This window comes from Ptychodera flava, unplaced genomic scaffold (assembly GCF_041260155.1).
Source record: "Ptychodera flava strain L36383 unplaced genomic scaffold, AS_Pfla_20210202 Scaffold_61__1_contigs__length_779756_pilon, whole genome shotgun sequence".
Taxonomy (NCBI): Eukaryota; Metazoa; Hemichordata; class Enteropneusta; family Ptychoderidae; genus Ptychodera; species Ptychodera flava.
In genome coordinates this window covers 565,753-709,931 of record NW_027248383.1, presented here as the reverse complement: position 1 = coordinate 709,931, position 144,179 = coordinate 565,753, and the positions used below count along the sequence as shown (strand labels likewise).

At 38.0% G+C, this 144,179-nt stretch overlaps 2 long non-coding RNA genes across 2 annotated transcripts; both read right to left on the bottom strand.

The window, feature by feature from the left end:
• Positions 1 to 21,473: 21,473 nt before the first annotated feature.
• Positions 21,474 to 22,493, bottom strand: LOC139128624 (uncharacterized). The gene is made up of 2 exons (XR_011551357.1): positions 22,400 to 22,493; positions 21,474 to 21,635 (listed from the first exon to the last, which is right to left on the bottom strand). It is a non-coding gene; the product is annotated as an uncharacterized lncRNA (long non-coding RNA).
• A 50,148-nt stretch (positions 22,494 to 72,641) lies between these two features.
• On the bottom strand, positions 72,642 to 143,905 carry LOC139128615 (uncharacterized). Its single transcript, XR_011551356.1, has 3 exons — positions 143,642 to 143,905; positions 88,587 to 88,862; positions 72,642 to 72,901 (listed from the first exon to the last, which is right to left on the bottom strand). It is a non-coding gene; the product is annotated as an uncharacterized lncRNA (long non-coding RNA).
• Positions 143,906 to 144,179: the final 274 nt, after the last annotated feature.

The window sequence follows — 144,179 nt, the reverse complement described above, 5'->3', positions numbered from 1 at the left end:
GAATGTAACTTCAGGAATGCTTTCCTTTACATCTCTGCCAACTGTTTTTGAGAAATTGCTCAAAGTTAATGAAGAATAGCATATCATATAAAATTAAAGCTACAAACAGCTTCATGGGGCCCAAGCACTTGCAAACACTGGCAAAAGGTGCCACGGTGATAATCAATAACCCTCTAATGTCATATGGTGCTTCATCTGATCAAATTTTGAGCATGTAGCACTTATTTATAGGCATTTACAGGCATATTTGTGAAATCGAGATTAAAGGTAGTGTACATGTGGGTCTGTTGGATATCGTGGCAAAAAGATTTTTTTCCCCAAATTTATCCCTGTTTACCAAAACCAGACAATCTAGTGTATTGGCTAGCCCAGAATTACATATGCACACAATTGATGAGGCACAGGATATGGCACCATAAGGTCTCCTATATACCAAATATTAGGGAGGCTGGCAGGTTGCCCAGGACGCGCTGAATTGACACTCAATCACCAGTGACTTAGTCATGTTCAAAATTGAAAACATTGATAACGGGAAAGAAAATTGTGGAAAAAATTACATGAGGCTAAAATTAAAAATGTAGCTATTCTCTCATATGTTTTTTATTTCTTTATATGAACTACTTACTTTTTGAATAAACTGCAAAATTGAGCTAGAAACGGTACCGGGAACGACGACCTGAAACATGGCGGCACCTAATATTTACATCAACAATTTTGAAACGCATGTTTGAAAGTGAGCCAATCAAAACATCCCTTACATCGAGTACTCATTTGAACGCCCAGATCTCGCTCTTTCTCACGATATATGGTGCTTCACCAACAGAGGGCTGTGTATATGACCAAATCCGAGACAAAAATTGAGAGCGATTTTTCCGAGACCTAACCCAACAACCCTCAGTGTAACGTCCTCTGTACGCAGTTTATCATTATTGCTTTTGAATTTTTGCTAGAAAAATGAGAAATTTTGAACAGCTCATGTATTTATTGACGGAGTTATTGACCATGCTTCGATCGAAGATTCCAGTACGATCTCATACGGGCACTTTGTGGTATTTTCAATATGGCGGCCCCCACGATTTCCAAACCGGAAGTAGTGATATGAGTACGTTTTTAGCCTTTGACAGAAAACAGTTGGTATTTTTCTCGTTTCAATGTAGCGATTATATTTTGCAATGTGAATCTGTGACATTTTGTGAAGATTTCTTTAGATTACCCCACTAATTTGGGTTTTAGAAGCGATAAATCTTGACTACATGTACTACACAGTAATCCCTATGTAGAGTGTCTGTTTTTACTGTTGCATTTTACGCTCGGTTATAGAACGTACATCGTGTGTAAGAATTGACCATTTGACGATCAACAGAGTTTATTTTCAATGATAACATAATGGAAATTCAAGTTTGATATCTAAGTATTAGCAAAAAATATGACTTTTGATAAAGATAACACAAGAAGTTGATTGTAAATTATAGGTACTCATTTTTTTTGTTTCCTAGGAAATCAAAATGGATACCATACAGATAATAGAGGAAAATATTCAAAATATTGTTAATGGTGGTGTAATAAAGGGAAAGTGGCTTCACACATCACTCTTTTCGTCTTGTATGTGTTTTGGTGTGTTTAGTGTCTGAAATGTTTTTGGCTGTTAGTGTGAAAATTAACAAGGGAATTGTTAATTTTAAAATAAGCCATGGCGAGACGTGGGCGTAGTCAGATGTGTCTTTGACAACCTTGACTCTTTTTTTATCCCACGTTTCGAACCAGAGCGGTCTCTTCCTCAGTCGCCTAAGATATATGTATATCTTTTTGTTTTATGTCACGTCGATATTGTTGATCTTCTGTTCTTCTAGCAATGAAGCCAGAATATTTATGTTTGGATTGTCATGTGTTCGTTCGTTCATTGACTTGTTCCTAATACAAAAATGCCGTGGACTTTGGCCAGTATCAGTATATCGCTAATGTTTGGATTTCTTTTGTATGCGATTATCGGTTGGTGTGGAAATATTTCATTCAGGCTCAGTGTTTCGTCCGTGTCTATGTGTTCCCAGTTTTCGCACATTGCTGCTTTTTATAGCTTGTGTTCTTATGTATATTCTTTTGCTATAATTTTCGTTGTGAAGACTAGTGTTTTGTTTGTTTCTTTGTTTGTTCGCTTGTGTTCTAGTTGCGTAATTCGTGCGGCGAACTGTGCTTGCGATGTGACTGGACATTTCCTGTTGTTTAGCCACATTCGATTAATCTTGCATAAAGTGTATACACCTTTGAAACAAAGTCATTTTTGTGTTGCAAGTTCTGATGTATCTTAGTGTTTCGCCTTTGATCAGGCTTTTAAAGCGTAGATTTCAGGTGGTCTGATGTTTTATGTAAGAATTCAAATCTGTCGATTTGTGTTCTTTAGTTGTTTGTGGAGTCCATCGAGACTTGTGTTTGAATTTGTCTTTTTTTGGTCAATTTGTGTCGCATAATGTATTGGATTTTCCTTCTCTTATACGGTATAATGTTTGGGTCTTGTATGAGATGAACTCTGTGAGGACGATTTGGTCTTGGGGTGAATTTCAACCCTTACCCAGTGCATTGATTTTTGCTGTTGTTAACTTGTGTAATGAATTATTTTGATGAATCTAAGATTCGTGTTGTTATTTATGTTTATGCTATGTTCAGCATTTGTACGGAGTTTCATTGTGTTTGAGATATATGGCGTCTCCTCTTGTACCGTCTTTTTCTGGCAATTTTTTTGTTTTTCCTGTTTCTTTGTTTGGTGACACAGTATAGTGTAAATTTGTATTTTGCATTTGTGTTACGGTAGTTCTTGTTTAGAGAATTTGATGGCCTTGAAAAAGGCCGTCTGCTATGGGTTTCAAAGACAATTGTTATTACATGTATACCGTAAATCAAACTCCACATGGCCCCAGTGGTGAGTTTGAAAGCCTTTATGTGGATAAAATACTTTTTGTAGATAGTTTTAATGCAGTAGAGCTATTCAAAAGTGTCATCAGCTCAAAAAGACCTTCAATTTGATATATCACATGCCATTTGAGCTTAATATTTTCATTTTGTCGTTTCTCGTTAAGTGTCGGTCATCGATAAATCCAATATGGCCGCTGTTGCCATGGATAAATCCAATATGGCCGCCATCGTAATCACGTGATTTTAGGATACATTTGTGTGTGCCATTGAAATCTATATCCATGCCAAATTTGGTACAAAAAGATGTTGTATTAACAAAGTTACATCAAATTTACCGTAAATTTCAGCTAAAACTCCTTCATTTTTGTCCCATTGTTCCCATTGTTATTATATGTATTGTCTTTCTACACAAAGAGTAAAAGTGAATTTTTTAAAAAGCTATAGAATTGTAACCGTTCATCCAATTTCGAAAATTAAAAAAAATTTTAGCTTCTCTCATTGAAATCTAAAAAACTACATTAATTTAAATGCAGATTGAACATTTCAAAATTTCAGTTGGCCTCCCTACAAATATGAAGGGTGTAGTACTTTTGTCTACTGGGTATTGAGATATATGTATATTTGAGGTCAAAGGTCATATAGGTCATTTCACATTTTGTAAAAAAAAATTGTATGTCATATTTATCCCTATGCAGCGAGAATCAGACGTCAAGAATTAAACTGTAGAATGCCCAACATACATTTGACAAACTTTACAGAAAACTGAAGAGGTCATACCAAAGACAGGTTATGATGTATATTGAAAATTTGAACACATAGAATGCATCTGAGTTTTGGAATCACATGAATAAATTAGGTCCTAGAGCAAAAAGTGGTATTCCATGGGAAATTTGCGCAGAAAACAATAGCGTCACAACAGATGTTAATTCAGTTTTAACCCTTAAAGTGCCATAGACTTTCTATGCAATCCAACTCCCAGGCCAAGGACTTTTTGAACCCAACTTCTCAACATGTTACACTTTTTTCAGACTGGTGCAGTTCATTTACTGTGATGAGAAAGCCTAACAACCCATTATTATTTCCAAAGCTCAGGATATGAAGAAGCTCTCTATGACAATGAAAAGTTTCAATTTACACATTGAAGGTGTGAAATTGGGCTAAAATGCTCGTTTTTTGTTCAAAATTCAATGAAAATGATAAAAAGTTTCTAAAAATGTATAAAATTCATCAATGGCCTTCAAACTTGCACAAAGTTTTCATGTTATCAAAAGACACAAAGTCCGGTACATGATCTCAGCATCATTTAACATCATATGTAAATAATAAACAAAAACAAACAAACAATTAGTGTGTTTCAAATAATACAAATGCTTCCTGTGCATATGTATCTCTACAAAATACAAATAATATTTTACATGCAGTACACTAAACGTACAGTACCAGAATCACATAACTTGTAGCTTTTACCGCGCAGTTGCCCTTCCTGCTGGTGCGGTAACTTCGCGGTAACACCTCTTTGTTAGCTGTTGATTTTCTTAAATGCGGTAAGTGAACAATAGTTGTCGCAGCAGTTGCGACAAGTACAACAAAAGAACGTGCGGTATTGCGGCAATTGACGAGGTGTTAATGACCCCAAGTTGGTTGCCGCACAGACCTTTTGTGAAGGTTTGCTTTTGCCCCGCCCTCTGAGTTTACGATCACGATCACAAGTTTTCACCATAGCGATCTAGGCAAAGTTGGGTACCTGAAAGCATTTCTTGCATTTTTTTCTTTGTACTCTTTGTAAGTGTACGGAAATGTACAGTATACAGCAAAACTTGCATTCAGACTCGGCTGGTTTTGATGGCATTAAGGCGCGTTCAAGATGCATTCGAGACGCGTCCAAGACGTGTCGAAAACACGACCCTTGCAGCTCATCTCACAATGGAAAGAATGTCAAAAGTGCCCTTCGTAATGTACATACAATACTCCTATTACCTCGCGTTTTTGTCACGTTCTTGACGCTCCAATTCCTTTCGTCTACTATCATAAAATGTAGCAACTTTTTGCCCAGTCAATGTTTTATAGTGCAAACATTTGGAGAAAAGAGCGATTGATTATATGTTGTTACTCCAAAACAGCCCAGCTTGACCATGCGTTGTTTCACTGTGCATGTCCACGAGAAAATCATTATCGAATGGTCTGGCCCGATGCCACGAAGTAATTGCTAATACCGGAAGTAGCATGTACAGTCGTGGTATTGTTGACAAAATGAACAGAAACACTGTTCATTCATGTATCTGCGAGCTTTCAGTTTGGCAACAATCTGTTTTATTACACTGTATGCATATGTATTATTGCCCGATTACTGTATCACTGTTTCACCTTGCGTCCTTTTTACATAGGCATAGGATTAAAAAAACACCAAGAAACGACAGCTCGCATTGGAAATAAATTTACTACGAAAACCCAGATCTTTTATTTTTCGTCTTTTCCTTTTTTCATGATGTTCTGAGGTTGCGTCATGCGTTAGATGAACGCTACACAATAAAACAGAGTGATTAGTTGATGAGTACGTTGTTACGAAAAACTCATGTCTACGCAGTTGTAATTTGTTTCTCGTTCGTGGCATAGATGTCAAGCAGATGATGGTCAAGGGACCGAATCGATACTAAATACGTCACGTTTATCCCGCACTGTTCGGAGAGGTTACATGTATCAGCTCTTGTTAAAAATGTAACGATTTAATTCCCATTTGAGTACAATAACAGTTGTAAATGGAATTCATGTTTGAATCCAATCGAAATTTACCTCTGTTCTGGCGGAAATCAACCATAGGCAGGCTTTACCCAGCTTTCCTGCAATTTCGATGAGCATGTCATGTCCGCAAACGACATTTTACGTCTTCTTTATCATTGATTGCAATACTAACGAAATGTTTAAAGGGAACTTCCAAATATAGAGGGAATGGCTCGGCAATTTCCGAGTTGCGTTGTACTTAATTCTGAATGAAGTCGCAAATGCGAGTTCGAAGTCTGGCAACAAACGTTTGTTAAATACATAATTATTCGATCACTGTATTATTGTTTAAACCACTTTCGTCCTTTTTACACAGGCATAGAATGAAAAGACCAAGAAATGAGAGCTATCATGGGAATAAAAATAATTACGAAAACCCAGAACTTGTATTGTTCGTCTTTCCTTTCTTTATAATCATTTCGAAGTAGCGTTATGCGTTAGATAAATGCTACATAATAAAACAGAGTGATTACTTGATGAGTTCGTTTTTACGTAAAAAATTCCAACCATATCTACGTAGTTGTAAGTTGTTACTCGTCTGTGGCATAATTGTCGAGCATATGATTGTCAAGGGGCCGAATCAATACTAAATACTGTCTCACAGTCACATTTAATCCGCACCATATGGAGAGAGGTAGCACGTAGCAGCTACGGTATTGTTAAAAACCCAACGATTTCATTCTCATTCGAGTAAAATAACGCAACAGCTGTAAATGCAAGGCCTGTCATATGGTTAGGTCCACGGTCCCTCCACGTGGAGGGACCGTGTTAGGTCGAACATTGGCGAAAAGTAAGATAAATAACCCGCGAAATTATCGAGAAAGTGTAGATCGCATCGTCATTGCAAAAGCATGGCCGCTATGACCTTTGGACTCTGCATGACCTTGATCACATAACGTTGTCATAAAAGTGGCAATATTGTCGATTAAAGCACGGTCCCTCCACAAATTGTGGAGGGACCGTGATTAATTTCGAAAATAATTGCAGTGATAAATATTTCTTCTAAAATGAATCCGCTAAAAATGACTCACCAAAAAAGGTTTAAATCTTCCTTTTCCCTTGTTTGAGATCATGACAGAAGCATTTCATTGTAATGTGAACGTTAACGAAATTTACCTTTGGCGGAATCAACCATAGGCAGGTTTTACGCCACTTTGCTGTTCGATTTTAACCAAGGCAATTTCGATGGATATGTAATCTCGTGTTGGCTGTCAACAACGCTTTCAGTGGTGACGCAACATACTCTGAATTTTGTAGAAGAATGTATTCTTAAAAGGTTGCCTTGTCAGTTGCTTGACATGTATCATGTCATTGTCACTTTACAGTATGTCACAATGACATAGTGCTCTTACACTTGGAGAGAGATAACTTATCCTTGTCATTGTTGGCAAAACGTTACAGCGAAGACAATGTCGTAATTCTACTGGTAATGTGCAGTATTGTACATGCTGTTACGCAATTAGATTGATTGGGGAGGACACCGCGACATTGCACTTTTATATGATATCCTATATTTGCGGCTACTAGACTATACAATATCGAAGTTAGATTGGCTTAGCTACAGTAGATCTATAAAGGGCTGAAATCTCCGATATATATCGGATATTTACTTCAATTTGACAGAATCTAGTATCGTCTAGTATCGAAGCTAGAGTCAGTCCTTGGAAGTCGGGTTTGGCCAGAACTGTGAGGTGGTGAAATCTCACCGCAGTCCCGAAAACGTCGATATGTCAAACTTTGGTACTAGATTGTAAATATCCGATATTTAAAAATTGTGCAAAGTCTTGCCTTCATGTGATTGGGAGAACAAATGTTCATGTACTTTTATAAGTGCACATTCATGAGCTGCCTCGGACATTCATGACCATGCATATTCCATTCCCGACTTTGATAATTCCCGAAACGAATACACAAAAATCATGTACAACGTAACAATGCACACAACGACGCAATCGTACATACTTCAGGGGCGCAATTAATCTTAGATTTATTTCTAGAGCTTGCTCAGTGTAGGCCTTTAAACACATCACTGCACATCGCATCGACATGACTTTCTCACACCAGAATTTCTTTACTTTGAACTAACATTGACAACCCGTCCCTTCACGAACTCATGGAGAGAGACGCAACGGTGCTTCGTAATACAATAGAGGTGTACCTCGATTGTAATATTAAAACTGTCGTATCTCGTCATCTCTCCCCGGTCGGATAAAGTCACCTTACGGCAGCACGATCATACACCTGCCTCAATTTGCCGAAGCCAAGAATTGTATTTTACACTGCTGCGTCTTGCGTAGCGGCAACGAAATACCAGTAGACACAAGCTATAAGCTTACTTCTGAGCGTGGCAGCCATGTTTGCTTTTATAAATGCCTGATCTGACAAGTTGCGTAGTTGATGACGGTATCAATACTTCCGCGATATTGCTCATTTTCGGAACTTGATTTCTCAACATAATGACATGTCAGTTGTTGAATTTAATTATTTAGTTTTTTGTTCCACACAGAGAATGAATTTCCAGCGTTTTAGTGACCAGTTTAGTCCCATTGTGTAATACTTCTCTGAACACAGTGCATGTGTGAGCACTCAGATAATTTTGAAAACAGACACTGGACAGACAAGCTTGGCCTTTGCGCCTCGGTAAGATAGTGCGCCTATTCGGCTATCTCGGAAGCATCAAGTCAGATCTTTTCTCACTGACAAATAAAACGGAATTATAAGCAAAATCATTTCACCAATGAAATCACTTGCATTTTTCTACAACATTGTTACCGTTGACTTAGCTGGTACGGACTCATATAACCACAGTCCCTCCACCCGTGATATAAGATATAAACTAGCGTACCATCACGTTGACATAGGAGCAAAGTCGTACGTGAAGAGGAAAGGACAAATTGCAAGTTGTAGGTTTTCAAACAAATTTTATTGAGATGTAAGTTGATTCTCATTTCCTTGTCGCTAGCGTTCCCGTTCAAGACCTGAGTAGAAAGGACACTGACGTGGTTTAAAATGTAATAAATTGACAGGGCAACATTCACTTGGATATTTGGTGCTCACTGTTTATTTTCTTTACCCAAATTCGTAATTTTTCTAACAGAACATAAAACCAATGGAGAGCACAGTGTCTGTTGCTGGTAGTTTTATTTGTTTTTTTTTTAAATTTTACTACATTGGATCTGCGAGGTATAATTTACAGAACGGGTTAGTTTTACCCAGGAAGACAACTTTTTCAAGTTACCTGCCTTGGTGGCTGGTTGCAATGTCCACGAATTTCGAACACTGGCTTTTGTAAGTTTTCAAAACTAGTAAAGAGGATATCTCCTTGTGAACGTCCTTGAACCCATGACCATGAGCGTCGTTTTTTTATGGGTTCTCTTTGTGTAATGATCAATACACGTACATATAGCGTTGGATGGGTGATACCATTTTCACGAAGTGGTAAAAAGCAGGAGTATGAAAAATGTCGTTGCCAAGTCACAAAGAAATTCAACCGCAAATCGCAGTGAAAATGCAATTCATAGGATTTTGATCAGTTCTAAACTAAAACTTGGAAAGACCAGACCTTGTCCATATTTTTTCATTCTTTAATTATTATTATGAGATAAAGTGAACGTCCCCTCCTGAAAGATAGTCAAGGCCGGATGTTCTGCAACAAGTCTGTGAACGTGAGTTGTTCACTTATGTAACATGTACATAGCGATGTGTACTCGGCGACCCGACCGCTCTGAAACAATTTCGAAAAGACCATGACTGTAAAATCTTGTCTTTTAATTAATGTCCGTTTATATTCCTTGTTCACTGTAATAAGCAGCGTGGCATTAGGGAACATGAATGTCCCACGTAGATTTCTAAGTGCCATGCCACACATACCAGACTGGGCCTGAAGCTACTTCGTCAAATCGCAATATCCCCATTCTTGCGAGCCACAGCATAATTTCTGCTCCGCTGACCTACGCAAAAACGGGTAGCGATAAGCTACTGCCGTAAAGAGGCACGTGGATTACGACGATGAATATCCCCAGCCGGTTCCCTATGTGTGCAAAGAAATTAAATACTACTTTAGCCTTTAGGAAACATGTAAGTCAACTTCCCAGGCGTGTTTTATCGAGCGGCTGGTCGCGATGTGGACATGTCACTGATCGCATGTAATCCCGGCCACTTTGACAGTGATTTTCACATGAGTAAAGTCCGACTTGTTTGAGTATTTTATTAGTGATATACAGCATTGAACAGCTTAGGGGGGAACTTTTGACGATGTCGGGACCCTAGAAAATTTCACTTTTCACAATCTACCTGTGCTTTGAAGCAGTCTCCAAGCAGCAAACTGTCTCGCGTGAATTGTCTTCCATAAAATCGATCAGTAATTTAGTAAATTATTTTTGCTGTGTTATTTCCTATTAATTCTACGAGGGATAATAAATGGTATTTACGGAGCTTCCGTTAGGATTTTCAAACCTGCATAAGGCTGTACGCAAATGTTTTTATTATTCGCGTAAAATGTATCAAAAATGCGTACAACTACATGTAAGCACTTATAAAACAGCTGTATACGCCATATCAAAAACTAGTTCAAAAGTCAATGATAAGTGTTCAATAAACATCAGCAGTGACAATGTTTTTGGTTTTTTTTGGACGAGTTTTACAATCTTTAATACTCTTCTGTTCTATTCTCTGACGACGGTATTCATTTCTGACTAATTACATTTAGATGACAATTTCTGACAATCTCTTTGCTGCCTGAACTCTATTGTCGCTGCTCTGCAGTCAAATACGTAAAATTTTCGGCCTTCCATGGTTATAACTATCAGATCATTTACGGCATCGTCACTCAGATAATTACGTTTCAATGTTTTTAATCGTGTTTTGGGTACTGAACCCCCCTTCACACGGGACAGATGACACTGGAATCACGGCTGACTTTGTAATATTTGGTGAGTTCACGATAATCGTTGTAAAGAAGCGTACAGACCGGCCATTAAACTATTATTTCTAAGTCTGCTTAGCATTAGCTTAAATATTCGACGCAGAGATCTTCAGGGTTTACAAGCCCGAATTCAAAGAACGTAACTATGCAATTCTGGGGTGAAGAAAACGTAGTTCTAAGAAATTACAGTTTGAATTTAATCTCGAAAAAAGACAAACAATCCAAAAAATTCAACTGATGTGGGTTATTACAAGGAGATAAGGGTCGTGTACACTGTTATTCGGCGAAAGTAACACTAACTTTTTCAATTCTGGCGCCAGATTTTTCACCTGTAATGAATATATTTAGTCTGAAAGACCGTTTCTCAAACCTCCAGTTAGACCGGCTAGTCTGTGGGCATATCACAAAAACATATAGATAATCTGACATTAAACTGGTCCCAATAATCATTCCACTCAAGGTAATATATCCAGGTCCATGGGACAATTGTGATTTACAAATTTAAGTAGGACCATCCTGAACCACTGATAATTAGTGGTGGTACCAGGTGTCCGGAATGGGTAAGCGTACCCTGCTAGCATGCTACACCCGTCAGGATTGGTCCCAAAATTGTCTAAATATTGTATGAAAAGATACAGGATATGAATCACTGTAAGTCAATGCCAGAAATACTGTCGTTAATCATTTGAGTGACCGAGGTGTCATATTTGGCCATAATATCGTCATATCGACCGTAGAACTTTTTGAAAGTCCTAACGAGTCTTTTTGTTGTGTATCCTTGTCTCAGTAATTTTGATGCCAATGAGCTGTGTCTCAGTTGAAAATCAGTGTAGGAATCACAAGTCCTACAATACCTGAGAAGTTGAGACACATACACACCATAAGCAGGTGCAGATGGAATATTACTTGACAAGTGGGGATAATTTATGATTTCAAAATCGAAATCATCCCTTTTGTCATACAGCTTAGTGTGTAGCCCATTAGTACCCACTTGTAGGAACAAATCAAGATATGAAGCAGAGTTCCTACCCTCTGTTGTTTCTTTGATATCCAACTCATCAGGGTAAATATGATGTAAGTAATTTGATATGTCTGGATTGTCTAGACTAATCAGATCATCGATATATCTGTGCGTGTTGTTAAAACGCCTTGCAAGTTTTTTAGACCCTGCTTTGTAGAGAGACTGTAGGAACTCTGCTTCATATGAATACAGAAATAAGTCTGCAAGAAGGGGTGCACAATTTGTACCCATTGGTATGCCAATAGATTGTTGAAATGTCATACCACCAAACTTAACAAATATGTTGTCGATTAAGAAATTAAGCATTTTAATAATTTCTTCATCTGTGTATTTGTGCTGGGCATCCATGTTGTTACTGAAATAACCTGTCCTATGTTTGATGGTAATGTATTGGTACCTTCTACTGCCATTTTTATGCAGGAAAGCTTGTTTAACAAGAGATGACAGCCTTGTTTTAAGTTTATCGTGGGGAATTGTGGTGTATAATGTGGAAAAGTCAAATGTTCGGATTGAGCTGAACTTGTTTTTCTTGACTTTTAAATCAAGCAACAATTCCTTCGAATTTTTTAGTATCCACATTTGATTCAACCCACTTGTTTCATACACTTTGTCACAATATCGAAAAAGACCATTTTTGATGGTTGTTAAAATTATAGTCAATAATTGTGACAGATGTTTGGTAGCGCAATTGCTTGACCTGCAATAAAACGTTGTTTGTAAGGGTTCTTGTGCAGTTTAGGTATCCAATAAAACATAGGCAGTTTTTTGTCCTTCTCTTTCAAAGGAATGCCAAATTCATTGAGCACAGATGAATGGTTTGAAAAAATGTCTTCATCAGTGAGGGAGGAAAGAGTGTAGGTTGTATTACTCTTATCTGAATGAAGGTTTAATTCATCTATTATACACTGGATATAATAATTCCTACAGACAAAGATAATGTTGTTTGAAGCTTTGTCTGCAGGAACTACAACATATTCATTGTGTAAAGCATCGAGGCATGCTTTGACTGATGGGTCATCTAATACTGAGGAAGTATTTACATCTTTACTGTGAGAACAGAAATGTGAAATACGTGATTTTAATTTATCTCTGACTTTGCTCAGCCAGTCAGAGAGGCATTCCACATGAACTTCCTCAACTGCAGCCCACTGTGTCTTGCATATTTTTTGGCGGCATCCATGATAATTCTGAAATTAAATTTCCAATTAATATTTTCTGGCTCTCGATGTTTTGGGCCATATTGAAAGAGTTGCTGAAGTTTAATGTCTGTAATGATGGTCAGGTCACCAGGTATTATGTGACCAAGAGGTTTATAGCAAAAGGGGGATGACAAGCAATTTCAAGTTTTGCTGTTGTTTAATGGAAAGTTGAATTTTTTCAAGACATTGTTATGGTTAAGAAGTTTCCTACCAATGATTTTTGTGTAGGAGTAGGAAACTATAGGTGGTTCTTGAAATTTAAAATATGGAGGTATTTTCCCACAACTTTCTTATCATGCAAAATATCGCTGATGTTTATTTGGTCAATCCCCTTGTTTGCAAATGGTACATGAAAAAATAAACGCTTGTCAAGAGTTCAAGAGTTCTGTCCTTACTGGCTTAAACAGCCGTAATTGCTGATATCGATAATAATTGGACAAAACGATAATCAGGGCTGTTTTTACCTTCTCGTGTCTATTTATAGACAGAGAAGGTATTAGAGTTGAAAACCAGTATGCTGCTGTCAACTACTTCCGTCTGTCAAGACTTCCGTCTGTCAAGATCCGTTGACTTCATGCCATTGTGATGGGTCATATCATAAACTAGTGGGGGTGTTCATGGCTCAGGTTGAGGTGTGGAGAGAACGATTTGAGCTGTGACAAAAATCAAAAGGGACTTAGCGGCATAGCCACAGTGTTAAGCCTTTCTTCAAGGTTTCTTAGTTGACTACAATCTATTACAGACTACTGAGCTGAAGTTAGGGTAGGGTACTCACTTTGTGTTTGCTCACTCTGTGAGCACTAGTGTTTGGTACTGAGTTGCGTGGATATCCCCTCATGGCCTCACGTGATATGGGCCTGTTGCATAATCTGCAGAGATGATCATATGCCTAGCCTCTGAGTCTGAAGACGGTCATTGTGTAAGCATGTCGGCATTTTTCTTGCATTTTTTCTCATTTAATTTTGCAAAATATCGGCGAGTACCTCAATATTTCAAGATAACTCTTTCTTCCCAATCGTTTCCTGGAGTTTCAGAGTCATATGAACGAAAATGAGTGAAAATTTTAGACAGGAAAATCGGACGTCGGCCATGGCCCGCCCTCTAGAGGCAGACCTTCCTATATGAAGCACTACCACATTTGATGCTTGTGGAAAGCTTGACCGCACAATGGAGCATTTAAACTTTTAGAAAATGACAAACTGAATAAGAAGGTATTCTGAAAATGTCAAATACTGAGAAAAAATGCGCAAATATTCAAATAAACAGGTTAACTGACTGGTCAGCTTAGTATAAAAACAATGAAAATGTTTATGATCAAGAGTTTTTGAGATGCGCACATTTTAACAAATACAGAAATTATTAACATTATAAATATAAGACCAAACTATTTTTTCAGGGATGGGACAGGTTGGAAATGAGGGGTGAGAGACAAAGGCACTCCTATTGCTGCATGTGGATGCAGCCACACCATTTCATTTACAGCATACTTATTCACTGTGTTGTGTTCAAGTTCCATATTGTACTGACTGTCATACAAGGATAACATAAGCAAATCAAATCAAATTAGAAAAGGATCAATGCTGTTGTGTTGATTTTGCTGAACATGGCTGATTTTAATACTTCGCCCTATATATTTGGTATCCAGCAAAGGCATATTTTGATGTAAAGTCAAAATTAACACTACATTGCTGACAATATATGTTACCGTGAACTTTTTTTTTTATAAATTATAGTATAGTAGTACTTCGACAGATTAACAATTATCGTAATGTCAACCCATAATTTTACATCACAAAGACTGTAATTCTGCCAATTTTTTTTGTTTTTCAGTCATTTTATAAATTTTGCACTGCACAAGATGATTGAACAAATTGCAATGTTTGAATTTGTAAACTCAAAGAATAAAAATCCTTTGGTCACAGATCAAATTATTTCTTGAAAAGAAATTTATTCTTAAACACTTTTAGCATATATTCTTTACGCGGTCATGTATTTCAAGGAAAATATGCCTATTACAAACAGTAATTTCTTCACTTTCAATTATTTTCAATACTATGACAATTATCAGCCACGAGGTTATACAAACACAAGACCAGATAAGCGTTTTTCATCATTTCCACATGACTCTTTGGAAAATCCATTAAAAACAGTTAAAAGTGACTTAAAATTATCACTTGGTTACAGATGCCAGGTTGTGTATTTCACATGCACTCAGGTCAGTAGGGATGCGTCATTACTATTTTGGACTGTTAATTCTTATTTCTGAATATTTAACTTTTTTCCCACATTGAACTATCTTTAGGCAGTTCATACTGTAGCTTAGAATGTTTTTGATTGATGTATTTAATCATCTTTTGGGTTCTTTGGGTCCATATCCCACCTCATGCCCCTACATTGTCAACTATTTACCAACAACTCCATGCCAACAACCAATTACCTGACCTGGCCACACATTAGAGAAGGTACAGCGCCATTGACGGTATTTTTGTTGATATTCATTGTTTGAACTCTTGACAGTAGCAATCTCAATTTCTGCAAGGAGCAAGCAAACAAAGCAGTTCTTATTTTGTGAACTCCTAACGGCTGATTAAGAATAGACAATAGATCACTGAACTTGGGGGGATTGCTGGTATTACCATGTCTATGACCATGGCTACGTCATCTTCTAGTGTGAGAGTTAAATAAACCCATCACATTTACATGACTCCCCCTAGGGCTGGATAAATTACCCACCCCTAGAATGTTATCGTTACATCCATAGGGCATAGCTGTACCAAGGTGTCCAGTGATCCAATAAATTGAAATAAATTGAAGTAAATTGAAGGATTAAATATCAGTAAACCGTCGCGCTGAGTTGTAGGACTGTTGGAATTGATCGCGGGATGATTGCCTGGCTTGGCCAGCTATGCAGTTACCATGACTGTTTTGGAACTTAGCTTCCGAGAAAAGCCATGGCGACTGGGAGCCAGTTTAACTTCCAGTAAAAAGCCTGGAAGTGAAGATACAGCTTGCAGCTTGACAAGCGTGAACAAGGGCTGATAATTTATGCAAAACTCGTCAAGTTGACGCTTTGAAGGCTCGTTGTGCGAAAACAAAAGCGAATTTTAAAATCCAAGACTTTGCTTTTTTTTGGCTCAGTATGTACCCAGCTCTCGATTGCCGTTAACGGAACACCAAGGTCTATTGCATACAGGTAAAAGTCGCCATTTATTCACATTAAATTTCTAGAGTAAAATTGCCAAAATATCTAGTTCCAATAGTGACCAAGATGGTCTCGATACCGTAAACTGCGAAACCTGTCCGATCGGGCATTTCAAAGCGCAAACATGGGTAACTGCCTATGTCACAGCGCACATTGTTGTGTATAGACTACAATTCTTTCTATACTAGGTTGCGGGGACTTATCTGACCGTACTGTCATAGAGGCGGCTTTGTCCGACCGGGAAACATAAGGAGATACGACAGTTCTAAATATTACCATGGCGGTATATTTCTATAGTATTAGAGCACAGTCTCTCCACAGATTGTTGAATGACAGTGACAAAAGTTAGGACAAACGATGTAAAATAGGAAAGTCATGTGCACTACACTGATGACCAGTTGTTTTTACAGACTCCCTGTTAGTTTCACGATCGATCAAGCAGATTACGCAGCGCATGGGTGCCTGAGGTTTCACCCGTCCGAAGAGAAATAAATGCGTCTGTAGAATTATTATTCGCAATTTACTGTCATTGAAGACTTTACACCACTAATCCTAGATTATCTCCACACACTTTGACGCCGTCACAAGGGAGTACATGGTCATTTTTCACCTCCTCGCATGATACAAACATGAAGCTATGGAATGGGTGTCATGATCGGTTGACGATAATTTATGAGTGAAAACGAGGAAAGCTTTATTTCAACAAAAATTCTGCATTTTTAGTCGTGGATCGTACTTGTGGAAATTTTAAAACTGTATTTGAGCATATACCAACCACTTAAGTTGAAATGACTGGTACAGATCAGTGATAGGGGGGGGTCACATTAAATTTTTAGAAGTTAGTTGTGCATATTGTATTGCTATTTCCTGTTAGATCGTACAGAAAGAAACAGAAAGCTTTTGTTTGATCGAAATTGACGCAGAAATGGCAGAGATATCGCCAATTCAAAGTGAAAAAAGTTGTGAATTATTTGAGTAAAGTGTAGTAAAAATGCTAATTTGCATAAATTAACATATTTAGGCTGCTCTTGTTTCGAGAGGAATTTAAAAATTTCTGATATTACATCAAAACCACATTCAATTTTCTCCATATTTTCATTTCCAAAATGATATTTGCTCACTGAGACACAGTTTTCTCGATGAAAAACTCTGAAATTCATAAAAACTGATAAAATCCGCCATGCTGAAAACTTAGGATATGGTAGCTTGCCATTGGTCAATTTAAAATTCTTAATAGTTTCTTCATATTTTAACCAAAATAAAAGATTTTCCACACATTTCGGTTTCTTGGGGTGCTTTTACACAGGTGGTATCAGATTTTGTCATTAATGCCTAATTATACGATTTCTATGGAAACGTTATATTATAAATTGGTTTCCGTGGCAACAAACTTTCAAATATTCATATTAAAAGCAAAACAATGTTCAATTGAGTTATTTTGTTTGAATATCATTGAGAGAATATTTTTATGTAATTATAGGTGTTTCTTATCACCATGACAACAGAAATGACATTATTAAAGAGCCATAGTATTTGCCATTTTTCAGTGATTTCTTAACCGTTGCTGTGAGTGTCAGTAGGCCTACTCTGGAATCAATTTGTTGTGTGCAGACTACTGTAGTGTTCCATTGAAAATGTACGCGGAAGAAGTCATGTGATAGAGTACAAACAAAAAATGTGAGTGAGCATGTACACAGGAATACACATATGTCTATGGTTGCTTTAGGCTATATAGGTTTGTTTGTACCAAGGTTACTGTAAGCATGCGCGCCTTAGAATTCCCTTCACTGGGTCAGCCATCATGAAGTTCTTTTGGAAATACATAAAACTTGTCCAAGAAGTATTAAAGTGTAATAAAATAAACAAATTATTGTACATTTTCTTTTTTTATCACTCTGACACTCACCATCTACTTTTTCTTTTGTAACTGCTTATTACTGAAAGCGAAATATTTGTTCCAATATATGTTATAAGCTTTCTCGATGCGTTCTATGTCAGTTACACAGAAATAGCGCAGATTGTTTCCTGGGAGAACCTCCACATCTCGGCACAATACAAATTTCACATCAGTGTCAGCGACATCATCTTGCCTTGGCCAGATGAAATTATTTGTCTGTGACCGGCATCTTTCCATGTAGTTAACTGTAACTGTGTTGTCCTTGGTGTTTCTCACTTGACCTACATACCAACTGTTATCGAATGCAACAGCCACCATTTCACCAGTATTTACAGTCAGCTGACCTGTCAAAGAAACTCTCATTTTCTTTAATTTAGGTTCACAAGATTCATGACTTGAATCTGAATCACTGCCATATTCCATACTACTATCCTCCTCCTCCTCCTCCTCCTCCTCCTCCTCATCATCATCATCATCATCATGGCTGTCATCGTTGTCAGTTTCATTGGTTTTCCTTTCCGTCTTGCTCTTTTCATTTGCATTTTGTGTTTCTTTGTGTTTAGATGTTGTGTTACGTGACTGTTGACTTTGTCTTGCCTCTACTACATGTTTTGCATACTGAGCCTTTATTCTGTCTATCATGTCCTGTACGTCTTCACTATCAGCTGCATCATTTTCATTATCATTCTCTGGCTTTCTGTTATATGTTTTGCCATCATCTGCCAGGACAGTTTTCAGGTTTTCTTTCAGTTCGTCAACACTCAGATTGATGCCACTTTTAGAAAATTTAAACAGGTGAGCTGCATAATCTGCATTTGCTGTGCATTTAGCCCTTGTGTATACCAGGTGAGCTCGAAGACCTTTTATCTGATTGGTTTTTGTTTTCAATGACTGGCAGAACTTATCTACCCTACCGGAATCGGAAAACTTAATCATTACCGCGGTAAACGCGAGGGAATTATAGTGCTCATCTTGTGGAGATAGTGTGCGCGCGGAAATCTTTCCTCGAGTTCAAAGAAACCGACATGTTCCACACAACGCCTATTTAAATCTATACACGTGGAGCGAGTGTTGAGAAGGACATGTTGTTTGTTCTGTCAAGTTGAGTTATGCGCGATCTATTGTCTGCTACCATAATCTGTGTTGACCTTACACTCTGTTGCCCTACGAAGTGATTCACTGTACTTGTGTTTTGAGTCCCGATTGAGTGCACAAACTACTACTTCTTTTTGAGTATGTGTGAATATTTTACATTTCTTTACGTCATTGATCATTACTTTATCTTGTTGATTATACATGGAGCAGAGTCAGACACGGTACACGAACGGTCACTACATGACCGCAGCGTTCACTGTCAAGCCTCAGCAGTGCCATTGACTTGCGTTTCTCCATGCACCTGTCTTTATCCTTGTAATCTTAATTTTCATTCAGGGTAGGGCGTTAGTAATGCTCTCTCAACTGCGCAAACTATGCATTTCGAACCATTTTCTGCCCTGAAAACTTACGGAAAGCGCGTCCATATATTATGAGGGTTCGAGCGCACAGTGTAGCAACCTGTGAATTTGCTGTTGTTTCTAGTCATAATACTCCCTCAGAAAAGAGAAAATATCGCCTGTCATTCTACTATGGTGACGTGTATGCCATGGAATGTACGAATCAAAACATCAAACGATGTATTGCTGCCGCTCAGGGTTCCGTGAATATTCCTGATAAAGTCGTTACCGCGGACTGCGGTGAAACATTCACACCTCTATTGATTCTTATTACTAGTAGTGATCACAGTAATACCGCGGGTGCAGCGGTAAATTGCAAGAATGGCTCTACTAAAACCAGTTTATTTGAGAGAGAGAGAGAGAGAGAGAGGAGTACGTCTTAGTCAAATAAAGAGAGTGCTTTGTCACTGTTTCCTATGTTCACTTCCGTCTGTAAATATTGCAACAAAAAAGTGCCTTTCATGAACATTTCCGAACATGTCTGAAGTGTAATCGATGCCACAAAAATAGTCAATGATATATCGAATTCGATGCCACAAATATAGTCGATGATTTATCAAATGTAAAGTTCAAATTAATTTCGATACCCAAAATTTGTTTGATTTGTGGAGATCGGTAAGTACCCTTATAGAACAGGAATGCCTGTCAGTACCATGTGAAATGAGTATGCACATGGCTAAATGCATGTGCATAGGGAATAGGCAGTTAGGCAGTCCACATTCATTTCAGAAGCACGTGGGTAAAATGTGTATAGGCCGAAATATTTAAATGAGCTAGCCATTCACATACATGTGAACGAAGTGGAATCTGTGTTTTATCACAGATGTGTTTTGTGATTACACCTAGCTATCTGCCTTCCGTACATCTCCACTGTCGTCCCCTTAGCCAATCGGCTCTTCTACCCATTACTGTTATCAATCCTCCTTCCCAGCCAATCAGCCACGTTTGCACACGACACTACATAATCAAGCCTTTGTCTCATCGCTCCCATTCATTCATTCATTCATTCATTCATTCATTCAGCCGCTGGGTTCATGCCATCCCGTCAGATGTTTCCACCCGGGCTCGCACAGTTTACCTGTCCCCCGGGACCCCCCTCCCCCCAAGCCGTATCACCACCACGGTGATCCCTTGGGCGCGAGAACCTTGTCTTGTTCCATCCATGTTTCCACCTGGGCTCGTACAGTCTACCCTGTCCCCCAGGACCCCCTCCCCCCAAGCCGTATCTCACCACGGTGATCCCTTGGGCGCGAGAACCTAGTCTTCATTCCATGTTTCCACCCGGGCTCGCACAGTTTACCTGTCCCCCGGGACCCCCTCCCCCAAGCCGTATCACCACCACGGTGATCCCTTGGGTGCGAGAACCCATGTTTGATCTAGGACTTCAAAAATAGGGGCCATCGTGGGCCCACTCCCTTGAAAAAAAGGGGCCATTGGCAAAAAAAGGGGGCCATGCTGGGCCCCTTGCAATGTTTAAAGAGGGCCCTTGTTGATCCCAACCAGCGGATAAAAAGTGGTCCCCCAGAATTATTAATCAAATTAAAATTGCAATTAATCGTTTTTAAAAGGCTTATAATGGACAGACTGGGTTGCCAGGCAACATTTGCAAAGACAGATTCCACTGTGTGCTGAAGGAATTGACAAAAAAGGTGCAGTAGCTGTAACTGTTGATATTTTTCTTTCTGTGTGTCATCCAACAACGGCAGTTTTCTATTGAGCTTGAAGTTATTTCACTAGCATTCAGTTTGTCAACTACGCTTTAGTTATTCATGTTTTAGTTGTATAGTAAACCCTTATTGTTCACAATTTAATTTAGATTCAATTGTCAACAATACCACTGCTAGAAATAGAGTGGATATACAGACTTGTTGACAAACTTGATTTTTTAAGAATTACAAAAACTATTTTGATACTCAGAATAAAAACACCGAAAGCAGCCTATTAAAAGTGACAGATACTGTCCCTTTAATCAAATAATGTGAAGTTACTGCAGTGACTGGCAGTTCACCCGCAAGAAGGATCTCTTCAAAAAGACAGACGTACAGGTGAGTCAACATTTAATAACACACTTTTATTCGTTTTTTTTTTCAAATTTTGACCATTTTCTCAACTCAATACTGATGATTATGCATATGTTTTATTGCAGACATGTACCATCAGCTACCATTCATCATGTCCATAGTACAGCCAGTGCCATTGTGACAGCCACTTCACCTGAGAGAAGAAAATATTTTTTTATTGAGCTGTAAACACTGAAATGCCAAATCTGATTTTAATAAAAATTTCACCCTAACATGTACCATTTCTGAATCAATTTTAAGTAAAGAGTAAAATAAAAAAATAAAAAGGGGGGTAAATAAATTAAAAAAATAAACTATTAAAAATGTTAAATACTAGATTTTGGTATCCAGAGAAATCCAGAGAAAACTTAGATTTGAGAGTGTGTCCTTTATCTTATATTTCTTCAAAATTTCAAGTTTAGAGTAAAGGACTAAAATAAAATTTGGGGGTTCACGTAAATGAATTATCAAACCTGTAAAATACTAGATTTACGTATACTAGAGAAAAATTAAACTGAGACAAAAACATTCACTCTCTTCTCCATTTGTTCGATGACAGAAATATGAAATATCTAAACCGTTTTTGTACGACTGGAAACCCCACGTGGCTACCATGCTGGTATGTGAGTCACTGCCAAACGAATAAATAAACAAGTGACTTGTCCTCGGAAACTCGCAGCCAGTTTACAAACATAACCATTCCCTACCACTCGGATATTTTGATCACCCCAAGAAATGTCATAAATTAGCGGCCACGACACCATGCACTGAATACCAGTCCCGGCCACTCCATCATGTAAAATAGTTATACCGTATAAGCATTGCTTGCTATTTGATCATAACGTACTACAGTCTAAGCTTACATATGGTAGCCTTACATATCGAAGTTAATGGTAAAATTCCCAAAATTGTATTCACCTGCGGGGTCCGGTTGTGTTGCGAACCGGCAACATCGGTCTGCGTGTCAGTTTCTGACACTTCCATCGTTGTACCTCCATCGTCGGGTGAGGAGACAACCCGACGGCTTTACAGACGCGGCAAAGCACAGGTTATCGTAACATTGTTCGGATAGTCGTTCGAGGCGGGCGGCCGCAGGTCGCCGTTTACTTGGCCAAGTAAACGGCGACCTGTGGCCGCCCGCCTCGAACGACTATCCAAGCAACGTTACGATAACCTGTGCAGCAGAGTAACCATGGCATCGTACAGCTAGCTGGCATAGCTACGCATGGCCTTCTGCACACGTCCCGTCAAAGACGTCATCCCAACTTACGTCATTGTCGCAAAATGTCGTGATTGAATATATACCACGTTACGGTAAATCCTCGTGTTGTCGTAGAGCATGGGCGTAAAACATAGTGGCCTGGCAGAAACAAACTACCAGGCGCCGGTCTTGAAATATTGCGCCCGAAATGGCGCCATGGCCTGTGAAAATAGCGCCATAGCTGATTTTTTTGCGCAAAATGCGCAATGGCGCACTCTAGATCAAACACTGAGAACCTCGTCTCCGTTTCATCATGTTTTCACCTGGGCTCGTACAGTTTACCTGTCCCCCAGGCCCCCTCAGTTTCATGTCTGCGTTTTGCCATCTGGACTCACCGGGTGCACACTCAAAACACTTTTTAACGGCTGCCTATTTGTCATTGCAAGTCAGCGTCATTCCATGGCATTATGACTCACACGTTACATGTGTCGTCGTGTTTCACGTCTGTGTTCTGTCACCTAACGTTCCTACATGTACGTTTCCACCTGGGCTCGCACAGCTTACCTGTCCCCCAGGACCCCCTCCCCCAAGCCGTATCATCACCACGGTGATCCCTTGGGCGCGAGAACCTTGTCTTCGTTCCATGTTTCCACCCGGGCTCGCACAGTTTACCTGTCCCCCGGGACCCCCTCCCCCAAGCCGTATCACCACCGTGGTGATCCCTGGGTGCGAGAACCTTGTCTTGTTCCATCCACGTTTCCACCTGGGCTCGTACAGTCTACCCTTTCCCCCAGGCCCCTCCCCCCAAGCCGTATCATCACCACGGTGATCCCTTGGGCGCGAGAACCTCGTCTTCATTCCATGTTTCCACCCGGGCTCGCACAGTTTACCTGTCCCCCGGGACCCCCTCCCCCAAGCTGTATCACCACCGCGGTGATCCCTTGGGTGCGAGAACCTCGTCTCCGTTTCATCATGTTACCACCTGGGCCCGTACAGTTTACCTGTCCCCCAGGACCCCTCCCCCAGGCCGTATCACCACTGTGGTGTTCCCCTGGGTGCGAGAACCCCTCTACTAACATCATTCTCAATTTCTTCCCTCCTTTTGGGGGTCACTTCAGTCATACTTCCTTCGTTTGGGCTTTGGATTCCATCCTGACCCCCATTTCTCGGGAATTCCACTCCTTTCCCACATTGCGGCCTCTCAGGATGGATTCATCATCAAGGTCATTCAGACCTTGACCCCAAGGTCACCAATGACCGTTGCTCGGTTGCTTGGACTGAAGGGGCCCTCTCCCATATATTTTGCTTATATTTTATTATAGGTTAGTTTGCTACTTCTATTTTGACTGTTTTGTATTGTAAGTTTTGATAGTACTTAGTTTGAGATCTGCGAGGGCACTAGTTCTATGCCCTTTACTGCTTTATATTTGCCGTTTCATCTTGTGCTTTATTCTATACTTTGTTGGCGTTTACGTTCTCCTTTTGCAATAAACCCTCCTGTCTCTCTCAACTTAGCGGTGGTGTGTTCACAAAGTGGAATCTGTGTTTATCACAGATGTGTTTTGTGATTACACCTAGCTATCTGCCTTCCGTACATCTCCACTGTCGTCCCCTTAGCCAATCGGCTCTTCTACCCATGACTGTTATCAATCCTCCTTCCCAGCCAATCAGCCACGTTTGCACACGACACTACATATCAAGCCTTTGTCTCATCGCTCCCATTCATTCATTCATTCATTATTCAGCCGCTGGGTTCATGCCATCCAGCTCAGCCTATCCCACCACCATCCCCTGTCTCCTCCTCTCTTCTTCCCTTTTCTTTCAAGTGTCCGGGCTTTGGATTCCATCCTGACCCCCATTTCTCGGGAATTCCACTCCTTTCCCACATTGCGGCCTCTCAGGATGGATTCATCATCAAGGTCATTCAGACCTTGACCCCAAGGTCACCCATGACCGTTGCTCGGTTGCTTGACTGAAGGGGCCCTCTCCCATATATTTTGCTTATATTTTATTATAGGTTAGTTTGCTACTTCTATTTTGACTGTTTTGTATTGTAAGTTTTGATAGTACTTAGTTTGAGATCTGCGAGGGCACTAGTTCTATGCCCTTTACTGCTTTATATTTGCCGTTTCATCTTGTGCTTTATTCTATACTTTGTTGGCGTTTACGTTCTCCTTTTTGCAATAAACCCTCCTGTCTTTCCTCAACTTAGCGGTGGTGTGTTCACAAATGGTTATACATGTGAACGAATGGTTATTTTGAATCCACTCACATGTATGTGAATGAATGGTTATTTTGAATCCATTCACATGTATGTGAACGAATGGTTATTTTGAATCCATTCACATGTATGTGAACGAATGGTTATTTTGAATGACAGGGTCAGCCTGACAGAAAAAGAGCATTATGAAAAGTACTTATTTGACACTGGATTTTACTTTTAGTGATGTTGCTGTGATGAATTTGGTAGACACTGTTTCATTTGCATGTTTCCCAGCCAAGGTGTACCGGTAAGCAAACATCAAATAAGTGAAATCAAATTCCAGTGAAATCAAGTCCTTTTACACAGGCTCTTTCAATGAAGCATATGATATAATTGGTTGGAGATGTAATTTAACCATATTTGGCCTAATACTAAGACTGGCCAAACAGAGTTAAAAGCAACTCAGACTCACCTGAACACAACAAACACAAGCGAACTCACCTTTCCAAACATTCAAAATAAAAAGCACAAAATAATGACAAATTTAATAAATTTTTGGCTTCAACAAATTCCACAGACAAAGTGAAAAGTGATTTAGTCCAAGATAAGTTTTTTAAAAAGTTCATTTAGCTCTGGCCGAGTCTCGTCTTTCATGTCCTATTTTGTTTTGAAATTTGACATTGAAGACTTCTTTATAGGTAAGTCATGATTATATTTGCCGAATTTCTCTTGAGCCTTGGCTGACATGCACACTGAAATAAAAGAGAAAGAAGAGAATGAACTTAGCAACATTTATTAAGACAACAAATTTACAATATAGTTTTAGAACATGAGTGTGATTTGTTACGTAAACACATAGAATAATTTATTAGATGCATCTTTGCGAGTACAAAATTAACACATGGCTTGTGTACATTGTATTGACTTGACTAGTTGCCACAGCTATAGTCCGATTAATTTATGCACTCATTACAGACTCGTCACATCATTACATCATTACATCATAATTTGAATCAATACAAGAAAGTATGTTACTGTCTGTAATACATGTAACAAACAAGTTATTGAACTCATTAAAATTTACAGCTGCTATCCTTTGAAAATTAAGACGTATCAAATTTCTGAATATTTTTCTGTCTTTCAATACAAGGCTTCATACCTGGCAATATCATATTAAAAATGGATTTTAACAGTAACCATGTATGAAAGAAGTAGAAAATTGCAAGTAAGACCTGGTGGTACAAACAATCATAAGTTTACAAAGCCATGTTCATCCTACGATCTAGTTTTGTTTGTATTTTTATTATTTTCATTTCCCCTAATTTTTTGCATACCCCGGAAAATTGAAAGGGAGCGAGAAATTCATCTGAAAATGTTTATTTAGCCAATTTTGCAACGTGAATAAAAAGGCACAACTGATAATCTGATTGACTTCGAGTATGGGTGAGGCTCACATCTTCACGATCGCCAGCAGTGCACAGTGAAGTCAATGCACTACCATTTTTGTCCATAGTCAGTCAGAAGTAACACATAGCAATGTATTCGATACGTGGCGCTACGTGTTGGTATTACCTCCTTGAGGTAAAAGGTATTCGGAATCAAACTTTCTACCTCTTGAGCTCTTGAGCTTTATAAGAGTATTTTATAAATATGCATTTCAAATACTTACCAGATGAATGGAAAATTATCATCAACCGGCGACTTGCTGTCTCGGTCACTGCATCCAACCACGGTCCCTCTGTGATTCAACACTGTCGCGGGCGAAATACACTTTACCTTCATGCCTACTGTAACATTACCCCTTAGACATAACTCACTTGCTGTTTTGACTAAAAATGTGTCTTCGCTGGACGCTGGGGAAGAAATGACTGAGAAATCAGCCATAATTCGTAAGATTCAGCCGAAGATCTGAACTGTTATCTGTTACTTCAAAAAACTCTGCACAGTCTCATTTGAGAGATGCAATGTGATATCCGATAAGTCAAAAGGTCAAGGGTCGTGATCGTCGCAAAATTTTGACATTTCGTGTACGCGTAAACTGTTCTTTTAGATATTTATAATAAACAAAAAATGATTTAATATGAAGAGATCAGTTAAAATACGGAAGTCAAACACACTAAGTGAACACCGTTGCAATACTGATCTGCCTTGTTAAATTCCAGCATACTCATTTACGGGACCCTTCCGGTGGTACCCTGTTGCGTCCCGGCCACTCTTGCAAGTGGAAACCATGGTATGGTCCCTCCAAGTCACGACATCGTATATCGTCAGAACCGTTAGTCCATCCGGCTCGATTTTTGTACGGTTGGGAAATAAAACAGTACCCGTACTGCGTCTCCATTAAGTTTTATGTAAGTTGTAGTCGCGAAAGTTTTACAATGGCAGATGCAGAACCATCGCAAGTGTGTTCGTCGTTGTGACATGATATGACGTACATGACTGCATAGCCAGTTGCTCACGGACGTACGCGAAAACGTGGACCGTATGAGAAATATTTAATGACAGATCCAACCATATTACGTCTGAAAATGTGAGTACCTTTCAATAGAATGCAGGTTCCGATCATATTGAATATTTTGCGGTGAACATGTGTTAATTATTTCATGTTTTGAAAATAAAAATAAACGATGTTTAAATTGATTCTGTGCTGATTTTATTTAGAGGCTGCTCGCAGATGTTTGCAGTGATCTGCATGACTTCCCTCTTGTCATATTCATTGGTTTATAGTGAAAATCCCTGGTCTCTTTTTTTGAATGGAGATGAATTAAACCAATTCTAACTATATTTAAGGGATAGTCTGTAACTTCATAATTTTGGCAGAAATTTTGTTCTTATATTGACTACAGCTTTTTCTCTCTTTTCAAAATCATGTTAGTCAGTATTGCTAATGTTATTCTATTTTCTAAAGGATGTTGAAATGTCCAGTGTTCAGAACCTGTATTATGTACAGTCAGCATTGTTATATTGTTCGTAATCACATTTTAGTCTGGACTAAACTTCAATTGAAAACAATAACAGTGAACTTTTATAATAACATGCACCCAAAGTGTATGTTGGTTGTATTGATAATATCAACGAGCTAATTCAACTTAAATTTGTGAATAATAAAGTAAGTGAAGTTAATACACAACACAAAAATTAACAAAATAAAAAACTTACAGCTATATACTGTCACTTTAAAACTGCAAACCACTGCTTCTGTATCCACTAAATATTAAAGTCTGAGAACAATTTAACTGGTAACCGGTGCATGTGACCCATGTAGCATTTCTATAGTGCAAACATGAGTAATTTCACCTGAAAAACTTAACCCAAGTAAAAACAACGCTACACATGGGTGCGCCAGGGTGCCGCCTAATTTATTTAAATTGAATAGACAATAGGGATATGAAAACATGAGAATTGACAACAAGTCAGTCCTTGGAGTTTATTGTGCATGTCTAAATTTTTACTGCCACATGTGTAAGCTACCATTCAATCCATTGACAATCTTCCCTTCTGTCATGAATTCAATAGGACTGGTAATGAATGGTTACTTCACATGGCTGAGTCTGATTTCACATGCATAGCTAGTGATGAATGTTCAAATTTTAACATGTCATATTTCCAATACTGGCATGTGGCGGGTTGGACTGCTACGGACTGCCTATTTTTCCTCCAATAACCATTCAAACTGTTCCACACAGGAATGTGGACTGGCTAATAGGCAGTCCAGTTTTGTAAGGGTAAAACTGGTCGCACATCGGCAGAGCCATTCCATAGCAAATATCGTATTTTCGTCTGCATTTGATAGCAGCCTGAATGTCCTTGCACTGGGCAAAGAAAGCACTGAAATTACGGAACTACCACCGATGCATTTCTGTGTAGTTTGAACCCCCCAAAAAAACTTTCTAAACACGGGTCAAAATACGTGGATCATCTGTCTCATTGTGAAAACAATCCAGTGACTGGGAATATAGATTCTTTTATTTGTGTTTGTATTTATGTTTTGTACGTGTTTTTATAGAGCCGACATACAACGGCTGGAACAACCATACTGAACTGAACTGAACATGGTGCTATGCTTGATGCAGCATGGGGTAATAAACAGTGTACTACGCTATGCGATCAGTTCGGCGAACAGTTGACATCTCGATTTTATTGTCGTTTGCGCCTACAAATCTTAGCAAATACGGATACTTCTGAAATAATAATTCAACTAAAAATAGAGTCATTGACTGATTATTGGACACTTTCGATCACAAGAACGGGCATGAACTCGAATATTTGACAGGTCTATGCCGATAGAACGTTGAAAACAAGTAAACATTGTCATCCTTTGAGATGGAAATACACATGAGGTCAGGTCACAGAGTTGAATGTAAAAACTGAGAAGTAAACGTCTTTTCAAGGGCATAAATAATAAATTTCTTTGATGAATTTCTTAATTTGTGCTTTGAGGATTGGTGTTCGTATGATCATCAACTGCAGTGTCCTTGAAGTCTCGTGACCTGTCCCGTGACCTCTGTACTCTACACTCGACGGCAATATTAAAGAGGCACTCCCACTTGGTAACATTTTTAAAACACATATTTTTAATGCCAACGGTCGATATTTGACGTGGCGACTCCGCGCGGATCGCGAGATATCGATAAAAATAGTGACAATGTCACTGGTCGCTCCCATATAGTTATCAAAACAAGCTAAAATCAAGCTAAAAGATTTTTTTATCACAAATAGAAACAATTCCCCCAATAAAATAAAATTATACAAATTTCACCAGAATTTGATCAAATCTTACTGACGTCACCCGTAAAAACCTCTACACTAAGTTTCAACTCAATCGGACGTGTGGTTTCAGAGTTAAAAAAAATTTTTGATCAAAAATGAAAAAAATAGCCAAAAAATGCAAATATGCAAATTTCACCACGATTTGCCCAGATTTGAGAAAGGTCACTCCTATGCACTTCCATACCAAGTTTCAAATCAATCAGACTTGTGGTTTCAGAGAAGAAGATTTTTTGACCAAAAATGGGAGAAAATTACAAAAAAATTCATGAAAAATAGCAAGTCCAAGATACTGACCCAAGATGTGCACAATCATTTCAGGTCAGCCCAAAGTACTTACAGTGTACATGCTAATTTTCATCTAATCTGCTCAGGGCTATTGAGATTTTGAATAAAATGTAAACTTGTAAACATATATACATATGGCTATGGGAGCTAACAAACGACCCAATGGTCGACAGAGCTCTGCTGTGTTATGAAGAGAGCAACGTTTTGTGACATATGTATTGATGAAGAAGGTTGAGATCTTTGATAGCTCATTTCAGGATGGCCTGACCTAAAATGGCAAAATTAGCTGCAAAAATACAAAATTGATGATTTCATCATAATTATGTATAAAAATGTATACTAAGCTATCACATGAGTAACTTTTGAGAAACAAATATTTGACCAAAAACGACAAAAACTGACCTAAAAATACAAAAATTGATGATTTCATCAAATTTCACTATATCACACTAAGAGAACCCCAGGAACCTGTATACCAAATATCAAAGGCATCAGACAAGTAGTTTTTGAGAAACACATTTTTGACCAAAATGGCAAAAATTGCACCAAAAATACAAAATTGCAGATTTCATCATATATTCTGTATATCATATTTAGTTTATCTGTAGGAACCTGTATACCAAATATCAAAGCTGTCAGACGAGCGGTTTTTAGCTCCCATAGCCATATGTATATATGGCAATGGAAGCTATTCTTATAGGCTAGGGAAATGTCTGTATGTATGTATGTCTGTATGTCTGTATGTCTGTACGTCTGTATGTCTGTATGTCTGTATGTCTGTATGTCTGTCCGTCAACATCAAAAACTCCAAAACCGCTGTACATTTCATCTTGATATTTGATGTGTACATGGATGATGGGCTGTAGATGAGATTTTGTTCAAATGAAGTTGTCATTGCCAAAAATATGCAAATTAAGTGAAAAAATGTAAAAACAGTCAAATTGAAAAAAGTCAATAACCACTGAGCAGATTACATGAAAAATTAGCATGTAAGTACTTTGGGCTGACATGAAATGATTGTGCACATCTTGGGTCAGTATCTTGGACTTGCTATTTTTCATGAATTTTTTTGTAATTTTCTCCCATTTTTGGTCAAAAAATCTCCTGCTCTGAAACCACAAGTCCGATTGATTTGAAACTTGGTATGGAAGTGCATAGGAGTGACCTTTCCCAAATTTGGGCAAATCGTGGTGAAATTTGCATATTTTTAGTTTACACGTCCATAGACTCCCATGTATAAGGCAGATCTCCATAGACTCCCATGTATAAGGCCACGAAAAATAAAAATTTAGTTTCTCATCGTATTCATATTGCAAAAAGGATGCAGTGACACAATTTTTAGTCCCCACAGATGAAGTCCAGTGAGCTTATAGATTGGGTCATGTCCGTCTGTTCGTCCATCCGTAAGTCCATCCGTTCACGCATATATCTCGGATATTTTGACAAAATGTCATGTGACCTTGATGACCTTTGATCTCAAATATACATATTTGTCCATAACTCAGTAACCACAAGTGCTACAGCCTTCATGTATGGTATGATGCGACACCTTATGACGCCACATATTGTACCTCATTAATTATGCGCATATCTAATTTTGAGCGAGCCAATAGAGCTAGAGGTCTGATTTTTGGTATATAGGGATAACTTAGCAATACAATTTTTTTGACAAAATGTCACGTGACCTCGATGACCTTTGACCTCAAATATACATATTTGTCCATAACTCAGTAACCACAAGTGCTACACCCTTCATATATGGTACGATGGGACAGCTTATGACGCCACATATTGTACCTCATTAATTATGCACATATCTAATTTTGAGCGAGCTAATAGAGCTAGAGGTCTGATTTTGGTATGTAGGGATAACTTAGCAAAACAATTTTTTGACAAAATGTCACGTGACCTCGGTGACCTTTGACCTCAAATATACATATTTTTCCATAACTCGGTAACCACAAGTGCTACACCCTTCATGTTTGGTATGATTGGACACCTTATGACGCCACATACTGTACCTTAATAATTATGCGCATATCTCATTCTGAGCGAGCCAATAGAGCTGGATGTCTGATTTTGGTATATAGGGATAACTATAGGAGAGAAATTATTTGACCAAATGTCATGTGACCTCGATGACCTTTTACCTAAAATATATGTTTATGTCAATAAATAAGTGTTATGTCCTTTGTATTAGTAGGATGGGAGACCTTATGACAACACACGCTTTACCTCATTAATTATGTACACATCTAATTCTGGGCAAGCGAATAGAGCTAGAGATCTGATTTTTTGGCATATAGGGATTAATTAGCAATATAATTTTTTTTTTCAAAATGTCATGTGACCTCGATGACCTTTGACCTTGATTATACATATATATGCATATTTCAGTAACCACAAGTTCTATACCCTCCAATTTTAATAGGATATATTAGACCTTAAGGTGGTTGGAAAGGCTGTTTTTGCACCAATTCTTTTGTCAGAGTTAATGTCAAGTTTCAAGTGTTAGAATCAAGATATTTAGTTCAAATTTTCAGGATAACTCCCTTAGTTAATATTTTCTCCAAAGAATATAAAATTTGTATATTTGCAGCCATGATTTTGAAATATGACACCAGTAAATATTAAAATTTAATTTTTCATATTTTTTTTACATATTTGAATTTAATAATAATTGGATAGTATTAATATTACCAAATTAGTTATAAATATGTTGACACTATTTATTGTAAGATTTGTACGGCAGGATTTGTAAATAAAATTTGTTTTTATGATTTTACATGGGTTTATATATCAAAAAATTATTAAAAATTCTTTCAAATTTCAAAATGTGATTTTTCAAAAAGTACTTAAAATACAGGAAAATTGTGCCGTACAAATCTTATCTGTAACCTTGTTAATAGGCTGTAAAAATTCCATGTCCATATCTCATTTCAAAGTTGGATGAAATTGGTATACAATTATGTAGGAAAACTGTTATTCTGTCAAAAATTTTGAAAACAAGCCATATTTGCACCCCTCTTTTGAAGTCATAGAGCAGTTTTTTTGGTTAATCTCACTTTTGACACCTCTTTGACACTCCAAGAATCTAAAAATGCATTTACAATAGCAGTCACTCACTCTGAATGCCAGCACCACCTTGTCAAACTTTCCTGAAAAACAGCAAATGATGACTTTCCCTTTTCAAACATTTTATTAACAGCTAGGGGACCTCTACCATAGTTAATACACTAAGGACTCCCCAACTTCTTCTTATTTGGTCAGTTTTTCAGAAGTTTTAACAGGCTATAACTCTGCAATGCCTTTGTACCCAAATGTCTAGTTTTTTTTTTCCACAGAGAATGTTGACTACTTTTATATTTAATAGTTTTGTTGAAATTTATAACTGACGCTCTAGCCTTTCCAACCACCTTAAGATGTCACATCTTGTACCTCATTTATAATGCGCATATGTATTTCTTGGCTGGCCAATACTGCTAGAGGTCTGATCTTTTTTCCCGATTTAGAACCATAACTTAGACATGCCACATGTGTTTCAAATTGGGAACAACGACATAGACCTATGTGCCCATAGATCTCAACATATACACTCCAGTGATACTTCTTAATGACCATATTTTCCTGCCCCATCAAGACTAATACTCCTATTACAAGTGGGGACTATGTCATTGTAAATGACTTGTTGAGTTAATGGTTGTATCACAGTATTCGATATATCTCATTCTGTATTTTTTCCATTTATATTCTGAATAATTACATTAAACATATTTCACTGTCTCCAGTACATTTCATTTAAGTATTTTCACTTCATGCACTTTATCCCTTTCACACATGTTCAAATATCTGACCAGAGAACAAACACTAAATAGTCCAGGATGGGAGCTACAGTGTCATTGACGCTATTTTGATGAAATAAATTTTTGACCAAAAATGACAAAAAAATTCCTTAAAAATACAGATTTGCTTATTTCATCACAATTTGAACAAATCCAAGTTGGCTATGCCTAGGGACCTGTATACCAAATATCAAAGCTGTCAGATGAGCGGTTTTGATGAAATAAATTTTTGACCAAAAATGACAAAAAAATTCCTTAAAAATACAGATTTGCTTATTTCATCACAATTTGAACAAATCCAAGTTGGGCTATCCCTAGGGACCTGTATACCAAATATCAAAGCTGTCAGACAAGCGGTTTTGATGAAATAAATTTTTGACCAAAAATGACAAAAAAATTCCTTAAAAATACAGATTTGCATATTTCATCACAATTTGAAGAAATCCAAGTTGGGTTATCCCTAGGGACCTGTATACCAAATATCAAAGCTGTCTGACCAGCGGTTATGAAGATTTTTTACCAAAAACGCCTTTTTTTGGCACTTAATTTGCATATTTTTGGCAATGACAACTTCATTTGAACAAAATCTCATCTACAGCCCATCATCAATGTACACACCAAATATCAAGATGAAATGTGCAGCGGTTTTGGAGTTTTTGATGTTGACGGACAGACATACAGACATACAGACATACAGACACACAGACATACATACATACAGACGTTTCCCTAGCCTATAAGAATAGCTTCCATTGCCATATATACATATGGCTATGGGAGCTAAAAACATGTCCTCAAAAAAGTTAAAGTTTGAATTCTGGTGGCCCACCTGAATTCAGCTTCCGAACATAGAACGTTCGGCACTGGGGCCATTTTCAACTAAGCTATGGAGTACGAGTCTACGCCGTGACGTTGCTGTACGCCACAGCAGTACCACTCGCGTCGGTGAGCGGTCATGTCCCATGGGAGAAAGCCCTACTGACTCGGCAAAAAAACGAAAAACAAAGTTTGCTGATTCCACCAGAATTCGCATAGGTGACTAGCACAGATAGGTGCGGTTGATACATAGTATGCATAGTGGCCGCCGCGTGGTATGCGCGCATACCACACGCGGCGGCTGCTATGTATCGAACCACGCGTAACTGTGTGGCAGACGACAAAATGTAGTCATCAGAGGCAACTAATATTTTACACGTGAAAGCTGATATCTATGAGGTATTGTTTAAAAATTTAATACAACTGATTGAGAATAATGAAAACGACAAAAACTAAGGAGAAGTTTTAAAAAGAATTACCTGATGTAAAGGCATTGATAATGATGTATATGAAGTCATCGCAGTAGGAGGTAAATTAATTACGTCATTCGAATGTTTTTGGACTCCTTAGAATATTGTCAATCAGCACAACAACACACTTTCGTGGGATTTCTGGTCATAACCAGAAATGATCGTAAAACTTCGGGATGTGAAAAATACGCTCGGGAAATGACATGTTTTTATCGATATATCGCGACCCGCGCGGAGTCGCAACGTCAAATATCGACCGTTGGCATTAAAAAATGTGTTTTAAAAACGTTACCAAGTGGGAGTGCCTCTTTAAGATCGCCAAACATAAATTCAACCAAAAGTGATTTGCTTGCAAAATGTTGTTGCCTTTCTATCACGTAGTGATTCTGAGAAGTTTTGTAAACAATCATTCAAGCTGATTGTCGACAGCTGCATAAATGCTATCAGAGTATCTATAGTAAGACACTGTAAATAATGATGTAATACAAGAATATATTTCCTAACAGTGACTCTGACCATGGATGTATTACGACCATGGATGTATACATCCATGCTATGACACACCTTCTTTTCCAAGGCGATGTTCATTCTAGTACTCAGTCACAATATCGATAGGTTACGACTAGACGTTTTACTAGCCATTGGAGTCATCAGCACATGAGGCAAATCGTTCACCCCACGATAACAGCTTACCACTAACCCGACATGCGAACCGGGCAGGCGAAGTTTATGCCTTAAATTTACTATGTTTTGATATTTATATTATACGCCAACAGACTTGAAGCATTTAGGTACCTTCCTCCATGCTTGAAGCAAGTCTACGATAAGATATTTATGTTAATAAACTCCATGAACACGTTCAATAAAGAAAGCATTATGTTACATAGCTCAGTTCAATAAAATACTCTGCTGATATAATTGTTTGAAGTCCGAAGCTAGCTCTACATTCAAGATTACAGAACATGGTAGGTATTGAACTTTGAGCAAACAGAAAGGTGGCTGTGTAAGCACAGAATAAACGAGAAATATTTATGCGTTTATCACACAACATCAAGTTATGTCTTGTGTTGTTAGCAATATAGTTTTTTACAGAGTGATAGCGATACTGCGAATCCACTTGGCGAATTCACCATGAAATAATCAAGAAAACTATAATTTGACCGACATACCGACGGATTTTACAGCTCTGCACGCATCAATAACCATAGCCGCGACGTGACGGGGTGTGTGCCGCTATGGAAAATCACTCTGCATTTGGCATTAATGTTTACTATTGCAGCTGTACAGTAAAATTCTCAAATCATTTTTGCCTGATCGCCATAAAATACCGACGTTTTGTCAAGCAACGCTGTTTAGCGGTGATATCCATGGCGGTACATACGTAAACCTAGCACTGCAAATTACTTGAACTTTATTTGTTTGAAGTCCCATCAGCTTGGCTAAACTTAGTTGAACTACAACTCCCGTGCGTTCAACCAAGAGTGACCGTGGTTTAACATAAATCAAACTCGTTCAGTTATCCAAAGATCCACGTTATTGAAAGTTCAATTTAGACGTATTAGACGATGCCTGAATAAAAACGTTGTCCCTTAAAGGGTGAAACTATTCAAGTTCGTAAAATCGTTTAATTGAAAGTGCATGCGTGAGACTCCACGCGATGATTGATTTTTTGAACGTGGGATGCTCTATGCGATGACGTCGTCGAGTTCGTGAACCCTCCCTTACAAAATATCCTATACCAGTCCTATAGGGTAGAGGCATGTTAGGGTCTTATAGGACATCAGGCAGTAGTAGTCTTACAGGATTTTGGAACGCAGTCTTACAGGGAACCCTATAGGGAGCCCTATAGGGGGTCTTATAGGGAACCCTATAGAGGGTCTTATAGGGGCCCTATAGGAGGTCTTATAGGGAACCCTATAGTGGTCTTACAGGGAGCCCTATAGGGGTCTTGTAGGCAGCCCCATAGGGGGTCTTATAGGGAACCCTATAGGGGGTCTTGTAGGGAGCCCTATAGGGTACAGAATATGCTTTACATATTGTTATCATACTTTCTAAGGATTGAACTCGCACAAGGCAAACAAACTTCTGTAAAAGAGTGCAGAAATTTTGTTAAGTAAGGAATAACTCCTTCTGATTTTGCTATTGGTACCAAATGCAATGAATAACTGCAAAACTCACAGAAGTCAGTCAACTTACAAAACAAGTAATTATAAACATGTAGTTTATTTCTAAAGGAATTAAGATTAACAATCAATCAGAACAGAAATCAATGCAACATACAGAGACTACAAAATATAAAGCAACCTACACATATGAATGCAAGGCCTACCTTTGACTTGTCACCTCAGCCAAGTGCATTACTAACTGAATAGATGTGTATCTTAACTCACGTAATTAAGAGGTCAGTTCAGTTGATGCTGCAATGTCGATTCTTACAGTTGTGACATATTAGTGAGCTCCCTTCTCCATAACACTGTTACAATCTTGGTAATGGACCTTGGATCCCAATGTTCCATGCAATTTGGAGTTGAACTTAGTACTTAAGAGCCATGCATGTTCACTGGTGCACTGCCTCAAGTGCAAATGAATAATGCGTGGCTGTACTATTATGTAATCAGCCCATTGTAAATGCAGGAAACTATTTACATAACAAAGCAAAGGCACAGGTCAGCTCACTTGACCTTGGATCTAACAAAGAGAGTCTTTGTCTCTGTACAGCCATGACATGTACAAACGGCAAAAGGAATATGGTATGTTCCTGGCATGTGTGTGTAAATAGAAGTAGCTTTTGAGAAAGGGTATATGAGAATGTGTAAAATTCTACAGACTATTTTCGTAAGGGAATAATCATAATTATAAACATTACTCAAACATTACTTGTTCAGTTTTACAGTCCTAAAAGTCAGGCAGAATCATCTTGTAGGGTGTCCTATAGGGCACAAATTTGAGCCTATAGGACTAGTTCGAACCCATAAGACATGACACATAAACCCTACAGCACAGGCGCTGTCCTATAGGACGAGTGCTATAGGATGGAGGTAGCCCTATAGGACTCCTGCAGGGATCCTTGGGTCCTACAGGGATCCTGTAGGACTTTTTGTAAGGGCTGTGATGTATTTGATTTGCATAACTTTTGTACGTGTTTACGTTGATTGTCATCGTTGAATGGATGTCATGAGCAAACTGGGCCGGTGCGGTTACCGAATGCATGCAGATGCGAATTCCGAATATCACATGACATTAATGTTATATGTCTTTTGTTGTTAGCAATTTAGTTTTTAATGTTCTGGTTGTACCTCAAAACAATTTCATTTAGTTCAATAACAGTATTTATTATCTGTACGTACATGAAGATTTGTAGAGATGCTGTAAGACCATAATACACGGGATGAAAAGCTCCAAAAGAAGATCGTGGGCCTAAATGACTGTACCGGTACAACAAAACTGTCCCAGCCCATATATGCAGTATGGCTGGCCCGCGAGTAAACTTGCATTACGGAACTTTTCAACAGTAAACATGCTCCGATATACCATTGCCAATAACGTAGCTAGTGTACATGCCTTTATGTCTTTGCTCAGTCCAAATGAGAGGTATTGGGCACGGGAGTTGATAGTTATTCCCCATACAGTGACAGTGTACAGTACGGTTATACCGTAGTTATCACGACGATAAGCTTAGTGTTCGGCACCAGCCAGTATAGGCAGCGAAACACATGAGGTACGCCCGGAATTTACTTTTTATGGTTGAAGGTACTACCTCAAATTCTTCAGGATTTGTTAAACTTTCATCTTTAATAGAGGGTCACATTTACCTGTACACTCAAACAGAGAAAACTACAGAATCCAAGTATTCAGACATTCACCGTGCGATACACGTAACTAACAAGGTCATTGTCTGATTCTATTTCCCGCGAGTGATACACGAAATACATACCGTAACAGTTGAATATCTACGAAGTTGAAATTATACGATATATTTGAGCCACGTCGTATTGTTAAAGTAACTCCTATATGGTACTAGTAATTTATTTGCATTGTACAGTAATGCATTCTCGCCATGATAGGTTCGCCACTGTTCCTCCAAAAGGAAACTGAAAGTGCTTGGGGGAAATGCGCTGACAGATTACGTCATGGTCATAGCAGCAGCGTGTGCACTTATAGAATGACAGCTCTTGAAACGTAAGCAGCTCTACTTAATTTACGACAGGGTAAAAACCTGCGGTACCCAATAGTTACATGCCGACCCTAACCTTTTCAAAGCCAAACACGGAAATGAAAAATTAAAAAAAAAAATGAAATTCGGCGAAAATACAATTCAACGAGAACTTCCGTGAGATACACCAGCATTCATGTAACATTCTGCAAGCAAGCATACTTAAATACATTTTGGAACTCATTATGAAGATTTGTAGAGGTATTTGGTAGAGACAACCGAAAAAACAGAGTCTTTCCTAATGAAAACCTCAAAAAACTTAAGCACGCAAGAACAAAAAATAATATCTTCGACCGAAAGTGAGTGTGGCTGCCCCATCCGAAACACACAACAGTAATGCTGGCCCGCGAGTATTACTCGCAGTACGAACCTTACAACGATACACATACTCCGGTATACCGTTACCAATAATGTAACCAGTACCGTGCATGGTATGTCTTTGCTCAGTCCAAATGATGAGGTGTCAGGCACGGGAGTTTACAGTAATTCCGAGTACAGTGATTTTTTTACAGTGGACAGTTCGGTACCTTAGTTATCGCTATGATGGTGTTAACATTCGCCCTAGCAGTGAAACAGATGAGGTACGACATATTGGTCGGGATTTGTTTTGTACGCTGTTAGGGTGCAACCGCAAAGTCTTCAGGATTTTGCTCAACCATCTGTACAAGGGGACTGCATTAATACGCGACCACAGAAGATTACACAGGAGCAAGTTCTCTTCACCGTATAATTCACGCGAAGTACCACTACTTCAAAATGTTATTGTCCGGGTCCATTTCTGGCGAGTAATACGCACAGGTTATATAAATTTCAGGGTGATTGTAAGTTTCCTTAGATCTGTTCCTAATTCTCTTCATACCTAGAACAATATCTTTGCCCAGTCTTAAAGAAATTGTTCCTCATGTTTTATGGGACTTTGCTGTACATCAAACCACAAGCCAGTGTTCCAAAGTTTGTTCTCAGTGCATGCACTCTCACTTACCTGTTATGCACAGCAAAAGACTCGTGCTCACACCATATTAAACCCAGCAACGTTATAACGTATTCGAACATGATACAAGAGAGAGTAAACTGTCCTTTAATTCTACAGTCTGATTAATTCCAAGGTGGAGATGGGTGGGTCTTTTGCACTATCATGACAAATAGTAATATGGTCTTCATCTCAGTGGTAGTGAAGTGTAAAAGATAGATGTAATCATCAAATAATCAAGCAAAGCAAAAAATGATAGCGATAACAATATTGTAGACGTAAAATATACACTTTAAGCAATTCTTGTAAAATGCCGCTTCGGTATTCATTCAAGTGTAAAATATAGGTCACTGCATGAGTTCAAGGTCATTGCATTACATACATCGTCAAAGCATTCAAGGAGAAGGCATGGACGTCGAGGGATATATTATACATTTATCACAATATTTTTTCACCATTCAAACGGACAAAAATGATGGATATTTCTATTTTTCCAATATCGATGACCGTAAAAACACAAAAAAAAGAATAACGGGGATGCCAGATCCACAAAAAAGTTCCCGCGGAGTTCGACTTGGGTACCATTTAACCCACCCAGAAGCAACCATACTAACTCGCCCGATACCAACTCGCCCGATACCAACTCGCCCGATACTCTATCTCGCCGGACACCAATTTTCACGAGTTCCTGACAACTCATTGACCCAGGTAACGTCTGTGACTACAGTCACTCTGGTCTGCCAGACGCACACATACATCTATCGATCTGTAATGTGTATTAAACAATGTCACAGAAAGACACTTCGAAATTCACGGCCTACTGATAACAATTGCGCCGACATTTATCTGATCAATGGATAAGCATGCCGTTGACTGCCAAAACAAAGAGAAAATCAGACACATTACGAACTGTAGTCTGCAAACTTTCACACATTTTAAATGTTATGAAAAGACACATAGTTGGGTGACAATTTTGAGCAGATGAAGTTCTCAAATGTAAAGAATAAACGATCGTGTTGGCAATCGTCAATAATATCAATACCATATACCAACCTTTCAACATATTTACATAAAAACATAATAATATATATTAAGCTTTTAACCCTTCCACTGGGTAAAAGTCAAAACCAGCCCGTAAAAGGTAGGAACCTCGTCTGAAAGCATCACAGCTATGGACCCACAGCTAAATATTATGTGACACCACAAGTAAAATATTGATTAAACACTACAGAATATGAAGTAGCAGCTGCATGGTGTTACCCAGACAAGATCTTTAATGAATTTGTCTTTGTTTGTTGCTTGTATTCCTCTGTGGCACTGAAAGGTGAAAAGTCTGTAACGAGCAAAAAAATTGCTTTCGAAGTTTTATTGTTTCATCAAATATGATTGTGTTATTGTTACAGTACAAAATATTACTTCTCGTATACAAATCGCAACATGGACTTGCCCCCCCCAATATTTCACTGAACTCATCAATATTAACTGTCCTACTAGATCACTGAGCTCAAGTCACGGCCTCAAACTTAAAGTACCGAGAACTAGACACAAATCCTATGGAAATCGTTCCTTCAGTTACGCCGCTGCAATCCTATGGAACCAGCTACCTATAACTATCCGTACAGCTCCCAGTATCACCATTTTCAAATCTAGACTGAAAACATTATTTTTCCAGAAAGCTTATATGTGATTCCCACTCATTGTTCAGCGCCAGTTAGCACTTTATCATAGTGGATATCAGGCGCTATACAAATCTTCATTATTATTATTATTATTACCTTCTCGTGTCTATTTATAGACAGAGAAGGTATTAGAGTTGAAAACCAATATGCTGCTGTCAAGAACTTCCGTCTGTCAAGACTTCCGTCTGTCAAGATCCGTTGACGGCATGCCATTGTGATGGGTCATATCATAAACTGGTGGGGGTGTTCATGGCTCAGGTTGAGGTGTGGGAGAACGATTTTGAGCTATGACAAAAATCAAAAGGGACTTAGCGGCATAGCCACAGTGTTAAGCCTTTCTCCAAGTTTTCTTAGTTGACTACAATCTATTACAGACTACTGAGCTGACGTTAGGGGTACTCACTTTGTGTTTGCGCACTCTGTGAGCGCTAGTGTTTGGTACTGAGTTGCGTGGATATCCCCCTCATGGCCTCACGTGATCTGGGCCTGTTGCATAATCTGCAGAGATGATCATATGCCTCCGAGTCTGAAAACTGTCATTGTGTAAGCCTGTCGGCATTTTCCTTGCATTTTTTCTCATTTAATTTTGCAAAATATCGGCGAGTACCTCAATATTTCAAGATAACCCTTTCTTCCCAATCGTTTCCTGGAGTTTCAGAGTCATATGAACGAAAATGAGTGAAAGTTTTAGACAGGAAAATCTGACGTCGGCCATGTTCAATGTTTACAGTACAATCAGAAGTTTACGTGGAGGAATTAACTAACAACACAGGAGTGTTCATGATGCCCGCCCTCTAGAGCAGACCCTCCTATATGAAGTACCACATTTGATGCTTGTGGAAAGCTTGACCACACAATGGAGCATTTAAACTTTTAGAAAATGACAAACTGAATAAGAAGGTATTCAGAAAATGTCAAATACTGAGGAAAAAATGCGCAAATATTCAAAATAAACAGGTTAACTGATTGGTCAGCTATAAAAAACAATGAAAATGTTTATGATCAAAAGTTTTTGAGATGTGCACATTTTAACAAATACAGAAATTAATAACATTATAAATATAAGACCAAACTATTTTTTCAGGGATGGGACAGGTTGGAAATGAGGGGTGAGAGACAAAGGCACTCCTATTGCTGCATGTGGATGCAGCCAAACCATTTCATTTACAGCATACTTATTCACTGTGTTGTGTTCAAGTTCCATATTGTACTGACTGTCATACAAGGATAACATAAGCAAATCAAATCAAATTAGAAAAGGATCAATGCTGTTGTGTGGATTTTGCTGAACATGGCTGATTTTAATATTTCGCCCTATATATTTGGTATCCAGCAAAGGCATATTTGATGTAAAGTCAAAATTAACACTACATTGCTGACAATATATGTTACCGTTTCTGCATGAACTTTTCTTTTTTAAATTATAGTATATTAGTACTTCAAACAGATTAACAGTTATTGTGATGTCAACCCATAATTTTACATCACAAAGACTGTAATTCTGCCAATTTTTTTTTGTTTTTCAGTCATTTTATAAATTTTGCACTGCACAAGATGATTGAACAAATGCAATGTTTGAATTTGTAAACTCAAGAATAAAAATCCTTTGGTCACAGATTAAATTATTTTTTGAAAAGAAATTTACTCTTAAACACTTTTAGCATATATTCTTTACACGGTCATGTATTTCAAGGAAAATATGCCTATTAAAAACAGTAATTTCTTCACTTTCAATTTTTTTTCAATACTATGACAATTATCAGCCATGAGGTTATACAAACACAAGACCAGATAAGCGTTTTTCATCATTTCCACAGGACTCTTTGGAAAATCCATTAAAAACAGTTAAAAGTGACTGGAAATGATCACTTGGTATACATTTAATTTCAGATGCAAGGTTGTGTATTTCACATGCACTCAGGTCAGTACGGAAGTGCGTCATTACTATTTTGGACTGTTAATTCTGATTTCTGAATTGTTTAACTTTTTTCCACATTGAACTATCTTTAGGCAGTTTATACTGTAGCTTAGAATTTTTTTGATTGATGTATTTAATCATCTTTGGGTTCTTTGGGTCCATATCCCACCTCATGCCCCTACATCATCAACTATTTACCAACAACTCCATGCCAACAACCAATTACCAGACCTGGCCACACATTAGAGAAGGTACAGCGTCATTGACGGTATTTTTATTATATGACCTTGATTAACTTTGACCTCAAAATGCATATATACCCATAAATCAGCAACCCAAGTGCTATTCTTCATGTTTGCTATGATCAGGTACCTTATGGTGCCACATCCTTTACCTCATTATTTATGTGCACATCTAATTCTGGGCTGGGGATAGAGCTATGGGTCTGATTTTTGGTACACGGGGGTAAGTTTTTTGACAAACTTTCATGAAACGTCAATGACTTTTACCTAAAGTCTGCATATATGCCCATAAATCAGTAACCATCAGTGCTATACCCTTCATTTTTTTGTATCATGGGGGACCTTGTGGTGCAACATCCTGTACTGCATTAATTATGTACATTTGTAATTCTTTGCTAGCCAACATAACTAGAAGTCTGATTTTTTGTATAAACAGATAAAGTTGGGAAAACTGTTTTGGCAAAATCTTCAAGAGACCCCTAAGATAAACTTAATTGAACTTTATTTCACAAATATGCCAATGAATAAATTTCAAAAGTACTACACCCTTTAAATTTTATTGGAAAAGCACCTTGCAATTTAAGAAAGTTATGAATTATCACTTTGAAACCTTTTACCAGGTGTTTGTAATTACCGTACTATGGCCCCATGAAGCTGCTTGCAGCTTTAATTTCACCTTGTTTTCATAGGTATGGCATATCAAGTATAATTTTTGTTGATTTTGTTTCACCACTTGGCGCTGTCTTTCTGAGTTTGCAAATGTGACCATTACTTAGCGTGAGCCCTGCATTATCATATTTGACCCAAATTCTTAATATTGAAGACTTACTTTCAACTGTTGGGTGAAAAAACAGTATCTTCACATGTTCCATCTTCTGTGCAGTATGACACTCTGTATTGTGCATTTTTATTGCTGTCGGTGTACTCTGTGACATGTGGAGGGAAGCATTCATTAATTATTTCCCATTCATCACTGTTCTTCATCTCAATCTTCACACAATAGTACATTTTATTTTCATGGGGAGTCCATTTAAGTACACCCATTTCTTGATTAAAAGTTATGTTTGGTAGTCCTGTAAACAGCAAAGAGAAAAATGATGTCAGAAAGAAAACATGTTACTATTAATATGTCTAAATTAACATGTAACATAATAATTGACATATTACTTAATATATCAGTCAGTTTTATACACTTGTGCTGCTCATTACTTTTTATTTTATCATACATTTTGCCAAAGATACCTTCACTTATGACTTAAACAAACTCCTATCTACGATTTAGCAAGCACCTACACACCAAATACAAAAGAGTAATGTATTATTAACGCAAAGAAACGACACGGAGACAGGGCTTGGCCGGAATCCAGGGGCGATGGAACATCCGGGCGTCGTGGCGGCCTGGAAGATGGCACGGACCCCTTTGCGGGATCATGCCATGCATCGGGCAACGTGGTACCATGGTCCCTCCGGATCCGCGACAGCAGCCCCATGGAACTTTATTGAAGTTTAATAATCCAAATAACATCCACTATACCTGTATACTTTAAGAACCAGTCTGTACCTATTCTGTCATATCAATACACCAAGACAATCTCCAATAAAATATTCAATTACAATAAGGCATTGCGGCACTTAAAATGATGAATTCCTTCAAACACCAGCATCCTGTGACTGCTCTACATCTCCCTTCAAATATACTCCAGTTGGCCATGTCATCACTGGTGATCTGAACTTGGTTGAACATCACCACCTTCGTAAGATATTATCTTGTGGACCCAAGTTCAGAGAACCTCGCAGGATCAACTGGAACCATAATTTTAAGATCATTATGGACTCAGTTGAAGATTATGCCAGGAAATGGGCTAAAAGGGAGGATGTAGAGTTGGACACACTGTCAGAATGGGTCAAATCTGTGAGGAAAATAGTGCGTGGCCGTATTGGTCGACTAAGATCACATGTTTGCAGAAGACCCTATTCTGTATTTAAAGATCCTGATGCTGTTAAGTGTTTGAATGATATCCATGACAAATATGTTGTCGTCCCTGCTGATAAAGCTGCCAATAACATTGTATTTGTCTGTAAGAAGTATTATTTTGAATGTCTTATAGACGAACTTGGTGTAACTAGGACCTCAACCAACTCTACTTACAGACAATCAATGTTCAACAAATCTGAAATTTTGGCAAACCATAAGTCATTCATGGATAATTTTCATATTACAACAAAGGATGACCATAATAAGTTGCCTAGCTTATACTGGATACCAAAGCTCCACAAAACACCTTACAAAGCTAGGTTTATCGCAGGATCTTCAAAATGTTCAACAACAGAGTTATCGAAGATACTGACTTCTGTTCTTTGTACTGTTAAACAGGGACTTCAATCATACTGTGATGTTGTCTTTTCTCGGAGTGGTATAAATCAAATGTGGATATTAAAAAATTCGAAGGAACTCTTGGAAAATTTGAAATCAAGATCTGTTTCAAAAATAACATCTATTAAAACTTTCGATTTTTCCACATTGTATACCACAATACCACATGATAAATTGAAAGAACGCTTGAAAAACATCATCAACCAAGCATTTTTCTACAAAAACGGTTCACGCCGTTACAAATATGTGGTATTAGGGTATAATTCTACATATTTTGTTAAAATACAACTAACGCTAAAGTGTTTTATACCGAGAAAGACATTATCAGTATGCTTGATTTCCTCACTGACAACATATTTGTTGAATTTGGAGGACACATTTTCCAACAGTGTATAGGAATTCCCATGGGCACTAACTGTGCTCCCTTACTTGCCGACTTATTTCTGTTCTCATACGAGGCAGAATTTATCCAGAACCTTATCAAGCAGAAAAAGGTCTCTGTAGCTCGTACTTTCAACCTAACATTTAGATACATAGACGATGTTATTTCATTGAATAACTCTGAATTCAGTAAATATCTTGCTATGATTTATCCTCCAGAATTGAAGATTAAAGAAACTACAGAAACGGCCTCTTCTGCTTCATATCTGGACATTTTACTTGAATTTGACTCTAATGGCACCTTTCTACTAGGCTATATGACAAGAGAGATGATTTCAACTTTAGTATAATTAATTTTCCACACCTCATCAGTAATATTCCACTCTCACCTGCTTATGGGGTATACATTTCCCAGCTTATACGATATGCAAGAGCATGCAGTTCATATGGTGATTTTGTAGAGAGACATGGCCATCTCTCTTTCAAACTGTTAAATCAAGGTTACACCAGAGCAAGACTTGTCTCTACATTCAAACGCTTTTTTGGCAGGTATCGCAAGCTGGTAGATAAATACAATATCTCTCTTCGACAAATGATCACTGATGGCATCGGTGACATTGGGCCTTAGTTAGTGACCACTACCTATCTGACTTACAGATTGATATATGGCGGGTGCCACATGTGGGGCAGGATGCGCTTACTATTTTCGAAACACCTGACATCACTTCTTGGTCTTTTGGCCAGAGGTCCATATATCTTTCTTTCATGAATTTGACTTTGTTTGTACCGTCTATTTACTGTCTGTTCTGTGCTGTTTTGTGTCTATGTTTACAACTATTGTCTTACAAATTTTGACCTAGTGTTATTGGATTATGGATTGGTATGATTGCGATTATCTAAATAGAAATATGATGAACTGTAATATGTCTGTATGTGAGCTGCTAACGCCGCAGCTTCTTTTTTTTTTTTTGTGGTGGGTGGGAGGGGATTTGTGATGTGTACGTTATCGTTGCAGGAGCTGAAGTGGCGGCAAATGGCTTTGGCCAAGGGGGGTATGGATAGCTGATGGTCAGTGATGCGAGCAGATAACGGGTTGGACGTCATGCAAGGCATGCATGGCATTCATATTTGATAGTGAGGGTGAACAAGAAGCAGCTGTGATTCAAGAGGCAAGGGTTTATTGTGCATTCAGTGAAAGTGAGGGCGTGGTTGTGAGGCATTAAGGTTACGCCTGTGTCCCCGTGCCCTTCCCAGCGTTAACCATGATTATAGCAAGCCATAATCATCCATTAATGCAAAGAAACGACACGGAGACAGGGCTTGGCCGAAATCCAGGGGCGATGGACCATCAAGGCGTCGTGGCGGCCTTTCCCGTGAAGCCAGTTGCAGATTTGAATGACCTCAAGGGAGGGCAACGTGTTACCCAGGATGCACCTACTGCCACGGCGGGGATGCACGGCGTCATAGCGGCCTGGAAGATGGCACGGACCCCTTGCGGGATCATGCCATGCATCGGGCAACGTGGTACCATGGTCCCTCCGGATCCGCGACAGCAGCCCCCAAATTAAAACCAGCCTACAGACCTGGCAGTCATGCAACCGAGTAAGGAACATCCTCAGACGACTACCACCATGTGTGCTGCAGACTAAACCACTGTTTTATTGTACATAGTTCATAGTTCATAGGCGACAGTTCAATGTTTAATCAAGTCACGCGTATAGTTCCACAGATTGTATGCTCAACTTTGCTAACATAGTCATGCAGAGTTTATACTGTAGATCGAGCATCGGTCAAGTCCCACTAACTAGCATGAGTTTCTAACACCTTATGTCCTAGAGACTACTTCGTCGTAGCAAGCATGCGAGGCACAGAGTCCAGAGTCTCTTTCGCTGTCTTGATGTAGACCTGGTACGCGTCACTCCTCCATCGTCCTAGGGTCTTTATTAGCCAATCTGGTAGGCCAGCCTCGGCGGCTGTTGTGGCAGCACCACTCCTAAAGCTATGTGTGGTATATAACTCCACACTTTTAATCCCTGAATGCACGAGCAGCTTTCTTAGGTAGTATGTCAGCCTTTGACGCGTGAGCCACGCACCATTAGCAAATTGGAAGACAGGTACCGCTGTATTTGTAAGGCAATGTATCTGGCGGTATTTTGCAAAGGCGTTGACTGCACAAACAGATGTCCCGGTTGGCGCAATGCAGAGTATGTACCCACGTCGATACGGGTCGGTCTTAGAGGATTTCAGTCTCACTTCTAGTACACTGCTCAACACTAGGTCTCGCACAAGCAGCGTCGTGGCTGGGTCGAACTGCAGCGGCCCAGCCGCGGTGAATTCACTCACTCTCAAGAATCCGAAGAAGGCGAGGGTGAAGCTTGCCCACAACATGACCTTGTCGTGATCACACAGGCCTTCCCATGATCGTAGGCTCTCCTTTAGATGGCGAAGTACGTTGATTGTGATCGGTAGACGCGGCCGGCGCACATCACCGATACTCCGCCGAATCCCTTGTAGCGTGCGCTGCAGCAATGCATGGGTCGTGATATCATCTTCATAGCCGAGCTCAATGTGCTTGTGCATTGCCCCTGCAAGGTACACCTTGATAGTCTTATATGCGAGTCCCCGGTCCGCAAGATTGGTGACAAATAGTATTGCCGCCCGAACTGTGATGGGCGTCGTGCATAGTCCGTATGATGAGCAGAAGTTGGCGTAGGATGCCTGGCCTACCTGGTATGTGCGCCGTGTGTTTTCAGCAACACTATTGTGAATGTAGGCTGTGGCCAGCGTCATCAGTTGCCGCATATCAGGTGCAATGGTCGTAGGTGCTGCGGTACTGGCGTAGGTTGTGCTTGTGCCGCGGGTGCCAGCGTTCTGAATCTCGGCATCTGTGAACGAGAAAGTGAGTCAGCGATTGAGTTATCAGTTCCGTTAATGTGGGCTATCAAGACATGGAAATTACCTTTGGCCGCCTGATAAAAGATGCCTCTGACCAGGTGCATGATTTTCGGGCATCTGGCTGAGCCTTTTTTCCAGATATGCACTACCGTTTGGTTGTCACAGTGAAAGAGGATACGGCGGCCGTGCCACAGATGCCCCCAAATTGAACAGGCCACTAGTATTGGGTACATCTCTTTCCAGGCGATTGAGGCAGTGAGTGAGGTGGGCCAGGCAACGGAAAACCAGTGGCCCTTATGGTAGCCACCACATCCAATGGTGCCAGAGGCGTCAGTGAATAGATCCAGGTCGCGGGATAAGGTCCAGTTTGGCTCCAGGAATGAGGCAGTACCATTCCATGTTGGCAGGAAGTCACACCACCACTTCGCGTCGAGGCGGAATTCACTGGACAGGGTGATGGTGGAATTGAGTGCTTGAACTGTCACACTGAGGTCTAGCATACGACGGAGGAATATGCGGCCAGCTGGAATGCATTTGCACGCAAAGCTGAGGGTGCCAATGAGGGAGAGTAGCTCTCGTTTTGTGCATGTTTGCCGCTGTAGCCAGGTCGGGAGAGTATCGAGTAGGTCTTGTAATTTGTCATCGGGAAGCCGCAATGTCATGGAGATGGTGTCAATGATGATACCGAGGAACGTTATTACCGGGGATGGCCCTTCGATCTTCTCTGGTGCAATGGGGATGGCTAGGTCATCACAGGTATTGAGCATTGTGTCCAGTAGATGCTGGCATTGTCCGGAGTGTGGTGGGCCGGCCCCAAGGTAGTCATCCAGGTAATGCAACAAGTCCTTCGTCCCTGCCCTAGATTGGATGATCCAAAGCAGGGCTTCGGCAAAACGGTTGAAGAGGAATGGAGCAGAGCGTAAGCCAAAGGGTAACACGCGATCGAAGAAGTATAGTCCTTGCCATTTGAAACCAAGGAGGTGCCAGTCTGCCTTTCGAACAGGGCATAGGCGGAATGCATTTTTAATGTCTACCTTGGTAAGCAAAGTGCCTTTGCCATGTCTGTGCACCATGGCGACTGCATCATCGACACGGGAGTAGGTGAGGGTGTAGTCATCCTTGTTTATGTTGTGGTTGACAGAGTCATTTCTCGGCCGTGATAGGTCCATGATGATTCGATGGCCCCCGGACTTTTTGGGGCGCAACCCGAGTGAGTTGACGACGAAGTTCGGTAGTGGTGGGGCGCGGAATGGGCCAATTGTGTGGCCTGATTGAAGTTCCTTTTGTATGGCTTTGGTAACAACATCGGGATCTCTCATGGCCGAGTTCGCGTTGCGGGTGTAGCGTGGGCCATTGGTCCCAGCGAAGCCAATGTTAGCGCCGTATGTGAGGTCATGGAGTAGGGTGGCAGTGTTCGGGTGGCCTTCAAGGGCTGTGGCTAGTTTAGCGAGGTTGATTGGTGTTGTTGGCTGTAACGTTTCGAGTATCGCCGGACTGGCGATCATTCCCTCGAAAGGGCTGGGGTGGTTGTTGACCTGTGACCAGGTGGTGTTGTTGAGCGTTGTGGTCAGGTGAGGCGCACACTGTGCATCTGTGTAGTCTCCCATAGGGACAGGGGGTCTTGCAAGATCCTCGGTTGAAGGAACGACATACCTGTTGCTGTTGTTGTTGAGTGGATTCGGACTGTTTCTTGGCGCTGGTATTTTCCCAGTAGTAAGGGTTCGTGGAGCTGTTTGGACGTCTGTTGCACTCGGTCTTGACGTGACCTCGTTGCCCACATCCAAAGCATGTGGGGATCAGTAGGTGTGGGTGTTGTTGGAAGTGGAGGAAATGCAGCTCTGGATCCGGCTTGCCCCAGTTCACCCGGTCAGGGTGGCGTGCCGCATTCAGGCGGAAGGCTTTGTCGTAGTTTAGCCAGGCCTCAGGTTTATAGACAGCTGCCTTTGATGCTATGAAACGGTGGTAGTTAGCCAGGGGGATGGCTAGCTGCGGGCGGGTGACCAAGTCAGTTGCGAGGGTCGTTGTAATGGCTGACTGTTGTTGTGTTACAGCGTGCTGATGGTGGGTCTGCAAGTGGGCCGGTCGGGCTGCCCGCTCCACACCGGTCTCAATGATCGAAGCAGGCGATAGAGGTCCAGTATCTGTGTTAGCAGAGGTGATAGGTTGGCTTGATGGGTGATGCACTGTCAGGCCGGCAGCACCGGTCATTGTGACTTGCAGGTTACGTCGGATTGATTCGACGGCTGTGGCGATTCCGGCCTCAATGAGTTTGGAGATGTGGTCTGTCACTGCCTGCATTGCTACTGTATCGGAATTCGAAGAGGCAGGGCGCGGGTCATCGGGTTGAGCCTGTTGTCTCTGTAGCAAGTAGGGATCAAGGTGCTTCAGAGTCCTCTTCAGCCGCAATGAAGATCGGCCGGCAGCTTGCCCGGATGGGTGAAGGATTTGTGATGTGTACGTTATCGTTGCAGGAGCTGAAGTGGCGGCAAATGGCTTTGGCCAAGGGGGTATGGATAGCTGATGGTCAGTGATGCGAGCAGATAACGGGTTGGACGTCATGCAAGGCATGCATGGCATTCATATTTGATAGTGAGGGTGAACAAGGAGCAGCTGTGATTCAAGGGGCAAGGGTTTATTGTGCATTCAGTGAAAGTGAGGGCGTGGTTGTGAGGCAAAGGTAGAATGGCCTGTGTCCCCGTGCCCTTCCCAGCGTTAACCATGATTATAGCAAGCCATAATCATCCAATAGTAGTTCTGTCTCTTGCACATTTTGGAAACATTTCATAAAGTTTGCAAAGTTAAGCTCCTTTTATCTCACAATATAATATATCTCTTTGCAACTATAGTCCCACGAAAATTATAGTGTGCAACATGTTACAAATTTGTGAATTTTTCTGTAATTAATTTATACTAGTAGTAGTGGGAAATTGACAATTTGGAATCTGTGTACTTCCAAGCAAAACAGTCTCAGGGTTCAGTGGAGTCTTAAAACCTAGCCCTCTTTCGAAATTGGCTGACATGATTACAGATGAAGAAGAGCTTCCTTGTACAACAAGTCATCGTTGATGACACAGTCCCTACTTGTTTATGGGTACTTTGATTACAAATCCTCAGAGAGGATAGAGTCCTCTTCATTAATTAGGTCTGTGATAAAAATACTTTGATACAGATGGCACTCAATGGCCAAGAATGAGTTCCATGGTGATGAAAACATAAAACCAATGTAGGCCACCATCCTAAAGGTCATTAAATGAGTCAACTAGGAATTAATCGACAGGATGTTGCCAAACATTTTTGCATACTATCCTAACATTAACAGATTATCACCGGTACCATATTTCATAAAGTTTGATGCAGTATTTACAACACTATGTGATCAACATCTGTATCAAGTTTCATCAAATTTGACACTGCATTTGTGGATATATCACTTTAATTAGGAAGGTTCATTACATATGCAATTACAAATAATTAAAATGACACTGATAAATGTCTTTTTCGCTGTTAAAAGAATTTGAGCTTAACATCTGTACAAAGTTTCATGAAATTTGATGCAGTATTTCTTGACATATCAGCCTAATTACGAAACTTCAATAATTGACATGATTCTGCTACGTACGTGAAAAAAAATTGACGAGCATGTGTATGAAATCTAGGTCAATGTTCTTGTATAAACTTGAATGATTCTGGTGGAAATATGTCTGAGTTATGCTCTCGACATGAAAAAACCCATAACAAAATTGCCACTAATTCTGGCCATATTGGACCCTATCGTGAAATAAATCGACGTACATATGTAGAACATAAGTCAATCTCCTTGTACCAACTTTGAATAAATTCGCTTGATACACATGTCTGAGTTATGGTTCTGGATTGAAAAAATTGTGAAAAAATGGCCACACGGCAGCCATATTGGATCATATCACAAATCACATCAATGTGCATATGTATGACATAGGTCAATGTCCTTATACTAAGTTGGAATAAAATTGGTGAATAAAATCGGTTGAGACGTGCACGAGTTTTGGCTAAAGACATGAAAAAATTGTAACAAAATGGCTGCCATGTAGCCATATAGGATCATATCATGAAAACAAATTGACGTGCATATCTATGAAATTGGTCAATGTCCTTGTAGCAATGTTGAATAAAATCGGTTGAAACATGTCTGAGTTGTGGCTCTGTACATGAAAAAATCATAACAAAATGGCCGCACGGTAGCCATATTGGATTGTATCACAAAACAAATGCACATGCATACGTATGACATAAGTCAATCTCCTTGTACCAACTTTGAATAAATTCGTTTGATACATCTCTGAGTTATGGCTCTGTACATGAAAAAATCGTAATAAAATGGCCGCACGGTAGCCATATTGGATCGTATCACAAAACAAATGGACATGCATATGTATGACATAAGTCAATCTCCTTGTACCAACTTTGAATAAATTCGCTTGATACATGTCTGAGTTATGGCTCTGTACATGAAAAAATCATAATAAAATGGCCGATTGGTGGCCATATTAGATTTTATCACAAAGGAAATCGATTTGCATATGTATGACATATGAAGTAATCTATGTACCAAGTTTGAATGAAATCGCTCCAGGCATCTGTGAGATATCTGCGTGAATGAAGATATTTCTGACTTAGGGGAAATTCAGTATTCATTGACAATATCAGCTAAAATGTGAGGCCAAGTAAAATAAAAATTTAGTTTCTCATCGTATTCATATTGCAAAAAGTTGATTTGACTGAATATTGAACTCCAGTAAAACCAATGGGGCCCAGCCGGTAGGCTTTGGCCCCTAAGTAGAACTTTGGCAATACCAATAGGGGTCTCGCCCATGGGGTGCTCGACCCCTAAGAAGTATAAAGTAGAACTCTAGCAATACCAATAGGGGCCTCGCCATGAGGGCGCTCGGCCCCTAAGAAAGTAGAGCTTTAGCAATACCAATAGGGGCCTTGCCCATGAGGGCGCTTGGCCTCTAAAAACTCAAATGAAACAAATAGGGCCCAGCCTATCGGCTGGGCCCCTAAATATTGAACTCTAGTAAAACCAATAGGGGCCCAGCCGGTAGGCTTGGGCCCCTAAATAGTAGAACTCGAGCAATAACAATAGGGTCCCAGCCGATAGCCTAGGCCCCTAATTAAAGCTGCAAGCAGCATTTTAGGGGCCGAGCAGCTCGCATAGTTGATGAGAAACATAAGGCGTCACCTTGAGATCTGCAATTATACCAAACATGAAGGTTTTTGTACTAATTGTTGGTGACGTTTAGGTACATACGTATATTTGAGGTCAAAGGGTATAGCACTGTTGGTTACTGAGTTATGGACAAATATGTATATTTGAGGTCAAAGGTCATCAAATATAATGTCACCAAGGTCACGTGATATTTTGTCAATAAATTTGTATCCCATAATTATCCCCATATACCAAAAATCAGACCTCTAGCTCTATTTGCTTGCCCAGAATTAGATATGTGTATATTAAATAAGGTACCAGATATGGCACCATAAGGTCTCCCATCATACCAAATATGAAGGATGTAGCACTTGTGGTTCCTGAATTATGGACATATATGTATATTTGAGGTCAAACGTCATCATTTTGTTGAAAAAAATTTTTCCCATACTTATCCCCATATACCAAAAATCAGACCTCTAGCTGTGTTTGCTTGCCAAAAATTAGATATGTGCATATTTAATGAGGTTTATGATGTGGCGTCATAAGGTCTCCCATCCTACCAAATATGAAGGGTGTAGTACTTGTGGCTACTGAGTTATTGACATATATGTATTTTTGAGGTCAAAGGTCATCGAGGTCACATGACATTTTGTTGAAAAAATTGTTTCCCATACTTATCTCTATATACCAAAATCAGAACTCTAGCTCTATTGGCTTGCCAAAAATCAGACCTCTAGCTCTATTTGCTTGCCCAGAATTAGATATGTGTATATTAAATAAGGTACCAGATATGGCACCATAAGGTCTCCCATCATACCAAATATGAAGGATGTAGCACTTGTGGTTCCTGAGTTATGGACATATATGTATATTTGAGGTCAAAGGTCATCAAAGTCATGTGACATTTTGTTGAAAAAAATTTATCCCATACTTATCCCCATATACCAAAAATCAGACCTCTAGCTGTGTTTGCTTGCCAAAAATTAGATATGTGCATATTTAACGGTGGTTCCTGAATTATGGACATATATGTATATTTGAGGTCAAAGGTCATCAAAGTCATGTGGCATTTTGTTGAAAAAAATTTATCCCATACTTATCCCCATATACCAAAAATCAGACCTCTAGCTGTGTTTGCTTGCCAAAGATTAGATATGTGCATATTTAATGAGGTTTATGTGGCATCATAAGGTCTCCAATCCTACCAAATATGAAGGGTGTAGCACCTGTGGTTACTGAGTTACAAAACATATATGTATATTTGAGGTCAAAGGTCATCGAAGTCATGTGCCATCTTGTTTAAAAAATTGTTAACTGTAGTTATCCCAATATACCAAAAATCTGACCTCTGGCTCTATTGGATTGCCAAGAATTAGATATGACTCTCACATAAGCCAGAATAAGCCATTGGTATAGCTTGGCTGCAGAGGTATAGGAGAGGTCAAAGGTCATTGAAAAATCAGAAAAATAATACTTTAGAATTTTCTCAAAACTGCCAGGTCAATTTCCTTGAAATTTATATTATAGCATCTAGGTAGTATGGCCTATAAATTATGCGAAAAGATTTTGGATTGGTCAAATTTTATGGAAATGGGATAGTGTAAAACATTTTAATTTCAAAATTGTAGCCAGGTCACATGACTAATTAAAAATTCAAGACATATGCACTACTTCTCATTGACCTTAAACATTGTACCAAGTTTCAAAAATTTCATTGAGCAGTTTCTGAGATTAAGAAGGGCAAAAAAAACGGCAGAAGAAGAAGAAGAAGTATTAAAGCTGCAAGCAGCCTTGGCTGGGCCAAGCTTAACAGCTGTAGATTTGCAGATAAGTCCTGGTGTTTTCATGTCACCAGGTCTAAATATGCTAAATCGGGTCAGAGATGAATGAAATTATAGTCGAATCGGTGTGTAGGTTCTGGAGAAGAAGATATTTGAAGATTAAATCACGATTTTTGCAAAATCCAATATGGTTGCCAAACCACGTGACCGATCAAATCGCCTTTTGCTTACTTGCAAGACATAACACTAAAGATCTTACATGTCAAATTTCAGTCGAATTGGTGTGTTGGTTCTGGAGAAGACGATTTTTAAAGATTAAATCACGATTTTCACAAAATTTTAAATATTGCGGCCAACCATGGGACTGATCAAAACGCCTTTCGCAAACTTGAAAGAGATTACACTTAAGATGTTACATGTAAAATTTCAGTCAAATCAGTGAGTTGGTTCTGGAGAAGAAGATTTTTAAAGTGAAAGCACAATTTTCGCAAAATCCAATACAGCGGCCAAAACCATGTGACCAATCCAAACGCCTTTCACAAACTTGAAAGAAATAACACTTAAGATGGTATATGCGAATTTTCAGTCAAATCGGTGTGTTGGTTCAGGAGAAGAAGTTTTTTTTAAGATTAAATCACGATTTTCACAAAATCCAATATGGCGGCCAAACCATGTGACCGATCATAACGCCTTTCACAAACTTGAAAGATATCACACTTAAGATGTTACATGTCAAATTTCAGTCGAATCGGTGTTGGTTCGGGAGAAGAAGATTTTTAAAGATTAAATCACGATTTTTGCAAAATCCAATATTGTGGCCAACTCATATGACCTATCCAAATGTCTTTCGCAAACTTGAAAGAGATCACTCTAAGGATGACATGAGTGAAATTTAAGTCTAATCGGTGTTTTGGTTCTGGAGAAGAAGATTTTTAGTCCCCACGGACACCGTCCGGGGGGACTTATAGGTTTGGTCATGTCCGTCCGTGCGTGCGTCCGTGCGTCCGTCCGTCCGTGCATCCGTCCGTTCACGCAGATATCTCAGGCGCGTCAAGGTCAATTTCTTTCAAACTTTGCACAAGGATAGTACCCTACCCCATACAGATGCACGTCGATTTGTTTCACAATGCGATCAAATTTGGCCGTGTTAGAGGACTTTTTAGTTTACACCTCCATAGACTCCCATGTATAAGGCAGTTCTCCATAGACTCCCATGTATAAGGCAGTTCTCCATAGACTCCCATGTACAAGGCCAAGAAAAATAAAAATTTAGTTTCTCATCGTATTCATATTGCAAAAAGGATGCAGTGACACAGTTTTTAGTCCCCACGGATGAAGTCCAGGGGGCTTATAGATTGGGTCATGTCTGTCCGTTCGTCCATCCGTGAGTCCATCCGTTCACGCAGATATCTCAGATATTTTGACAAAATGTCACGTGACCTCAGTGACCTTTGACCTCAAATATACATATTTGTCCATAACTCAGTAACCACAAGTGCTACACCCTTCATATATAATATGATGGGATACCTTATGACGCCACATATTGTACCTCATTAATTATTTGCATATCTAATTTTGAGCGAGCCAATAGAGCTGGAGGTCTGATTTTTGGTATATAGGGATAACTTAGCAATACAATTTTTTTGACAAAATGTCACGTGACCTTAGTGACCTTTGACCTCAAATATACATATTTGTCCATAACTCAGTAACCACAAGTGCTACACCCTTCATGTATGGTATGATGGGACACCTTATGACGCCACATATTGTACCTCATTAATTATGTGCATATCTAATTTTGAGCGAGCCAATAGAGCTGGAGGTCTGACTTTTGGTATATAGGGATAACTTAGCAATACAATTGTTTTGACAAAATGTCACGTGACCTTAATGACCTTTGACCTCAAATATACATATTTGTCCATAACTCAGTAACCACAAGTGGTACACCCTTCATATTTAGTATGATGGGAGACCTTATGACGCCACACACTGTACCTCATTAATTATGTGCATATCTAATTCTGAGCAAGCCAATAGAGCTGGATGTCTGATTTTTGGTATATAGGGATAACTATAGGATAGAAATTTTTTGACCAAATGTCATGTGACCTCGATGACCTTTACCTAAAATGTACGTTTATGTAAAAAAAAGGAACCACAAGTGCTATATCCTTTAGCAGGATGGGAGACCTTATGGCAACACAAGCTTTACCTCATTGATTATGCACACATCTAATTCTGGGCAAGTGAATAGAGCTAGAGGTCTGATTTTTGGCATATACGGATTAATTAGCAATACAATCGGTTTTTTGGTTTTGGAGAAGAAGATTTTTGAAGATTAAATTGCGATTTTCTCAAAATCCAAGATGGCGGCCAAATCACGTGACCGATCCAGATGTCTTTTGCAAACTTGAAAGAGATCACCCTAAGGATGACATGAGTAAAATTTCAGTTCAATCAGTGCGTTGGTTCAGGAGAAGAAGATTTTTGAAGATTAAATTGGTATTTAATGAAAATCCAATATGGCGGCCAAGGTCACTTGACCACATGCGATTTTATTGGCAAATTCTTAAGACCTTAGGCCATGCTTGCTATACAAAAAATTTCAAATCGACTAGATCCCTAGGTATTCTGGAGAAGCCATTTTTAGGTTTTTTGAAAATCCAATATGGCGGCCAGGTCACGTGACCAATCAAAATTTTAGGGATAATATGCACAAGTACTCATAGGTACCTATTAGCCATGCAAGTTTGAGAAGTGTATGATCAGCGGTTTCCGAGATCAGGAGTGACAAAAAAGTGACGGAAGAAGAAGAAGAGAAAGAAATTAAAGCTGCAAGCAGCCTTGGCGGGGCCCAAGCTGCTAATATGGTTTAAAGTTCTTGCACTTATAATGTTATATGCAAAATTGAAGTCTCGAAAAGTAGGATTTTGAGCATCATCTCATGGTTACTGTACCGGTATGTTTCACTGGTAATTGCATGTTTTATGCAAAATCAAATATGGCTGCCAAAGTTCTTCACCGATCCAATTGCCTATCAGAAACAGTAAAGTGCTCAGATAGGAGTAAAATGTCATTGAATCGGTGTGTTGGTTCTTGAGAAGAAGAGCTTTAAATAGTAAATTGTGATTTTCGTAAATCCAAGATGGCAGCCAAACCACAAGACCGATCGGACTGCCTTTTGCAATCTTGAAAGAGGTCATACTTAAGATGATACGATTAAAATCTAATTCTGGGCAAGTGAATAGAGCTAGAGGTCTGATTTTTGGCATATACGGATTAATTAGCAATACAATTTTTTTTTTCAAATGTCACGTGACTTTATGACCTTTGACCTTGATTATACATATATATGCATAACTCAGTAACCACAAGTTCTATACCCTCCAATTCTGATAGGATATTAGACCTTAAGATGTCACATCTTGTACCTCATTATTATGCGCATATGTATTTCCAATACAGCTAGAGGTCTGATCTTTTTTCCCGATTTAGAACCATAACTTAGACATGCCTCATGTGTTTCAAATTGGGAACAACGACATAGACCTATGTGCCCATAGATCTCAACATATACACTCCAGTGATACTTCTTAATGACCACATTTCCCTGCCCCATCAAGACTAATACTCCTGTTACAAGTGGGGACTATGTCATTGTCAATGACTTGTTAAAGATTAAATTACGATTTTTCACAAAATCCAATATGGCGGCGAAACTACGAGACCGATCCAAATGCCTTTCGCACACTTGAAAGAGATCACACTTTCGATGTTATATGTCAAGTTTCAGTCAAATTGGTGCGTTGGTTCTGGAGAAGACGATTTTAAAGATTAAATCACGATTTTCGCAAAATCCAATATGGCGGCCAAATCACGGGACCGATCAAAACGCCTTTCGCAAACTTGAAAGAGATCATACTTAAGATAATACTTCTAAACTTTTAGTTCAATCGGTGCGTTGGTTCTGGAGAAGAAGATTTTTAAAGATTAAAATGGTATTTTTCGAAAATCCAATATGGCGGCCAAGGTCACGTGACCGCACGCAATTTTATTTGCCAATTCTTATGACCTTAGGTCATGCTTGCTATATAAAAAATTCAAACTGCCTAGACCCCTAGGTCAGCAGGAAAAGCCATTTTTAGGTTTTTGGAAAATCCAATATGGCCGCCTGGTCACGTGACCAATCAAAATTTTAGGGATAATATGCACGAGTACTCATAGGTACCTATTAGCCCTGCAAGTTTGAGTAGTGTATGATCAGCGGTTTCCGAGATTAGGAGTGACAAAAAGTGACGGCAGAAGAAGAAGAGGAAGATTAAAGCTGCAAGCAGCATTGGCGGGGCCCAAGCGGATAACATGGTTTAAACTTTTTGCACTGATGATATTATGTGCAAAATTTACGCTAGGAAAAGAAGGATTTTGAACATCATCTCATAGTTACTGTGTGTTTCACTAGCTATTGCATAATGTACGCAAAATCCAAGATGGCTGCCAAACCGCGTGACCGATCAAAATGCCTTTTGCAAACTTAAAAGAGATTAAACTTAAGATGATAAGAGTAAAATTTCAGTTCAATCCGTGCTGTGGTTCTAGAGAAGAAGATTTTTAAAGATTGTATTGCGATTTTCACAAAATCCAAGATGGCGGCCAAATCATGTGACTGATCCCAAATGTCTTTTGCAAACTTGAAACAGATCACTCTAAGGATGACATGAGTAAAATTTCAGCTCAATCGGTGTTTTGGTTCTGGAGAAGAAGATTTTTTAAAGATTAAATTGGTATTTTTCGAAAATCCAATATGGCGGCCAAATCACGTGACCGATCCAAATGTCTTTCGCAAACTTGAAAGAGATCACTCTAAGGATGACATGAGTAAAATTTCAGCTCAATCGGTGTTTTGGTTCTGGAGAAGAAGATTTTTTAAAGATTAAATTGGTATTTTTCGAAAATCCAATATGGCGGCCAAATCACGTGACCGATCCAAATGTCTTTTGCAAACTTGAAAGAGATCACTCTAAGGATGACATGAGTAAAATTTCATCTCAATCGGTGTTTTAGGTTCTGGAGAAGAAGATTTTTGAAGATTAAATTGCGATTTTCGCAAAATCCAAGATGGCGGCCAAATCACGTGACCGATCCATATGTCTTTCGCAAACTTGAAAGAGATCACCCTAAAGATGACATGAGTAAAATTTCAGCTCAATCGGTGTTTTGGTTCTGGAGAAGAAGATTTTTGAAGATTAAATTGGTATTTAATGAAAATCCAATATGGCGGCCAAGGTCACTTGACCACATGCGATTTTATTGGCAAATTCTTAAGACCTTGGGCCATGCTTGCTATACAAAAAATTTCAAATCGACTAGATCCCTAGGTATTCTGGAGAAGCCATTTTTAGGTTTTTTGAAAATCCAATATGGCGGCCAGGTCACGTGACCAATCAAAATTTTAGGGATAATATGCACAAGTACTCATAGGTACCTATTAGCCATGCAAGTTTGAGAAGTGTATGATCAGCGGTTTCGAGATCAGGAGTGACAAAAAAGTGACGGAAGAAGAAGAAGAGGAAGATTAAAGCTGCAAGCAGCCTTGGCGGGGCCCAAGCTGCTAATCTGGTTTAAAGTTCTTGCACTTATAATGTTATATGCTAAATTGAAGTCTCGAAAAGTAGGATTTTGAGCATCATCTTATGGTTACTGTACCGGTATGTTTCACTGGTAATTGCATGTTTTATACACAATCAAATATGTCTGCCAAAGTTCTTCACCGATCCAATTGCCTATCAGAAACAGTAAAGTGCTCAGATAGGAGTAAAATGTTATTGAATCGGTGTGTTCGTTCTTGAGAAGAAGAGCTTTAAATAGTAAATTGCAATTTTCGCAAAATCCAAGATGGCAGCCAAACCACAAGACCGATCGGACTGCCTTTTGCAATCTTGAAAGAGGTCATACTTAAGATGATACGATTAAAATTTCAGTTCAAGAGGTGTGTTGGTTCTGGAGAAGAAAATTTTTAAAGATTTAAGTGTGATTTTCCATAAAATCCAAGATGGTGGCCAAACCATGTGACCGATCAGGATGGCTTTCGCAAACTTGAAAGAGATTATACTTAAGATGACAGGAATTAAATTTTAGTTCAATCGGTGTGTTTGTTCTGGAGAAGAAAATTTTTAAAGATTAAAGTGCGATTTCACAAAATCCAAGATGGCGGCCAAACCATTGGACCAATCCATATGGTTTTCACAAACATGAAAGAGATCACACTAAGCATGATGTCAGTAAAATTTCATCTACATCGGAGCATTGGTTCTGGAGAAGAAGATTTTTTAAGATTAAAGTTCAATTTTCACATAATCCAAGATGGCGGCCAACCACGTGACCGATCAAAATGCCTTTTACAAACTTAAAAAAGATCAGCCTAAGGATGACATGAGTAAAATTTCATCTCAATCGGTGTGTTAGTTCTGGAGCAGAAGATTTTTGAAGATTAAATTGGTAGTTTTTCTCAAAATCCAATACGGCGGCCAAACCACGTGACTGATCAAAACGCCTTTCGCAAACTTGAAAGAGATCACACTTAAGATGTTACATGTCAAATTTCAGTCAAATGGGTGTGTTGGTTCTGGAGAAGAAGATTTTTAAAGATTAAATTGGTATTTTTCAAAAATCCAATATGGCGACCAAGGTCACGTGACCGCATGCGATTTTATTTGCAAATTCTTAAGACCTTAGGCCATGCTTGCTATACAAAAAAATTCAAATCGACTAGACCCCTGAATATTCTGGAGAAGCCATTTTTATGTTTTTGGAAAATCCAATATGGCCACCAGGTCACGTGACCAATCAAATTTAAGGGTCGGGTGCACAAGTACTAAGTGACTCCCTTATGCCCTGCAAGTTTGAGAAGTTTCCGTTCAGCTGTTTAAGATATCTAGGTGGACAAAGAAACGGCAGAAGAAGAAGAGGAAGAAGAGGAAGAAATGGAATAGTAGAACTCGAGCAATACCAATAGGGGCCCAGGCGGTCGGCTTGGGCCCCTAAGAAGAAAAATATTGAACTCCAATAAACCAATAGGGGCCCAGCCGGTAGCTTGGGCCCCTAATTAAAGCTGCAAGCAGCGTTGGCGGTGCCCAAGCCTAATATTACATGGCGGACAAGTCACGTGACCGATCCAAATGTCTTTCGCAAACTTGAAAGAGATAACTCTAAGGATGACATGAGTAAAATTTCAGCTCAATCGGTGTTTTAGTTCTGCAGAAGAAGATTTTTGAAGATTAAATTGGTATTTTTTCGAAAATCCAATATGGCGGCCAGATCACGTGACCGATCAAAATGTCTTTTGCAAACTTGAAAGAGATCACCCTAAGGATGACATGAGTAAAATTTCAGGTCAATCGGTGTTTTGGTTCTGGAGAAGAAGATTTTTTAAAGATTAAATTGGTATTTTTTGAAAATCCAATATGGCGGCCAAATCACGTGACCGATCCAAATGTCTTTCGCAAACTTGAAAGAGATCACTCTAAGGATGACATGAGTAAAATTTCAGCTCAATCGGTGTTTTGGTTCTGGAGAAGAAGATTTTTGAAGATTAAATTGCGATTTTCGCAAAATCCAATATGGCGGCCAAATCACGTGACCGATCCAAATGTCTTTTGCAAACTTGAAAGAGATCACTCTAAGGATGACATGAGTAAAATTTCAGCTCAATCAGTGTTTTAGTTCTGGAGAAGAAGATTTTTGAAGATTAAATTGGTATTTTTTCGAAAATCCAATATGGCGGCCAGATCACGTGACCGATCCAAATGTCTTTTGCAAACTTGAAAGAGATCACTCTAAGGATGATATGAGTAAAATTTCAGTTCAATCGGTGTGTTGGTTCTGGAGAAGAAGATTTTTGAAGATGAAACTGCGATTTTCGTAAAATCCAATATGGCGGCCAAATCACGTGACCGATCGCAAACTTGAAAGAGATCACTCTAAGGATGACAGAGTAAAATTTCAGCTCAAACGGTGTTTTGGTTCTGGAGAAGAAGATTTTTAAAGAATTAATTGGTATTTAATGAAAATCCAATATGGCGGCCAAATCACGTGACCGATCCAGCTGTCTTTTGCAAACTTGAAAGAGATCACTCTAAGGATGACATGAGTAAAATTTCAGCTCAATCGGTGTGTTAGTTCTGGAGAAGAAGATTTTTAAAGATTAAATTGGTATTTTTCGAAAATCCAATATGGCGGCCAAATCACGTGACCGATCCAAATGTCTTTCGCAAACTTGAAAGAGATCACTCTAAGGATGACATGAGTAAAATTTCAGGTCAATCGGTGTTTTGGTTCTGGAGAAGAAGATTTTTTAAAGATTAAATTGGTATTTAATGAAAATCCAATATGGCGGCCAAATTACGGGACCGATCCAGCTGTCTTTTGCAAACTTGAAAGAGATCACTCTAAGGATGACATGAGTAAAATTTCCGCTCAATCCGTGTTTTGATTCTGGAGAAGAAGATTTTCTAAAGATTAAATTGGTATATTTCGAAAATCCAATATGGCGGCCAAATCACGTGACCGATCCAAATGTTTTTCGCAAACTTGAAAGAGATCACCCTAAGGATGACATGAGTAAAATTTTAGCTCAATCGGTGTTTTGGTTCTTGTTATGTAGGTCATTTCCCCCACACTCATCATGACTTGAGTTCAATTAGTCTAGAACATTCTCAAGGTCACTGCCCTTAATGACCTCACAACCTTGAATTCAATTAGTCATGTTTTGAATGTTCTAGAAATTTAATTAGTTGTGTAAGAGAGATAATTTTAGAACATTAATTAGCATGTCAATAAAAGTTCTAGATTGTTCTTATATGCATGTGTATAAAAGGGACGTGCACAGCTTCCAGTCAGACTTTTGGGATCGTGTCTCTTGTGTGTTACTAAACTCCAGCAGTAGTCATTCTCAAGACTTTTCAAGAAAGGCAGGAAAGATTAGAAATGGAAGAAAGACAGAGAGAAAAAGAATTGCGATTAGAAGAACAGCGACTACAGGTAGAAATAAAACGTTTAGAGCTTGGAAAGTCAGGAAAATTCTTCCCTTCAGACGGTTTTGACATCACTAAGCATTTCAGGTTAGTTCCCCCTTTCCAAGAAAAGGATGTTGATAAATATTTCCTTCATTTTGAGAAAATTGCTCAGAGTCTGAATTGGCCTAAGGAGTCCTGGTCTATGCTTTTGCAGAGTGCTTTGGTGGGTAAAGCCAGAGAAATTTACATTCAGTTGTCAGTAGAGCAGGCTTCAAATTATGATTCTGTGAAGGAATTAATTCTCAAGGGCTATGAGTTGGTGCCTGAAGCTTACCGTCAGAAATTTAGGGATTGTGAGAAGGGGAAGGATCAAACTTTTGTTGAATTTGCTCGAACAAAAGAACAACTGCTTGATCGTTGGTGTTCTTCTGAAAAGGTCAGTGAGAATTATGAAAAATTACGACAACTTGTTTTGATTGAGGAATTTAAAAGGTGCATCCGGAGTGACATCAAGACGTTTATCAATGAACAAAAGGCAGATACATTGGAGGTTGCTGCACGTTTGGCCGATGATTATTCATTGACTCACAAATCTTCATTTCTCAGCAAACCATCCCAGTCCTTTTCATACAGAAACAATGCAGGTAAATTTAACTCCTCCTTTTCATCCAAGAATTTTTCAAAGGACAGTAGGAAATCAATGACAACAGTTCACAGAGTTCAAGTAACACTTCCACATCATCAGATCCAAGTCTCAATCTCCTCCTGACAAACAGTTCGGTACACTTTCTTGTAATTATTGTAAGAAAGACGGCCATTTAATGTCAGAGTGTTTCAAATTGAAAAGAAAACGTGAAGGTCAAAGTGGATCTAAGCCCACCGGCTTTATTTCTTCATCAACTCAATTAGAGTCTAATAATGTGTGCAACACATTTTCTGAGGATAAACCCCTCTCATCCCCAATTAATGAGGTCAAGGTCAATTCTTCTCAAGATAGCATTATGGGTATTTTCGAACCATTTATTCATGATGGTTTTATATCACTTTCTAGTGATTTTTCTTCCGCTACCCCTGTCAAAATTTTAAGAGATACCGGGGCTTCCCAGTCTCTTTTGTTGGCAGATACCCTGCCGTTTTCTGAAAAGTCATTTTCAGGTTCTTAAGTTCTTATTAAGGGGGTAGATTGTAATGACTACATTCCTGTTCCTCTCCATAATGTCTATCTTTCTTCGGACTTTGTTTCTGGACCTGTAACTTTAGGTAAATATTAGGCCTTTTTTGCCTTTTGAAGGGATTCACCTTCTTCTTGGAAACGACCTTGCTGGGGACAAGGTCATTACTAATCCACTTGTGACTGATAATCCTAGTTTTGATCAGAATCCAGAGCCGATAGAGGAGGAAATTACTCGAGCAATGTCGAAGAAAACTTCTGAGAATCAAAATACTCTCAAAAATGTCACAGATGTTGACTTAAATGACACCTTTCTCAGTCAGGTGTTTGACACGGATCATTCCGTTATCCCTCGTGGACTTGAAACTTCCAGTAAAACTTCTGCTGACCAAGTCAAACATTTTCTAGATCAAATCTCATTGCAGAACAACACAAAGACCCAGATATTTTGTCTTTGTTTGACAGGGTAGATGATAAAGGTAAAACTTCACATAGCTCTGTTTCCTATTATACAACATCGGGTATTCTCATGCGTAAATGGAGACCTCCAGATGTTTTGGTTGATGACGATTGGGCTATAAAACATCAAATTGTGGTTCCAAAGTCCTATCGTGCTGAAATATTGCGCCTGGCCCATGAAACCCCCTGGGCTGGTCATTTGGGAGTAAGGAAAAGTTATCATAAAATTCTCAGTCACTTTTATTGGCCTAATCTCAGGCAGGATGTAACACATTTCTGTAAAACTTGTCACACATGTCAAATGGTAGGAAAGCCGAATCAGACCATTCCAAAGGCCCCTTTACAGCCAATTCCTGCATTTCAAGAACCATTTAGTAGGATACTAATAGACTGTGTTGGGCCCCTACCGAAAACAAGATCAGGAAATGAGTACATGTTGACAATAATGTGTACATCAACTCGGTTCCCAGAAGCCATACCACTGAGAAACATAAAGACAAAGACTATAGTGAGAGCTTTAGTCAAATTCTTCACTTTATTTGGCCTCCCCAAATGTGTCCAGTCCGATCAAGGCTCAAACTTTATGTCTGGTATTTTTCAACAAGTAATGGATCAGCTAGGCATTAACAGTATAGGTCATCCGCCTATCACCCAGAAAGTCAGGGTGCTCTTGAGCGATTTCATCAAACTTTGAAAAACATGATTAGGACCTACTGTTTTGACACAGAGAAGCAGTGGGATGAAGGAATTCATTTTCTGCTCTTTGCTGTTAGAGAGTCAATTCAAGAGTCTCTTGGTTTTAGCCCATTTGAGCTTGTATTTGGACATACAGTCCGTGGCCCACTTAAGCTTGTTAAAGAGAAATTCCTATCAGACGATGATGATTGTCTGAATATTTTACAATATGTGTCAGATTTTTCGTACAAAACTCTCTAAAGCATGTGAATTAGCCAGAGAAAATCTTGAGTCATCTCAGCAGTCAATGAAAACCAATATGATAAAAGCACCTCAAAACGGAAGTTTGAACCAGGTCAAAAGGTTCTTGTTCTACTTCCAATTCCTGGCAAACCACTCCATGCTCGTTACTTTGGGCCATACCTAATTGATAAAAAATTGAGCGATTTAAATTACATCATAATAACACCTGACAGGCGAAAACAAAAACAGCTATGTCACATAAATATGCTTAAGCCATATTTGGATAGGGATAATCCTACTAAAACTCAGCCTGTCAGTGCAGTCAGTTCAAAACATTATGAAGATAGTGATACTGAAACTGACTTGAGTGAAAATACTCTAAATTCAAAGCTGGGCTCGGTCAAGCTTCAGAACTCAGAAATCCTGGAGAAGCTGGAGTCTACAAAGTTGGCACACCTCCAGCCAGAACAACAACAACAGGTGAAAGAACAATCCATGAACATTTGTTCCAAGATGTTCCAACGAGGACAAACATCACCTATCACAACGAAGATGTCTGCGACAGTAATCCAGTGGAACAACATCCAGACAGACTGAATCCTGCGAAAGCGGAATATCTCCAGGAGGAAGCCAAGTATTTGCCGAACAATGACTTTATAGAACTCAATACAAATAACCGGACTTTGCCATGCATACTTTATGCCAAGTTCAGTGCCATTTCGAGTTTTCCAATACCAAATTGCAAGAGGATAGTCATGGGACAGATCATCCTGTTTGCTATTTTTAACAAATTTAGCAAATTTAACAAATCCCAGAGAAACTACTCTACAATTGAAAAAGAGTGTTTATCTTTGATATTAGCTTTACAGCATTTTGAAGTTTATGTTACTTCTTCAAATCAGCCAATAGTAGTTTATATTGATCACAACCCTCTTGTTTTTCTGCAGAAATTTAAAGGCAAAAATCAGAGATTGCTAAGATGGAGTTTAATGTTACAGGAGTTTAATCTTGACATTAGACATATCAAAGGCCTAGACAATTTAATTGCAGACTGCCTCTCTCGTATTTAGAGTTTATTGTTGTTCACTTTCAAGAAATTTTACTTTAGAGTAAAAAAATTTTTGAGTACTGAATCTTTTCAAGATTACATTTGCAAAAGAAAGATTTTTCTTTGAAAAATTTTCTTTTTTTGAAGAGGGGGTGTGTTATGTAGGTCATTTCCCCCACACTCATCATGACCTGAGTTCAATTAGTCTAGAACATTCTCAAGGTCACTGCCCTTAATGACCTCACAACCTTGAATTCAATTAGTCATGTTTTGAATGTTCTAGAAATTTAATTAGTTGTGTAAGAGAGATAATTTTAGAACATTAATTAGCATGTCAATAAAAGTTCTAGATTGTTCTTATATGCATGTGTATAAAAGGGACGTGCACAGCTTCCAGTCAGACTTTTGGGATCGTGTCTCTTGTGTGTTACTAAACTCCAGCAGTAGTCATTCTCAAGACTTTTCAAGACCTTCACTGCCAACGCTGTTTAAACGGAAACTGCTGAGTTCACCCTTTTGTTCGTTTTCTCTGCACGTAACATTCTGGAGAAGAAGATTTTTTAAAGTATTTTTCGAAAATCCAATATGGCGGCCAAATCACGTGACAGATCCAATGTCTTTTGCAAACTTGAAAGAGATTACTGTAAGGATGACATGAGTAAATTTCAGCTCAATCGGTGTTTTGGTTCTATAGAGAAGAGTTTTTAAAGATTAAACTGGTATTTTTCGAAAATCCAATATGGCGGCCAAATCACGTGACCGATCCAGATGTCTTTCGCAAACTTGAAACAGATCATTCTAAGGATGACATGAGTAAAATTTCAGCTCAATCAGTGTTTTGGTTCTGGAGAAGAAGATTTTGAAGATTAAATCCAAGATGGCGGCCAAATCATGTGACCGATTCAGATGTCTTTTGCAAACTTGAAAAGAGACCACTGTAAGGATGACATGAGTAAAATTTCAGTTCAATCGGTGCGTTGGTTCTGGAGAAGAAGATTTTTGAAGATTAAATTGGTATTTAATGAAAATCCAATATGGCGGCCAAGGTCACGTGACCGCATGCAATTTTATTTGCAAATCCTTAAGACCTTAGGCCATGCTTGCTATACAAAAAATTTCAAATCGACTAGACCCCTAGGTATTCTGGAGAAGCCATTTTTAGGTTTTTGGAAAATCCAATATGGCGGCCAGGTCACGTGACCAATCGAAATTTTAAGGGTCAGGTGCACGAGTACTAACTACCAAGTACCTGCCCTGCAAGTTTGAGAAGTTTTCGTTCAGCCGTTTAAGAGATCTAAGTTGACAAAGAAACGGCAGAAGAAGAAGAAGAGGAGGAGGAAATAGTAGAACTTGAGCAATAACAATAGGGTCCCAGCCGGTTGGCTTGGGCCCCTAAGGAGAAAGTAGAACTTTAGCAATACAATAGGGGCCTCGCCCATGAGGGCGCTCGGCCCCTAAAGAATATTGAACTGCAGTAAAACCAATAGGGGCCAAGCCGCTAGGCTGGGCCCCTAACAAAGACTTTACGCTTTGTTAAGTTGTCTGCAACCCCCATCTGTATCACAGTGATTTTAATGTAGACCCACTTTTTCAACAAGACTCTCCTCTCAAAGTATTAAGTACCCTTGAACAAGTGGGGACTATGTCATTGACAATGACTTGTATAATTAGGATTGTAGCTCAGATTTACTTTTACATTTTCACCACCCTGGTGTAGACCAATGCCATTGTTTTCTGTACTAAAGTTTGGTCTCTGAAGAGAGTAAATGTTTGTAAATAGCAATTTATATCATGAATGACCGCACTAAATCTGATGACACTTGCTGCAGATGTTTATCATACAAAGATTTAACAGTCTAGTAAGGCATTTAGCAGTAGCAACAGAACTATGGTAAATTAGTCTTCTTCAATGATGATTGGGATATTTCAGCTTTATAGCTGAAGTTCTGATCTTTTTTGTAAAGAGCCATTTATCAGAAATGTTTGGACCGGTTTCTTGCAGACTAGTTGAATTTTGATATTTCAAGAGCAGTAAATGGTAACCTACCTAATTTTTTCCCAACTTGGTCAACGGATATATAAAACAAAATGTCCAAAAATGTACAGCATAGCACCATTATCTGGGTATTTCATTTCTATTGTGATAAAATTCAGCCACTATATGGCCTTTTTGCCAACTTACCATAGGTTTTATAATATTTTACATCTGTCATTGCACTGTTTCCAAATCTGTTTTCAGCATAAGCCTGGAATTCATAGATAGTTCCAGACTGTAATCTCCCAACAACCACAGTTGTATGTTTGGTGCCATCTTGCCACAGTCGAAGAGGCCATTATTTAATTGACGATATTCAAGATAATACAAAAGCCCATCTAGGTCACCACCATGAAAACCTGGTACAATCTCCATGGTGAGGCTCTTATAATCTTGCTTCCATAAGAGAAGATTTGGAGGTTCTGGAACACCTGCAAAGAAGTAATAAGATGTATTGAGGTTGCCTCTTTGGCAATATGCAATGTGCTAAGGAGTGCCAGGGTCATCCCTTCACAAATTACTGTAACATTAGAAAGGGGTATAATTTAAATCACATAGACATCAACTGCAGTTTTGATTATAAATCTGTAATAAAGAATATAAATTTCTTTGCAAACTGATAATGATTGTGCACATCTGAGATGTATCTTATGCTCCATGTGTATTTTGGTCTGATATGTTACAAGTTGCTCAACTGTAGGTTTATGCATTTTGCTTTTTCAAGAAACATTGGGACAGAAGAGAAAGTTATCTATACAAAAGGAACACTAAACCTGTTCTTCTAAGTTACTTGGAGAATGACTTTCCCAACATAATTTTCAGCAAATATGTTGTAAACACCAAAGTGTCTTTCCGTAATTTCATCAATTGTCACAGAGGAGGAAATGCTGAATCCGTTTTGTTCAAGGTCACATTTCCCAATACCCATTGACCAAATGTGACAGGGAGTGGATTGGCATCAACAACGAGGTTCAAAGTCACTGATTTTCCAATTTCACCAGCATATCTTGTGCTATTTACTTTCGTTGGAAGATCTATTAGGAAACATTCATCATAGAATGAAGGCTCACATTTTGTTCAATAAAAATCCAAAACATATGAAGGTTTAGTGTGACTATAAAACTTCATGTTAAATTTTAAAAATGTCTTTCAAAATTTTGAAGTAATTAAGAGATTAATACCAGCACACTCATGAATTAATAAATCAAAATCAGACATACTACTGTCAATTATATTAGAACTAAATGAACTTCTTTTCACTTACATTGTACATGATTTTTAGGTTTTCTGAGGTACTTCCTATGCTGTCATACATAATGTTGGAGGTCATACATGTGTATACTCCTGACTGATTTCTTTTAATATCCTCAAGTATTAGCAGTTGTTGATCTGTCACAACCTTACTACCGGTATCTTTGGTCCACTGGTATTTGTATACTGAAGGGTTTCCACCTTGTCCTGTACAAGTCGCATTGAAGGTATTACCTTCAACAACCTTTCCTTCATTAAATACGTAATACTTGGAGATTCAGGTGCATCTGTAATATGGCAAAGATAAAATTACAGCAGTAAACAACCGAAATGATATATTTTAGCTCCCATATGGCAATTTATATGTGACGATGGAAGCTATTGTCATAGGTTGGAAAAATTACCTGTCTGTATATATGTAGTATGTGAGTCCATCCACATCAAAAACTCCTTAACCCTTTGAGCACTGTAATTTTTTTCCCCAAAAATATCAGGGCAACATTTTATAATTTTCATTTTTATGAATTTTTCTGTAATTTTTTTTCTGCGATTTTGGATCAAATGGACATAATTTTTTATGGGCTGCACTTTTGGACCAAAATTTTGGAAAATCTGAAAAAAAATGTATAGATCTAAAACATTGTTTTTGCCGTTTAATAGTATAAATGCAACAAAAATCAACTTTGGCACTTTGACTAGGGGGTCACAGAAAAAAAAGGCAAATCATTACTTTAACTATTTCCATGTACTTTAATAGATATTTGTAAAACAAACTGAATGCAATTTAAATTATGTGGATTGGTTGTTGCATTCTCAAGATATCTGGATTTGAAATTCTCAAATTTTAGCATATTTTCCCGCAAAATCCACAAAAATAGCTATTTGAACAATTTTACAAGTGCAGAAGTCAATAAAATACTAATCAAATACTAATAAAAATGTTAAAAATTTGTTTCAGTTTGTTATCTTTGTTGAAATGACTCATGTTTTTCAGGAAAAAGAGTGTGAAAGGTAGGTTGCATTGATTTGGAATGAATAAACAGACCTCAAAATCAGACAAAAGTAAAAAAATCACAGTATTTAATTTTGTGTCTGGATATCACAAAACAAAGTTGTAATCATCGCCGTCCAGCTGTTTTTAGTAAGCATATGTACTTGGCTGGGCCGATCAAGATCCACAAAAAATTAATTCACTGTCATGGTCAAGCTAAAGTGACGTCTTTCATAAATATATCCATTCAATATCCTAAGCAAATAAAGGTTATCAATGAGAGGAAGAAAGTTTGTATCCCTGCTGTTAAATTCAATGAGGAGCAACAGTGCCATCATTGACGCTATTTTTAATCTTCAGAACACAGTCTGTTATCACCTTGCCTTGCTCATGGATGTCTGCGGATTCACCAGCACGAAAACAAGTTGCTTCGTAACTCTCAACGATCGGAGTTCGTGTTACAGTCGGTATGATTTCAAATTGTTTGCGATCAAATCGGTGTTTGACGCAAGGTTAATTCATTTAACGAATCAAAAATCAGAACAAAATAATCTTCACAAACCACGACAAATTTGCCTTTTAAGGGCTACCAAATTTGAAGAAAGAATTACGAGTAAAAGTTTTGAATGAATGAGACTCACACAATGATTTTGACGATTATTTTATTACTCCATCCCCTTGAAATAAAAAAATTAGGTTGAAAGTACACCTCTGATGAATATCAGGTCAGAAAGTGATTTCTCTGACCTGGACAGACACATCAGGCATGCACCAACAAAAAGTAGAGTAGCAAAGGCTCGTGTAATTTGTTACACAGAAATAAAACTTCTGCTTATCTTAACAAACTGCCACAACACATCAAAATGAAATATCTACAATAGCTAGAAAGCAAGCACCAAAAAGAAAGAAAAGAGAATACATGCACAGTAAAGATCTTGTTAAGAAAAGACTTGAATTGCAGAAATCAGAATGAAAAAATAAAAACGACATCAAAGAAAACAACAAAAACGCAACAGTAGAGCATAACATTAAAAATAAGTGGGGTATATGGAAAGATGAAAGCTGAAGGAAATTAAATGAAGGCACTTAAGGACCAGATATCATATAGGGTAACTGTCCTAAAAGTTTGTGTACCATATGAAAAGTTGACAAAGTGGCGAGGCAGTGGAAAAGCAACTGACAGGGAATTTGAAAACTATAATACTTGCAATTAATTGTGAATTACCAACTTTTGTGAAAGCAATCAGTGAGAATTTGAGGAGAAAAGAAGCAGACACTGATCAGACACATAAAGTGAAAAGACAAAAAAGAGAGTTGTAAAAAAAAGAATATAACTTTGGTGTAGAGAGAAAATTACAGGCTGGAATGTACATTGCTGTTGCCTATGAAAATTCTTGGTTTGCTGGAGAAATCACTAATGTTAATTTGCATCCTGATGGAAGTCAAATAGTTACAACAAATTTTCTTTCACGGAAGGGTGCAAATTCATTTAAATGGCCAACACACGAAGATATAGCAAATGTTGAGCCAAAATTTATTTTACAAGAAATTCTCATTGAACCGAAAGACTCTTTGCTTCATGTATGGTCAGTTAAAAATTTAATTGAAATAGAGCAAATGTATGAACAATTTAAACCTCAGTATTTTTGAACCACTTATGACAATGGTAATTTGTCTTATTGCCACTGGCATCACAAGGTCATCATGCATATGGTCAGTTTCAATTGTCAGTTTCATGTATCTGCTATGATGTGGGTTTCGGGAGATATAAATCAAACTTCCTCATGCACAATTTGTGCCACATCTATTTTTGCGCCTGAAAATATTGTGATTGAATAGGGCATAAGAGATGTCAGTATGCTGAGTAAGCCAATGTACTGATGATCTTGAATTGACACATACATTGACTGCCATGGAGGTTGAAGAATATAATTCACTCACTCTACACACAATATTGGTACTGATACTATCATCAAGATTCATCAGAAAAATTGTGAACAGAATGATTTTGAATTGGACAAAACACTGATATTTTTTCGGGCACTCGAATCCACCTGGGACCACCCTAGCTTAAAGCTTACAGGACATAATCTGATGAAATATTTTTTTTCTGATGTTGAAGGTTGTCAAAATATAATGATACCAGATATGAACTGAAAATGCTCACGTGTTTAACTATATGTTGCAGTTATGTGTAAATTTGAACCTTTGCCACATGTTTGCAACTTCATTAGTCCTTTGTGCCCTGTGGGCACAAAGTACTAATGTGATGACGCGGCCTCTGTTGTTGCATACATTGGGCCGTATGCTGTGGACGCAGGTATCTCAGAAACGCTTCAGTAACTTTTTCTGAAATTTGGTCTGGTGGTCACTTGGGCATGTATCTCAAACGGTCTTTTTTCTTTTTTTGATTGAATCATTTTAAAGTCACTTTTTTAGTTTTTTTCTGAAAACCACTATTTTCAATTTTTCCTCAAAACCACTGATTTGATTATTGTGATATTTGGCATGGGTGTTCGTATAGTTGCATGCCGTCAGAAATGTTCAAAATTTGGTGATACATGCCTTGTATTATTTTTAAACAATATTTTATCCATTTTTATTTTATATTTACTTGATTTTGCCTCGCTTTCGTTAAAGCTACCGTCTGCGCATGCGCACAATTCTAGGACAATTCTGAGTTGAAGAATCGAATCGGACGCCATCTTGTTTCTTGGTGTGGGTACATTTTTTACGTCGTGAACGTTTCACTGTGTGTTTCAATATGTTCTATAGTTATGAGGTTGACAGTGATGCACTTTTGCGGCTGTCGTGTATTTTTTGGTACGAAGGCGCCTTTGATCAACTGAAGAATGATGGCCTCCGTAGGCGATAAACACCGTACCGGCAGGCATATCAGCTCTACTGAGGAAGCATCCACTGGCCCGTATAGGTCAGGGGCTCACTTAGGGGAAAACCAGATGATTTCCGGGGGGGGGGGGGGGGGGGGGTATGGAGGATTTGAGAAAAAAAATGTCACTAGGTCAAATAAAAGAAAAAAATTAAGCCTGTTAATGGCTTGAGAAAAAAAAAATTCTCATAACAGACAGAAATAAAAAAGGAATTGTCACAATGCAGTTGAAATGAGCAAAATTTTGGAAACTTCATCCTCATGTATTCTTTGCTGGCATGCTGCCATAGGCAGCGCAAATGTTTTTACCACAAGCAATTCTTATGTTGTTTTTTTTTTCAGCGCTTACGATATAAGCATTCACTACTTTACACCTCAGTGCACTCGATGTTTCCCTTCCCTTTTCTGACCCAAGAAATCATATTTCAGGATTTCCGTTGCAATATCTCAATGGTATAGGCAATATCTAGATGGGACTATTTGACTTCTGTAAATTGTGAAAATTTAAAACACAAGACAGGAGTCAATAAACTAGTGTTAAAACCAATACATTATTCTCTCAATATAAATATGTTAGAAAGATTACAAGTTGACAATGAAAAATTGAGGAACAACAAATATAAAGAAATACAATGTGTGAGCCTTGTTTCTCTGACCACAAAAGATAACATCCCCCCCCCCTGAGAACTTAAAAGGAATTGACTATTTTAAAGAAAAGCAGGTATAGTACTGATCACAGTTGATTTGCCAAAAAAGTGTTCTACAATTGAAAGTTGTATATATTCTAGACTTTCCATTTTCTTTTCATTTGTTGGAATGTAAAATGAATACATAAAACCATCCTGTGATATATGAAACAGTGGCTGAAATTTGAAAATTCACTGCTACTCCATTTCAAAAAAAAATTGATGCAGGTCTGACAGTAGAAATAAAAAAATGCTGTCTCTCTGACAAAAAAAAGTTCCTGCATACCCCCCCCAAATCAAATGGGTCTCCCCTTAATATGCGCATGCGCATATAACAAGTTAGCATTGTTTTTGAAAAATCAAACCGACGCCATCTTGTTTCTCGCGTCTGGTGCGAATCTTGACGTTTTTTGGGGTTTTTAGCGTGTATTTGATTCTGTTTTGTAAATATGAAGTTCACAGTGATGGTACTTTTGTTGCTGTCATGTATTTTTTGGCACGAAACGCTCCTTCGATAGACTGAAGAATAGTGGCCTCCGTACTCGGTACTCCCCACTGGACCCCAGTACCATTGCTTGAACAGCGAGGCAATCCCAACGGCGGCCCGTACTAATAGCTGGGTGAGAGCGAGGGAACGCTCTGTCCTTCTACCTCCCTGTCATAACAAACTAGCGTCGTTTTATGTTGATGTACTGTCCTTTCGACATAGCGATAACTTTTAGTTTTCTGTTGCTTATTTTGGGTAATTTCGACAGTTGTGCATTGATTTTGACATCATTGTTGACTCCGATCGCTAAAGACAGTCTGAGTGTGTGCATGCTTATGTTGACCTAGCCCTTCCTACGATCACGGTCCCTCCACGTGCTACGATGCTGTGTGTTCCACTACAGCTAATCGCCCCGCTCACCACAGCCCTGCAAAGACCCGTACGTAGGGTGAGCGGGGCGATTAGCTGTAGCGGAACACACAGCATCGTACGCAGGGATGTTGACCGATTTACTAAGGAAGTACGCGCACTTCAGAATCACAGCATAATCCGACATGGTATAAATTTGGCATGATCATCAGATCATACATGATCCGAGATTGCACTTCAGCAAGGTCACGATAACTAATGTTGTTTGTTTCACTGTCGTTTAATACCTATATTTCCACTAAAGACCATTAGAATTTCATCCTTGCTACTTTGAAATCGTGCACTGGCATGCATATAGATGTCAACATCACTATGCTTGAATGTAGTAGACTCTTAATATCGACTGTCACTGCATATTGCATATGTGTGGAAGTCACTCCATATCATATCAAAAAATGTAGTATTGCGACGTTTGAGCTGCCAGAAGCCAGAATTTACAGTTTACGAGAAAGTTATCTTACATGTAAAACTCAGTTCTACTGTGAACAAAATGCAAGCTATGTTGTATAACTATCGTGAATAGCATAATATTTTGTACCTATCACCGTGTCAGAAAATCAGAAGGAAACAACCAGTCAGACAAACTGTGGTCAGGATGATACTGTCCAATTTTAATATTTGTCTCTCAGCACACACCAGATACTCATGACTGTAAAACAACATTTCCATATAATTGTATATTCAGTTTTTAGCTACTATAGACTATAGTCTATAGAAGCTATTGGGATGGGTATCCGTCCGGCGTCCGTCGTCAGTCTGTATGTATGTATGTATGTATGTATGTATGTATGTATGTATGTATGTCCGTTTGTGAGGCGTCCGTCCACTCAAATATCTTGAGAACCGCAGTACTTACTGATTTGATATTTGTTGTGTAGATGAAAAATATGATTTTGAGAAACTATTTTTTTTAATTTTTTGATATTGTTGAAAATAGGCAAATTAATGCCAAAAAAGGTGTTTTTGGTAAAAAATCTTCTTCTTCATAACCGCTGGTCAGACAGCTTTGTTATTTGGTATACAGGTCCCTAGGATAACCCAACTTAGATTTGTTCAATTGTGATGAAATATGCAAATGTGTATTTTTAAGGAATTTTTTTGTCATTTTTGGTCAAATTTGACTTAAATTGTATGTAATTCTTGTACTGTATAAACCCTATCAATTCACCCAGAAAAAAATAATTAATTAGATTTTAAATAATTGAATTAATTAGGAATCATCAAAGCCAAAATAATTTTAGGGTGGAATTATCAGAAAGTTCAACTTTTTTTGACAGTTTATAGTGAAATGCTTACCATTTTGGAGGATTAAAACAGTAAAGGCAACTTTCCTGAATCCCAACTTTGATATTCTGACCACCATTTATGTTATCTAAAAGAAATTGCTCATAATAGTTTGTCATGATAGGGTGGTCAAATATATAGAGATAGAGAAAGTTCAAATTTCCATTTATGGTTGACTTGGTAAGGATAAAATAAGATTACTTTTTCAGGAAAAAAATAGAGTGGTCAATTAAAAGAGTGGTCAAAGTGATATGGTTTTTATGGTAAAGCTTGGCTGTAAGATTCCTCATGTGCTATTTTAAGCAATTATGCAATCTGTGTAAACAGTGCAATGAAAATGTAACATGATTCCTTATAATGCTTTTGATGACCTTGAACTTCTTAAGTTTCAAACATTTGTCTTCAGTGTGCTTTCTCTGAGTACGTACAGTCTCAACTTATTCAACAGAACTTACTGGTTTACAAGTCCCTAGGATGACCTTAGTGAGATGATTTCATACAGTCAGAAATACTTAATTTTGTATCCATGTCTATAGTAGCTTCAGGGACTTTGGCCCTATGTTTATATTTAATTTGCTTTTCACCATATTGTATGTCCTTCCCTGCACTACATAATTCAAAACTAAATATTGTCTTTGGCCTATACATACTTGAGGGTAAGCTTATTTAGTCTCACACATATAATTGTATATTCAGTTTTTGTATTTAATTTGCTTTTTCACCATATTGTATGTCCTTCCCTGCACTACATAATTCAAAATTAAATATTGTCTTTGGCCTATACATACTTGAGGGGTAAGCTTGTTTAGTCTCATACATTAAAGATGCACTGTTGACCTACAGAGTCCAAACTTTTTATCATTGTATTGTAGATAGGTGTACACTCCAAATACTAAGTACAAGTGTGGTGAGTGTAACAAGCAAATGTTTTTTAGTCAATGGCCCAAATTTATTTTCTATATGATGGACAATAAATACATGTGTAATCAATGCCAACAGTCCAGTTTAAGTAATTTGGTTTAGATAGCCATTGGCTAAATTTTCTCCTCTTCTGTATTATATAAGTTCACCGTTTCCTGTTTTAGATATTGTTGATCCAATTGAGTCCCATCTCTAATTCTTAACTCACTTTCATATCAGGGTTGTTGATACTTAGAATCCACACTTGAACTTATGCTGGAGCAGTAACCAACCAGTTCAAATAACTTTCATTTATGTCCAAACAATTTGACTTTTTGCCAAATTTCACATTTATGGCAAATAATAAACAGCAAGAAGATACAAAGGACGTCGGTGCCCCCGGGCCCCATGTTTAAAGTGTTATGATCAACATAATGCATAATTTTCACCACAGATTAATTTTAAATCCAAGTATATATCCCCAATCAGGAAAGTTCATTAAAATATGCAAATTAGGAATTGACTGAAATGTTCTCATTAATATGCAAATTATGAATAGGCTGAAGTAAAAATGTTAAATGACTTTCAATAATGTCATATCATAGTATCTTTAATGTACAAAGCAGTTCGTCAACTTGGGTCTAGTCAAGACAGATAAATATCCTTAATTAGGAAAATCATCAAATTTGCAAATATGGAATCGGCTAAAGTAAAATGCTGTATCATAGTATCTTTAATATACCGTACTCGTCCGAGTATAAGCCCCTGCTCGTGTATAAGCCCCCCTACTGATTTCAGAGGATTTAAGAAAATGCATTACATCCGTGTATAAGCCCCTACCCTAGTGTAACTCAAATACAGAAAGGTTAGGAGAGTATATTTGGTCATTTAACTTGGCAAAATTACTTTTACATAATAAAGAAACCATTAAATGATGTTAAAACAATGGGAAACTGGAGTTCCCTTGACAGCATCGTAAGGAAAATGACACGTTTTCCCAGTACTATCTTGATTCTTTGACCCTACTCACCCCCGTCGCCTAAATAGAATAGTCTCACTCACGTCGGCCATTGTTCATTTTCATGCACAGCCACGATGTTTTCATGCTTGAAACATGCAGTTTCTTTTGTTTGAAGCAATTATCCTTTCATTTGTGAAGACTTTTCCTGGTGACTATTACAATTTTCACTGCTATGTTGTTGTTTTCACAAGATGTAGACAGTTTGATACTGGAATATTGAGTTGCCTTTCCGTGTAAGCAATGCATGCCTGTTCACATTACTGTTGATCAGCAGCATACATGACGTCTTTGTTTCAAGTTTGGGGGTTTTTTGACGCTGAATTTCACCAAAATGTCACTTCTGTGTTCAGAGATTGTACAATCAGTTTCTTTGGATGTGTAAGTCGATTTTGAAAGCGATAGAAAGATCGAGTGGTGTTGAAAAAAATCGTGCATAAAATTAGCATAAATTATGCGTCCATGCCAGATAACATGGGGTTGCTCGAGTATAAGCCCCTCCCCTAGTTTTACAGCTGTTTAGTGTTGCCAAACCGGGGCTTATACTCGGACGAGTACGGTACATAACAAGTTTTGTCAAATTTGGTCTAGTCAATACAGATAATATCCCTAATTAGGAAAGTTCATTATATATGCAAATTAGGAATTGACTGAAGTAAAAAAGTTTCATGACTTTTCATGTTGTTTTATAGTATCTTCATATATGTTGCAAGATTCATCAACTTTGGTCAAATCAATTCAGATATATATCCCTAATTAGTGAAGTTCATTAAATATGGAAATAAGGAATTGGCTGAAGTAAAACTGCTTAAACAGGAACTTACAGGACCGTGGGCGCACAATAGAGCGATTATTCATGACGCTCACAATTTACATACACTGGGCGGGATTTTTCGAAGTCACGTGTGGACGATGGTTAATGGAGGGGTAAACACTATCTGGGATTTCAATTATCACCTTCTGTCTAAATGTAATGGAAACCTGAACAAGGAATTTGTCTCCACGGGTAAAATAAACTGAACGCGATCATTTTATGGCCGCAGTAAACCCCGTCTAACTTGAGGTCCCGGGCTTGAGGTCTGCCTAACTGCAGTCAGAGTGAACGTCGACTAAAACTTCGTTGTATACTACAGCATGATGACATCTTATGTATAACTAATTCAGTTGTTATAAGGAATGAATCAAAGGCAACATTTTCGCCTTCTATTTGAAAACATAAACAGCGCTGGCAGCGTCCGACAACGTCCGCAAATTCACAAACAATGGAACACAACACCGACCATAACGAAGTGAAGCGTGAATGTCACTGGCAGGATTTTGACCCCGGGGTGACGAAATGAGGTGAAATGTACGTTGAGGTAACGTAAACTTTGACTGCGCACGATACGATATGCCTACAGGAATTCGCACGATGCATAAATTTTGTGACAAACAGAACTTAAAGTTTTCCATTGACATTGAAACTTAGACTTGTAATACTGTAAATCCGAGCGTTGATATTTCAATTTTCATGACGCTGTGGTGTAGTTCGCCGCGATCACGCGAGTAAGCTTGTTCGAATCGGATATATCGCCGTCAAGAGTTGTCTATACTCGCGAATGACGCTTGTCTGTCCATGCAGTTTTTGCATTTTTCGTTTATCTGGTGACTTAAGTTCCGAAGCCTGATAACGTTTCGACAATGTCGAAAATGAAAAGACAGATGCGACTTTGCCCGTTTTTCGTCAATCACTAGTAACATTTGTCGACACGGATCGACTGGCATTGGTATCAAGTTTGATAAACGGTACAAAGAAGCACGGTCCCTCCAAGTTGGCAATCTATAGACGCAAGCTGAATGTGTGAATCGTTTCTGGAACATGTCCTGTGTCACGAGTAGGGTATCCAAAGCTCACATGTTTATATCTGTGTCTTGATTGGGGTACACAGGTGTAATTTGTTGTCTCAGACTAATAGACCGTAAGAAAATTGGACGTGAACGGAAAAGCCGAATGCCCAATAGCATCAGCTGGCAATGTCCTCCATAATTTCAAGTTATGGTACGAGAATACAGTGAAGTAGCATTTATATATTGTTTTTTTTTTCTTTTTTTTCTAATTTTCTAGGCCTTACGTTTTTGTCATGCTATACCTCTATAACTTTTATCTAGTAACGACATGGTAAGACTTGCTGTCACATTTTGCAATAAAACGTGTGCAATCTAAACGCTGATGAACAGCGAGCATGGAGCAACAAAGACTGATGTGGCCGCTAGCCGAACAATTTTTCCTGAATGTTTATTCTGATGAATGAACGACAACTGGAGTAAACTGAGGCGACTCCAACCCAATTTGAAAAGATGGTCTACATTTTACTGCCACTGGCGTTTTCTACAGACAAAACACACAGACAAATGTCATGATGATACTGCAGTATGATGACGTTACCGGGACTGACTTTTTTTGAACGTGTTGATTTCATCATGGACGTGTAAGACAAAGATATCCAGATATTATTTGATTACAATGTCGGATCATCGGATGTATACCTGACTGAGACCTAAATAGGGTCATAACTTTGACCCTGAGATCACATTTATCGACCATTTAGGGTGATTTCGGTGACATCGTCTAAGACTCGAGACTTGCAACTTTTAGGTCAAGCCCTGACGTCACATACTCTCAAATAGGCAATTTTTGTTCATTTCGATATTATCTACGCTATCATCAAGCTTACACTGTCAAACTCCGTGTGACAAGAAGCCGTGACACGACCTCTGCTAGGATAATGTCCTATCATTTTGAACATATGATCTTAGACAGAACTAAGACTGTACACTTGTTTCGCACTTGCCATTGGTGGATGGAAATGACGAGAGTGATATCAGAACACATTTCAAGCCTTTTAGCACCCAAATGTCTTGTCACAGGAAGAAGCATAGAAAAGTTGCGCAGTACATTATCTCCCTTTGATGTCCGTTAGTGTGAAAAAAAACGGACGACATTCTGGTGGGTCCTGGGACCGTCGTCCAAGGACGAAAATTTTCCGCATTGTTCGGGAAAAAAAACAGGCCCTTCTCAGGACCAAATGCCAAACGGTCCTTTTCAGGACCACTACATGCTCCAAAAAGAGAAAACCGTGTATCGTTGACTCCTTCCCTGGATGTATGTATGCGTGTTAGTATTTGTTGTTTGTAATCTTTATCTAATTGCATTGCTCTGATAAGTCGGTGCGTTATATTTGTCTCGGCCAGTGGGTAAACATCGCTCTGACCACGTGATAAATTTGAATACTCATGATTGACAGTATCGTGACATTTGCAAATAGGGGTCAAATGCTCGTTCCGGAACACGCTGTTGAAAATATATGCCGGCGCTGACAAAAATTACGACATTTTCAAAGTTTATTTTCGACCTGACTGCATTTGCTGTATATTCATAGACAATATATGCGACATTTGGTGACATCAAACAGCTTGAACACGGTAAAATGACACGATTCTTGGACCAAACACGGCACGTCCGATCAGTAGCGTGGCTTTTTGACATTTGCATAGAATTACTGTAATCCGGCATTTATAGGGGAAGTTCCTGTTTAATGACTTTCAACAATATTGTATTATAGTGTCATTAATGTACATAGCAAGTTTCATCAATTTTGGTCAAGTCCATTCAGATTTATATATCTAATTAGGAAATTTATGAGTCGCCATGGACACCGTCCGGGGGACTTATAGGTTTGGTCATGTCCGTCCGTCCGTCCGTGCGTGTGTCCGTCCGTTCACGCAGATATCTCAGAGATGCCTGGAGCGATTTCATTCAAACTTGGTACAAGGATTACTTCATATGTCATACAGATGCACGTCAATTTGTTTTCTGATACAATCCAATATGGCCGCCAGGCGGCCATTTTATTATGATTTTTTCATGTACAGAGCCATAACTCAGACATGTTTCAACCGATTTTATTCAAAGTTGGTACAAGGACTTTGACCAATGTCATAGATATGCACGTCAATTTGTTTTATGATACTATTCAATATGGCCGCCAGACGGCCATTTTATTTTGATTTTTTTCATGTACAGAGCCATAACTCAGGCATATCTCACCGATTTTATTCAAATTTTCTATAAGGACATTGCCCTATGTCATGCATATTCACATTGATTTGTTTCTTGATACAATTCAATATGGCTGCCAGGCGGCCATTTGATTTCGATTTTTTTCATGTACAGAGCCAATATAACTCAGGCATGTTTCAAATGATTTTATTCAAACTTGGTACAAGGACATTGACCAATGTTATACATATTCACGTCAATTTGTTTTGCGATACGATCCAATATGGCCACCAGGTGGCCATTTTGTTACGATTTTTTCATGTACAGAGCCATAACTCAGACATATCTCAACCGATTTTATTCAAACTTGGTACAAGGACATTGATCTATGTCATATATGTGCATGTCGATTTGTTTTGTGATACGATCCAATATGGCTGCCAGATGGCCATTTTATTACAATTTTTTCATGTACAGCGCCATAACTCAGACATGTTTGAAGCGAAATTTTATTCAAAGTTGGTACAAGGACATTGACCAATGTTATACATATTCACATCAATTTGTTTTGTGATATGATCCAATATGGCTGCTGTGCGGCCATTTTGTTACGATTTTTTCTTGTACAGAGCCATAATTCAGGCATATCTCAACTGATTTTATTCAAAGTTGGTACAAGGACATTGACCTATGTCATACATATGCACATTGATTTGTTTTGTGATACGATCCAATATGGCCGCCGTGTGGCCATTTTTTTACGATTTTCCATGTCCTAAACCATAATCAGACATGTATCAAGCAAATTTATTCAAAGTTGGTACAAAGACATTGACTTATAGTTATACATATGTATGTCGATTTGTTTCTCGATATGGTCCAATATGGCCACATGGTGGCAATTTTGTTATGGTTTTTTTCATGTCGAGAGCCATAACTCTGGCAAGTCTCAACTGATTTTATTCAAAGTTTGTACCTGGACATTGACTTATGTCATACATATACTTGTTGATATTTTAAACAGTAAGATCAAATACGCTGCGTGGCGGCGATTTTGTTACGATTTTCTCATGTACTGAGCCATAACTCAGACATGACGTGTTAGGATAGTATGAAAAAATGTTTTGCAACATCCTGTCAACTAATTCCCAGTTGACTCATTTAATGACCTTTAGGATAGTGGCCTACATTGGTTTTATGTTTTCATCACCATGGAACTCATTCTTGGCCATTGAGTACCATCTGTATCAAAGTATTTTTATCACAGACCTAATGAAGACGACTCTATCCTGTCTGAGGACCTGTAATCAAAGTACCCATTAACAAGTGGGGACTGTCTCATCAACGTTGACTTGTTAAATATGCAAATAAGTATTTGGCTGAAGTAAAACTGCTTAATGACTTTCAACAATGTTATATCATAGTATCTTCAATGTACATAGCAAGTTTCATCAATTTTGGTAAAGTCCATTCAGATTTATATATCTAATTAGGAAAGTTTATTAAATATGCAAATAAGTATTTGGCTGAATTGAAAATGCTTAATGACTTTCAACAATGTTGTATCATAGTACCTTCAATGTACATAGCAAGTTTCATCAATTTCAGTCAAGTCAATTCAAATAAATATCCTTAATTTCAAAAGTTCATTAAATATGCAAATTAAGAGTTTGATGAAGTAAAAATGCTTAATGACTTTCAATAATGTTAAATCATAGTATCTTCAATATACATACCAAGTTTTGTCAATTTTGATCAAGTCAAATCAGATATATATCCCTAATTAGGAAAGTTCATTAAATATGCAAATTATCCATTATCTTTTATGTCACCCCTTAATATCTTTCACAGTTGATATATCTTGGTGTGATCAACATTTGTAGCAAATCTCATCAAATTGTGTGCAGTCGTTGTCAATATATATCCGTTTTTCTAAAATCATTAATTATGCAAATGAGCAAAAAAGTAAGCAAGCCACACCCACCAAAAACTAATCAGTTCTTGCCATTTGCAAACTGAATCTATGTACCAGATTTGATTCTGATCTGTTGAGCCGTTTTTGAGATATTGAGCCCACAGGCAGACACACAGACAGACAGACAGACACACAGACACACAGACAGACAGGCACACAGACAGACAGACATGGCTGCGACATATGCTCACATGTGTTAAGACGTGAGCAAAAAATTGTTACTTGAATCTTGAGTTAGGAATCACGGACTATGTATAAATATGTTTTGAACAAAAATTTGTATCAGAATGAGTGTATAGTTTTGAAGTCATGGGCATTTGAATATAATCAATTTGCTAATTCTCCCATGGTGCAATGCGCATAAAAATGGATTTTTTCTGATTTTCAAGATTACAAAATACAATAACGCAAATGTTTCTTGAGTACTGAGTTCGGTAGACAGAGTATGTATGAATATTGGCTTGAACAGAAAATTTTCTCAGTGTTGTGTGTATAGTCATGAAGTTACAGGATATAACTTTTCTAATTTTCCTGTAAATGTTGTTTTAAACAGAAAATTTATCAGCATTGTGCATACAGTTTTGAAGTTATGGGCATTTGAATATGATCAATTTTCATATTTTCCCATAGTGCCGTATGCATAAAAAATAGAGTTCTGATTTTCAAGATAGGCAAAATATAATAAAACAAACGTTTCTTGACTCTTGAATTAGTATACACAGACTATATGCGAATGTTGTTTATAACAGAAATTTCAGCAAGATTGTATGTATACTTTTTGAGTTAGAGGCTTTTGAATATGATAGATTTTCTAATTTTTTCCCATGGTGCCTTGCGTGAAAAAAACTAAGTCCAATAAAATATTTTTCAACTTTAACCTCAATATTTCAATTTGTGGTAATAACTTTATACTTCAAATAAATACATTTGATAACACTAACTTTTTATTACATTGTACAAGAGATGTTGGAATTTTTCATGAATAAAATTCACAATTGGCATCCCTAAAAATGCAAATTTTATGATTTTCCCACTTGTTTTGGCAAGTGTTCAGAACATAATGCTTTTTTTGCGATATTGAAATTGCTGTATTTCAAAAAATACTACATGGATTTTGAAATTTTTTTTGCTTTGCTTCTCTTAGTTAGTTTGACAAAAATCTTACAGAATATTAACACTAAAATAATTACATATTTTTGCACTGAACTCCCTGATTCAAGATAATGAGAAAAAAACTAAAGCAGTATACTACCAGTATAAGAAAGATACTTACAGTGTACAACAATGGTCAATGTCTTCTCATCTTTTGCAGTGGTGCTGTCATGGTAGGTAGTTATACCTTCACACTTGTATTCACCCTTGTCATTTCTATTTATTTGTGGAAGTTTCAGTGTAGTGTTATGTGTGAAAACAGAATTTTCCTTTGTCCAAGTCAGGGATGGTTGGGGATTCGCATCAATTACTATACACTGTGCATAAAAGTCTTCTCCTTCTCTTATTGTACCCTTGTTGTCACCACTTGAAATGGAGATATTTATCACAGGAGGATCTAGTGAAAAAAGGCATTAGAAAGTGATTTTAGGCGACATACATGACAAATTTACCATTTAATTTTGGGTTCAAAAAGACAAGGGATGAGTATGAATCCTGGTTTAGTATGGGTGTGTTTTTGGCATGGCTTTTCATAATGAGTGGGTTTGTAATGGCTCATTTACAACATTATGTAACCAATCTGTTTGCCTGAAAACACTCAAAGACTGTCAAACAACTAAAGACAAGCCTTCATTCCCTGAGTAACTTTAAATTTTGTCATGCCAATATTTAAAAAAAGAAAAGTAAATCTTCCTTATAAAAAACAAGTCATTGACAATGACATAGTCCCCACTTGTAATAGGGGAGTATTAGTCTTGATGGGGCAGGGAAATGTGGTCATCACAGAGAACACCACATTAACCCGTCAAGCCATTTAGCAAATGCCTAGTGAGACAGGGAGTCATTTGACCAGATAACAAATAATTGGCGATCAACTTCACTGGTTGGGTACAGCAATTGCAAACACTAAAATCAGCGGGTAATTTCAATCAGTGTCAACTGTGAATTATTAAGTCCCCGCAAGCGGGGACTTTATGGGTTAGGTCATGTCCGTCCCGGCATCCTTCCGTCCGTGCACTTGTCATCAACGATTTCTGTGGCATCTGTGAAGCGATCGTTTTGTAACTGGGCATAAATGGAGTACCATATGGTCTCTTGATGCACAGTCCTTATTATCTCAAAATAATTCAATTTAGTCACCAAAATTACTCTTGATGTCTTTTATTCAGACTTTTTTTCTCTGAATCCGAATCTGAAGCCAATGTTTGGATCATGTAAATACACTGATGACGTAAATCACCGGACTGTACGATTATTTATGGGGGAGACGCTAGCAAAGGTTGTAGTCGATTCCAAAAGGTATTTCGCAGGACTGGTGACGGTTTCGGTTGGTCAGTTTTAGGAGTTTTAGGCGTCAAGCGTTGTCTGTCGTGATGAACGAGAGCCACAGAAAGCTTTAGTAATTTGCAAAAAATGTCATCTCGTCAGTTTTAAACGTCATCGTTGACAAGCACTACGGTTGTTTATGCGGGCTCCCGTAAAATAATGGTATGGTCAGACGATTTGAATCGCTGGTGATCACATGCCTCACAGCTGATCAGCTTTATGTCGCCCTACTATTGATTGTGCCCAACGCACATAGATGCTCAAATGATTCTGTTTGTCTTGAGCGTAAAGGACATTTTACCCTACGTATTCGTGACAGATGAAAAGGTAGGTGTATTTTCATGTGCAACTTTGCTAACAGAGTGATTTTGGACGCGTTAACGTGTGATGGGTGAGTGCATGGAGGTGCAACTTTGCTAACAATAACAGAGTGATTTTAGACGCGTGTGATGGGTGAGTGCATGGAGGTAGCTACCTCTAGAGTGTAACTACATGTTCCGAAAACCATTTCGTTTAGTGTTATGTCGTCTTCAAATTTCCTGATCTAATTCATTTGTTAACGTGCAAAAAAAAGAAACGAGCAAACAAAACAATCAATTTGACGTTTAATGCATACTCGACTCGGAAACACATGGAGGTATAAACGAGACCTAGTTTGCTCATACGAAGATTTTATCGGTATGATTTGATTTTCTAGAGTGCACTATTTTTTCTAATGTAATCGCCTTTTCCCGATATTCCTTTACGAATTGTGAGTCATTTCATGGTGGTAGCAGCAGGAGTTTCGTTCAAGTTTAACTGTCTGGTTTGGTATGTCTCCTGCCCGTAGTAGGCACGTAGTGTGCCGTGGATGGGAACGTTTTAGGCGGGCTCTGCGTGAGAAACAGCGTGCTTGACATGTCAATGACTGTTGGTTTTGATTGATTGAAATTTGTGATTGTTTGATGAAATTGGATCAGTACACATGCAGAGATATTTACCGGTATTTCATCCCGTGATTTGTCAGCATACGTGTCATGTACTACTCGATGCAGTTTCCGTTTGCGGAAAATTTTGCGTACTTGCGTACATGCTCTGCCCGATGGCTATCCCTTGGTGGAGCGTAACGGTGCGAAGGCCCGCGCTGTTTTTGGAGTTTGGTGATGAATGCCGCAAATAACAACGTTGCAGACGGCTGGCTGAAGTAAACAATATTCGTTCGTATAGCCATGACATGCATGTTGATGATGCCGATCATTGACCAATGTAATTTTGTCTTTCATAGTCAGGATGCAAACCTTTCGATAATACAACCAATGATACAGTCGACCATCGCAGAATTACGGACAGTGTTAGATGTAAAGGAATCATGAATGCAACCTTTCGATAATACAACCAATGATACAGTCGACCATCGCAGAATTACGGACAATGTTAGATGTAAGGAATCATGAACGTGAGTTCAGAGAAGAAATCGAAGCCAACCACACGACCTGACATATGCTAATGAGAGCTGCGTCATCCGCTTTGCCTGTGCAAACTCGCGTCGACGCTTCATCGCGCCGAACATTTGATACAGCGAACGGAGGAGCGATTTCCTGCCAACTGTACTACATGTACTAATATCCTATTGTGTCTTGACAAAGTCATAAATGCAAGTAAATACCCAGAGATTGACAATGAACTCCGTGACTACGGTATCGAGGCACTTGAAACTTCATCGATCATCTTGGATCAGACTACGTAAACCGTGAGCACTCACGGCAACGCGTTTAGAAACAACTTCAGACAAGCGAAGTTTACGCTGAGAACTCGGAGTCATGTCGTTTGCTAATTCAAGAATATGCGGAAAGGTTTCCTGCAGTTCGACAATTGACATGTATTGCAGTAGTAATTCCTGTATCCTTGGTTGCATGCGAAAAGGGCTTCAGCTGCTAAAACAGGAGCCCGTAGTAGATTTTCCGACGGCAATGTAGATAATTTGATGTTGCTCTCAATGGAAGGGCCGTGTGTTGCCGATTTCCCGTACGGCAGAGCAAGGGAGATATTTGCCTCGAGGGCTCGCAGAAACCCTAGGAATTCTTAGATGTTGAATGTTATTGAGATTTGTCAAAGTAAACAATGGCCCGTTTATGATAGTGTTGGTATTGATAAAGCTTGATTGATCACAAAGCCATTCGATAGACATTTTCTCGGCAAAGTCGACGAAAGACTAGTTTCGATATTACAAGGACTCTGGTTTCGTTGTTGATTTAAATGTTTTCTATGACATCAGAAATAAAACACGGAGAACAGAAGTTGATTACAGTGCATAGTAGTATGATTATTTTTATTCATTCCGATTCAAGTTTTGTTCATGATTCGCATTTAAATTAGCCCAGTAAGCAATTTCAATGACCTCATGCATACGGCATACGCATCGATGAAAACTTGAAACACTGGCTCAGATGCCGTGCTTTTGTTCATTTTCTCCCGATTGTTTAATATAAAGCTAGCTGCACCAATGGCGCTTTATAGCGATGCACCGTGTTCGATCTGAAACCGATGCCGTATTTAGTATTTAATTTAGTGTGTTTCTGTTGTCTGTCAGACCACACATTGTTACATTGCCGACCTGTCATGACACATTTTTATGAGAAAGCCTGCTAAATAATGTTGACGGGTGTCAGGTGGAAATCAGTGTACAAAAAATATCCCCGCTCACTCCTCCATGTTTCAACTCCAGGGCGCTTTATGGGTTAATTTTCAGGAGATTTTTAAAACTATTCATTTTTATGTTTTATTGACCAGTTTAAAGCCCCAGTATTTCTCATTTTGACCATTTTTCATCATCAAGAATTTCCTGTTTTATTGCCATACATTTATCTTGGAATACTACATAATGAAGATATTAGCAAGAATTGTGCCACTGTAGCTACGTAAAAACCCTAAATAGTGCCTGTTAAACTTTAAATGACCTAAGGGTTTGTTTACAACAGAAATTGTGTACAAGTGAATTTTTGCGAGTTTCTTCACAAAGATGCCACATTTGGGGCGATCAAACCTCTTCCGCGTGGGTCCCATGAATGTTATGTATGGCTGAATCTGTGTACATTTGGTTGCACAGGCAAATCCACGTTATTTGGTTCGAATCCGTGTGTAAACAAAGCCTGACTTTCTGTCCGGACAGAAAGTCATTCTTCATACGTTATATTGCAAATTGTATACTTTTGTGAGCAGGGCTAGTCATGGAAACTACTCGATTCAGAATCAATTATCATCTACATTAAGAAATTGAAGATACCGTTTCGAACAAAAATATGTCAAAACGAGAAATACTGAGGCTTTAAGTGATGCGGACATGGTTTGACTATATGAGTATCAGGCTTTGCTTTCATAGTGTTTTCCGAAGTGTAAGGTCACGTCCTTTTGACAATGGAGGACATGATTTGCAACTGCGCATTTTTTATGTCAAAATGATGCAAAGCTGTCGACCAAAAGACGTTTTAACATTTCCGGCCGTAAAATCACTAGATTCCTCTAAATGTTGTTCAAACCGTTTTCATATCTGCTAAAAATGCTTTTCGTTTCCCATTGTAATCTGAACACTTGATGATGCACAATCATTTAGACAGCAGCATGGGGAATTCCCCTGTTAGTAGCCATCTTTGAGTATTTGACATCTGAGGCTGTGACATTGTTCATCATTCACAATATCGTGATCATCAGATGAATTATTTTCATATCATCTTCCCATATATAGAATGAATTTACACAGTAATCACAAAATTTATGTTTCAATGTTTTAGTTTTTACTGATCCTCAAAAATATTGACATTTACATTGCAGTCTTGACCATGGACATGCCATGTCCATTGCCATTGCACAGTACAATAATTTACACTCAATTCTGGCTGATTTGTATCTGTGGTTGGCTTTCTTGTAACTTTTTCTGTTTTCAATACCAACAAGAATTTCAAACATAGAAACGATTATTTAGTGTTATCGATGAGGGGTAGTATGACAAAGAAGAGTCAAAGCTTCCAAGTGACGATTAAATTACTGTAGAAATCACACTTTGAAGGTACTATACTTTGCAGGTACTATACTTTGAGAAAGCAAGTAAATGACCCCCACCGGCAGCGCCCCCAAGCGGTGAAATGATGTAAAAACGAAACAATCAAGACATTTCAGAAATCGCCTAATGATACTCAGAATTCAACATTAACACAATTATCAGTAGTTTACAGCTACTAAACTTCCAAACAATGTAAACAGCGGGGACTGTGTCATCTTTCGATGACTTGTTCTTCATTCGATTCAGTTTATTTCTTAGATACACCACGAGAGAAATGGTTTGTGCCACTGTGCGATGTTTACGCAGCCTGTAGTATCAGTATCAATTTTATGGCCAGAGTTGGGCTTCCTGCTGACTTTTGTATTACAATCGCTGTACCAGACCACTGAAGTTGACCGCCAATTTACTTGTTATCTGGCCAAACGACTCTCTGTTTCACAAGGCATTTTGCTAAATGGCTTGACGGGTTAATTTCATACCTGTAATATTTTTTCATACCTGTATTTTTTATTTCAAACCTGTGATTTTTATTTCGTACCTGTAATATATATTTTTTTCATACCTGTATTTTTTATTTCAAACCTGTAATTTTTATTTCATACCTGTAATTTATTTTTCATGCCTGTAATTTTTATTTCATGCCTGTATTTTTAGCTACTATAGACTATAGTCTATAGAAGCTATTGGGATGGGTATCTGTCCGGCGTCAGTCTGTATGTATGTATGTATGTATGTATGTATGTATGTATGTATGTATGTATGTCCGTTTTGTGAGGCGTCCGTTCACTGAAATATCTTGAGAACCACAGTACTTACTGATTTGATATTTCTTGTATATATGAAAAATATGATTTTGAGAGACTATTGTTTTTTTAATTTTTTGATATTGTTGAAAATATGCAAATTAGCGCCAAAGAGGCGTTTTTGGTAAAAAAATCTTCTTCTTCATAACCGCTGGTCAGACAGCTTTGTTATTTGTTTTACAGGTCCCTAGGGATAACCCAACTTAGATTTGTTCAAATTGTGATGAAATATGCAAATCTGTATTTTTAAGGAATTTTTTTGTCATTTTTGGTCAAAACTTTATTTCATCAAAACTGCTCGTCTTACAGCTTTGATATTTGGTATACAGATTCCTACAGTGAACTAAATATCATACATTGATTATAGGATGAAATCTGCAATTTTGTATTTTTGTTACAATTTTTGCCATTTTTGGTCAAAAAATGTGTTTCTCAAAAACTACTTGTCTGATGCCTTTGATATTTGGTATACAGGTTCCTAGGGGTTGTCTTAGTGTGATATATTGAAATTTGATGAAATCTTCAATTTTGTATTTTTGGTCAATTTTTGCCATTTTGGTCAAATATTTGTTTCTCAAAAGTACTTCATCTGATAGCTTTGATATTTGGTATACAGGTTCCTAGGCTTTATCTTAATATAATATATTGAAATTATGATGAAATCTTCAATTTTTAGCTCCTCAGTTTTATATACTGAGGAGCTATTAGAATTGAAAACTAGAAATGGCGGCGTCAACTTTTACTTCCTTCTGTCAAGACTTCCTTCTGTCAAGATTTGGCCAACTAACTTCCGTCTGTGTGTCCATGTGTCATGTGATAAACTGCGGCGTCAACTTTTACTTCCTTCTGTCAAGACTTCCTTCTGTCAAGATTTGGCCAACTAACTTCCGTCTGTGTGTCCATGTGTCATGTGATAAACTGCGGCGTCAACTTTTACTTCCTTCTGTCAAGACTTCCTTCTGTCAAGATTTGGCCAACTAGCTTCCGTAGATGTGTATCTGTGATTTTTACAACATTAACACAGCAGGGCTTGATGTGGTCTTGTTTACATCTTTAATCAGCTACATGCTCTCAGTTACACAACACACCAGGGCCACTCCATGAATGTCAGACAGAGAAACATAAACAAATCACCACACTTTGCAATGTCATGTATCTTTCATTTTTATTTGTGATGAACAAGTGAGCGTGAAAGTTCAGGTAGCTTTGGGAATTGACCGGCTAGACCAGCATCATATAAACTTACATGTTCAAAATACATTTGTAAATGTATTCGTGGAGTTCCTGATTGGACTCAATGGTGCACTGCAAGAACCTTTCAACATAACGATTCTAATAAAACGTAAAAAAAAGACAATTAGTTACAAGGCATCCTTTTCACTGAAACACTTGCAAACATGATTATGATATGTTCTATTACTTGTAGCTCATTTCATTTATACCATTTAGACAAATTTTTCACTATTATTTCTATTTTTAGCTTTAAGGTATTTTTAAAGTTGTAACAGCTCTAGTACTTTCTCTTTCGTTCTGTTTTTGAGGTATACTGTGATGAGAATGTTCCCTCACAGTATTTCATGATTCAATTCATCTGTAAGAACTAGGATTGCAATGATTAGACCGTTGTAAGCAACAGATAACTTATCATTGTGTCCCATTGTCAGAAATTCCCAAAATTGTTTAATATGTAGATTCACTGAGACTGGACAAGCGAAAATTTCAAAACCTTCCTGAACTTTCAAGCTCATTTGTTCATCACGAATAAAAAAGAAAGATACATGACATTGCAAAGTGTAGTGATTTGTTTATGTTTCTCTGTCTGGCGTACAGTGGAGTGGCCCTGGTGTGATGTGTAACTGAGAGGTGTAGCTGATTGAAGATATAAACAAGAACACATCAAGCCCAGCTGTTAATGTCGTAAAAATCGCTGATACACAATACCTTGGCTAATTAAGTTTTGCAGCTTGATCGGATTTCACTCTAACTGGCTGTCAACTTAAATGTGTTTTGGTACATAGAGAAAACTAAGGGAGCAAAGTTTTTTCGACAAAATGTCACATGACCAGCCACTTCCTGTGTTAATTATGCACATACCTAATTCTGGGCTTAATAATAGATCTACAGTCTGATTTTTGGTATGTAGGGATAACTATGGGATACAATTTTTTTGACAAAATATCACGTGACCTTGATGACCTTTGACCCCAAATATACATATATGTCCATAACTCAGTAACCACAAGGGCTACATCCTTCATATTTTGTATGATGGAAACCTTATGACGCCACAACCTGTAACTCATTAATTATTTACATATCTAATTTTGGGCAAGCCAATAGAGCTGGAGGTCTGATGTTTGGTATATAGGATAACTATAGGATACAACTTTTTTGACAAAATGTCACATGACCTCAATTACCTTTGAAATCAAATATAGATATTTCTTCATAACTCAGTAATCACAAGGGCTACACTTTTCATATTTGGTATGATGGGACACCTAATGATGCCACAACCTGTACCTCATTAATTAGTCCCCACGGACACCGTCCGGGGGGACTTATAGGTTTGGTCATGTCCGTGCGTCCGTCCGTGCGTCCGTCCGTGCGTCCGTCCGTGCGTCCGTCCGTTCACGCAGATATCTCAGAGACGCCTGGAGCGATTTCGTTCAAACTTGGTACAAGGATAGTACCCTACCTCATACAGATGCACGTCGATTTGTTTCACAATGCGATCAAATTTGGCGGTGTTAGAGGACTTTTTAGTTTTCACCTCCATAGACTCCCATGTATAAGGCAGTCAGTCCATAGACTCCCATGTATAAGGCCGTCCATAGACTCCCATGTATAAGGCGGTCCATAGACTCCCATGTATAAGGAAGTCCATAGACTCCCATGTATAAGGAAGTCCATAGACTCCCATGTATAAGGCAGTCCATAGACTCCCATGTATAAGGCAGTCCATAGACTCCCATGTATAAGGCGGTCTATAGACTCCCATGTATAAGGCAGTCCATAGACTCCATGTATAAGGAAGTCCATAGACTCCCATGTATAAGGCAGTCCATAGACTCCCATGTATAAGGCCGTCCATAGACTCCCATGTATAAGGCGGTCCATAGACTCCCATGTATAAGGCAGTCCATAGACTCCCATGTATAAGGAAGTCCATAGACTCCCATGTATAAGGCAGTCCATAGACTCCCATGTATAAGGCAGTCCATAGACTCCCATGTATAAGGCAGTCTATAGACTCCCATGTATAAGGCAGTCCATAGACTCCCATGTATAAGGAAGTCCATAGACTCCCATGTATAAGGCAGTCCATAGACTCCCATGTATAAGGCAGTCCATAGACTCCCATGTATAAGCGTCCAAGACCATGAAAAAAAAAAATTTAGTTTCTCATAGTATTCATATTGCAAAAAGGATGCAGTGACACAGTTTTTAGTCCCCACAGATAAAGTCCAGGGGGCTCATAGATTGGGTCATGTCAGTCCGTGAGTCCATCCATGTGAGTCCATCCGTTCACGAAGATATCTCAGACACTTTGACAAATGTCACGTGACCTTGGTGACCTTTGACCTGAAATATACATATTTGTCCATAACTCAGTAATCACTAATGCTACACCCTTCATATTTGGTATGATGGGACAGCTTATGACGCCACATATTGTTCCTCATTAATTATGTGCATATCTAATTTTGAGCGAGCCAATAGAGCCAGAGGTCTGATTTTTGGTTTGTAGGGATAACTTAGCAATACAATTTTTTTGACAAAATGTCATGTGACCTCAATGACCCTTGACCTCAAATATACATATTTGTGCATAACTCAGTAACCACAAGTGCTACACTCTTCATATTTGGTATGAAGGGACACCTTATGACGCCACATATTGTACCCCATTAATTATGCGCATATCTAATTTTGAGCAAGCAGATAGAGCTAGAGGTCTGATTTTTGGTATATATGGATAACTTAGCAATACAATTTTTTGACAAAATGTCACGTGACCTTGGTGACCTTTGACCTCAAATATACATATTTGTCCATAACTCAGTAACCACAAGTGCTAGACCCTTCATATTTGGTATGATGGGACAGCTTATGACGCCACATATTGTTCCTCATTAATTATGCGCATATCTAACTTTGAGCGAGCCAATAGAGCTAGAGGTATGATTTTTGGTATGTAGGGATAACTTAGCAATACAATTTTTTTGACAAAATGTCATGTGACCTCGGTGACCTTTGACCTCAAATATACATATTTGTCCATAACTCAGGAACCATTAATGCTACACCCTTCATATTTGGTATGATTGGACACCTTATGACACCACATATTGTACCTCATTAATTATGTGCATATCTTATTTTGAGCAACCAATAGAGGTAAATGTACGATTTTTAGTATATAGGGATAGACTATAGGATAGAAATTTTTTGACAAAATGTCATGTGACCTCTATAACTTTATACCTACAATACACGATAATGTCAATAAATAAGTAACCACAAGTGCTATGTCCTTTATATTGAGTAGGTTGGAAGAACTTATGACAACACATGCTTAACCTCGTTAATTATGCCCATATATAATTGTGGCCAAGCCAATAGAGCTGGAGGTCTGAATTTTGGCATATATGGATTAATTAGCAATACAATGTTTTTTTTTTTTTCAAAATGTCACGTGACCTTGATGACCTTTGACCTTCAATATGCATATATATGCATATCTCAGTAACCACAAGTTCTTTACGCTTTGATTTTGATAGGATAATAGACCTTAAGATGTCACATCTTGTACCTCATTTATTATGCACATATGTATTTCTTGGCTGGCCAATACAACTAGAGGTCTGATCTTTTTTCCCGATTTAGAACCATAACTTATACATGCCTCTTGTTTCAATTGGGAACAATGACATAGACCTATGTGTCCATAGATCTGAACATATACACTCCAGTGATACTTCTTAATGACCTCATTTCCCTGCCCCATCAAGACTAATACTCCTATTACAAGTGGGGACTATGTCATTGACAATGACTTGTTATGCATGTATCTAATTTTGGGCCAGTCAATACAGCTGGAAGTCTGATTTTCGGTACATAGGGATAACTATGAGATACAATTTTTTTGACAAAATATTATGTGACCTGGCTGACCTTTGAACCCAAATATACATATATGGCCATAACTCCAATAACCACAAGTGCTACACCCTTCACATTTGGTATGATGGGAGACCGTATGGTGCCATATCCTGTACCTTATTAATTATGCATATATCTAATTCTGTGCAAGCCAATAGAGCTAGAGGTCTGATTTTTGGTATACAGGGATAACTATGGGATACAATTTTTTTTGACAAAATGTCACATGACTTCGATGCCTTTTGAGCTCGATTTCACAAATACTACTGTAGCCTTTCATCTTTTTTGCATATTTATTTCTCTATTGCGCCTGTGCAGACAGAAAGATGGTAAACATTTTGCAGAATTACTTAATCGTCTCAGAGTTGGCCAGTATACACAAGAAGATATAAACCTACTTCAGCAAAAGGCAGATGAATTTTCTGGTCAAGCAGATCAATGTGAAAATGCAATTCACTTGTATACTACATGTAAATGTTGAAAAACACAATGAAGTAATTTTCACTAGAGTGCTGACAGAGAAATTACGGTGGCTCCCCTGCATTCCAATGCAGTAAATGGCACTTACTCACTTTACTAGTCGCCTAATAATAAACCGCCACATACTCCATCAGGATAGATTGGTGTTAATGTATGCAACTTATTTTTATATTAACCCTTAAGACGCCATAGACTTTCATGCAATATAGCCTCCCATGCCAAGAACTTTTTGAACCAATAAACTTGACATGTTACACTTCTTTTAGACAGGTACAGTGTGTTTCCTGTGATTGGAAGCCCAGCCAAACCACTATGAATTTCAAAGATCAGAAAATGGAGAAGCTTCGAGAAGTCTTTCCATGTTTGGTTTAGCAAATGGGGGGTGGGAAAATGGGCTTAAAATGCACATTTTATACATTTTAAATGTCATGAAAAGACACATATTTTGGTGAAAATTTTCAGCAGCGGAACTTATCAAATGTAAATAATAAACAAACAATTGTTGATATTTGTCAATAATACAAATACCACATACCCTTCAACACAGCTACACAAAAGCATATAACACAAGTGAAATATAGCTCAAGACACAATTTTAATCAGCAACATGATTGAATTTCGTAAACAACATATTTTATTCATTTGTCGTTTATTTATTTATTTGTTTGTTTGTTTGTGTATTTCTTTCTGCATCGAAAGGTGAAACCATGTAACCAGGAAAAATCTTTGTTTTTATTTTTTTATTTGGATTCTGATTGCTATCAGATATAATTCAGTTGTTGTTGTTCTGGAATGAATGTTGCCATTAAAGTTAGAGAGGATATGTTTGAAAGATTTTGGCATTGCAAGTAAACACAAACAACTGATTTGATTATTGATATCATGAACAAGCTGCCATCTTACAAGGCAATTCAAATCAGAGCCTGTATTCAGCTACGTTATTAGCTACCCTGTGATTGGCAAACGACGAAAAATTTCACCACAAAAACGCACTACCTGAACTTCTGAGAAAATAAATTCGATTCAAGAACTAAATAAAATAAGTTTGAGGTACAATAAGAACGACATTCGCCTCTGAACGCTTTCGATAACCGTACTGGCATGGCCCTGACGTTTGATCGCGACGTCTCCGTAAATCATGACAGTCAATGTGAACACATACGAAAGTTTGATCACGTATTTTGACGAGCACGCAACATAATTCGCCAGTAAATGAACAGAAACCAATAGATATGATATAAATAATTACATATAGGGTATATTTCGACAAAAGAATATGTTATAGACGTAGGAATATGACGCGAGATCGAGTTCGGAACGTGCCGTGTTGTACGTTTTGTACACACAAACCCGTGATCGGCGGCCATCTTGGCCGTCTCGATACACGGTGAAGAATGCCGCGATACCAAAGTTTACTTGACATAAACAGACCTGATCGCTCCAAAATCACATATTAAATTAAGATTTCGTGAAAATCCTTTCAAATTTCTTCATCATTAGTGTTTTCGGCCTATAAAACCGAACTGACATACTCAAACTTGAGCTTTCAGAGAGGCTGGTCAATGCGATGCTCCGTGGTGACGCCATTCAAGCCACTGTTCAACTTCAAAATCACGTTCGGCCGATCAAAGAAAGTCTTCATTTTCTCAGAGATTATCCTCAAAAAATACCAAAATATGTCATTTCTATAAAGAAATGGCCAATAGCTTGTCACAAAACGATCGTCTTTAGGATGTACGGCAGGAAAAAGCGTTCAGAATGTCTCTCACTTCGGCGAAGTCAGCGACCAGATCCGATTAGATATTCACGGTAAAAATAGTCGACCCGATTTCCTCGAAAGGTCGCTCAAATTACTGGAAATTGCCGTAGCTACAACAGATGATGTCATTATTTTAGTTCTTATATGGACCTGAAGTGGGTTCAAAGGGTAAGGAATGGATTTATTTGTCAGGTGACCTGTTAAACGCGGGAAATCAAGTTCCAAACTTTGCCTGAGCGAACCTCAGGCCGTGTACGGATATATCCGTGCGTGGCGCTGAGCGTGAGTTGGGCGTGTACGGATATATACGGGCATGGCGTTTTAAGGGTTAATGCGCCAAATCATGGCATATATACAATTAAATGTATCTAACACAAATCTTGTGTATCCCGTATCCCAACCCCATGCCTCCAAGTCAATTACTGCTTACCAACAACCAACTACTTCACTGGCCTTACACTTGAGGAGCTTCAGTGTCCTTGACGCTATTTTGTATTTTTGCAGCTAATTTTGCCATTTTTGGTCAGGCCATCCTGAAATGAGCTATCAAAGATATCCACCTTCTTCATCAATACATGTGTCACAAAAAGTTATTCTCTACATAACACAGCAGAGCTCTGTCGACTGTTTGGTTGCTTGTTTTTTCAAAACCGCTGGTCAGACAGCTTTAATATTTGGTTTACAGGTCCCTAGGATGACCTTAGTGAGATAATTTCATACAGTCAGGAAATACTTAATTTTGTATCCATGTCTATAGTAGCTTCAGGGACTTTGGCCCTATGTTTATTTTATACCTGTAATTTATTTTCATGCCTGTAATTTTTATTTCATGCCTGTAATTTTTATTTCATACCTGTTATTTTTATTTCATGCCTGTAATTTTTATTTCATATCTGTAATTTTTATTTCATGCCTGTAATTTTAGCTCCCATAGCCATATGTATATATGGCAATGGAAGCTATTCTTATAGGCTAGGGAACTGTCTGTATGTCTGTATGTCCGTCAACATCAAAAACTCCAAAACCGCTGCACATTTCATCTTGATATTTGGTGTGTACATGGATGATGGGCTGTAGATGAGATTTTGTTCAAATGAAGTTGTCATTGCCATAAATATTCAAATTAGTGAAAAAATGTAAAAAACAGTCAAAATTGAAAAACTCAATAACCACTGAGCAGATTACATGAAAAATTAGCATGTAAGTACTTTGGGCTGACCTGAAATGATTGTGCACATCTTGAGTCAGTATCTTGGACTTGCTATTTTTCATGAATTTTTTTGTAATTTTCTCCCATTTTTGGTCAAAAAATTTTCTTCTCTAAAACCACAAGTCCGATTGATTTAAAACTTGGTATGGAAGTGCATAGGAGTGACCTTTCCCAAATTTGGGCAAATCGTGGTGAAATTTGCATATTTTTAGTTTACACGTCCATAGACTCCCATGTATAAGGCAGATCTCCATAGACTCCCATGTGTAAGTCCACGAAAAATAAAAATTTAGTTTCTCATCGTATTCATATTGCAAAAAGGATGCAGTGACACAAATTTTAGTCCCCGCGGATGAAGTCCAGTGTGCTTATAGATTGGGTCATGTCCGTCTGTTTGTCCATCCGTGAGTCCATCCATTCACGCAGATATCTCAGATATTTTGACAAAATGTCATGTGACCTCTGACCTTTGACCTCAAATATACATATTTGTCCATAACTCAGTAACCACAAGTGCTACAGCCTTTCATATATGGTATGATTGGACACCTTATGACGCCACATTCTGTACCTCATCAATTATGCGCATATCTAATTTTGAGCGAGCCAATAGAGCTAGAGGTCTGATTTTTAGCTCCCATAGCCATATGTATATATGGCAATTGAAGCTATTCTTATAGGCTAGGGAAATGTCTGTATGTATGTGTGTCTGTATGTCTGTATGTCTGTATGTCTGTCCGTCAACATCAAAAACTCCAAAACCGCTGTACATTTCATCTTGATATTTGGTGTGTACATGGATGATGGGCTGTAGATGAGATTTTGTTCAAATGAAGTTGTCATTGCCAAAAATATGCAAATTAAGTGAAAAAATGTAAAAACAGTCAAAATTGAAAAACTCAATAACCACTGAGCAGATTACATGAAAAATTAGCATGTAAGTACTTTGGGCTGACATGAAATGATTGTGCACATCTTGGGTCAGTATCTTGGACTTGCTATTTTTCATGAATTTTTTTGTAATTTTCTCCCATTTTTGGTCAAAAAATCTCCTGCTCTGAAACCACAAGTCCGATTGATTTGAAACTTGGTATGGAAGTGCATAGGAGTGACCTTTCCCAAATTTGGGCAAATCGTGGTGAAATTTGCATAGTTTTAGTTTACACGTCCATAGACTCCCCATGTATAAGGCAGATCTCCATAGACTCCCATGTATAAGGCCACAAAAATAAAAATTTAGTTTCTCATCGTATTCATATTGCAAAAAGGATGCAGTGACACAATTTTTAGTCCCCACGGATGAAGTCCAGTGAGCTTATAGATTGGGTCATGTCCGTCTGTTCGTCCATCCGTTAGTCCATCCGTTCATGCAGATATCTCGGATATTTTGACAAAATGTCATGTGACCTTGATGACCTTTGATCTCAAATATACATATTTGTCCATAACTCAGTAACCACAAGTGCTAGCACCCTTCATATATGGTATGGTGGGACAGCTTATGACACCACATATTGTACCTCATTAATTATGCACATATCTAATTTTGAGCGAGCCAATAGAGCTAGAGGTCTGATTTTTGGTATATAGGGATAACTTAGCAATCAATTTTTTTGACAAAATGTCACGTGACCTTGGTGACCTTTGACCTCAAATATACATATTTGTCCATAACTCAGTAACCACAAGTGCTACAGCCTTCATGTATGGTATGATGGGACACCTTATGACGCCACATATTGTACCTCATTAATTATGCGCATATCTAATTTTGAGCGAGCCAATAGAGCTAGAGGTCTGATTTTTGGTATATAGGGATAACTTAGCAATACAATTTTTTTGACAAAATGTCACTTGACCTCGGTGACCTTTGACCTCAAATATACATATTTGTCCATAACTGAGTAACCACAAGTGCTATACCCTTCATGTATGGTATGATGGGACACCTTATGACGCCACATATTGTACCTCATTAATTATGCGCATATCTAATTTTGAGCGAGCCAATAGAGCTAGAGGTCTGATTTTTGGTATATAGGGATAACTTAGCAAAACAATTTTTTTGACAAAATGTTACGTGACCTCGGTGACCTTTGACCTCAAATATACATATTTTTCCATAACTCGGTAACCCCCAAGTGCTACACCCTTCATGTTTGATATGATTGGACACCTTATGACGCCACATACTTTACCTCAATAATTATGCGCATATCTCATTCTGAGCGAGTCAATAGAGCTGGATGTCTGATTTTTGGTATATAGGGATAACTATTGGAGAGAAATTTTTTGACCAAATGTCATGTGACCTCAATACCTAAAATATATATTTATGTCAATAAATAAGTAACCACAAGTGCTATGTCCTTTGTATTTAGTAGGATGGGAGACCTTATGACAACACACGCTTTACCTCATTAATTATGTACACATCTAATTCTGGGCAAGCGAATAGAGCTAGAGATCTGATTTTTTGGCATATAGGGATTAATTAGCAATATAATTTTTTTTTCAAAATGTCATGTGACCTCGATGACCTTTGACCTTGATTATACATATATATGCATATTTCAGTAACCACAAGTTCGATACCCTCCAATTTTGATAGGATATTAGACCTTAAGATGTCACATCTTGTACCTCATTTATAATGCGCATATTTATTTCTTGGCTGGCCAATACTGCTAGAGGTCTGATCTTTTTTCCCGATTTAGAACCATAACTTAGACATGCCTCATGTGTTTCAAATTGGGAACAACGACATAGACCTATGTGCCCATAGATCTCAACATATACACTCCAGTGATACTTCTTAATGACCACATTTTCCTGCCCCATCAAGACTAATACTCCGATTACAAGTGGGGACTATGTCATTGTAAATGACTTGTTGAGTTAATGGTTGTATCACAGTATTCGATATATCTAATTCTGTATTTTTTCCACTTTTTGCTCACGTGTTGACACACGTGGGCATATGTCGCAGCGATGTCTGTCTGTCTGTCTGTGTGTCTGTCTGTCTGTCTGTCTGTCTGTGTGCTCAATATCTCAAAATGGCTCATCAAATCAGAATCAAATCTGGTACATAGATTTAGTTTGCAAATGGCAAGAACTGATTAGTTTTTGGTGGGTGTGGCTTGCTTACTTTTTGCTCATTTGCATAATTAATGATTTTAGAAAAAACGGCTATACATTGAGAACGACTGCACACAATTTGATGAGATTTGCTACAATGTTGTTATTGTTATCAGCTGTGCACAGCTGTTATCAGCTGTGCAAGTTATTAAGAGGTGACGTGAAAGATAATGACTAATTTGCATATTTAATGAAATCTACTAATTAGGCATATATATCTGAATTTACTCGATCAAAATTGACGAAACTTGGTATGCATATTGAGGATTCTATGATTTAACATTACTGAAAGTCATAAGCTTTTTACTTCATCCAAATCCTAATTTCCATATTTAATAACCTTTTGAAATTAAGGATATATATTTGAATTTACATGACCAAAATTGATGAAACTTGCTATGTACATTAAAGATACTATGATAGAACATTATTAAATGTCATTAAGCATGTTTAATTCAGCCAATTCCTAATTTGCATATTTTATGAACTTTCCTAATTAGGGGTATTATCTGATTTCCTAATTGGGGTATTTATCTGAATTGACAAGACCACAGTTGACGAAACTGGCTATGTACATTAAAGATACTATGATAGAACATTATTGAAAGTCATTAAGCATTTGAACATTAGCCAATTCCTTACTTGCATATTTAATGAACTTTCATAATCAGGGATATATACTTGGATTTATTTGATCAAAGTTGGCATAACATGCTATGTATATTGATGATTATACCAGGTTATACCAATATTGATAGTCATTTCACACTTAAGTTTTCGTGTCAGCTAATTTATAGTTTGCATATCTAATGAGCTTTCAAAGTTTGGAATATATAGTTTGAAGGACTTGACCAAAGGCATGCAATTACACTTGCTATATAAAGTGGTGATACAATGACAGCAGTCAAAGAAATTAACTATTTCTGTTTAATGACCTATAAAGTTAATCTGTGGTGAATATTGTTCATTATGTTGATCATAATACTTTCAATGAAGTTGCAAACATGTGGCAAAGGTTCAAATTTACACATAACTTCTATATATAATGAAACACGTGAGCATTTACAGTTCATATCTGGTATATTCTGAATAATTACATTAAACAGGGCTCGAACTTAACGGTTGCCCGGCTTGCCCGGGGCAAGTAAAACCTGACATCGGGCTGGTAAAATAAGTTGCACTTGCCCGGTCGGGCAAGTGATAGACTTTGATAAAATTTACATGTTCTGGGAATAAAAAACTCAAGAAATTTTGTTAAACAATGTTCGCTGTTTCAAGTCACTGAAGCGGGTATCACAACCGACAAGCTGGACGTCAACATTCAGCGAGTGATATTCAGCTGTTGTCTTTCCTCCCTCGGGAAGTCTAATCTCACTTGCTTGTCGCTACTGACTCCAAGGGGGTGTTGGTCAGTAATTTCAACAGCCACTTTGCACGCGGTGACCTGACTGAGACAACGCAGACTGTACGTCATAGCGAAGCAAACTACCCTGTTTTCATGTAATTTTTTGAAATCTACGCCTGACAAAGTCACAGATTCCGGAACAGGATCTGTGTCAGGGGATACAATACGCGTTCAACCGGCCGGCCACTCAGAAATCGACGGTGATAAAGCTATAGCACGGTCGCAGCATCGAGTTCAGTGGAAAGTTAGTGAAGAAGCAGAAGTGCGACATATATGAAACTTTGAAAGGAAATGACAACGGAAGTTTCAAAACTTCTGGAAAAGAGATTTGCTGATGCGAATATCGATTGATGGGCCACCCTTCAACTGTATGACCCCAATCCTGCACTAGAATATTGGTGGACGAGTGGGCAGAGATCACGAAGACCAACACTAATGGATCGTAACAATTAACACGATTATCAATACAGACAAAACGGAACCTGCATTGATATGATGCCGTCAGCCACATTTTGAGATTGCTTGGTCTTCGTGATCTCTGCCCAAACAATGCAAACAGACAAAAAAATCGGGCAAGTAAGTTTGTTCCTCGGGCAAGTAAAATTTCTGGAAACTTGCCCGCAGGGCAAGTAGGTAAAAAAGTTAAGTTCGAGCCCTGATTAAACATATTTCACTGTCTCCAGTACATTTCATTTAAGTATTTTCACTTCATGCACTTAATCCCTTTCACACATGTTCAAATATCTGACCAGAGAACAAACACTAAACACTAAACTTGATAAAAAGTGAGATAGTAACTGCTAAATCTCGTTTTTACGAAAACATAATCAATGAAAACATCGACAACACCTACAAAGTCTGGAAAAGGATTAATAATTTATTAAATCCTTCCTGCAATGTACTACCTGCTCATGATGATCCGCTTCCCCTTGCCAATAACTTCAACCATTACTTTTCCAACGTTGGTACGCTTGTCCAAGAAGAGCTCATTCTGCAAAACCACTACTGGATCACATCAAATTGCCTTCGAACAGTTTCAAACTTACTAGTGTTACAGAAGAACAAGTCACCTCTGTTTTGTCTTCACTGCCATCTAACAGTCCTCGTCAGAGAACGACCTTGACTCTCACCTAATCAAACTGTCCATACCAGCCATTGTTCCTTCACTGACGTATGTATTCAATATGTCTATATCTCAGGGAATAGTGCCAACTGACTGGAAGAAAGCTACAATTATTCCCATTTTTAAAAAGGGAAACAAGATAAGCAAGATGTTACAAATTACCGTCCGATCTCGCTACTCCTACCCTGTCAAAAGTTCTTGAACGTTTAGTCTGCAACCAGCTCAACTTATTTTTAGAATCAAATAATATTCTCTTTCCAACATTTTCCGGTTTTCGTCCCAAACACTCTACAGCTACTTTACTACAGCGTTTAACCGATGACATCCTTGATAACATGTACAATAAGAAAATTTCCTTTCTTCTCATGTTAGACCTTTCCAAAGCATTTGATTCAGTTAACCATAACATTATGCTCAGTAAATTGAAACGCTACAATTTTCACCCGTCTACAATTCAATGGTTTAGTAGCTACCTAACAGGCCGTACTCAGTGTGTTAAAATTGGTAACATTTCATCCAAGTTTATTCAAGTCAAAACGGGTGTACCTCAAGGTAGTGTCTGTGGACCGATTTTATTCTCACTTTACATTAACGATCTCCCCACATGGCTTCATTCCACACACACCATTTATGGTTTTGCTGATGACATAAACATCCTAAAAGCGTCCACAATTTCTGATATTGACAACCTTCACGATGATCTGGAACATGAAATTCATCATTTAACTACTTGGTTCCATTCCAATTCTCTGAAACCCAACATTTCGAAATATCAATACATGCTCTTCGGTACTAGGCAACAACTCAAGAAAATACCAAATCACATAAAAGTTCTTTCCAATCAAAGTACTACAATCAAAGCATCTCCTTCTGCTACCTGTTTAGGTTTAAGACTTGACCAAGAACTCAGCTGGTCCAACCATGTTGCCTACCTCCGTCGAGCATGTGGCTATCGTCTGACGAAATTGGCCCGTGTCAGACGATGTATTCCTGAAAAGGTTCGCAAAATGTTATCTCAGCTACAGTTTTCTCCCTTTTAGACTACTGTGACACTGTCTTTTCCAACTGTAATATTACTCTCAAAAGCAATCTACAACGCATAATTATTTTGCAGTTCGCATTCAGTGTGGACTCAAAAAGTCAGACCATGTTACATCTTACAGAAATTCACTCAACTGGCCAACTATCCAGGAAAGGCACGACCAACACTTAAAAAATCTAGTTCACAAATGTATCAACAAAAAAGTTCCTGTCTACTTGTCTGACCTTCTCACAAAAAATTCAACAATTCACCAGTATAACACCAGAAGTAAATATCATGTTTCTAAAGCCCACAGTCGCTCATTCAAATATCGTTCATCCATCATTGCCAATACTATAATTTAAACTACTTTTCTGTCCCTGTCTATTCTTTTCAGAGCCAATTCTTGGCCGATTTGTATGTCAACTTCCTGCTTGTTTTAATTAATTACACGGTGCTCACTAACTTTTTATGCTTATCTTTTGATGTGTAGTTTTTTTTTTTAACTTTTAACTACTGGTTTTTATTGAGTTATCTATTTATTTATTTATTTTTTATTCTGTATATGTCCATGTATTTTATTCAATGCATGAAAATCCATTTATGGATGCATTGACTTGAAGTAATAAATTACAAATAAATTACTAAATAGTCCAGGATGGGAGCTACAGTGTCATTGACGCTATTTTTGGTATATAGGGACAACTTAGCAATACAATTTTTTTGACAAAATGTCACATGAGCTCGGTGACCTTTGACCTCAAATATACATATTTGTCCATAACTCAGTAACCACAAGTGCTACACCCTTCATGTAGTAGTTAGTTTACAACTACGTAACCTCTCAAATATGCTACGCAGGTGTTTAACATGATCTTCCCATGAATGATCATGGGGACACAAGTCATCCATATATGCTTTTTCTCTGGACTGATTAAATGTCTTATCCATTAGCCTCTGAAAAGTGGCTGGCGCATTTTTCATCCAAAATGACATAACAGTAAACTCATACAGTCCAAAAGGAGTGATAAAGGCGGACTTCTCCCGAGCACATTTGCTCAAGTGAATTTGCCAATATCCCTTTGTGAGATCGATCGTCGATATATAATTCGATCCACCAATTTCCTCAATCATTTCATCTTGTCTAGGCATCGGATATGCATCAGATAACGTAATCTGGTTGAGTCTTTTATAGTCTGTGCAAAATCGAATTCTGTGCTGTTTTTTTCTCTAAAATGAGAGGCGAGGCATAGGGACTCTTTGATTCTGTAATAATTCCAGCTTTCAGAATTTTCTGCAGTTCCTCTTTAACTGTCTGTTTAGCTGCCAGTGGTAGACAATATGGTTTCTGACAAATTGCCGTTTTGTCAGTAGTTATCACATCGTGTTCTACCTGATCAGTACAACCGGGTACATCAGTTAAAACATCACTGTACTCTTGCAGTAGGCGTAACAGTTCCGCACGCTGATCCGCAGTTACCGAATCCGCAATTACTACATCTCTCCAAGTCTCTGTGCTCTGATCCTCCGGTGTGTAGTACATAGAGTTTCTATGTCCTTGTTAGTCCCCGCGGACGAAGTCCGGCAGGGACTTATAGATTGGGTCCCGTCCGTGTGTGCGTGCGTCCGTCCGTCCGTCCGTCCGTCATCAACAGTTTCTCAGACACTGCCGAACCAATTTTGTTTGAACTTGGCACAAAGGCATAGCACTATGACCTACAGATGCACATCGATTTATTTTGCGATACAATCCAATATGGCCACCAGACGGCCATTTTATTACAATTTTTTCATGTACGGAGCCATAACTCAGACATGTTTCAACCGATTTTATTCAAAGTTGGTACAAGGACATTGACCAATATCATAGATATGCACGTCAATTTGTTTTGTGATATGATCCAATATGGCTGCTGTGCAGCCATTTTGTTATGATTTTTCGTGTACAGAGCCATAATTCAGGCATATCTCAACTGATTTTATTCAAAGTTGGTACAAGGACATTGACCTATATCATACATAATGCACATTGATTTTTTTGTGATACGATCCAATATGGCCGCCTTGTGGCCATTTTTTTACAATTTTCCATGTCCTGAACCATAACTCAGACATGTATCAAGCAAATTTATTCAAGTTGGTACAAGGACATTGACTTATAGTATACATATGTACTTTGATATAAATATGTACTTTGATTTGTTTCTCGATGTGGTCCAATATGGCCACATGGTGGCAATTTGGTTATGTTTTTTTTCATGTCGAGAGCCATAACCCTGGCAAGTCTCAACTGATTTTATTCAAAGTTTGTACCTGGACATTGACTTATGTCATACATATACATGTTGATTTTTTAAACAGTAAGATCAAATATCGCTGTGTGGCGGCGATTTTGTTACAATTTTCTCATGTACTGAGCATAACTCAGACATATTTCCACCAGTATCATTCAAAGTTGGTACAAGGACATTGACATATTTCATACATGCTCGTCAATTTGTTTCATGTCATGTAGCAGTATCATGTAAATTATTGAAGTTTCATAATTAGGTTGGTATGTCAAGAAATAGTGCATCAAATTTCGTGAAACTTTGTACAGATGTTAAGCTCACATGGCTTTAACAGTGAAAAAGACATTTATCAGTGTCATTTTAATTAATTTGTAATTGCATATGTAATGAACTTTCCTAATTAGAGTCATATCCACAAATGCAACGTCAAATTTGATGAAACTTGATTCAGATGTTGATCTCATAGTGTTGTAAATACTGCATTAAACTTTATGAAGTATGGTACCGGTGATAATCTATTAGTGTTAGGATAGTATGAAAAAATGTTTTGCAACATCCTGTCAACTAATTCCCAGTTGACTCATTTAATGACCTTTAGGATAGTGGCCTACATTGGTTTTATGTTTTTCATCACCATAGAACTCATTCTTGGCCATTGAGTGCCACCTGTATCAAAGTATTTTTATCACAGGACCTGTAATCAAAGTACCCATTAGCAAGCGGGGACCGTGTCATCAACGATGACTTGTTTCACACAGCATCAACAGTGTCAACAAAATACTCCGGTTTATTTCTCTCTTTCCATGCTCTCAGCATGTTGATATGATAAACCCACTTTGGTTTTCTACGGCCACCTCGCTCAATTTCGTAATCAACGTTTGAGACTTTCCTCACCACAGTGAATGGTCCTTGCCACTGAGCACTCAACTTATGCATGGAGGAAGGTAAGAGTACAAGTACTTTATCACCGTTCCTAAAAGAACGTTTCCTTGCTCCCCTATCGTACCACCGTTTTTGTCGTGCTTGGGCTTTTTCCATGTTCTTTTTGACAATTTTTCTCATGTCGGCAAGCCTTTCTCGCATCGTTATTACGTATTGCGCCAAATTTTCCTCCTGTGAACTTTTCTCAGTCCACTGATCCTTGATCACAGCGAGTGGTCCTCTTATACTTCGACTCATACATTAGGTCGAAAGGTGAGAAACCGTACTGGCTTGCGGTACTTCTCTATATGCAAAAAGAGGGTACAGCAAATATCGGTCCCACTCCTTTGGATCTTCCGCTATGAAACGTTGTAACATAGCCTTGAGCGTTGCGTTAAAACGTTCAGTTCATCCATTGACTTGTACATGATATGGGGACTCTCATTTTTGAGATCTTCAACTTTGCGCACATATCAGTCATAAGGCGTGACATGTAGTTTGTACCCTGGTCTGTCAAAATTTCACCAGGTAGTCCCATCCGACTAAAAAATTCGATCAACGCTGTCGCAACAGTCTCGGCTTCCTGGTGTGGAATAGCCAAGGCCTCGGGATACCGAGTTGCATAATCCATGATTACTAAAATAAACTTGTGTCAGCATGGAGTTCTTTTCAATGGTCCCACAATATCCATTATAATCACATTGAATGGTATATTTATATTAGGCATCAAAACAAGAGGCACTTTCTCAAATGCTTCCCGTCTTGTAGGTTTTTGTCATTGATCACAAGTCCTGCAGTATTCTGCAACATCCTTGAAAATACCTAGCCAATAATAATATTGCAGCAACCTTTGTTTAGTCTTTTCAATGCCAAGGTGTCCTGACAGAGGTATGTCATAACATTCCGCCAACACTACAATTTGTCTAACTTCACGTACCTTTTTTGAAGAAATCCACTTACAATGCAATAAATTCTTATGCCAGAAAATCCAGTTCGATTTTCCAATGATTGATTTGCATATGCATGCTCTCACACCTTTGCAAGTGCAGGATCGGCCAATTGAAATTCTCTTAACTTATCCTGATCTAATCTTAATATTTCAGCATATTCCTGCTGACATTTTAATCCAGTGGAAATATTCTTGGACACTTTAGAAGTGACGTCATCACTTTCCTCGTCATCACTGATGTCACTCACATCTGATGAAGTCTCATCAAACGGCTCGTCAAGGGCTGATGCATCATGGGAGGTATCATTACACTCACTCCCACTGTTTACATCATCCGCTTTCCAATTGTTTAAATTGTCCTCATCAAACAATCTAGAGATACCCAGTGAATCATCGTGTTCGTCACGTGACCCATTTACCTCTTGGATTTCATTAACCTCGTCAATGTGTTTTGAAGCACTTACTTTCCTCATCGAAGTCATCATCACTTTCTTCTGCTTCACTGAGAGTCAATTCCTCAACAGGTATTGCTCTCACCGCCAGACGCCATTTCATTTCGCTTAAATATAGCCTCGCGCTCATCTTGCGCTTTCTTTTGACGTCTTGTGACCATGAACGCAAGGCGATCCTGTAAGGCAAGCGCGTCCTCACCTAGCAGAACGTCCTTACGTATACCTTACCATACCCCCATACGCAAAGGTCCAGTGAAATTTCACTTTCGATGTGGGCTTTGACAACAGGCACCTCGTGCACTGTTTCGTCTGCAAAACTAATATTGCAAGTCTCTCCAAGCAAATAGTTAGATTGTTGTACAAACTCTGGCTTTACCAAGGTTTGACAAAACCTATGTCCCTCTGTATACTCACTGGTTTACCGTCGAAACACCCAACGTAAGTATTTCTCCCAAGTAGATAATCATTACCAAATTCAGCCCAAATATCTTTGTTTTTTGCCGCTAATGAAGAGATACACAAGTGCACAATCACAGAAATGCAAATTTCCTGTCGTACGATTTACACAGGTACCTAGTTAAGGGGCGTTCACCCCAGAAAAACAACCTATCTTTAGATCGTTAAGACTTGTTTCAATAAGTGTTTATATTAGTGCTTACAGTCTTTTGCGTCAACAGGGTGTGTCTTTCCACGTATACTGAAAGATTAATTAAACACTGAAAAAAACTTTCGCTGCATTGCAACTATGGCGATTTTCTGAACCGTGCACTGAGAGACAGATTCGTCTGTGGGTTAATCGATGAGAGGATCCAAAACAAGCTGTTGAACACAGTTGACCTTACGTTTACCCGTGCTTGCCAAATTGCAACGGCGATGGAGATGGCGAAAGGAAAACTAGGGAATTTCGTCCTGCCAGCAGTAATGTGAATGTCAACCCAGACAAAAATAGCGGTACCGTCAGCAAGCTGGAAACACCGACGGGTTCAATGGTCAATACCCTTAGACTAATGAACAAACATCATGCTATAGATGCGGAGGCAATCATGCTCCACATACATGTAAATTTAAAACGTTCAAGTGTTACAAATGTGAGAAAATTGGTCACATTGCATCTGTGTGTCGTAGCCGTGCAAATACAAATGGGAAACATGTAAAATCCCACATATATGAGAAAAGCAAACCAAAAGGGAAAGTACAAAATTGTACGGGTAACAGTGATGATGAGAACAATGCTGGTTTATTTTCTTTGTACTCTATGAACACAGGTAAACCTACAAGAGAAAAAGGTTACACTGTGGAAATGTGTGTAAATAAGATACCATGTCTTATACAGATAGATACAGCTGCTGATTTCTAGATGATGAGCAGAAATGCGACATGTGCCTCCTTCGCCTTCAAGGGTGGAATTGAAAACCTATACGGGTGAAAAGCTCGACATCGTTGGTGAGATGAGCTGTAATGTGGCGTACCAAGGTCAAAAGATGATATTGCCCATGATAGTAGCAAATCATGACAATAAACCTACACTTTGGGGTAGAAATTGGTTACAAAAAGTAAAGTTAAATCAGGGTGAAATTTTCAGTGTCACTGCAAGAAATAATATGACTTGTACCAACCAAAATGCAAAAGAACAACTTGATGAGCTTTTTGCCAAACATAAATCTTTGTTTGCACTCGAGGATCAAGTTGAAAAAGAGTTAGACAAACTTGAGAGACATGGTGTAATTGTCAAAACAGAGAGATCTGAGCGGGCCAATCCAATTATTGTTGTCCCGAAAGCAGATAAATCTGTGAGAATATGTGGAGACTATAAAGTAACTATTAACCAAGCTGTCGAGGATGAGCAATATCCACTTCCAACTGCACAAGACTTGTATACCGAATTTACTGGTTCTAAAGTTTTTACGAACCTCGATATGTCTCATGCTTATGCACAGCTAAGTGTTGATAAAGAAAGTCAAGAGTATTTGACTATAAACACTCATAAAGGGTTGTATAAATATACAAAATTGCCTTATGGTGTTAAGTCTGCACCTAAATTGTTTCAGGCCAAAATGGATCAAATTTTGCAGGGTATTCCCCAGTGTGTTTGTAACAGGATGCTATACTGATTGGTGGAAGTAACTGGAAAGAAAATCTAAATATCCTTGATCAGGTTCTAGAGAGGTTACACCATCATAACATTCACCTCAAGCTTGATAAATACAAATTTCTGCAATCAGAGGTTGTATACCTTGGACTTAGGATAAATGCTGAGAGGCTACATCCTGTTGATGAATAGGTTGATGCCAACTAAAAGGCACCAGTTCCAAGCAATGTTCAGGAACTAAGGTCTTTATTAGCACCTCTTCATGAGTTGTTAAAAAAAGGTGTTCAGTGGGAATGGACACCAGAATGCCAAAGAGCATACAATGCTTGTAAGACTGCACTTACCAGTGATGCATTGTGAGTTCATTATGATTCAAAGCGTGAGCTTAGACTAGCATGCAATGCTAGTAGCTATTGCGTAGGAGCTGTCATTAGCCATGTCATGGATAACGGTCAAGAGAGACCGATTGCGTATGCGTCCTGTACATTAAACAAAAGTGAGAAAAATTATGCACAAACTGAATGTGAGGCATTGTCGATTGTGTTTGGAGTGAGAAAGTTTCACCAATTCTTATATGGTCGAAAATTTACATTAATTACTGACCACAAGCTGTTGTTGGCAATACTAGGTCCAAAATCAGCCATTCCAACATTGGCAGCAGCTCATATGCAAAGATGCACGGGCATCGATATTGTCTGCATATGATTATGAGATACAGTATAGAAGTCTGAAGATTATTCTAATTGTGATGCACTCTCAAGGTTACTACATAAGAATTCTGATCTAGCAAGTGAGAGCAAGATAAACCACATAAATGTTGTTGATGAAAATTTCCCAATAAGAGCTACTGAATAGGGAAAGCTACCAGTGCAGACCCAGTTCTGAGTAATGTGTATCAGTTTGTAGAGACCAGATGGTCAGACAGCGGTATTGAGGAAAGTCTCAAACCACATCATACACGTAGAATTGAGTTGTCTATTGAGCAAGGCTGCATTTTATGGGGAAGCAGAGTTATAATTCCTTCTGTTTATAGAGAGAAAATGTTGAAGGAACTGCACTGGGAGCATCCAGGTGTATGTGGTACAAAAGCTATAGCTGTATGGTTGCCTAACATGGATAAGAAAATTTAGGAAATGGTGAATGAATGCACCGTTTGTCAGAGTGTGAGAAATTCTCCATCTAGTGCTCTTTTAATACCATGGAAGTGGCCAACACTACCATTTCAGCATTTACCCTACCTGACAAAAGTTTCTTTCCATGAACTCGCAAGTTTTTAAGGTGTTAAATGCGTGGAACGTGTAATAGTACACGCGAGTGCGGTAATGTCACGCGCAGTACTTTTAACACGTACGTGTTTTATTGCCAAGGGAGATAAACCCCCATGTTGAGTTGTTATGGTAGCTAGGCGTGGAAACGTCTGTCTCTGTGTTCATTTGCTGCATGCAGTGTGATTCTACATTTCGTGAACACTGAATTAAATACGGTATGATTGTTTACATAGAAGTCGTAAAATACTCATCTTTTGTCCATTATTTTGTCTCAAAAGTATACACAGCTATCTCTTCCCGTAGTTTGAATTCTTACAATGCCCAATCTGCAGCAGTTTATATTCCAACCTTATAATACAACGACAGTAAGTTATCAAAGTTTTCATATTCTTTCCTCGCCAGACTCAAAGTGAACACTGAATTAAATACTGTATGATTGTTTACATAAAAACCTCGTTAAATTCTCTTCTTTTGTCAGTTAAATACCCTTGTTTTGTCTGTTATTTTGTGTCAAATTACACAGCTATCTCCTCCCGTAGCTTGAATTCTTACTTTGTCCGATCGTCAGCAGTTTATATTCTGACCTTGTAATACAACCACAGTAAGGTATCAAAGTTTACATATTGATTTTTTCCTTGCAGGTCTCAAAGTGAACACTGAATTAATTGTCAACATAAAAACCTCGTTAAATACTCTTGTTTTGTCCGTTATTTTGTCTCAAATTACACAGCTATCTCTTCGCGTAGTTTGAATTCTTACAATGTCCAATCTGCGGCAGTTTATATTCCGACTTATCAATGACAGTAAGTTATCAAAGTTTTCATATTCTTTTCTCGTGGGACTCAAAGTGAACACTGAATTAATTGTCAACATAAAAACCTACAGATTTTCTACTCTCCTTTGAAAAATTCTTGGATGAAAAGGAGGAGTTAAATTTCCCTTCACTGTTTCGGTATAAAAATGACTGGGATGGTTTGCTGATAAATAAAGATTTATGAGTCAATGAATAATCATTGGCCAAACATGCAGCAACCTCTAATGTATCTGCCTTTTGTTCATTGATAAATGTCTTAAGTTTCACTCTGGATGCACCTTTTAAACGCTTCAATCAAAATAAGTTGTCGTAATTTGGCAACGAGGTTAGGTAGTAAAGGGAAAGCAACTCCACACATTGTTCATATTTGGGTTTTTTTGCCTTTTGTGTATGAAATTGTGTATAATACAAGTGTATATCATGTTTTGCTGTTTTATGTAAAATGTTGCTTAGCCATGGCAAGACGTACCCGTAATCTACGTGTCTTGATGTTACTCCGCACTGGCGCCGAGAGACTAATGTGACACTGCGATCCTTTATCGCTATGTTTCGAAAACAGAGTTTTCTTCATCAGTCGCTTAAAATTCATCCTTGATTGATGAGACGTGTTGAATGGTTGATTGTTTTATTTGGTAGTATGTTGTTCCACTTACATTTGTTGTTTAAGTAGGGAAGCTAGAATATCTAATGTTTGGTCTTGTTGTGTTTATGTAGGCTCATGTGAACCTGAGTTCGAGCTGTTATCGCTTTTGTGAAGTCTGGCGCTTATACGTGTATCGCCTATATTTCTGTTCCTTCTATATGCGATTATTGGTTGAATTTGGAACAGTCACTGGGAGGGCATATTCTGTTACGAATAGCTCTACTTTCCCTCCAAATTTTGGGTCAAGGTAAAAAATAATTTTAATTGGCATATCAGCCTTCAAAACATGTTTTGTAATGGTTTTGCGAAATTGATGAAATATACCAGTTGGCGGCACCTGAATTACATAATCAAGTAGCCATTAACGAAATACATGATAGCTCTGCTAAAATAATCTTAAAAAAAGACATTTGAATTCAACGATGACAAGCAAATATGGGGTGCTCTATGAGGTATCCCTCGTCGCTGGAAATTATGGCAGATATTACATTTCACGAGACAGAAATGAGAATAATGCAGAAAAACAAACAACAAATACCGACCTGGCTGAGGTTCAGGGACAATGTTTTCCTGATTTTCATCGGAACACAACACAAACTCAATGAATTCATATCAACATCAACAAAATGCATCCTACTTTGAAATTTTCGTTTGAAAGCTCCTGTCAAGAAATCACAGAAATGTAGACCTGACTGTCTACAAAGGTTGTCATACAACAAAAAGATTAAGACACAAGACACACATAAACAACAGATACATTCCAGTTCTTACAAAGAAACTCATGCCTTCCGGCAGCAACATTCAAAGGTCTGATCAAAGATGGAACATTACGATGCATCAGAACATGCACAATGAAACCATTTTTACACAGAAAAAGTCACACAATTTAGTGAAAATTTACAAGACCAACAACATAAAAATACCGCAAATATACGGTGTCGCTCACATTTGATCAGAAATGGTACATACCAGTATGGGTACAAAGATCAACAATAAATGTTGTTTCTGTCTGTTCAGTGCAGGAAAATTCTACGTTAATGTTATGACAATGATTTCTGCAAAGTACAACCATAAAAATAACAAGAAATTATTTAAACCAGAAAACAAGACTGACAAAAGTAAATAACATCTGAAAAATTAGGTACTGGAGGTCAACTTTAGCAACATGCATAGCAGAAACTCCTAGACCTTCTTAGTTTGAGCATGTCTCTTAATATGTAACAATTCATAAATACAGATAAAGTATGGCATAAACCTTCGCTTCAGATCGCCTCCGTATCACCGTTAGATCGCCTCCATGTCGTTTCTGACATGGCCTCATTATCGCTGTTGCTTCAGTTTGTTTATTTTCTATATCGTTTCATTACCACCTCCATATCAGCCTTGCATCGCTGCTGCATCGTATCAACCTTACATCGCCGCTGCATTGTATCAAGTCAATTTCATGGTCCCAATTGGCCATGGCATATTCACTCAAAAATGCAACAGCAAAGTTGCTGTCTTCTGAAATTTTGCCGCCTGGCAATGCCGATGTTTTTGAGAGAAAAGGTACATATAAAACGAAAGATCAAATACATGTGTCCGACATTGTCCATTCAATAAATGTTGCTTCAACACACTAGCTAAAATGGGAACAAAGTTTAAACACATTGCGATGATAATTCGCTACTTTTGCAAGTTGCTTTTATTTGATATGAGTTTGTATACCGTTTCATTTGCAAACATTTTTGTAACAAGATAGCACTCTGCCAGGGACAGACATTAACGGTTGCAAGTGAAAGTCGCGTTCGGGCAACTGCAACTGAAACACCAGTACCGGTTACCCGATGAGACAAGTGTCAAAAAATGACGTGGGACAACTTTTCCGCTGACTAGAAACCCAGAAATGTGCAGTACTGTATGCGGATGACCATTTTATATGACTGAAATTAGTATTTTTACGCGTAAATACATGTACGTCCGTGAAAGTGCACAAGAAAAACCTGGCCGTACAAAGTAAGGAGAATTGCTAAAATAATAACTGCAGTGTATCATATACTAGTTTAACACATACGGTGATGCCGCCATGAATTCTCCTAACACTTTACACAGTGACCTTTAAACCTGATTGACGTGAATAAATTATGACGTAGAAGGAAGTCCGTGACCTTTAGTCACAACACATTGATAACAGTCTGATAGCGGGAACTTCCAAGTGTTTCAATAATTGCTACGCAATTCATACTATAGAGTTACACTCCGCAACCAATTATCCATCAAAAATGAAATTAATTTTAGGCAAACTATCGCACCGTGCGAATACGGTATAAATCTGAGTAGGCCTACATATGTCACGCCGCGCCGATCACTCTAAATCACGTACCCACATCGTCCGAGACGTTCAAATTTATGACTATTAACCGATCATTTACCTTCAACTAGATGAAATCTTGTCAATATTCTCAATTTTCACTGACCTTTGACAAAATGACATCGATTTTTCATGCTCATATCTGATGTCTTTGAGTTCCATGCAGCCGAGCAGAAATTGAGTCGATCGACATGGCTGCGACCTCGTGTCGAGCCCAAGTGAAAATGTGCTCTGATTTTTTTTTCAGAACTTTCGACAAAACCATTGCTTATAGCATCTTACAAAAATGCGCTGTGCTCTGTCTCCTCATTTCTAAATATCGTTGTTGAAAAAAGAACATGACACAGCAGGCGTGCTCAGCTGTTGAGAGAGGTCATGGCAAAAGGTCGTTTAAATTAGCAGTGAGCATGGTGAGCAATTATGCATGGTTGCAACGTCAAAAGATCGCGAGTTTTTGCAATCGCGAATATTGCAAAAATAAATTGTTCACGCATTGTTCTTTTTATTGTTCGATGCGATGTAAGTTTAAAATGAAAGGACACACCTTTTATGGGGGGAATGAGGTGATGCACTAGTGAAACAATACGGTAACGATACGGAAATGATATGAAACGATGTGGAAACGATACGAAACAACCCAGTGAGCGATGTTGGATTGAGGGTTGGGCGATGCAGAAACGATTCGGAAACGATAAGGAAACGATAATGAGGCTAAAAAAGCGAAGCTTTGAGCTATACTTTATCTGTAATGACAGAAATGACTCAAGGTCAGTGGAGTAGCCTGTTTCAGTCACTGGCATGCCACCATTCCTGCACATTTGCAGGATTTTCCTTTTTTTAACTCATTCGCACATTTTTGACACTGACGTGTTCATTTGAACAACGTCACATCTGAACCCCTGCATCTACCTGTACACCAAATACTGAGATGGTAGCTTTGGCAGTATGGGAGCTTTTGCGTGTGACGGACATACATCCGCACATACATACCCACATACAGACATACACACGCCACCGACTCACCATATAAGCTCTTTTTGGTATTTATATACATACCAAATATGAGCTAAAAATGAAATAGAACGCATTATCAGTGAAAGAGATCATAAAGCAGAAAAACAGCCTGAACAACAAAAGGAAAGAAAGAACGCCAACAACAATACAGTAGCCTTCATAACAACATATAGCCCTGACATCCAAAATACAAAATCAAGCAAGCCCTGACAGAAAACTGGAGTGAACTTGAAAAAGATGAACACTAAAACACTGTTCCAAAATCAACCAATAATCGCATATAGAAGGAACAGAAATATAGGCGATACACGTATAAGCGCCAGACTTCACAAAAGCAACAACAGCTTGAACTCAGGTTCACACAAACCTACACAAATACCAGGCCAGGTTATGTCCATATGGAGGATACTATGATAAATCAATCAGCGAACCTGCCATCGCAACGTCATGAATAATTAACCGTGCAAACCTAGGCTCATACATTGCAACAAGTTCGGAGCGTTTCGGCTTATTTTCAGCACTGGGTAGTTTTAAGATGTAGACGTTACGCACAATGTTCAGTACGATCGAGATGGTGACTGACACTAGTGGTTAGTACATCGAAATTACTTCTTTGGGTGATTTTCCTGGCCAGTACCGCTCCTAGAAATCAGGATTTGACCCTTGTAAATTTACAGAGAGTTATTTGTCGCTAAATGTCGCCTATTTTTGGTCAAATTTTAATTTAACCTTGCCATCTGCAGTATGGAGAATGTTTCAAGCTTTGCAAAGATGGGTCCACCGTTATAGTCGGTCATCGGAGCACTATGGAGCACGATTTTTTCGATCACCATGCATTTCCGTTACAATTGACCCTTTGCTCTGAAAACGCACGCTGGATCAATCGCCAAGAAGTTAACCATAAGCTGGAAAAGAGAATGAAGAACGTCCAATAACTCTTTGTCGAACATGGTCAAGGGTAAAGAAACTCAGAAAACTATTCCTGAATAAATCTTATAATTTTTATCACGGTAGAACGTCGGGAATCAACTCGGGCTGAGACACTTCCGGGTAGCCAACAGTCTCACTTGATCGGTGGATCTGTCAGGTCAGATCGCGATCTGAGCATGACATTTCAAAGTGAACCAACGTAACCTTTTGCCCTTGTTACATATACAGTACTTGATTGGTTCTTGCCTTTACCTCATTACATATACGGTACGCCATTGGCGCTTCCCAACTATCCTCTATATTGACATTACCCGGACTGAACACAACAAGACCAAACAGTAGACATTCTAGCTTCCCTACTTGAACAACAAACGTAAGTGGAACAACATACTACCAAATAAAAACAATCAACCATTCAACACGTCTCACCAATCAAGAATGAATTTTCAGCGACTGATGAAGAAAACTCTGTTTTCGAAACGTAGCGCCAAAGGATCGCAGTGTCACAATAGTTTCTCCAGTGCGGAGTAACATCAAGACACGTGGATTACGGGTACGTCTTGCCATGGCTAAGCAACATTTTACATAAAACAGCCAAACATGATATACACTTATATTATACACAATGTCATACACAAAACGCAAACAACCCAAATATGAACGATGTGTGGAGTTGCTTTCCCTTTACTACCTAACCTTAGAAATTGTGAAATCAACATGAGCAACATCTTCCAGACAAAGAATGTGGAGGTATGTAAGAAATGCTTTCAACAGGATAATCCGAGTTCAAAAACTGAGTCAGACTTACAAGTCCGAGTACTCGGACTTGCATACTCCGAGTAAAACTGCTTACTCGGACTTGTATACTCCGAGTGCATGGCCTACTCTGAGTTGAATACGCCGAGTTTCACTTGCTTATAGAAAAACAATGCTGGAAAAACAGAGGAAATATTCGATCTTGTGATAAAAATTTGCAAACAGCGTATACACTACATGTACTTCCAGTCGCTCAAAGAAAAAAGTTGTTAACGCGATCTCTTGTACAACACGCTCAAGTCATTGTCGTTGTCGAGTGTAGCTACCGTCACGCAAATTATTAGTTTGTCTTGTCTTTTCGTTTCATTACCGGATCAGATCCTGATTTGATACATGACTTGAATTGGGCACAACAACATTTCATGATCACCGCGATGCATCACGGCGAATTACATGTATTAGAACACGGACGCCATTATCGAATACGAATGACCTGTCGACCTGTGACGTCATGGCCTTGGTTTGCTAGCGTTGCAAGGCCATGATAGACTTGCCCAAGCATTTTAGGCATATTTATGTCTTGATAAAATAATTAAACTAATAATTTTTCAAAATAAAATGAGCACAATGAGCTTGTGTATAGTATGAACCCAGTGCGAGTGACCACTTGGTCGTAAACAATGACCTGACTTGACCTGTGATGTCATCATGCATTGATTTCGCTAATGGAACGATTGTGCGATATTGAACAGAGTACCTGGCTGGACTTGCCTGAAGTTTATTGGCTTTACTGTAAATGTTACGTCTAAGTCATCTTTCAAAAACTTCGCTGCTGGCCGTGCACTAGTACAGAAATTTGCGAGAAATGGACACTTTCTCGCTGTATTGCGAGAAGTAAGCGAGAAACATACTTTCTTATAATCAAGCTGCGAGAACTGTGCTTTCTCGCATGCATCTGCGAGAAATTGAATTCTCGCAATCAATCAGCGAGAACTATGTTTTCTCGCTCTGCATCTGCGAGAAATTGTGAAATTTTTTGTGAAATGCCTTCACAGAAGAATACAATTTCTCGCAGATGCAAAGCGAGAAAACAAATTTCTCGCTGACTGATTGCGAGAATTCAGTTTCTCACAGATGCTGAGGAAGAAAACACAGTTCTCGCCACCTGATTGCGAGAAAATTAAATTCTCGCTAAGTTATTGCGAGAAAGTTATGTATTCTCGCTTACTTCTCGCAAAAAGCGAGAAAGTGTCCATTTCTCGCAAATTTCTCGCAAATTTCTGTACTAGTGGTGGCAGCAGCTTTCTTCTGAGGGTAAAATCACGGTTGCTCCTTGTGGAGGGACCGTGTTGCGCAACAGATTACAAGACATCATGAAAATGACTTTCTTTAAAAGAGCAGATTTTCGACATATCGATCCGCGCTAGCCGTAAACTCTGTGAGTAATAAAATACCTTTTTTCGACAGATCGTTTCTTGACTGGTATGGCAAAATATGCATTTATAGGAACACGTATCGGCGTATTCAAGTCCGAGTAGGCCATGTACTCGGAGTATACAAGTCCGAGTAAGCAGTTTTACTCGGAGTATGCAAGTCCGAGTACTCGGACTTGCAAGTCCGACTCGGTTTTGGAACTCGGAGTGTATGGTTTGAGATACTCCTACATACCTGGAATGTCAGTGATTATTTTTAATACATGTATTAATATGCATCTTATGGGACTTATGATCACTTGCCTATAATCTAGATATGGTACAAGGATTCCTAAACCACTAAACATGGTGGTAGACACAGACATCACTAGTCTAGGTTCAATATTTAAGTACATAGCGGCCATCTTGGACGCCATCTTAAAAATGACACGTTTCCGGTGGTCAGATTTTGGTAGACTTTACTATGTTATAAAGCACATTTGACTCTATAAAAAACCGTTGAGAAACATTTTTGTAGTATTTTGAATATGTAATTGGATGTATTCTGCTTTGAGTTCTTGCACGAGCCTGCGAGCATGCGCAGTACAGTTCAATAAAAACAGTTCCTAGCCCCGGGAACGTTCAGTTTACCAGAGCATCGTGTCTGTTTAGTAGTTCTTGGATGAACCGATCCTTAGTAATATATCCCAATATATTACACTTTTGTAGCAATTTTTTAGGGTAAGGTCTTATTTGTAGCACCATAGCCATATGTATATATGGCAATGCAAGCTATTCTTATAGGCTGGGGAACTGTCTGTATGTCTGTATGTCTGTATGTCTGTCCGTCAACATCAAAAACTCCAAAACTGTTGATATTTGGTGTGTACATGGATGATGGGCTGTAGATGAGATTTTGTTCAAATGAAGTTGTCATTGCCAAAAATATGCAAATTAAGTGAAAAAATGTAAAAAACAGTCAAAATTGAAAAACTCAATAACCACTGAGCAGATTACACGAAAAATTAGCATGTAAGTACTTTGGGCTGACCTGAAATGATTGTGCACATCTTGGGTCAGTATCTTGGACTTGCTGTTTTTCATGAATTTGTTTGTAATTTCCTCCCATTTTTGGTCAAAAAATCTCTTCTTCTCTGAAACCACAAGTCTGATTGATTTGAAACTTGGTATGGAAGTGCATAGGAGTGACCTTCCCAAATGTGGGCAAATCGTGGTGAAATTTGCATATTTTTAGTTAACACGTCCATAGACTCCCATGTATAAGGCAGATCTCCATAGACTCCCATGTATAAGGCAACGAAAAATAAAATTTAGTTTCTCATCGTATTCATATTGCAAAAGGATGCAGTGACACAATTTTTAGTCCCCACGGATGAAGTCCAGTGGGCTTATAGATTGGGTCATGTCCCTCTGTTCTTCCATCCCTGAGTCCATCCATTCACGCAGATATCTCAGATATTTTGACAAAATGTCATGTGACCTTGGTGACCTTTGACCTAAAATATACATATTTGTCCATAACTCAGTAACCACAAGTGCTACCACTCTTCATATATGGTATGATGGGACACCTTATGACGCCACATATTGTACCTCATTAATTATGCACATATCGAATTTTGAGCGAGCCAATAGAGCTAGAGGTCTGATTTTTGGTATATAGGGATAACTTAGCAATACAATTTTTTTGACAAAATGTCACATGACCTCGGTGACCTTTGGCCTCAAATATACATATTTGTCCATAACTCAGTAACCACAAGTGCTACACCCTTCATATTTGGTATGATTGGACACCTTATGACACCACATAATGTACCTCATTAATTATGCACATATCTAATTCTGAGCAAGCCAATGGAGCTGGATGTCTGATTTTTGGTATATAGGGATAACTATAGGAGAGAAATTTTTTGACCAAATGTCATGTGACCTCGATGACCTTTTACCTATAATATATGTTTATGTCAATAAATAAGTAACCACAAGTGCTATGTCCTTTGTATTTAGTAGGATGGGAGAACTTATGACAACACACGCTTTACCTCATTAATTATGCACACATCTTATTCTGGGCAAGCGAATAGAGCTAGAGGTCTGATTTTTTGGCATATAGTAGGTATACCAAGTAAAAATTTTATAATCACTAAATTGCTTTTTTAATGCAATTTCCAAAGAGTGCTTGGAAAATGATGAAAAATGCTTTTTATCTGGTCAAAATCGGTTCAGTCATTCAAAGTTATGAAGATTTTTGTGTATGTAAATGCTCGCGGCCGAAGGTCATAGTATTGAAAAAGTTAAAATTGATGGTATTATAGATTTTAATAGGCTTGTTTTCCCTGAAATACATGACTCTGTAACAAATATGATGCTAAAAGTATTTAAAAGTAACTTCTTTTTGAAAAAAAATTTAATCTTTGACCAAAGGAAATTTACTCTTTGACGTAAACGCATCCAAATATGTAGTCCAGTCAAAATAGGGTTAGACCCACCACAAATTGCAACAGAATTTTTTTCTTCAGAATGCATTTTGAAGAGGTGCCCAGAACAACATATCAAAAGTTTACTCGAATCTACCTTGGGGAAATATGTCTAATTTGCATAAATCAAATATGGCTGCCAGCCGTCCTACAAAATAACATAATTGGCCATATATCACATGTTAAACAAGCTATTTCAGTGATTTCAAAGTCTGACACTACTTATTTGGCACGGGGGATCATTTTCGAGATATTATGTTGTGCATAGGTACTTCGTTAATTTGCATAATTCCAATATGGCGGCTAACATTCCTAAAAAATACATTTTTGGTCCTATAGCACGTATTAAACAAGCTATTTCAGTGATTTTTAAGTGAAAAGTATATTTATTTGGCATGGACAAACAATTTTGGATGTACAATATTCTACACAGGCACTTCGTTAATTTGCATAAATCCAATATGGCGGCAAAACATTTATACAAAGTACACTTGAGGTCATATACCACGCATTAAATAAGCTATTTCAGTGATTTTAAAGTTAAATATATTTCTTGGACATGAAGAAACACTTTTGGCGTTTCGTTGCTTTGAAAGAGGGTTTGACAATTTGCATAAATTAAATATGGCTGCCAAATTAGATAAGGTTCTGGTATAGTTTATAGCACTAGGAACCTATCAAAAAGAAACTGTTAAGTCCTTGGACATTTGTGTTTAATTAAAATGGTGGTTTTTCTATATATGACGACTATTAACAAATTTGTTAACCGTCTGAATGATATTTTTTCTGAATAACATTGAATTCACCTGTATACGACATTATTTGTAAGTTGTATGGGTGTTTAACACTATAGAGTGTTAAAACACGTAATCTGTTATGTTTACTGTAAAGAAAAGACATTTACTAGGTGTTTAGTTTTTAATGTAGACTAAACCTCCTTCTTATGGACGAGTTCATCTGGAAGTACATCTGGAAAATGACACTTTTGTGTATTATGTCACTTAAACAAACGGTCTGATAGTAATTGTGTTTGCTCATTTTATATGAAGTCAGGGCATTCGGTGGGATTGTGAGTTCTAGTGATTTCTGAGTGTATTGTCTGTATTATAATTTGTTGTTTTGGAAATAGATTCTTTAAACTTTTTCTTAAATTCAACCACTTTTCAGTCAGGGCTTCTTTGATTCTCTTAGTTCTGATGTATGGACTTCATTGTTGTGAAAAATAGACTCTCTTCTTCGGTTTCATTTGCTACTATTCGTTTCACTTGCCTTCTTGCTTTACGCACTTTTCCTCCGATGATATGTTCTATTTTCCGTTTTGTCAGTCTTGTGCGTTTTTCACTACAGTATGTAACGTTCTGTGTAAAGTCATTTTTGTTTTTGCATGTTCTAATGTTGCCCAATGTATCACTTTTAATGAAGCCCTCAATGTTGCCGTAGCATGACATGGCTTTCTGTGTTTTAAGTGGATTGTATCAGTTGCTTTTGTGTATTCCGCTGGCGAGAATTTTCTTTGTTGTGTCGGTGACCTTTATAATAGACAATTTTGCCCGAATATGTTATTTCTTGATAAGAGTTTAAACCGAAAATTTAACAGTTGATGCATTTTGTTGAAGATGTTCGATTTAAATTCATTGAGCTTGTGTTGCATTCGAAAAAAGAAATATTCCATCTCAGAATGTCAGCCAAAAGATATTTGTTACCCATGTTGCTGTATTATTCTTATTTCTGTATCGTGAAATGCAATATCAGCTATATCCAGTCAAGCTGGAGACCCCATACAGCACCGTCCCACATATTTGTTTTCAGAATTCATTGTTAAATTCAAACCTGTTGTTTCTATAATTTATTTCTAGCATGGCGGGCATATATTTTTTGTGGTTTTCCGATCATGCAATCGTTTCGTAACGTTTCCAGATTTAATGCCCTGTTGACTGAGTCAAATGCTTCATTATATGATGAACTAGTACTTCCATTTACTCTTCGTCTAATGTTACCAAAGTCGCATTTCTTAGAACTTTGATTTTATCAATTTTCTGTATAAATATGTTTGTGTATGTTATGTATTTTTGTTGTATTTCCACGTTTGTTTCGAAATGTTAAAAGTTAAGACTTCAGAGTCCACTTATCGAGCGTTGTATGAACTTTATGCTTCGTGATCGAGTTTTGTGTATTTTTGGCAGGAGGTATGAAAGTGGTGTCTGTATTTACTGTTTAATAGATTAAGATATTTATGTGATAATCGATGTGTTTTTAATCGTACATTTTGTTGTTAGGTTGTTTATTTCTTCTGTTGTTCATTTTGTGCCTTCTGTTGTTAACTTTGTGTAGTATCGCTGTTCTCTCATTTGTTGCTGACATTTCCTTATGTTATCATCAGCATCTAGAGCTATTGTTTGTCAAATGTTTGATTGCTATCTTCTTATTCTTAGATAGAATTTTCAATGCCTTGCATTCTATAAGCATCATGTGATCCTTGGTTTTTAAAGAGGATTTTCACAAGTGTCAGTAACTTAGCTTTCAAGAAGTTTTCTAAACATTATGTTTTCTGTTGTCCTGTGGTCCATTTTGATTTCAATATGAATGGAAATTTCATGATTTGTTTAGTCTCATAATATACCGAAGTGTCATTTTTCCAGATGTACATGTTTGCGTCGCGTAACAGTTGGATTCTGTTGGGCTGATCAGTTGTTTGAATGAATTTTAAGCCTTTGCTAAACGTATAGTTTTCATTTTTATAAGTTTGTGTATTGATAAGATTTTTATGAGTCTGACATTGTTTGCAACAATGCTAAGTTTAATTTGTGTGTATTGTGGCCTTTGTTATTTTTGATCAAATTATTTTTGTATATGCATTTTTATTAGCGCTATTTTGTTTATTGTAGTTTAGCTATTATATGTGATGACTCCTTGCCTTTCATCTAGGGGGTCTTCTAAAGATGCACTCGTCCATAAGAAGGGAATTCAGTATAAAAAACTAAAGATTTTGTGAACGTCTTAGTAAATAAAAATCCAGTAAACATTATATACAGAGTACATGTTTTGACAAAGTACAATATTAAACATCCATACAAATTACAAATAATGCCGTACACAGATGAATCCAATGTTACTTTCAGTAAGAGAATATATTCGGAAGACTAACAACCATTTACTGTTTCCATATACACAAAAATCACAACATTATTATAAAATCGCATGACTTTCTTACATCTCAATAGTAAAAGCGCATCAGTATATACTTATGTAAATCCATTTTAAGACATAAAAGTAAGTCTGCCAATTCGCTTTCACGTTTTTTTTCCAAAATACAGTACATTTATGGGGTATTTTAACACATTCAGGTACCACAAAACACCTATTAAAATAAACTTTAATTCAACTTAATTTGTAGCATACTTTTCACATTTCTTAAATATAAATGTCTGAGGACTTAACACTTTCTTCTTGATAGATTCGCAGTGCTAAAAATTATACCAGAATATTATTTATATTAAAACCTATTAAAAATGGGACGTTAATTTGGCAGCCATATTTAATTAATGCAAATTATCAACGCGCCTTTTTAAAATATTGAACCACCAAAAGTGTTCCTTCATCCCCAAGAAATATATTTAAACTTTAAAATCACTGAAGTAGCTTATTTAATACGTAGTGTATGACCTCAAACATACTTTGTAGGTTGGCCGCCATATTGGATTTATGCAAATTACCACAGTGCCTACTCAAACCATTGTATCTCCAAAATTGTTTGTCCGTGCCAAAGAAAGATACTTCTAACCTTAAAATCACTGAAATAGCTTGTTTAATACGTGCTATATGACCAAAAATGTATTTTTTAGGAATGTTAGCCGCCATATTGGAATTATGCAAATTAACGAAGTACCTATACACAACATAATATCTCGAAAATGATCCCCCGTGCCAAATAAGTAGTGTCAGACTTTGAAATCACTGAAATAGCTTGTTTAACATGTGATATATGGCCAATTATGTTATTTTGTAGGACGGCTGGCAGCCATATTTGATTTATGCAAATTAGACATATTTCCCCAAGGTAGATTCGAGTAAACTTTTGATATGTTGTTCTTGGTACCTCTCCAAAATGCATTCTGAAGAAAAAAATTCTGTTGCAATTTGTGGTGGGTTGGGTGCCAAAATCTCGTAGATTGACTGGACTAATGGCAGTTTGTCCAATTCTGCATCGCGGAAAATTTATAAAATGACTGAAAAATACAATTTTGGCAGATTTACAGTCATTCTGATGCAAAATCATTGGTGAACTTACAAAGCATTGTTAATCTATATGCACTACTACTGTAGTGTAATTAAAAAAAGGAAAGTTCATGCAGGAAATGTAATTAGATAGTCAGAAATGTAGAATGAAGTTTGACTTAACTGCAAATGTGCCCTTGCCGGATAACCAAAATAGGGTAAAATATGAAAATTAGCGATGTTTGTCAAAATCTAGTCAAGAACATTGACATTTAAAAAATGCAACCAAAGCATATCAGCAAAGAAAAACAATTTTTCAACAAGTTTCAAATATATATATGGTAAACTTTCTTCGCAGATCACTGTAATTTTGACCAAAAATGTCATTTTTGTACAAAAATGACATTCACATTGGGTGATAAAATATGAAAAGTTACCATGTACAATTACAAATGTATATGCAAAGTCTGTGCAAATATTTCATAGTGTCAAACCATCTTTCTGGGTTTTTATTTGTAGAAAACTCTTTGTTATGAGTACCAATGAACATTCAGCAACAAAACTACTCTAAATGATGAAACAATGTGACAGATTTTTGCAAATTTCTCGCTTTGAATGAGACCGGTGGCGCGTGTCACACACATAGTTAACCACTGGCTACAAAATTTAAATTTTTGAAATGGTTATGAAGTTCATATCAAAATTTTGATGAAGGAAAAATAACCTACACCAAATGTTTCCATGGCAACCATTCTTTTATTAAATTGTCAGTTATCAACAAGTTCCTTTTGTATGCCAATACAGCTCATCTCAGAACTGGACATACTTGTATACACACAAGATTGGCAACACGCTGAAAATTAAATGATCTTCAACAGCTCTGATTTACATTTTCATAATTTCCTAAACAAACATTTTTTGTTTTTTATTAACGCCTCAATTATATAATTAGATATTACTGTACCATTAGACTATTTGAGGTTTTAATCTTACCATGATCCACAATATTTTTCGGTTGTTGGGAAAATTCAAATTGAAAGTAAATGGAATTTGAAACTGTTGTGAAGTAGTCTTCAATTGCAGATACTACTACAGAAGAGTTCAGCACTGCCAAGATAGGAGTATAGCACACTGAATTTTGAACTTCAGAGTAATGAAAATGACTGAACTGTGTCACAATAAAGTTTCTTTTATTAAATCAATCATTTCATTTTTTCCTAAGATTGTAGAGACTAAGGATCAAGGATATTAGTAACTTTCAACCAGGAAAAAATACCAATATGTAGAAAGGATCAAAAGAAATCAACTTATTTATTTCTTTACCTATTACAAAACCGGAAAGTAACACATAATTCTTATTTAAGTGATTAGGGCTAGTCTCATTCTTGTTGATGTTTGATAATGGAAAGGACACAAAAAATAATCATTATAAAAATATCTACAAATTAATCTCAAAAGCAACAAAATTCCAAGCATAACATTACACTATCAGGGCTCCCCCTAAGTCACCAAAATGATTAGCCAACTCATTAGCCAAATCAAAAATCTTTTAGCCATTTTGAGTAACTTTTAGCCAGTTTTATGATTTCAAGTGTGGCAACAGCTTTCTCGTCATTCAGGAGTCCCTAATTTTACAAATCAAGATGTTTTGTATGATGTTCATGATGGTTTTTACATTAAAGAAATATGTGTTTAGTTTTTGCATTCATAATCTGTGTTTTTATGACATTTCAGGGATAGAAATCCTTTTTCATTTTTGGTGGTAAACTTTAAACACCAGAAATAAAATTAGGTAGCAATTGAATTCTAAAAATCTGGTAGCAATGTTAAGTGTATATTACAAGAGGTACAGATTGAATATTTCTGCCACATTCAGTTAGTATTCACAGTATGATAGCTTGTCATAAGTTACAGGCTTCTCATGTGGCAAATTTATGCAGTCTTCCATAACCTAAATGTTTGAGCCACACAAGTAAAACAATTTTCCATGCAGAAGACAGCATTTATGGTATAGCACAATGGCAGTGTAGACACAATTACTGTGGTATTTAAGGCCCTGGTTTTACTTGTATGTCATAGTTGCAGCGTGTTCATTTTTAGCCGGATGCCGGCCAAATTGACCGGCTACTTTCGTATTTTGGCCGGCTACTTTTCAGCACTGTTTCGCTCTCTGGCCCGGAAATTCTGGTTTGATACAATAATTAGATTTTTTTGGTGGTCTTGCAAGCCGCAGATAATATTTCAGAAGTGCCGATGTGGCTATATGTAGTCTAGCAATTTACGCGGTGAACTTGTTGCTATCACTGTGGTACCGCGATCAGCGAACGTGTTGTACTGTACGCCGTGACTACTGGGAATCGCTCTCGAGGTCAACCTTGCTCGCCCGATCACAGCCCGAATTATTCCGACGTTCACATCGGGTATAGCCGAAAATTGGACTAACATACAATTACGTTATGCCCGCGAATAGCCGACCATTTCCGAATGAAGCCGACTTTTGTTTCGCTCAAACGCGGAAGAGAAAGTCGACGCTTGAGAGCTTTGGTTTTCTGCGTAAGTAGGGCCTAGCCTGATGGGTTTGGTAGGTTTTTGATCAAATCTAAAGCGACCACAAGTTACTGAGTCTCATTTTTCATACTTTCGAAACGCCACGTCAATCTATCCATGGTCGATCACGATGTCAACTCAAGTCGATCGACATCGCGTTTTGTGGAGGGGCCGTGGTTGTGTGCATCGCGGAAGAGAAAGTCGACGCTTGAAAACTTTGATTTTCTGACTTTGTCTGTTGGTTTTGGGAGGTTTAGATCAAATCTTAATAAACAAAATATTACTTGGTCTCACTTTTCGTACTTTTGAAACGCTACGTCGATCACAGTGTCAAATTTCAGGTCGACCGATATCGCGTTGTGTGTACTGTGTTACAATTGACTACCGGTGCTTTGTACACACACGGTGTAGTACAGGCTGGCGTTCAGTGTCGTTAGTTTGAGGTTTTATCAAACATGAACACTGAAATTTAGCTCTCTTTTTCAATTATATTCAACATCAGCAAAAAATCAATAATCAGCTCGCGGATTCGTTTTATTGTGAAATTAGTACAGTGAATTAAAATCACTGAAAATTGTGTTCCTATAATTCATTGAATTGAATAAACTCTTTGATTTTACTGTATCTTCAATCAAGTTTATTAAATCAGTAAAACACTTTGTACAGCCAGACTGGTCAGGATTCTAGCGGATCGTTATCTGGGTTGTGAAAACCCTAGGCCCCATTCTATGATGTATTTCAAATGTTTGTTCAAGTCATGAGCTAAACATAATTCTACACAACAGTCTGGTGAAATTTTGCTATTATCCTTGTTAACTGAATGCAGTTGACAGGCCCGAGTGATATCAAATTAATTTTTCTGACTTTTTAAAACTTTATCCCTTGAAAACATGTTGTAATTGGCAATGATAATGATTATTCTGTTTTCTGAAATGGTCTTTAATACTGTACAAGAATGCATAAAATTACTCCAAAATGTCTTCAAAATTTAAAAATTTCTTGCCCACAGGGACGGGGGACCCCGTCCCTGAAACCCTCCCCCTTTGTGTATGTTGAAATAGCCTTTTATACACTGTATAAGAATGCATGAAATTGCTCAGAAATGTCTTCAAATTTAAAATAATCCTTAACACTCTCATGCTGAAATGGTCTTTCATACGGTACAATAATGCATGAAATTACTCCAAAATGTCTTCAAATTTTAAAAATTTCTTGCACACAGGGAGGGGACCCCTCCCTTACACCCTCCCCCCTGTGTGTATGTTGGAATAGCCTTTTATACACTGTATAAGAATGCATGAAATTGCTCAGAACTGTCTCCCCCCCCCCCCCCCCCCCCGCCCGCCAAGGGAACCTGGTTGCACACAGAAGCTAACCGCCTACTTTTCTGAATTTTCCGCCTACTTCAAAAATTTTTGAGAACCCTGTAGTTGTGATCAAGCAGGCTGAAATAGCATCTTGAGTATAAGTACTTTTCTTGAGACAAAAAGGGCTGGGCCAAACAAAACTCTTGTAAAACAAGACACAACGATATATGTTCATTGCATTTAAATTACTCACTGTTTGAGGGCATTCATTGTTTTAATGATTATGATAACATTTTAGCCCAGATATATTACTTTTGATATTTTGATATCATCAAGAAATGTCTGGTGATATTCACTTCTAGATCATTAAACTGGTGGAATCTACAAAAATATTAAAATCATTCAGAACCACATAATGTCTTGTATAAGTTATAGCAGTTTGAAAGTAGGCCGAATGGGAGTCAGTCAAGCTGAATGCCATTTAAATTGGAAGGCAGCAAAATTACCTTTCACCTATTGGACCACCCTAGGTGGTTTCTTGTGAACCATAATTGTGTAATTAGGGGGTCTTTATGCATGACATCACATGATGAGATGACCTAGACTTGACCTTTCAGATAACCTCAGTTTTTCTCCTTTTCCTTTGTATTATGACTCCGTTTGTGAAAGTTTCCTTTGAAATAATGGTTTTTACTATCAAACTGAGTAGTTGCAGGCCAAATTTTGATACAGCAAAGTAGGTAAAACTTTTGATAGACTCAAGGACGACCCAGGACTCACAGAGGCAAAGCAGGCCTCAGTGTATTCATGGACATTACGTTCATGATGTATTGTAGTATCGAACAGCAACAGTGTTTGTTTTACGTACCAGGGAATTTGGAACTTTGTAGAAAGGAGATTAAACTGTTTCAATACATTGCAACTTTGTAGGAAGGAGGGTAAACTGTTTCCAACACCTCACAACATTTTTATGTTAGGTGTAGTTTTCTGTTGAGGTGTAAGAATTCAATAGCCACTACATTAGCCAAACAGGAATTTTTGTAGCCATTTTTAACTTTCTTTCGCATTTGGCGAATTGGCAGATAGGTAGCGGGAGCCCTGCACTATGGTTCAGAATGTTCATTTACAAAGTTCACTCAAAATGTACTTTGAAAACGATTGTATTTTGACAGCCGTACCGGCATTTACATACTAAAGTCTGTTGAAAAAGAATACTAAATATCGTTGTTTTTCAGGTCAACAAGTGATCGAATCAAAAAAATGTGTCATGAAATGGTAAAACAACAACTAATAAATCAGTAACTTTTCTAAAGAGTAACTAGCAATGCCTAGCTGAGAGAAAATTTCATCCCGTTTCACACAAACTGACTGCGTTTTCGAGCGCCGCAGCTATGAATGGTAGGTCTGGGAATCCCCGCGAAAATCGCTCACACTCGTCCAAAATGATGATTGTTCGCTTTTGAGTTGCATGATTCAGCTTGTCAAAAATATTTTTATTTTGTAGATAATTAATTAAATTTCTTATTTTTTAATTTCGTTTGTTAATTAAAAGTCATTTTAATGTTTTTAGAGGCTTTAGAATAATTCAAAACTTGCTAAAAAAGCGACTATTTGGCCAAAATTCAAACGAAAAACATGAAAATAAAGGTCAAATCATGGGCTATCTATCTATGAATACTTTCAGTCTCTTTACGCTGAGGCTCAAATGCGATAGTACGCTGTGTGTACACAGGCTTAGTGGTCTAAAAATAGCGAGTTGAAAACATGGCCGCTGCTCTCGCCGATGCACGATTTTTTCATCGAAATTTTTTCACTCATTTTCGTTCGTATGACTTTGAAACTCCAGGAAACAATTGAGAAGAAAGGGGTAACTTGAAGAATTGAGATATTTGCTGATAATTTGCCAAATTAAACGAGAAATAATGCTTTGAAAATTCCCACACGCTTACACACTGAACGTTTTCAGAAGCCGTAGCATGTTCGTGTGGTATACCTACATATAGGGATTAATTAGCAATATAATTTTTTTTTTCAAAATGTCATGTGACCTCGATGACCATTGACCTTGATTATACATATTTATGCATATCTCAGTAACCACAAGTTCTATACCCTCCAATTTTGATAGGATATTACACCTTAAGATGTCACATCTTGTACCTCATTTATTATGCGCATATGTATTTCTTGGCTGGCCAATACTGCTAGAGGTCTGATCTTTTTTCCCGATTTAGAACCATAACTTAGACATGCCTCATGTGTTTCAAATTGGGAACAACGACATAGACCTATGTGCCCATAGATCTCAACATATACACTCCAGTGATACTTCTTAATGACCACATTTCCCTGCCCCATCAAGACTAATACTCCTTTTACAAGTGGGACTATGTCATTGTCAATGACTTGTTGAGTTAATGGTTGTATCACAGTATTCGATATTTCTAATTCTGTATTTTTACCATTTTATATTCTGAATAAATATATTAAACATATTTCACTGTCTCCAGTACATTACATTTAAGTATTTTCACTTCATGCACTTTATCCCTTTCACACATGTTCAAATATCTTACCAGAGAACAAACACTAAATAGTCCAGAATGGGAGCTACAGTGTCATTGACGCTATTTTTTCATAAATGCAGCCAACTAAATGTATTCAACCATGACCTTTACCGAACTTTCTGTGGCCGTTCACTCAAAATTGAGCATTCACTTGGGTACAGTTGACTTTTCAGATCCTCAGATTCAGGTCTTCAGATCAGATTCAGACCTCAGATCTCAGATCCTATAACTTCAGACGCAGATTCGAATTTACAAGCCTTTTACAATACCCGTATTAACAGTATGATTACAATATTAAAATAATAATTTGAATATGTGTACTAGGCAGGTATGAAAACAAAAAAAAATTGTCTACATAAACATTTTTGCTCAGCAAGCTTCAACGAACACAGGTTTACAATTACAGATTAGCTAACTTGCTTCTTCCGACCCCTGAATTCCTGATCTAGCCCGGGGTCACTGACCTCCAACATTGATTAGTTATATTCCCTCGCCATCAATATTACGAACGATGGTAAAATATGGACAGTCGATAGCCGGCATTTACATGATCGTCGCGGTCTTGATCGTTCGATCGCTGGTGTGTTTATCTCTATGTATTGACTATAGAGGGCGTATATTGGCACTAACTTGACAATCTATACACAGGGCAGCCAGGAAGAACAAATAAACAAATAAATAAATAAAATATATAAACATACAAAGAGGCATACAAATACAGAAATAACAAACGAACATACACACAAACATAAACAACTGTTCCTTCATTTTCAAAGATAAAACACAGCGATCACTTCCCAACCTAACTGACGAGTTGTTTTTTGATCGCTGTTACAATTTCAACTGCTCAAACAATCCCTGTCTGATCAAATGGTTTGTGAAGTGAAATAAAACTTTGAAACAATTCTTGAAAGACGTAGACAATTCAAAACAGAAAGTCGATCATATATTCACCGGATTGGCATCATGCAGTTAACTCATGGCAATGCCATTGGCATATACAATACATGCATTTGCTGCACGTAAAAATAACCAACCTTTCTTTCAATCTAAGGTCTGTGTCGAGTAAAATAATGATATGGCACTGAAATTCATGGTTGTCAACGGTAAGAATTTTGATCCAAGGTGAAAAACTGTTAGCTACAAACAGTAAACCACTGTGCATGAAATGGTAACACATACATCGTGGATCAGCTTGCAAGCATGCAGCAAAACAATATGGCGGTCACTGTGGACTATTCTATTATATTGAGCAGGGGCCGCAGAAGGTTAACAACAGAATGATACAGAAAGAAAAGTATAAGGACAAAATTTAGTTTTGCCTGCCGTTCCAGTAAACAAATTTCAATGTTACATCATTTTAGCATCTTTAATGATTTTTCTAGGTCTTACTGCAATAAAGGAAATTTTAACCACTAAATAATTTACAACACTATGCTCATGCGTACACACCCTGCCTAACAAATAGTATCTCCATTACAGCTCTTCAATAGGCTCAAACAAAGGCCAAACGACCTTGAAAGTGTCAATGGGCAATCAGCAACATCAGCCATCGTTTGTAAATATGCACGTTAAGGCTCTTCTAAATCATTAGATGGCCAGTCAGCAACAACTTCGTACTAGTGATCATTGAAGTCATACTATCATCAATTTTTGAGTTGTGATTTGTTGGCTTTTTGAACTAGGGTAGGGAGGGGTCTTATACACGGATGTATAGCATTTTTGAAAATCTTCTAAAAGTGGGGGAGGGTCTTATACTCGGAGAAATACGGTTATATATATATATATATATATATATATATAATATATATATATATATATATATATATATATATATATATATATCCACTCTATATAGATAGATAGATAGAATATAAATATAAATAGATGTTTATGTTTGTATGTATCTTTATTTATGATTGTTTGTTTGTTTATGTTTGTGTGTATGTTTGTTTATTCTGTATTTGTATGCCTCTTTGTATGTTTATATATATATTTTTATTTATTTATTTGTTTGTTTATTTGTTTGTTTGTTCTTCCTTGCTCCCCTGTGATCTATACTGAACTTCGAGAAATGATAACTAAATGATACACAACAGAGATAATATACAGTATGCGGTGGTTGTGTGCAGGAGTTTAGATCAATCTTCATGATTGCGCCAGATGCAATATTTAACTCAAAATGTAATAATATGCGTAATGCCAACAATAATTGCCTGGCAATGACTTGTGTTGTTTTAGTAAAATTACACACCAGTATTCTGTTTCAACACAAACAATAATATGTGATATGCCAACAATAATTGCCTGGCGATAATTTGTGTTGTTCTATTGTTGAACTGGTGCTAATAATAAAAACGTTTATTACCCGCAATACAGTACAGAGTAATAAAGAAAGATGATTTAAAATATTCAAATATTACCCGCAATGGAATACAGGGCAATATATATATATAGTAATTGGCACTGTAAAATACAATTACTCGCAATTAAATACAGAGTAATAATAATGTAATATAGTCGGAGTGTTACTCAAATTTCCCACAATATGTCAGCAAAATGTTACGTGACTTTGCAGAGAAATTGACGGAAAGTGCTTTCTTTATTCAATAAAATGTACAATAGCTAGGACGGAACACAACAAAAATTCAGTTCCTAAAAAAAAACCGACCTTTTAAAAATGTCTTGAAACTCGAAAATAAAAAGGTGTGTTTTACAACAAAAGCGGGAAACGAGGCACAAAATACAAAAATACAAAAAATGATGTCTCGAAAGAATGGAAACAAGACACGAAAATACAGACTGTACGAAAATACAAAAACGATGTCTCGAAAGAATGGAAACGAGACACGAAAATACAGACTGTACGAAAATACAAAAACGATGTCTTGAAAGAATGGAAACGAGACACGAAAAGGGAAAAATAAACGTCCCTTAAAAATGACCAAAGAACTGTGCGTCACCGGTCTATAATTGATGTTTCGTGAGCACAGAATGAAAATGGAACTTGAGATGTTAATGTTCCCCTATTACGCTATTTTTAGCACCACTGAATGGTAGAATTGCAAAACTGGTGGTGAATATTTCGTTGACCGCACAAAAATGCGCAGTGCAAAAGTGGTGTGCGTAATTCGCTATTGTCAGCAAGAAAAAGGTGCGAGGAAATCTGGCTGCCACCACAGAAATACCACACAAAAATTCCCGCCAACAATTTATTTCACCCAAAAATGAGCGAATGAACTTACACCCAGATGAAGAAACTTACTTAAAACAGTTACAGCGAGGTTGCCTTCCCCTGTTCCGTCGCAAGATTTACTGCAACACCTGGAAGCTTGTTCTTGATTTTCTCTTAGCCGCCACTAGCTTCTAAGTCTCTCACCCGAAGAAACTGTGCTACAGCTAATTTATTTGGGGCAAGTGTTGAAAATCAAAAAAGCACTTGGGCGTCCCAACTCTACTCGTAAAACTTTCCAAGCACTTTGGCGTATTCTACCTACTCGTAAACTCGTACTTTCAATTATGAATATGCCACGTAACTCTACTCGTATCACTTTCAAGTGGAAGGCCACGTCACGAGTTTTTCCGTGAGGTACTCCGACTTCTACTTAGAAATAAAACTCTAAGTTTTCTCGCCTTTTCCCACAAAGGTCCGGAAAAGTCGCAGCGCCAATTATAGTGTTACCCAGTGATATAAACTCGGTGGACTTACCAAGTCTTTGTTGTACTGGGTGGTTCCGCAGAAGGCTAGTCGTAAGGACGTCTGCTCAGTTCGGCGGTATATATCGTTCTGCTGTTGGTGAGGGGAAATGCGTAATGTACATACGAGGCATTCCATGAATACAACGGCGGCGCAGCACCTGTGCAGGAGGGCGCCGCCAACGGCCGAAAGCCCGCATTTCACTACAACCTTGTCAACCCCTTTGATGCCACTCAAATCTGTGATTGCCACCACAGGGAAGGTGCACTATGACGTCTGTGTTGAGTCCATCCCCAGATTTCTGCAATGCTACTCTTGTGTCACGAGTATTTCTTTCATCAAGTTTTGTTTAAGACTAATGTTTGCTTTTTCTAAGGGAACAGTCAACCTTATTACTGCCAGTTGTCACTATCTCAAAGCACCAAGCAATGAGAAGAAAGAAGGGGAGCTGATTTATATACATTACAACAGAGTCTGTGTCACAAAAAGAGAGGGTGTAATTGGGCGTGTTTCCCACTTATTTAATTCACTTAACCCTTTCACCACCATGGTTTGTCCCAAATCCATTGTTTTCTATGGTAAAGTTGGACCTGTATACAGGGAACTGGGGGTGAAAGGGTAAAAAGTCATAGTAAGATTTATATCTTTTGCCTTCCACTGCAAGTTTACAAAACAAATATTTTTGCTGTCCTGTGTATGTGATTTTAATCCGTTTTATGTTTCTTGTATGAATGTTGTTTCTTCATTTTCAACTTTGTCTTTATTTTGTATTTTAAATTGTCTGTAAGTGGCTCCCATCTGGCGCTCTAGATGAGAATGAAATAAAATATCAACAAAATACAAAATTAAATAAGTAAAAACTGAATATGAGTTGGGAGGACTTTCCCTACCCACCCTGTGGATTTAAGATCAGAGAAAATTGACATACATAATAATCATAGCAGCATGAACATTTTGACAATTGTAACATTTTATTAGGTACTTACACTGAACATCAACTGAAATTGTTGTTGATGCACTCCCTCTTTCCCCATTGAATAAGACATTGCTTGCTTCGCATGTATAGATTCCTGACATTGCCCTTTCCATATTATCAATCTTCAAAGTAGGCTCTCTCTTTATCTCTGTCCCTTGAGGACCTTTCCATGTGAAGTTTGGTTGTGGATTCCCTCCAGCAGTACATATAGCCTCAAAGGTCTCGTTTTCTATGACCTTACTTTCTGCTCCATGGTTTATTGATATTGTGTCAGGATTGTCTGGAAAATAATAAACAAAAATGTTAAATCCTAAAAGTGGATTTCATAAAATCAGTTTTTTTTTCTCAGTTTCTTTGACGGGAATGTCCCCTCTGCTTGAATTTGGTTGAGAGATTTAATTCTGAATGATGCAGCTCATAGCAATTTATGCTAGTGGAAGTCACTCAAATTTAGGACTTTTAAAGGTATGTACTAATTTAGATTATGAAGTGATCAAATCTCTAATTGAACAGAATCTCCACTTCTTGTTACTTTCCATCAGGTAAAT